The following is a 144,179-nucleotide window of genomic DNA, read 5'->3' on the forward strand; positions in this document are numbered from 1 at the left end:
CTCATGGCTTCTTGTGCAAGCAAGATGACTCTTGCTGAGCTCAGAGCTTCTGTGCATGTTTGAAACTGATGAGAAGGCTGTCTTTGAGATACTTTCTATTGTCTCTTCCATCCTAACTGCTTGGCTAAGCAAGACAGATTCCTAACCCAAGCTTCTGAGCAGCCGTGATAACCTCAAGAGGAACATGTGGAGGTAGGTGTGCATGCCTCACAGATGTGTGACTTCAGGCTTCCTTGCAGCCACTCAAGACACACTGTGGCTAGGCTCCTCCCTATTTTTTTTTTTTTTTTTTTTGAGACAGGTTTTCTCTGTATAACTCTGGCTGTCCTGGAACTCACTTTGTAGACCAAGGTGGCTTCGAACTCACAAAGATCCGCCTGCCTCTGCCTCCCAAGTACTGGCATTAAAGGCAAGGTTCCTCCCTCTTAAGCATGTGATCATGCATCTTGAAGTAATATTAACGACTTCTTTGGCATCTCTGTCCTTGTACCCAAGACCTCTTGAAGGAAGTTCAGGGTTCATGGTTGCTTCGAGACATGAGAACATACAGAATTTTGTGGTGGGGAGTTGGCGCCACTATATCCCATGTATCCTTGCTGCTCTGACTTGGAAGAAAGATGAACCCATTAATTATTCAGATTAAGTTAGCGTTAGAGATGCTAGAGAAAGTGCACTCATCTCATAGGGAAAGACTGGGGTGCAGCCAGTCTTCTGTCTCTGGGCATAGGCCTTCTCCATGAGCAAAGGGGATACTTCCTATCCTCATATCAGGTCTGTGAGGTCTCAAAGCACCTCCTTCAGTAGTGCCTTAGAGCTCTGGAGATATGCTGCCCCAGGCAGGAAGAGCAGAGGCAGAGGTACCTATCTCTGCTTGGTCTTAGGAAGCTTAAGTTTTGGAGAGTGCATTTATTCTTTTTCTTTGCATCCTGACTACCTAACATCTGTGACAATGTGGAAGCCATCTTCTCTCATGCCTATCCGGGGAAATCAGAATCTTTCAAGTTAGAAGTTGATGCCTTTGATCCACTTGGGCTTGAGTTTGTGCAGTATGATGATCTGTTTGTAGTCTTCTACATGGTGATATCCAGTTAGACCAGCACCATTTGTTGAAGGTGCTTTCTTTCTTCCTTTTTATATTTCTAGCTTTTTTTATATAATCAAAAATCAGGTGACCATAGATATGTGGATTTACATCTGGGGTCTTTGATTCAGTTCCATTGATCCATCTGTCTGTTTTTATGCTAATACTATGTGGTTTTTATTATTGCTACTCTGTAGTACAGCTTGATATCAGGGATGGTGATACCCCTGGAAGTTCTATTATTGTTCAGAATTGTTTTAGCTATCCTGGATTTTTTGTTTTTCCATATGAAGTTGAGTATTGTTCTTTCAAGTTCTGTAAAGAATTGTGTTGGAATTTTGATGGAGATTGCATTGAATCTGTGGATTACTTTAGGTAAAGATAACCATTTTTACTATGTTAATCCTACTGATCCATGAGCATGGGAGATCTTTCCATCTTCTGATATCTTCAGTTTCTTTCTTCAAAGACTTGAGGTTCTTGCCTTACAGGTTGTGGTAGTTTGAATGTAATTTGACTGCCATAATCTTATAGAGAGTGGCACTATTAGGAAGTGTGGCTTTGTTGGAGTAGGTGTGGCCTTGTTGAAAGAAGTGTGTCATTGTGGGGGTGGGCTTTGAGGATTCCTGTGCTCGGGATACTGCCCAGTGTTGCAGTCGACTTCCTGTTTCCTGCAAGTCAAGATGCATGCTACCATGCTCCCTACCATGGTAATAATGGACTGAACCTCTGAAACTGTAAGTGAGCCCCCTCAATTAAATGTTTTTCTTACAAGAGTTGCCAGGGACATGGTGTCTCTTCACAGCAATAAAAACCTTAACTAAGACACAGGTCTTTCAATTCTTGGTTAGAGTTACCCCCAGGTATTTTATATTGTTTGTGGCTATTGTGAAGGGGGTTGTTTCCCTTATTTCTTTCTCAGCCCATTTGTTTGTTGTATAAAGAAGGGCTTCTGATTTTTTTAAAGTTAATTTTGTATCCAGCCACCTTGCTGAAGGTGTTTATCAGCTGTAAGAGTTCTCTGGTGGAATTTTTGGGGTTGCTTATATATACTATCATATCATCTGCAAATAGCAATACTTTGACTTCTTCCTTTCCAGTTTATATCATTCCTTTGATCTTCTTTAGTTGTCTTATTGCTCTAACTAAAAGTTAAAGTACTATATTGAATAGATATTGGAAAAGTGGACAGCGTTATCTTGTCCCTGATTTTAGTGGAATTGCTTTGTGTTTCCATTTAATTTGACGTTGGCTGTCAGCTTGCTGTAAATTGCCTTTATTATGTTTAGGTATATTCCTTGTATCCCTGATCTCTCCATGACTTTTATCATGAAGGGGTATTGGATTTTGTCACAGGCTTTTTCTGCATCTAATGAGATGATCACGTGGTTCTTTTTTTCTTTCAGTTTGTTTATGTTGTGGATTATATTGACTATTTTCGTATGTTGAACCATCCTTGCATCTCTGGGATAAAGCCTACATGAGTGTTGAATGATCTTTTTGATGTGTTCTCAGATTAGATTTGAAAGTTTTTTTAGGATTTTTGCATCAAGGAAATTGGTCTGTAATTCTCTTTCTTTGTTGAATCTTTGTGTGGTTTGATTATCAGGGAACTGTGGCCTCATAAGATGATTTTGGCAATGTTCTTTTTATTCCTATTTTGTGTAATAATTTGAGGAGTGTTGGTTGGTATTAGCTCTTCTTTGAAAGTCTGGTAGAATTCTGCACTAAAACCATCTGGCCCTGGGCTTTTTTTTAATTTTTATTTTTTCGTTGATAGACTTTTAATGACTGTTTCTATTTCCTTGGGGTTATATGTTGTTTATATGATCTTGATTTAACTTTAGTAAGTAGTATCTATCAAGAAAATTGTCCATTTCTTTTAGATTTTCTAATTTTGTGGAGTACAGGTTTTTGAAATATGACCTAATGATTCTTTGGATTTCCTTGGTGTATGTTGTTATATCCACCTTTTTGTTTCTGATTTTGTTAGTTTGAATATCCCATCTCTGCCTTTTAGTTAGTTTGGAGAAGGGTTTGTCTATCTTGTTGGTTTTCTGAAAGAACCAACTCTTTGTTTCATTGATTCTTTGTGTTGTTCTCTTTGTTTCTATTTTATTGATTTCAGTCCTCATTTTGATTATTTCCTGCTTCCTACTCCTCTTGAGTTTGTTTCCTTCTTTTTGTTCTAGAACTTTCAGTGTGCTATTAGGCCACTAGTCTGAGATCTCTCTCATTTCTTTTTGAAGGCACTTAGTGCTATGAACTTTCCTCGTAGCACAGCTTTCATTGTATCCCATAGGTTTGGGTATGTTGTGTCTTCATTTTCATTGGATTCTAGGAAGTCCTTAATTTCTTTATTTATGTTTTGACCCATTTTTCATTCAGTAGAGTTTTCAGTATCCATGAGTTTGTAAACTTTCTGTTGTTTCTCTTGTTGTTGAAATCCAGCTTTAGTCATGGTAGGATTCAGGGGTTTTTCTTGTATCTATTGAGACTTGCTTTGTGTTGGATTATGTGATCAGTTTTGGAGAAAGTTCCATGAGGTGCTGAGAAGAATGTATATGCTTTTGTGTTTGGGTGAAATGTTCTGAAAATATCTTTTAGGTCCATTTAGTTTACAATGCTTGTTTTCTTCTTTCTTTCGTCCTTCCTTCCTTCCTTCCTTCCTTCCTTCCTTCCTTCCTTCCTCTTCCTTCCTCCCTCCCTCCCTCCCTCCCTCCCTTCCTTCCGTCCTTCCTTCCTTCCTTTCTTTCTTTTTTTTTGTCTAGATGACCTGTTGTGAGAGTGGAGTACTGAAGCCTCCCACTAACAATGTGTGAGGGTCAATGTGTGATTTAAACTTTTGTAATGTTTCTTTTACAAATGTGGATGCCCTTGTGTTTGGGGCAGAGATGTTAAGAACTGAAACATCATCTTAGTGGATCTTTCCTTTGATGAATATGAAATGTCCTTCCTCGTATTTTTTGATTAGTTTTGTTTTTAAGTCTATTTTGTTAGATATTAAAATGGCTGTACCAGCTTGCTTCTTAGGTCCAAATCCAACCCTTTACTTTGAGATAATGTCTACCTTTGATGTTGAGGTGCGTTTCTTGTATGCAGCAGAAGGATGTATCCTATTTTCACATCCATTCTGTTAGTCTGTGTCTTTTTATTGGGGAATTGAGTCCATTGATATTGAGAGATAGCAATGAGCAATGATTGTTAATTCCTGTTATTTTATTGGTGTTGTGTCTGTGTGTGCTTTCCTTCTTTCGGTTTTGTTGGTGTGAGATTATTTATTCCCTATGTTTTCATGGCTGTAGTTAACTTCCTTGAGTTGGCGTTTTCCTTTTAGTACCTTCTATAAGGCTGGGTTTGTGGATAGATACTGTTTAAATTTGACTTTGTCATAGAATATCTTGTTTTCTCCATCTATGTTGATTGACAGTTTTGCTGGGTGTAGTAGTCTGAGCTGGCATCTGTGGTCTCTTAGAGTCTACAGCACATATGTCTAGGCCCTTATGGCTTTTAGTCTCCATTGAGAAGCCAGGTGTAATTCTAGTAGGTCTGCCTTTATGTGTTACTTGCTTTTTCTCTCTTGCAGCTTTTAATATTCTTTCTTTATTCTGTATTTAGTATTTTGATTATTATGTGGCAAGGGGACTTTCTTTTCTGGTCCAATCTACTTGGTGTTATGTATGCTTCCTGTTCCTAACAGGTTAGGAAAATTTTCTTCTATGATTTTGTTGAAAGTATTTTCTTGGCCTCTGAGCTGGGATTTTAACCTTTCTCTATTCCTATTACTCCAAAATTTGGTCTTTTCATAGTGTCCCAGATTTCCTGGATGTTTTGTGTCAGGAATTTTTATATTTAACATTTTCTTTGATCAATGTTTCTATTTCTTCTGTTGTATTTTCAATGCCTGAGATTCTCTCTTCCACCTCTTGTATTCTGTTAAGTTTACCTCTGTAGTTCCTGTCACTTACCTAGATTTTTCATTTCCAGAATTCCCTTAGTTTGTATTTTCTTTATTGATTCCATTTTCAGGTCTTGAACAGTTTCATTTGTTTCCTTCTACTGCTTGTTTTTTTTTTTTTCTTTCTTTAAGGGATTTATTCATTTTCTCCAATTTTTTGTTTGTATTTTCCTTAATTTCTTTAAGTATTTTATTAATTTCCTCTTTAAGGCCTCTATCATCTTTATACAGTTGGTTTTAAGGTCCTTTTCTTGTGGTTCTTCTGTGTTGAAATATTCAGGGATTGCTATAGTAGGATAGCTGGGCCTTGGTGGTGATATATTGCTTGGTTTTTCTGCAGCCACTTATAAAATAATCACTCAGAGGCTTAATATTATTTATAAATTTGCTAGCTAGCTCTTATATCTTAACCCATTTCTGTGGTGGTATTGTGTTCCCTAAAATATTGTGCACCCTAATAATCTTATCTGGGGTCAGAGACAGAACAGCTACAATATTTAACATAGAGGATAGGCAGTGGTAGCACATGCCTTTAATCCTAGCATTCCAGAGGCAGAAATTTGTCTGGATCTCTGGGAGTTCAAGGCCACAAGGATACAGCCAAGCATGGTGACACATGCCTTTAATCCCAGAAAGTGAGCCTTTAATCTCAGGGAGTGATGGCAGAATGCAGAAAGATATTTAAGGCATGAAGACCAGAAACTAGAAGCATTTGGCTGGTTAGGCATTCAGGCTTTGAAGCAGCAGTTCAGCTGAGACCTATTCGGAGAAGGACACAGAGGCTTCCAGTCTGAGGAAACAGGATCAGCTGAGAAGTTGGCCAGGTGAGGTAGCTGTGGCCTGTTCTGTCTCTCTGATCTTCCAGCGGTCACCCCAATACCTGGCTCCAGGTTTGTTTTTACTTATAAGACTTTGAAGTTTCATGCTACATAGTTCTATTAACCTATGTTTTGCCACATATTTTGTGGCTTTACCTGCATCCCATTACATGTTGCTCCTTCAGGGGCTGACTCTCATCTTTCTAGACTCTGCCTTTCTCTTTCCTGTCTCTCTCCTTGGATTTCCTGCCTGCCTCTAAGAAGGCTGCCATAGGCCATACAGTTTGTACATAATATAAGCCTCTGTGTATTTACTTGGGTCGGAGCTGTAGGACTGTGGGTGAGAGAGATATGTCTGGACCACTGGGGCTGGGTGGACATGAGAAACTTATGGCTACATCTAGGTGCTGATTTCTGAGTTTGTCTTTGTTGAATGGTTGCTTTTTTTCTTTGGCCTTCTGGCGAGTGTGACCTGTGGTTGAGCAGGGGGTCTCAACCAGAGTTGGGGCCTGGACTTCTGGTAGCTGGTGTGGCTACTGGTTGAGCAGCTGTATTTTAATTTACTAGTGGGTGTATTTCAATGCTGCTTGTTGTTTCTTTTGAAATTAGGAGGGGACTTATGCTAAACTTTAGGCTATTTTTGGGTTGCTGGTGTTGAGCTTTTTGCTGTATTACTGCTACATATTATTGCTATGTATTTTGTAACCTTCAAGTGAGCTGTGTTGAGCAGAGCAACTGAACTGATGAAGCAGGAGAAGTAGAGTCTAAGGCACTGAACATTTCTGGAATTAGTTCCTGTCCTATTTGGATCTAGCTCAGAGACCTTGGGGGCCAACACCTGCCTCCCTGACTGGTTCCTGGAGTATACAAAACATGTGGTGAGAGCCTGTATTCACTTTCTTCAAGTGAAAGTGGGGATAAAAGCATTTAAACTTTTTAAAAAAAATACAGTATTATGTGAGCAAATAATGTAACTCATTCAGAAATAGGGCCTGCCATACAGTGGCAGCTATGTAGACCAATAGGTCATTTGGTTATATTTTTGGTCACAAATGGCCAAACATTTAAAAGTAGGAGACTGCTCTGATGCTGGTTTTTCCCTCCACCCTGCCAACATACCCATAGATGGGAAAAGAGGAGGTTACTCTATGTTGGGGCCTTCCCTCCTATGCATCCTTTTCCCACAAGAGTAGCAGAGTGGAGGGAGGCTAGTTTAGGGCATGTTTCTAGATGAATTTTTAGGTAATTGCCTGCTAGTAGCTTTGTCAGCTCTGTCTCTGTGATTCAGGGAGTCAGCAGGGTGCAGTAAGGGGACTGGAGAGACTGGGAAACACCTTATCCTAAGGTCTCTTATCCAGGAAGCCCCACATTTTGAGTTTATTGGCACAGCTGCCCAGCAGCTAGTCAGGCACTTACTTTGGTTCTCACTGGGCAACGAGCCTTTATAGTGGTATGAACCGAAGGGTGAGAGGATGAGTTTGTGATGCCTTAATCTCCTAAATACTTCCATTTTTCTAATCTAATTTCTTAGGAAATATCTCCCTAATTTCTGAAAAAATTCTTCCTACATTATTTTTTCCTGTTATTTTGATGAGAATTGTTGCCATATCATAAACTTTGGCACCAGGAAGACTCTGTGTTGATCTTTCTGTCTTGGTTGGGACATAGTTGCAGTTGAGTAATACTGGAAAGCACCAGGAAGCTAGAAGAAAGGGCTTTCTATCCTAGAGGAAAGCAAGAAGGAAAGGAAGTGATTTTCTGGGGTTTCAGCTTCAAGCACACTTCTTTCAGATTTTTCCCAGCCAGAAGAGTGCCAAACCTGCAATGTAGCAGATTAGTTGCTCCACTGGTCTTCTGAACTTTCTTTCATGTGTCCTGGGGGTAGGATGCTGGAGAGTAGAGATGCCTCACCTTCTTGCCATCCTACCTACTCTTGAATAGGCAATCTTCTCTACCCATGTTTTTAAGACAGAAAGAGATTTTCATTTCCCAATGCTTCATATGATTTTACAGTAAAAACTGCTTAAGGTTGTAGGGAAGTCAGAGCAAATTAGGTAGGCAGGCCTGACAGGCACTTGGTAGATATTAGCTAAGTGGGTTAATAAGAGGGATCTACCTCAAGAAGTCCTGGCAGATGAAGCTATGGAAATTCTGAAGAGAGGCGAAGGCAAGAGAGTACAGGACGGGACCTAGGATCATATACCAAACATTTCATATAAGCAACAGGGAGATTGAATTACCAAGGGTGGTAGTATCCAAGAAGATTAGGGAGGAGAATATTCTAGAGAAGATAGTCATGTCCAGTCTTTCAGGGACGGAGTAGAAAAGTCAGAACTGAGAAGCAGCCATGGGGCCTATTGTTGTGTGTGTCATTGGGGCAGTAACTGCAATGGACTGGTGGGTGGGAGCAGGCAGACTACAGTGGGTGAGTAGGCATGGAGGTGGTCTATGTTGGAGGTACAGAAAGATGATAAGGATCAAGTCTTTGCAGGGCTTGTTTTGGATGGAAGACTAGACCAGGCCTCTAAGCTGAGGAGGATGAGAAGTTTGAACCTAAAGGGATAGGATAGCTGAAAAGGAATCCTAGTAGAGTGAAGGTGTCCCACCTCCCTTCCTGGGCCTGACAAAGTCACCAGAGCCCTGGGTTCAGGTTGCAATACTTTAATGTAAGACATCGAAGAGGAGACTGAGAGGTGGTGGTTGGGATGAGCAGAGTATGGGTGATGAGGCACCTCTGGTAGCCCAGCATGGGACATGGTTAGATATTCTTGTCTTCATTGGCTCGTGATATCATTGGCACCAGGGATTATGTCTTCCACACCACTCACAACTTTTCTAATTATTTTATCCACATTTTTTTCCATTGCCTGGTTTAACTTAGTCAGTTTTCCCTCTGTGGTGGTTTCTGTAATTTGAAAATAGAAATGTCCAGTTAGGGCAGGTTCTCTGTTCACACCTCCATGACCCCCACCCCACCCCGGGAAAAGCTTCTTGCAGTGCTGGCAGTTAGTGGATCATTTACTCTTACACTTAAAATTTGCCCTTATAGGACTTTTTTCCTTTCTAGAGATGCCTTATAACTACACAAGTTACTGCCTGCTCTGTCTTCTGCTCACTACCTCCCCAGATATTTCCCTTCTTCTCTAGCTCATACCAGCTGAGGTGGTGGATCCTGTGGTCTCTTCCAGCTGAGAAGCCCCACTACTGAGCCCAGCCTGGGCCTTTTGACTCTTAGATTTGGTACATTCTATCACCACGTTATCTTCGGAAACCAGCTGTTCTCTGAAGATGGAAGAGTCCTTTTTGGAAGTACTCTCCTTGCTGTTGTGGCTGGTTGGAATGGACTGGGAAGCTGAAACCAAGGACATGCAGGGAGTTAGGGGCAGAGAAAGCTTCTGGGAGAAACAGTGTCCCTTTCGCATAGCAGGGCATTAGTGTTGAGTCATCACCTAACTGATCTATGGGAGCATTCAGGACCCACACTAGCATCCATATCTCTGAGCTCCTCAAAGGCATGGACTAGATTTCTAGTGTCATGTTTAGGAATCCCACTTCCCCACACCCCCAGCAAATCTACCTTCTCAGTTAGGAGCCATTTGCAAATATCCACCCCCCCACTTTGCTTGGCTTATAGGAGGAGCTTATTAGCTTTGGTTCCTCCCTCTGAACTCCAAGTGTTTTTCTTCTTTAGCTTCTTAGACTTCTCCCAGGTTAATCTGGGAAGTTAGCTCAAGATTAAACCATGTTTACAGTTAATCTACAAAACTGAACCCTGCAATTTTAAGATTTTTGGGCTGTGTGGTGCAGTGCCTGTAACTGATGAGGCCCTCTTGTCTCAGGGTGAGGAAACATTTTACCTGCCAACATTAGGGTGTCAGGAGCTGTTCCCATTCCAATTTCCAGTGATTACATAGCATGAGTGCTGTTCAAAAGGTTCCCGGCCCCCAGATCTATGGCCAATTAGTGCAGCAGGAAGGATTAAGGCCAACAGCAGGAGGGACTGTCTGCTCACTTCTTCCTAGCATCATTTACTTTTTAGTTATTTTTTTTAATCACCATCAAACAAGGGATGCTCTCATGGGACTTACTGGCAGATGTGTGCTGAGTCTTCATGTGGAGTTCATCTTCAGACCCTGAGGACAGAAGAGGTTACAGTCTCTAGAGATCTCAAGATCGTTAACATGTGAACTGGTCTTTTGTAGTACCCCATTGCAGCTCCCTCAAACTTCTTTACTCTATTTTGTTTGTTTGCTTTAGATAGAGTTTTTCTTGATAGTTGTGGTTGTCCTGGAATTTACATGACTCTCCTGCTTCTGCTTCCTCAGTATTGGAAATGCAGGTGTGCACCACCATGCCCAGCTAGTCCCTTATTCAACTTTCATTAGCATTTCTAAAATACTATGTAATCTTTTCAGAATGTTTATGTTTTCTTCCTTCTCAAATGAAATTTCAATGATAGCAGAGGTCTTTATGTAAGCTGTTAGTGTACCCAAAGTCCCTGGGACTGGACAGAGCTCAGAGTGAGTGCTACAGGTAGCACTGGATGCAGTGTGTGCGGCTTGCTCTTACTGTGCTAGGGAGATGAGGAGATCTGAAGTAGTGATTTTGCTTGGGTTGTGGTGAACCAGCCTCTGGTGTCAGGATCTAACATAATCTCTGTTCGCCCATAGTCTACCCTGTTATGGGTCCAGTCTGGCCTCTGAACTCAGCCTTGGCTTTCTGGGTTGCTAGACTCAGCGGGTGTGTTTCTTCATGTTCACTTCCAGTGGTGGCTTTTTCATTCCACATCTTACCACCTCTCCATAAGGGGGGTGATGGTGCTCATCTGACAGCCAATGGCCTCTAGGGGACTAAGGAAGGCATACTCACCAGGCAGGACAGCAAGAGAGGCTGTGGCAAGGCTGGCCAACAGCAGGACAGTGAAGAATTTCATGGTGGCACTGGAGCAAGGTCAGCTTTCCCTAGGAAGCCGTGTAGAATGCTGGAGTAGCAGCCTGACTGGGGCTTTATTTATTTTGGGGGTAAGGATGAGCTGTGGGACAACAGGTTGAGGATTGGACCAGGAAGTGGGCCTGACTTCCCATTCTGACTACATTGGATTTTGGGAATTGATATTTCTGGGAAATGAGTTAGCAGGAAAGTAAGGCCCCCCAGCCTTCCCTTTGGCCTAGCCACTACCAGGGTGTGCCAGCCCCAGGAGCCATCCCTCTGTACCTGTGGGGTAACTTACTGAGTGGGCTCCCTTCCTTAATGTTACTCATTACTAGTATTATTTTACATTTTCCCATCGGATTATTTAATTACTATTTGCCTCCTTCAGAAGAGTGATACTCCCATGATGCTGGGATTATACTTATTTTTCTTTCCATGTTTTCTCCAGCACCTCTCTGGCAGCTGGCTTACAGTTTGGGTCCAGAAAATAAGGCTTATGTGACTGAATCCAGGAAAGACCAGATGGTCCTCCAGGGTGCAGACAAATCAGTTCAGGAATAGAGGAGTGAGACAGACACAGTGTTCTACCTGCTGGGTTGTATTCTAGGTCTGCTCACATAGGATGTCTCATTTGATTAATAATAATTAGCAGGTTATTTATTAATCAAAGAACTCATATTCCAGCAGTGAGGTGGCTTCTACCAAGCATACTCCTGGATGCATGTTTCCCTTCATTAGTGTACATTCAATGTGCAAAATAAAGGGCTTTATTATGACACTCCATATTACTCTCTTTGGTTCCTTTCCTTCCTGTAGGTCCCTCTTTCCAAATAGTTCCCCTTCTACTGTCCATCTATCTGTCTGTCTATCATCTGTTTATCTCTCTCTCTATCTACCATCTATCAATCTATCAATCAATCTATCTATCATCATCATCATTACTATCATTTATCTATCATCTATCTCTATGTAATCTATCTATCAATCATCTATCTATCTATCTATCTATCCATCTATCATCTATCAATCATCTATTTGTATTTTTTTTGAGACAGTATTAATCTATATAGCCTTGGCTGTCCTGAAACTCACTATGTAGATCAAGCTGGCTTCTAACTCACAAAGATCTGCCTGCTTCCCAAATACAGGGATTTAAGGCATTTACCACATAGTTTCTCTGGGTCTGTAGATTATAGTATAATTATCCTTTATTTTATGGCTAATATCCACTTATGACTGAGTACATATCATATTTGTCTTTCTTGGTCTGCGTTACCTCACTCAGGATGAATTTTTTTCTAGTTCCATCCATTTGCCTTCAAATTTCATGGTGTTCTTGTTCTTTTTATTTAAATAACACTTTTTAAAATTTATTTTACATACAAATTGCAGTTTCCCTTCCATCCTTTCTTCCTGGTCCCTGCCCCCCTTGTTTTTAACAGTTGAGTAATACTCCACTGTGTAAATGTATTACATTTTCTTTATCCATTCCTCAGTTGAGGGGCATCTAGGTTGTTTTCAGGTTCTGGGTATTACGAATAAAGCTTCTATGAACATAGTTGAGCAAGTGTCCTTATGGTATGGTTGAGCATCCTTTGGGTATATGCCCAAGAGTGGGTCTTGTGGTAGATTGATTCCTCGTTTTCTGAAAAGCTGACTTTCAAGTGGCTGTACAAGTTTGTGCTCCCATCAGCAATGGAGGAGTTCCCCTTGCTCCTCATCCTCTCCGGCATAAGTTGCTATTGATCTTAGCTATTCTGACAGGTGTAAGATAGAATCTCAGGGTCATTTTGATTTGCATTTCCCTGATGGCTAAGGATGTTGATCATCTCCTTAAGTGTTTCTTGTCCATTTGAGATTCTTCTGTTGATAATTATCTATTTAGATCTGTACCCAATTTTTTAATTGGATTATTTGGTTTGTTGATATCTAGTTTCTTGAGTTCTTTATATATTTTGGAAATCAGTCTTCTTTTGGAACAAGGAGAGTTCATGGTGGAGGGTGGTGGTGGTGCCCAGATCTCCTGGGAAGGGGAAATAGAAGAGATTTTGTGAGTGGACTGAGGGCAGGTGGGGATAGAAACATGAGTGATCAGGTTGTAGGGAAGGTGGAGGGGGAGAGTACTGAAAGAGACTACAGGAAGGGGCAGGGATTTAGGGGTACAAACCTGGTGCAAAGGTGTTAGGGACCAAGATGTCAGGAACCAAAAATGAACCATAGAAAGTACTAGCTAAACCAAAGAACAACTCATAAGCCCCTTCCCAGAGCAGTAACCAGAGGCCTCCCAAGATAAGAGAACATCCCACAGTCGGATGCCATGACAACCGAAGATAAAGAGCATTCCAGGGTCAGGCAGCCTAGCAACAGAATATACTGCCCCTGACCAGTGACCTTAGCCGACGTCTCGCAGTTGCACTATCTGCCTCACACGTCTTGCACCCCTTCCACATTCTACACGCCCCCTTTTCCTTTCCCTCCTTCCTGCCCCTTCCCCCCTTATGCTATATAAACCATGTGGAGAACAATAAAGATTGGCGGCTTGATCAGAACACTGTCTTGCTGCTGTCTCTTTGTGTCGCCCTGTCCTTTCATTCTCTCCCACAGGTGGGTGGCCCCGTTGACACCCCGCTGGCCGGGGCATCTGGCGCCCAACGTGCGGCTCGACCCTTGCCTCGTTGGGAGTTGAACGTCCTTCTCCAGGAAAGTCCAGACGTCTGGTGGAGATTTAAAGCGATCACCCGTCGAGACCACCCGACTCGGCGTCCTGGTGATCCGGGGGGAAAGCGGGAAGGACGAGGTGAGTCTGAGCTATAGACTTCACCATGGGACAGGGAACTTCTCAGGACTTGTTCGTAAAGGGCATTAAAGATGCCCTCCAGACACAAGGGATAAGGGTTCGTAATAAAAAGACCTCATAAAATTCTTTAGTCACTTTAGAGGATTGTTGTAACTGTTTTCCCCAAGAAGGGACGATTAATGAAAAATGCTAAAAAAGAGAGAGAGAGAAAAGGCAGCCAGCAGCTCTGGCAGGGTGTGAGTTGTGCACTGTGTGGGATGTTTGTTTGTTTGTGTGTGTATATATGTATGTGTATATATGTGCTGTGTGCTGTTTGTGTGTGTCTGTAAAAGGCGGAGGGGGAAGGGAGCTGGGAGGGCTGAGGAATGAGAGAGCGCGGCGCCTCTCCTCGGCTCCTTCGCCTTGGCGGAAAGAGCCGAGCCAGCCCGAGTGCTCCGTTAAAACGGCTCAGTGGCAGCGGCGGCGGCCAGGTCCGCAGTGTCTGGTCGGTGGTGAAGTGACCTTGCTGCTTCTTTCCCCAAGGCTCCTTTTACCCTTGCATTGCTTGAAAACCAGAGCGAGGCTTGGTTTCCTTTGTGCGGGAGTTGGCTCCGCCCACGCCATCGGTCTGGCTGTTAGTGCAGCCCTGCTCGGCGGCTTCACCACTCAGCCACTACCAACCACCCCATGTCCTAGATGTGGCCAAGGTTTTCATTGGGCGAGGGAATGTAAATCTAAAACCGATGTTCATGGTCGCCCGCTCCCTCCCCACCCGCTCCCTCTCCGCCTGTCGGGAAACTTTCCCTCCGCTCCGGGGAGTGCTCCATGGGGCTTCGCAGGCCACTCCCCAACTGTCTGCTCCCTCCAACGGGCAACCCCAGGCAGCGCAGGACTGGACCTCTGTGCCGCCACCGACACAATACTAGATCCATTACAGGGCCCCCAGGTCATCCCTACTGGAATTTGGGGCCCCCTGGCCCCAGACACTCATGCCCTTATCTTTGGCCGTGCCTCGTCCACCTTAAAAGGTGTCCAGATCTACCCCGAAATTATTGATAATGACTATACAGGAGAGATTAAGATTTTGGCCTCAGCACTCCAGGGTCTTGTTGCCTTCTCCCGTGGCACCTGCCTTGCTTGCCTGGTTACTTTCCCTGCACTTTCCTCTGACAACCCCATTCAGTCCGCCCATCCCCGAGGAGCTGCTCAGATTGGCTCATCAGAGGCTTATTGGGTTCAGCCTATTTCTCACTCTCAACCCACACTTACCCTTAAACTAGATGATAAAAAAGATGTCCGAGCTTTCCTTTGTCTCCCCCCGAGACCGCCTGAGCCATGCTCTCTTTGTCCTTAACTTCCTCACCCTGGATGGTGAAGGTGGATCAGCGGCTGACCGTCATTGACACCCCTCAGCAGACGCCAGTCACCCTTTGGCCATGTGGTGAGACCCCCTTACAGGCGTTTGGAATGGTCCAGATCCTGTACTTATCTGGGGCCATGGCTCTGCTTGCATCCTTGATCAGGCACATGATGCCCCACGCTGGCTCCCTGAGCGCCTGGTCCGATCTGTAAATTTACCTAACATTCCCAGGGGACAGGCTGTTCCCCCTGAGGACTCTCCTTCTTCTCTTTCAGATGCTAAAGCTACCATCAAAGACTGAGACCTCAAAGAGATGGAGATCACCCACAAAGCTGCCCATTGTGAGTCAGCTGGCTGCCTGGGGTCTCATACTTCTCCTGAGCGACAGGATGTCATCTGACAAACCTCCCTAGTCACCCCTGGCCCTTGGTAGTCAGACCTGTTTCCAGACCTCTGTAAGCTCGCATCAGGCTCTACGGCCCCTTGGGGTCCACAAAACGACTCCCCGCCTCCCCACACACCGCCTAACCGCCCCCTACAGGCCCGTGCCCCACCTGGATGTAGCAACGCCTTTCCTTTCGTCGCTCCTGCCTCACTAGGCCCACCTTCTATGTCTGCCCTGGTTACCATCGTCCATTACACCTGTGGTGGTCGCCCTGAGCGCCATTGCAAGGCCTGGGGCTGTGAAACCACCGGTGATACATACTGGGGCCCTTCCTCGTCCTGGGACTTTATAACTGTTAGGGCCAATTACTCCCACCCTAAGAATCCCTGGACTATTAGACCTGGGTGCATTAATTCATGGTGTCATCCTCTTAGGATCCGATTTACTGACCCCGGAAAGAAGGCTACCAATTGGGAGCGGGGCTATGAATGGGGCCTCTTACTCTACCAAGATGGCCATAATTCAGGTGTCATCTTCTTCATCAAACTTTTAAAACAGCCTGTTAATTCCCCTAATGCTGTTGCTATAGGTCCCAACTCTTTTCTTGGCAACAATGATTTTCCTACAACCAATATATCTCAGATATCCATGGGTTTTTCTCCCACGTTCCCACCTCCCCCACCAACTACCAAAGATATGATTACCACCCTTATCACAAAAACCTACCAGGTACTTAATACCTCCAAGCCTGATTTGGTTGACTCCTGCTGGCTTTGCTATCATTCTGCCCCACCATTTTATGAAGGAGTGGCTGTTGATTTAGATTTCTCCCTAACCACTGACCCACATGATTGTCGCTGGCAACAGCCACCCACATCTCGCCTTACACTCTCCCAAGTTATGGGCTCAGGCCGCTGCCTTGTCACCCAAGGCGCTATCATTCCCCCTGTTTATCAACCACTTTGCAATGTCACAGACAACCTAAGTACTTCCCTTAAGTCTGGATGTCTTCTCCCTGCCAATGATACTTGGTGGGACTGTACTGATGGCCTAACACCATGCATTTATCTTCATTTAAATAATCCCTCTGCCCCTTATTTTGCATATTGGTTCAGCTTATCCCTAGGCTAACCTATTATTCTCCAGATCAATTCTCCAGAAGATGGGAAGAGAAGACTCTGGCAGAGACAGCTGCCCTCGCACCCCCCCATCGCTTGAAAAGGGAGCCTGTGACTGCAGTCACTTTAGCCGTGCTCCTGGGGGTAGGGGCTGCAGGGGCCGGTATGGGCATAGCCTCCCTGGTCTTATCTAATCAACATTATTCAGAGCTTAGAATTTCCATAGATGAAGATATAGCACAGCTTGAGAGAGGCATTTCCGCCCTTGAATCCTCCCTCACCTCCCTTTCAGAGGTGGTCCTTCAAAACCGCCGAGGGCTTGACCTCCTCTTTTTATAGCAAGGAGGCCTCTGTGCCACTCTTAAGGAAGAGTGTTGCTTCTATACTGATCACACAGGAGTAGCAAGAGATAGCATGGCTAAGGTCCGTGAAGGTTTAGAGAAACGCAAAAAAGAAAGGGACCAAGAGTTAGGCTGGTTCCAAAATTGGTTCTCTGCATCACCCTGGCTAAGCACCCTCCTGCCGTCCCTCCTGGGACCCTTGGTTGGCCTCATTCTCGTCTTGACATTCGGCCCTTGGGCTTTGTCTCGACTAACTCAATTTGTGCGAAGTCAGCTGGCTGAACTTCAGGCAAAACAAATTCAGGTTCATTACCATCACCTTGACCTCCGTGAACGAGGTCTCAATGAACCAGATACAGACTCCATATCAGCACAGACCCCTCTGCCCAGGGGAGGATGCACCTGTGCCTGGGAGCTGGAGCCCACTGCTTAGGGGATTGAGGGTGCAGCTGGGACTGCAGAAGGCAGGGATACTAAAGTGCTCCACCATCCTGGGTGCCTTGGATGACATGCTCCATTGCACGGCGGTTATGCAGACCCTATACTCTTCCTTCCCGGATTAAAACCCGCCCCCTGTAAAAAAACTGCATTGTTCCAGCTTCCTTCGGGACATGTGGGGACGCCTACATGAACCGATTGATTAACAAAAGAACTCAAACTCAACAGGGATGGAGCCTCTGTCACCCCTCTGCCATCATGGCAAAAGATTTGGGCCTCCTTTCTTTGTTTTGCTATATATATAGAAGGGGGAGATGTTAGGGACCAAGATGTCAGGAACCAAACATGAACCATAGAAAGTACTAGCTAAACCAAAGAACAACTCATAAGCCCCTTCCCAGAGCAGTAACCAGAGGCCTCCCAAGATAAGAGAACATCCCACAGTCGGGTGCCATGACAACCGAAGATAAAGAGCATTCCAGGGTCTGGCAGCCTAGCAACAGAATATACTGCCCCTGACCAGTGACCTTAGCCGATATCTCACAGGTGCACTATCTGCCTCACACGTCTTGCACCCCTTCCACATTCTACATGCCCCCTTTTCCTTTCCCTCCTTCCTGCCCCTTCCCCCCTTATGCTATATAAACCATGTGGAGAACAATAAAGATTGGCGGCTTGATCAGAACACTGTCTTGCTGCTGTCTCTTTGTGTTGCCCTGTCCTTTCATTCTCTCCCACAGGTTGGTGGCCCCGTTGACACCCCGCTGGCCGGGGTACAAAGGAATCTCCCAGGAATCTACAAGGATGATTCCAGCTAAGACTCTTGGTAATAGTGGATACATAGCCTGAACTGGCCATCTCCTGTGACCAGATTGGTGTTTAGCCCAGTTGTCATCAGAGAGGCTTCATCCAGCAATGGATGGAAACAGATGCAGACCCACAGCCAAACATTAGGTGGGGGAATCCTACAGAAGAAGGGGAGAAAGAATTGTAGGACCCAGAGGGGTCAAGGACAGCATAAGAAAACCCACAGGATCAACTAATCTGGGCTCATAGGGCCTCACAGAGACTGAACAGACAACCAGGAACCCTGCATGGGACCTAGGCACTCTGTGTATGTTACAGTTGTGTAGTTTGGTCCTCTTGCAGGACACCTAACAATGGGAACATTTATATTTATGTTATGGGCTGTCCCTGACTTTTTTACTGGCTTTTGTGACCCTACTTCACATACTGGGTTGCCTTGTCCTGCCTTAATACATGGGGAGGTGCTTAATCTTACTGCGACTTGACATGCCATGTTTTGTTGATATTCATGGGAGACCTGCCCTTTCCTACATAGAAATGGAGGAGGAGTGGTTTGGGGGTGAGTGGCAACAGAGGGGTGTGGGGGGCGAGGAACTAGGAGAAGGGGAGGGAGGGGAAACTGTGGCCAGGATGTAAAACAAACAAACAAGTAAATTTATTAAAAACAATAAAAGGCATGCACCACCATGCTCTGCTATCTATCTATATCTATCTATATTTATGTTAAGTTTTAAAAAATGAGTGTATTTAAAGCAGATTGCTCTAATTCTGCTCCCAGAGTCTAGTGACCCTAAATTGAGTGATGGGATACCCGAGGAAGCTCTAGAAAGGAGGAGGGAGACGGACCTAGGACTAGGGTCTCATTCTGGGCTTAGGGATTGAACCAGTTCCTTTCTTCATTTTGATGATGTCTGTGAAACCTGCTTCTGGGTCATCTCCAAACAAGAGAGGGTTGCTGCATCCTAAGACATCTTCTAGGTATGTGCTTGCAAGGAGAGCCTGGGCTGTGCCACCCAGTGTGAGTCCATCCCCTCTGGAGAGGAGGCCCTAGGGCCTGGATGTTGTCCTCCACTTGCTACATCTGGGATCTCCTTAGGCAAGATGAGGAAGTAAAGGAAGTTTATTTTGGGCTGCCTCCCATCTTACTTTCCGGCCTGATTTCCTCTTCTCATCAGCATTGACCTTTCATGGACCATGACAGTTAGGAGCAGGAAGCGGGCAGATGAAGGCAATCAGGGAGTCCACAGGGATTAGCTCTGCAGATATATTCCCCAATACACCTAAAACTCCATTATCTCCAGGCTAGGCTATGTTAGTAGTTTTTTCTCCTCTGTCCTAAGTCATAGTCTCCCTTCCATGCTAATGCCAGAGAGACCTCCTGGAGGTCATGTCACTTCTCTGCATGAAAGTCTCTAATGACAGACACCCGTGGGATAAAGTTCAGACTTCTTGGCCCTCTACCTTTTCTACTTTATCCCTGTCTTCTGCAGTATGTCCCCTCCTCACTAAAGTGCTAGGTTCATGTTATTGCTCTGTTAAGAAGGCTCTCCTGTCCATCTGCCTGGGATATTTCTACATCATGCCCTTGACTAGACATTTCTGCTAAAATGAACCAACCTCCTTCCCATCCTATCTCCTTTGGTGAGTCATCTGCCTCTGTGACCCACAGTGCTTTGTTGGTTTTATCATGCCTCTCTTTTTCACTATCATGGCCTACTACTATTTATTGAGTACTAGTCATCTGCAAGCTTTGGGGATAGAATAGTGAATATAATCATCTGGGCCCAGTACTACAGCCTTCATTGTCTAACACTTGTCTATTTTATTGTAATTATATGACTTGAAACCTATTGGTCTTGTTGGTCAGTTCCTATTTTCAGGACAGGCACTAGTGTTAGTTTATCTCTGAATTTCAATGTATTGAGCACAGATCTTAATACTTGCTGGATAATACACTTTGCATTTGTTTAGTGAGTCAGTTTGCTTATTCAAAGATGTCCCTTGGGAAATATTTATCCAAGGAAGAATCTCCTTAGTGTGTGGGTATACCTGGTTCAGGACCTCTGGGAGACCTTCAACATAAAAGTATTTCAACAAGTACATATTGGATGCAGGTACTACAGCTCCAACTCAGACGCAACAGAACTGTTCTCTGTTGTATTACACAGGATGTCAGATAAGATGTAAGATGCTCAGTTAGATGTGACTTTATTATTAGCAATGAATTTTTTTAGTGTAAATATGTCTCAGTATTGTATAAGACATAAGTATGTCTCAAATATGTCTGAGATGACATTTAAGTGGTATTCTGTATTTATCTGCTAAATTTTTCTCTCAGACTCACAGTGAGTCCTTCTATATTCACACTTCCTGCTCTGTCCCTCCAAGAGCCCAGGATCAGCCCTGTGTGGTTGGTTGAGTCAGATACAAGGAAACTCAATTGACTACCCCTGTAACTCCTGAGAAAAGAGATCACAGAAGTTCTTTACATACATGATATCTGACTTTGGTCATATGACCCTGTTAGTCTCACCATTTTTGTCTTATAAGAAGTATGAGCTTTTTACAGAAGAGACCATCAACAGGCTGGATATGAGGAAGACTAGAGGCTTCTGTAGAGGCCATGGGACAGCTGCCTATTTCTGTTGATGCATATTAGACAGTTCCTAATCAAGTCAATGAGGCCCCTCTCAATGCATTCTGGGACTGAGAGACAAAGAGAAGAAATTCAGAGATGTGAAAGCAGTAATGGGATGGAAGGAGGAAGCAGAGCTAGGCAAACATGGTGTGTCACTCTGCACTGTGTGGCCCTGGCCCACTACTTCCTGCCTTTGAGCCTTGGTCTCTTTCTTTTCAAAGAGAAAGAGATCTAGATAGCCCCAAAGACCTGTAGGATACTTCTATTAAGATCTAACAGCCCCTGGGCCAGGAGTAAAACACTTTCCAGTCAACAAAGACTATTCTCACACTACAGTGCACATCAGAATCAGCTGTGCTGTGCTTTTGAACTCCTCTTCACTATGTAGGTCTGACATGTAGCTCAGGAATTAAAAGCCTAGCATCCAGAGCAAGTGTTGAGGACATACTCTCCTAGGTGGGAGAAGCAGCTTCTCAGCAAATATTTCTTTCCTGACAATGATTTTGGGAGCCGGAGTATCTGTTAGAGGGAGGAAGGAAAGGAGAGATGTGAGAGAGAGAGAGAGAGAGAGAGAGAGAGAGAGAGAGAGAGAGAGGAAGAAGGGAGGAAGAAGGGAGGAAGAAGGGAGGAAGAAGGGAGGAAGAAGGGAGGAAGAAGGGAGGAAGAAGGGAGGAAGAAGGGAGGAAGAGAGGAAATGAGAGAGAAGATTCTGGAGATCTTCATTCTTTGGGGTCTGACCTTGAGCCAGCTGCATGATTAAACTCTTTAGAGTCAGCAGGGTTGTATCAATCTCTGATACATTGAGAATTGAGTCTCAGAGAGGCTAAATAAACTTACCATGATTGGCATAGCTGGAGGATTTGGTTCTGATTTCCATGCTCTTCCTATAATACCCTATCCCAAGCATAAAAAATGTTGAGTTCACAGTACAGGGATCATCAACCCTTGGCTTCCCAGTGGAGCCCTCCTGAAAAGATGTGCTGTTTTCATTTTAGAGGGGATTTCTGGCTCCAAACACTTCCCAGATTTCATAACACTCACAGGAGGCTATGACAGAGAATTCTATTATTAGAACAAGGAAGAGAACAAAGCCATTGACAGGGATCTCATAAGGCAACAGAGCCAGAGGGAATGGGTTTACATTAGACATGGGCAAGAGGAGGGCATTAAGAGAGGCAGCCACAGCTGAGCATTGTGGCCTACAACTTTAATTTTAGCACTAGGAAGACAAAAACAGAGGCAGGCAGATCTCTAAGTTTGAGGATAGCCTGGTCTACAGAGTTCCAGGATAGCCAGAGCTGCACAGAGAAATCTGTATTGAAAAACCAAGATATATAGGTAGATAGATAAGGATAGATATATACATAGATAGATGATAGATGATAGATAGACAGACAGCAGGAGAGGGTGCATATACAGGAAGAATAGGACATAGAACTCTAGAGAAGCTTCTGTCTCTTGTCTAGCTAGGCTTTCACAGTTTTTCCTTCCTGTGTGAGTCTTTTCTTCCTTATTTAGGCTCTATTCTGACATGCCCATTTCAACCATATCCACTCCACAGGAAGATCTGAGCCAGACTTGGCTCAGCCTGGACAGTCTGAGAAGACACTCCACAGGGAAGAAAATAGGTTCTGGTGACTGTTCTCCATATGCATCAGCTTCTCAGTGTTCTACATGTCATTCAGTAGATTGGGGGAATGAGTGGGCATGGATGGGAGAGTTAGGTGGGTCAGCTGTGCTGGAAGCTGCTGCTATGGGTCTGCCTCCTGTTCATTCACCTACAAATAAATACACAAGCAATGCTCAGATTAGGTGCCCCGTGATAGTATCTCTGGTCTGGGAGGTCATCTCCAAGTGTGAGGACTATAGGTTGGAGGAAGAAACAACAGCATTTCAATGGTTGGAGATTTAGGGAGCTGTCTTCCACAACACAGTTGGTAAAACACAAACATGCAATGAAGGCTTTTCTTGGGGAAAACTGAAACTGAAAACCAACCTGACATTTTGATCTGCGAGGGATCAGATCATTTGTGAATATACAGAGATTATTTGACCAAGGACTCTACTCAGGATGTAGCAACAATATATCCAAATTATATGGGCAAATCACCCAGAACTCTGAAAGTAACATGTAAAAGAAAAACAATTCACTTGGAAACAGTCAAAATATGTGAACAGGCACATCAAGGAAGCTGTCATCAAAGAAGCTTTTCAGAATATGTATTTTTTCTGGCTCTGGAGTTTAAACCCAGGATCACATGCACGCTGGACAATGCTCTACCACTGAACTACACCCCAGCCCAAGAGAAAAATTTCAAGTGATTAATAAACATGTGCAAAGTTGCCCACGTAGTCTGATTAGATTGCCTTAGCAAAAACAATCAGCACACCCCAAAAAGGAAATTAAAAAAAAAACTCACCACAATTAGCTGGCTTGTACAGAGAAGCCTTTCACAGTTCTTCATGTTGGAAGTTGGAGACCACATACAGGTAGATTGGGTGCATTCTGAGTCCTGATTCCTGGTTCACAGGTTGGAGTCTCTTTGATAAAGGTGCAAATCACCACCTTCCAGAGGCTTCACCTTCAAATACCCATCATCTAGGAGCTCAGATTTCAACATTTAGCTCACTGCAGCTCCTCAATATTAATACACATTGGGGAGAAATGCTAACTCTGTAATTAGAACTTGCCACATCCTTCTGAATGGGTGGAATGAAGAAGACCAACAGGTCTAGTTAGGTTGGTGATGTGGAGCAGATAGAGCCCCTAATTTGATGCTGGGAGTGTAAATTGGGTCTACCACTTTATAAAACACTTGATACCTATTAAAGCTAAACATACCCTTCTTCTATAATTAGCATATACTCCTGGATATAGACATAAGGAAAATGACTCATAAGTGTACTTTAGGATAGGTATGAGAGTGTTCATAATGGAGACAATCCATACGTCTATTAATAGTAGAATAAAGAGATATAGAATGCCATACAGATTACAAAACTATTGCTATTGTGTACAAAGTGGATGAACCTGACAGACAAAATGTTGAAACAAAGCCAAACCCAAGGATCATACTGTATATGATTTAATTTATACAGAGTTCCCTAAAGACAAAGAATTTATGGTTATTAAGATCAGAATAGTTGGTATCTTTGGTATGCTTCTGATGGGAGTATGAGGGAACCTTCTCAAGTGTGGGAAATTGTTTATATGATAATCTGGAAGAGAGTTAAAGATACATACATACACATATATGTACACATATATGTTAAAATTTGTTAAGCTGACACAAAACAATTAACCAAAACATTAAAAAACGTATTTAGTTCCATAGATGTTACTGATAAAAAGGAACCTGAAGAATGTTGGAAGTATTGACATATTGTCTTGAGTATTGATGTTAAGTTGGAGCAGGATGAGGATTAGAGCAGGTGGTGGGAGTGTTGTATTTTAAAAATGGCAGGAAGGAGTCACACCATATAACAGCACCCATGTGGGAGGTTTATTGAAGGGAGGGGAGAGAAGGGGTAGAGAAGGGGGCAGAGACCAGTTCCTGGGCACGAGAATGAAGGAAGAGAAAGAGGTGGGCAAGACCCACCTTTTATAAGGGAAAGTAGCGAATGTGCACAGTGGGTGCTCTTAGTAGCTGCAGCTGAAGACTTATCCTGTCAGGACCCTAAGGGCAGGTCAGTACAGATGCCTAAATGCTAACAGGGAGGACAGCTGCCTTGAATATAAGAGCATTAGGACAAAATCACACTGGCTGAATCATGCTTCTAAGTGGCTATGGCCGACATCAGTACCTGGTGTCAGAGGGTGAAGTCAGCAGCTCTAATAGGAATAATGAGGGACAGCATCTGGAAGGGACAGCTTCAGAATGAGCAGCCAACGTCGGGGTCTTTGCAAATGTCACAGCCAACGGAGTAATGATCCATGTGAGGCAAGAAGTAAGTAAGTTCAGCATAACTCAGGAGCCAGAGTTGGTTCAAATTCTAGAGTCTGAAACTGGGCAGTTTATTTTAGGCACACTTAAATATAGTACAATTTGGAAAAAATTTCCTGGTGTAACACAATCTTGTGTGCACAAGGAGGTATAACTACATTGAAACTCTCTTCTATGAAGATGGGTTCTAAAGATAGGCTACTTGTGTTATCTTAAGGGTCTAGAGGAAGTTCTGATGTGGTCTTAGGGTTATCATACAGATAGCACAGAGACCAGCTATACTATGAGCCACTTCTGGTCCTGGTTGTGGGAGCCTGGGAAAGTCCCTGGCCATTTAGACAGATCAGAGGTCACTTAGGCTATTAGCCACTTCCATTCCAAGTCTTCTGGGCAGAGAACAGGTTATTCATCTCTATTATTGAAGAGATAACTCTGTGTGTTTAACATTCCTGGTTTCCCTAGTGCTTATCTATGAATGCCAGGGCCTTTGTGTTCCCCAAAAGCCAGTGCTCTCACCAGGCAGACAGGCAGAAAGCAGAATGCCAGTGAGTCTGGGAGGGCTATGGCTGCTCTCTAAGGGGTCTACCTTTTATTTTATATTGTTTCTGCCTATACTGGAGGTTGAACCCAGACCTCAAGCATCCCAGAGATGCATTGTACCACTGAGATACACTTGGGCTTTTTTTGAGACAATATTTTACTGATAACTGAGGCTCACCAGATAAGCTATACTGGCTGGCTAGTGAGCCCCAGGGACCCCCAGCCTCTATATGACATTTTAGAATGAAGAGAAACCATTCTCAGAGTTTTATGGTGACTTTTGTTTATGTCTTATTAGCTAGAATCACATCACATCTCTCTGAATGACACATCAACCAGTCATCACAGGGAATGGATCGTTCTGATTGGTTTTCACTGTTACTTTGCTTTCCCTGAAACAGTCACAAGGAGGGGTGCCATGGGAATAAAGTCAGTCTCAGCAAGGATAGAGGGAGGTATAGCTGGTGAGCAGTCAGTCAAGACTCAGCAGTATTTTGTGGGCCTATTCACCAGTTTGAACCCAATGGGTTTGTATATGAACTGGTTTTATCTTACTCAGATCATGGCTGTAAAATTGCTCCCTAGAGCCTCCATTTCTGGCCTCTCAGCAATATAGGAATATACTACCATTAAGTTTTGTTTAAAACTTCAATCTCATACCCAATTCAGTACTCTTTCCCCACTTCCTATCTCTTCCTCTGGTCCTCTGCTTCTCCTGGTTGTGTTTAGGTCAGGAAGAGGGACTAGATAAACAGAAAGAAATAAATATCCTTTACCTGATTATTCCTGTAATCTACTCTGGTCAGGACTCAATGACCATGTCTTCTATGTGGGAAGAGCACCAATGACTGACGGTGGAGGAGTGATGCATTTGAACTGAAGCCCTGGAGGGTCCTGGACTCTCAGATGCAGTTTTCTTATCTCCCCTCGTCAACAACCATTCCAGGCATCTAGCTTGTATCTTTTCACACCTGAGAAGGGTGGGCTCTGACAAGATGGCCGAAGCTGCAGGACACCTGGCTCACTGGGAACCACCACCTCTTTCTCACTCCTGTTGGGACAGAGGGCTGCTCATCACATTCTGTACCCGCTCTGTCCTGCTGATTCTGTTAAGTCAGCACAGGGGCAGATTAGCAAGTCTGCTGCTGTGGAAGCAGGTGCTGAACTTGGAATAACAGTTCAGTTCTCCTCCTGTTAGGCATCAAGTCCCTGCTGCATGGCTGGAGGGTAAAGAGAAAACATGACAACCCATGATAATACTGACAAACCATTTTACTTCTCTGTTTTTTACTCAAGCTGAGGAGCAGGATGACAGTGACAGGGTCATTTCCAGAACTTGAGAATCACTACTCAGGAATGCTTCAAGTGGTCCCTTGCTAGCTGTCTTTACATGACAGAGTACCCAACTCTGACGATTTTACCCTTCCAGCTACAGTCCTGGCAATGAGACAATAGGGATTTTAATTCAATATCTTATTTCAGGTGTCTGCTATAGTAAATCTTGGCCTGTCTATCATTTAGAAACAATTTTTTTTACACATGTGCACTTGAAAATTTTTTGCACTGTGTGAAATACATAGTTTCCTTTTCTAAAAGTGGATGCTTCTGAGTTCTCACTTGTTTGTTGTACTTAATTATGCATTCAGATCACAAGTCCAGTTGTAGTTCTTGATGTTATATGGCCTATGTTTCAAAGATACTGAGAAGCTGGGAGACGGCTCAACAAGGAAAAGTGATTGCTATGCAAGCCTGATGACCCAAATCAACTCTTGAAACCCATGTGAAAAGCCAAATGTGGGAGGCTTATAGGCCAGTTAACCAAGAACGTGCAGTTCAGTGGTGGAAACAACAAAGACCCTGCCTCAGCAAAGTGGAAGGGGTAGCTGGAGAGCTTCTCTCCAGGTGCCACCAAGCCCCTGTGGTCCCACAACCCACATATAAAATAATCACTCAGATGCTTATATTACTTATAAACTGTATGGCCGTGGCAGGCTTCTTGTTATCTACTTCTCCTATCTTAAATTAACCCATTTCTATTAATCTATAACTTGCCATGTGGCTTGTGACTTACCTTACATCTCGCTTGTCATGGTGGTGGCTGGCAGCTCCCCTCTCCTCCCTGTGCCTCAGAAGGATATAATATTACCTGAGAAACAGGATAAGTTGCAAGCAACTTTTGGGAGACTTGCAGGGTAGATAGAGACAGCTGGCAGTCTGGAAGTCACCTAATGTTCTTCTGTAAAGTTGGGGCATCTATCTTCAGCCCACAGGGCTAGAGTCTCTTGGTCACTTTTCTCAGTGTCCTATAGAATGTCTGGACGTTTCCTCTGCAAAGCAGGAACCTGAAGGACCATTTTGCCAAGCAAAGTTCAGTGATGATCTTCCTATGGGTCCTGCATGTCCAGTTGATCAAGCAGTCCAGGCAAGAACAGTTTCTTGCCCAAATGGCTATAAAAGCCAAGAAGAAGATAAACTCCATATAGAGTGTCTTCAATGCCCATCCTCCTCTCTGAAGTAAATCGGTGCTGCCAGGAGCAGATATGTCTCATTGTCCAGAAAGTCTAAATTTTTAAAAATATTTTGAATGCCATATTCTGTAGGTCTTTGAAGTGTTTGAAGATTACCTATCTATCTGAAATATATCTATGTATACCTAGAAAACTTAACTAATATACTACATACAAGTTTGACTATCATAGATGACTAATTATTATTCTATTCTTTAATTATCCATTACATTTTTAAATGAGCTGTACAAACATAATACCTTAAACAAGAGTAGAAATATACACACAGTATAACAAAATTAACTTTAAGTTTGTATCAATAAACTAAAATCTATACCAATGTAAAACATTTTAAACAAGTTGTTGCTCTTTAAAAATAAGTTCATTAATCTATCCTTTCATCCTATTATATTTATATCATATCCCCTTTTCTGCTTTAGAAAGAGATCGCATTTATAATCAACCTGATTTAAATAAAAATATTGGTTTTTCTCTGTTCCACACCAGAGGGCTCTTCTGATTTGGGACACAAGAATCTCTTAACTTTTTTTTTTTTTTTTTAAATCAGTATGTCTGGGTTTAGACATGGGGTGAGCCAATTCCATCTCCAAAGCCAGCTTGATATATTTGGGAATTTGGGCATAGTTTCTCTTACTTCCTGCTGGAGCGGGGCACTGTATCTTATGGGGACACAAAGATAATTTTAGGATTATGGAGTAGTCTGTATCTTTTGAGCCAGTTGCTTTGAAACCATTCTGGATGTTGGATCATCTGGGCCATGTGTCATTGGAGACCTTTCAGGGGGTCTTGGCTGGTCAAACCTGATGTAATCTGGAACAAATCCATAGCCTCTTGCTTTCTGTGGAAACAAAAGCAGAGCCTTCTTTCCAAAGCAACATATCCTTATATCTAAATTTTGAAGTCAAGGTGTCTTTAAAATATACAGATTGGCTTAACTCCGCTGCCTTTACAATCAAATATCTCTCTTCAGTTCAAAATCCCAAAGACAACACAATCCAGTTTCTCTGTGTAATATCCATCTTTACATGGTTTATTTTTTATGCCACCTTTACTGTCTCTTTAAAGACTTTATTTTTAAAAAACTATTTGTTTATATAACTATATATATTTCTTTTTTCTCTCTCTTACAAGCCTACATACATTTTTATACACATTGTAAAGCATTTAAAGTCTTGTTCTATCTGAATCTGTCTTATTGTGAATCTGCTGTTTTAAACTGCAGCATTACTAGGGCTAAAGTAGCAGCTTTGGCTAGTGGCTCCGCCCACCTCAGCTTCCCAATATGGTGGTGATACGTTTACCGCCATTATTAACTCTTAGAAACAGTGGTTCTATGCTTTTATCAAAGCAGCATGTAGCCCAGAAACCATTTTTTTTTTTGTACTAGCAAAGGCTAAATCTACCACGCAGCATAATGTGCCACGTGCAGATGCCTCATTTCCACCACACGGCTGGTCAAATACACATGCCAGGAACCTGCTATTACTTATTCTCAGTACTTTGGATAGTTATGAGCTGCTGTTTTATCTATGGCTCACTGCCAAAAAAAAAAAAACAAAAACAAAAACAAAAACAAAAACTCTGAACAAGGCTGATAGAATCACTAATGTATGGGTATAAACGTTTAGAAGTCAGTTTAACTACATGTCCATCTGGTGAAACATCAGTAGGAGATTCCTCCATCATGCTTGTGACCTCCTTAGCCGTAGACTTTTGATCAGTTCCACAGTGACAGGAATGTGTTTCATCCCATAGAGCAGGACTTAAGTCAGGAAGTGGTTGATCACCCCCAGAACGTTCATGCCACTATTGGGTCATTGGGCGTATTTTGCCAGGCAGTTCACTGTTACAGCACTTAGGTTCTACAGCTGGCCAAATTCACTATTAATCAGACTTTGCCCAAGTCACCCTTCCAAAATTGTGCACGTTAAGATAATCATACTGTTGATTCTAAATGTTAATCCTCAGATGACTGACTACCTTATGTTCCTGGAAAACATTTTTCTTCCCTTTTTCCACAGAGCATCATATTTTTCTATCTTTCTTTCTGTGTCTCAATGCCTTTGGTTTCTTTTACCAGCTTCTAAATATTGTAGAGATCCTCTCTCCACCCATCTCCCATTGGGGCTTGAACCTAGGGCTTTGCGCATGCTAGGTAAGTGCTCTACCATTTATTTTATATCTTGTTTGTACTTTTCAGTTATAATTCTTTGATGATTTAGTTTCACTTTAAATCACAATCTATAGCTCATTGCTGTGGTTTGAACCTGAAATGTTCATCAGAGACTTGTTTCAAATGTTTGCTATCCAGTTTGTGCTATTTTTTTTCTGGAGACTGCAGAACTTTTTTGGGGGCATGGGGGAGCTCCTGGCAGAAGTCACTCTGGATGGCCTTTGAAGATGATTCTCAACTGTCTGTTTTCTCTGTGTTCTGCTCTTCAGTGACGTGAACAATCTCTGTCATATGCTTCTGGTGTCATGAACTGTGTCTTCCTCCTATGTTGGACTGAAGCTTTCCACTGTTGCCCAAGTTGTTTCTGTCAGGCATTTAAACACAGCAAGTGAAAGTAGCTAATACATCCATTGCATTCCTTACATTTCTCATTATTCTTACCAAATACTTGACAAGAAGTAACTAAAGGGTTTTGGCCCAGGGTTTGAGAGGATGGGTCTGTCATGCTGGGGAAGGCATGATATGGTGACACACAGCTCCATGGTACTGGGTTTGTGCAGCTGCATCTCCTTCTGCCTCATATCTCAGGAGAGAGAGAGAGAGAGAGAGAGAGAGAGAGAGAGAGAGAGAGAGAGAGAGAGAGAGAGAACGAAGAAGGGGTTGACCTGTAACCTTCACAGACAGTAGCACTTCTATCCAGGGTGCTCTGGAAGAGCACCCAGGGCTCTTAACTCCTGAGCCATCCATCCAGGCCCTTCCTCATTTCTCCCATGTTTTAAAAAATTGATTTACACAGATTAAGGAACACAATATTTTAATTTCCTTAAAACTTTTATTATGTTCTTATTTTCATTCTAATTCTGGCCTCTCTCTTAAGGTAGATAATGAGTTATCTATTTTCCCCAAGCAATTAGTTCTTAAATATTTTAAATTTAGGTTCTATAGTTTTCTACTTAATTAACGTCTGCTCCTCCTCATTCCTTTTTTTCTGCTTTTCTTTCTTTCTTTCTTTTGTTTTTTTTTTTTTTTTTTTTTTGAGATGTAATTTCCCTTCACTGTCTCATTTTAGATTGCCAAGCACAAAGTCCCAGATGGACCCCACAGAAAAGAAATGAAGGAATCACAGGCATTACAGGATGTGGTATACATGTGCTGCCTTATAGCCTTTTTCTTCTTTATAATAATAACTATCGTATGAGAAGTTACTTTGAGACTATGTAAGTGTTTTTTCATCAAAATCTCACCAGTTAGTTTTAGCACACACTGATGTTTCTTGATTGCCAAGTAGTGATTTTTCTAGCTCAATTATTCCTTTTACATTCATTAACTGACACCCCACTTAAGAGTAATTTCTTTACATCCGTCTTCATTCATTTGTTTACAGTGGTATGAACTCATGACTTCCTATTTATTCAATGACTCTTTTATTGTTTATTCATTACTATAATACTTTATATTATTTTTATTGTTCCTTAAATTTAGTTAGTCTAGGTTAGCTCATTAATACTGGATTTAGGCTGGCCTTTGAGTATCTGTCTTTTTTATATGCCTCCATCACTCTTGGAGCACTTTCTTAGTTTTGATGATAAAGGGCATTCCAGGATTATCATGTTCTTCTCGCTGCAAAAATACCTGGGACAAGCTATTTGAAATTGTTATTGTAGGAGTAGTGCCTTTTGGAGCTATATCTATGCTTCATCAGCAAGCAGCCACTGTTGTCATGGGCCTTCAAACTAGTCAGGATGTTATGAGGGTCTATGTGGCTCATAGTTCTCCATTCAAGGCCCCTGGAGTGCTAAGGAAGGGTCTAATGGCTGTCAATTAGGGAGTCAAGTCACCCTTCACTCAACATCATAGGCTGTTTACAGGAAAAACAATCTTAAAGAGGAATGCTTGTCTAACAATAAATCCTTGTCTATAATAAATCTTCTCTAACACTAACAAATTGTTTAACAGTATTTAATTCCTTCTCCAGTTCCCTAGGGAGCGTTGAATCTCTCTCATGTCTCACCCTTACCGTATTTGAACTCTAACACCTGGATGGGTGCCCTCTTTACTCTGATTGGACTTTGATACCTTATGCCAGATCTCTGTTTCCTCTCACTCTGCTGGCAGATGCCTCTTCACTTCCAGTTCCAACCTCCTGGTCCAGCTTTTCATTATCTCCACTGCCTAAGCAGTTGCTTACTTACCTTGTTCAGCTCTGCCTACTGGCTTCTGTACTGAATTATTCAGGAAGGCAGATGGGAATACTAGCAGCCAGAAGGAAAACAACAGCATCTACTTTGTGTTTGATATATCTTTTAACTGATTTTAGTAGAAATTTCATGAAAAGTTTCACTTTTAAGACATGAATTTGTGTTACTTTGTTTCTCATATGAAAAGCATGCTTTGGTATTAGTTTTAGGCTTTGTGTACTTCTTTAACGTTAACAGTTTTTAATTATTTATATCTTTCTATGTGACCCACTTCTTTCCTCATTTTTATGTGTAATTATGATAATGTAAAAAGCACAGTTAGGCCGGGTGGTGGTGGTGCACGCCTTTAATTCCAGCACTCGGGAGGCAGAGGTAGGCAGATCTCTGTGAGTTCGAGGCCAGCCTGATCTACAGAGTGAGTTCCAGGCTAGCCTGGTCTCCAAAGCGAGATCCAGGAAAGGCACAAAGCTACACAGAGAAACCTTGTCTCGAAAAACAAAAACCAAACCAAACCAAACAAAACAAAAACAAAAAACAAAAAAAGCACAATTATAAAAGATGTATTCATTCCCTCATTTATGTAGATCTGGTTTCTTCTGCTAGCAATGGTTAAGATATTGTTCTTCCATTTTCCCATTCTCCCTTTCTCTTGAGTGTATCTCCATCACAGACCACATTATTTTATTATTGTTTCCCTTACCCCTTTGTTCCTGAATTTTACATGGTAAAATAGTTTCTGGTTCTCCAGCTACAAGAGCTGTAGTCTATGCACCCCAGTGTTCTTTCCTAATTCCCTTTCTCAGATTTCACACTGTCTCAAAGTCTCTAGCATTTGCTCTTTGCTTGGTAACCATACTTTCTATACTGGTTTTGCCTTAGTCCTTCAGCAAAGTAGATTCAACAGCAACAAATCCTTTCACCTCCTTCTCTCCACTTACTTATCTCTTGCTGGGCTGAAGTTTATCTTCTACTAAGGCTATTTATTTATTAAAAGAAATCACTCGTAGAAATTAAATGCTCCGAATTTTGACATGCTTGAGAATATTTGTCCTGTTAGCCTGTTAAATTGGTTTGATTATGTATGAAATTCTTGGACAAGACTTTTCTTTTCTCAGAGAATTTGTAGGGATTTCTCTGTTACCATTTAAAATTAGTTTGATTAATTTTTTTCAGTACAAGTTGATATTTTGCCTGGTTATCCAAAGAAGAATTCTTATATTTTCCAGAGACTTTATAATTTATTATTATTTATTATTGTGACAGGCATGCCGGTCTTAAACTCATGAATCCCCCACATCAACCTCTGAATGCTGGGATTATATTCTACTAAAATCTTAGTTTTTAATTGACACATAATAATTGTATATGTATGAGGGGTGCAATGTGGTATTTTAATAGGTATTTATAATGTATAATGAATAGATCAGGACTTGATGTGTCCATCACCTTAAATATTGATCTTTGTGTTGGCAAATCCTTTCTAGTAGCAGTTTTGAAAAACACAATTAGTTGTTGTCAGAGTTACCCTTCTGTGGTACAGGGCATTTTGAGTTATCCATCAGTCTGCCTGCATCCTCTCCTTCCCCTCCTCCTATCAACTGCAAAGGATTTTTTTAGCTTTGAAAGGAAGGAATTTTACTTGGTCGGTTCTCAAAATTGGTGTTTGTGTTTTTTTCTTTCAAATCTGTAGGTTCAAGTTTTTTTTTTAAAAATCAAAGTTAAAATTTTACTTGTTATAAAATTCACATAAAACAACTTATCTCAATCATTTCTAAATGTGAAGTTTTACAGTAGGAAGTAAGTTGGGCAATACCCTGCCCCCCCACCCCAGAACCTTTTGATCTTACAAAGACTGAAAGTCCATAGCTATTAAACAGATCCCTTCACCTCCCCTCTGGCCAGTCAGAGTTAAGTTTTTTTCTTTTTTTAAAAAACATCTTATTCAGTTGTATTTTCCTGTTCAATTTGTTCAGTTCTCTATTTCAGGACTGTTCTTATACAATGTGGTGAGTCCGGTTACAAACAAGGTTTTCTTGCTTTTGCGCCTGTGGATATCCTGTGTACTTTAGAGAAGTAGCGCTCTGCTGGCTCAGCCCAGATCTGTCACTCTGGGACATTCTGCTAGCATTCTTCATCTGTTAGTCTAGGTTCCATTGGACATAGCAGAACTTCTCCACACTAGTGATGTGCAGTTAGAATGCTTCCTATCTTCCTTAACGCAGTGTTTACTTATGCATCTTTATTTTCCTCATTGTAATGAGCTGGCTTTGGAGTTTAGAAGTTGGTTTAGAAGTTGCGCCACTAGACGGGTCGGCAGTGGTGCAAGCCTTTAATCATAGCACTCAGGAGGCAGAGCCAGGCTGATCTTTGTGAGTTAGAGGCCAGCCTGGTCTACAGAGTGAGCTCTAGGACAGGCACCAAAACTACACAGAGAAATCCTGTATTTCTCTGCTTAATTTTTGTCTGGATGACCTATCCATGGTGAGAATGGGGTATTGAAGTCTCCCACTATCAATTTGTGAGGGTCAATATGTTATTTAAGCCCTAGTAGTGTTTATTTTACAAAAGTGGGCACCCTTGTGCTTGGGGCAGAGATGTTAAGAATTGAGACATCATTTTGGTGGATTTTTCCTTTGATGGGTATGTAGTGTCTTTCCCTATCCTTTTTTGATTAATTTTTGTTTGAAGTCTATTTTGTTAGATGTTAAAATGGCTACACTAGCTTGCTTCTTAGGTCTATTAGCTTGGTATATTTTTTTTTAACCCTTTACCCTGAGGTAATGTCTATCCTTGACATTGAAATGCGTTTCTTGGGTTCAGCCTAAGAATGGATCCTTTTTTCTCATTCATTTGTTAGCCTGTGTCTTTATATTGGTGGAATCGATATTGAGAGATATCAATGTCCAATGATTGTTTTTTTGTTGTTGTTGTTATTGGTGTGTTTGTATGTATGTGTGTGTTTGTCTCTTTTGGTTTTGCTGGTGTGAGATTATTTATTTCCTGTGTTTTCATGGGTGTAGTTAACCTCCTTAGGTTGGAGTTTTCCTTCTAGCACTTTCTGTAGGGCCGGATTTATAAATTTATATATATATATATAAATTTGACTTTATCATGTGGTATCTTATTTTCTTGGTTTTATTATGAAATATCTTATTTTCTCCATCTATGGTGATTGAAAGTTTTGCTGGGTATAGTAGTCTGGACTGGCATCTGTGGTCTCTTAGAGTCTGTAGCACATCTGTCCAGGTCCTTCTGGCTTTTAGAGCCCCCATTGATAAGTCAGGTGTAATTCTAATAGGTCTGCCTTTATATGTTACTTGTTTTGTTTTTTCTCTTGAAGCTTTTAATATTTTTCTTTGTTCTGTATGTTTTGTGTTTATGTTAGTTTGTGGCAAGAGATTTTCTTTTCTGGTCCAATCTACTATTTGGTGTTCTGTATGCTTTTTGTACTTTATAGACATTGTTTTCTTTTGATTAGGTAAATTTTCTTCCATGATTTTGTTGAAAATATTTTCTGGGCCTTTGAGCTGGGATTTTTCTCCTTTTATTGCTATTATTCTTATGTTTGGTCTTTTCATAGTGTGCCAGATTTCTTGGATGTTTTATGTCAGGAATTTTTTAGATTTAACATTTTCTTCGACTGATGTATCTTTAGTTCCTTCTATTGTATTTCCAGTGCCTGAGATTCTTTCTTCCATGTTTTGTACTCTTTTGGTGAAGCCCTGTCTCTGTAGTTCCTGCTCAAATCCTAAATTTTTATTTCCAGAATTCCCTCAGTGTGTGTGTGTGTGCGCGCACGCACGCACACACATGCATGCAAGCTTCAATAGAAGTGCTTCTATTTCAATTTCCAGGTTTTGAACAGTTTTATTTGTTTTCTTCAACTGTCTGTTTGTCTTTTCTTCAAGGGATTTATTAATTTCCTCTTTAAGGACCTCTATTATCTTTATATTGTTGGTTTTAAGGTCTTTTTCTTGTACTTCAGCTATGTTGGAATATTCCAGGCCTGCTGAGGTAAATAGCTGGGCTCTGGTGGAGACATACTATCCTGGCTGTTATTGTGTTTTACGCTGGTGTCTTTGCATCTGGATTTGGGGTGATTATAGATCTAGGTGTTGATTTCTGGGTTTGTCTTTGTTGGGTGGGTGTTTTGTTCCTTAGTTTCTGTTTCCTCTGGATTTTTGTAGAGTATGATGGCTGTGTGTTGCCTGTTTTACTAGTTGGCTCAGTTGGTATGCTCACAGGTAATGCCTACTGGTGTTGGAGCCTGGGATAAAGTGATGAATGGAGGAGGCAGTGGGGGTGGGGGTGATTTTAAGAGAGAATGGTCTGTGTGATCCATAAGGAATGTGGGCAGGGGGAGAAAGGAGATTGCAGGTGGTTTTTGTTGCAGTACAAGGGGTGAGACTGAGGGATCTGGGAGGACAGAGAGTGAGGAGAAGGTCTGAGGGTAGCCTACCTGGTTTTCTGGCAGGCAGGTCCTGTAGTTGAGCAGAGGGTGCCTGCTGGACTTGGGGACTGGGATATGTCAACGAGTAGGGAGAGAGCGGTTAGGAGATGATGGTCTGTGGGGTCCATAGGAGATGTGGGCAGTGGGGAAAGGAGATTGCAGCTGGTGCTTTGTTGCAATGCAAGGGGTGAGACTAAGTGATTGAGTCTGGGGGAAGAGAGAGAGAGAGAGAGAGAGAGAGAGAGAGAGAGAGAGAGAGAGAAGCTTGTGGATGCCTACCTAGAAGTTTCCTCTTTTGAAGAGAATGGCTGTGGCGTGTGTAGGGTATTGTAGAGACGGAACAGGAGTATAGGTGGGGGAAATACTGGTGATGCCCCAGTAGTGGTGTCCACATGAGTCTCTTTCAATGCAGACAACTTGCTCACCGTCTCTTAACTGTCAGGCATTAGGCATACTGACTGAATTCCACACAGACCTACTTCCAAAGAGATGCCTATCATAGAAGGCATCGGAGGTGGGTGGAATGGACTGAATCAATCAGTGCTCACCTGTGTTTCTTGAGAGCCTGTAATGGTTCAGGGATGTTCTAAACACTGTAGGCTCAATGGTAGAAGAACAGACTGATACTTCTATCTCCATTTGTTTGCTTCCTAGTAAAGAAAGAATATGAGTAAGTTGTGCATAGCCAGGGAGAAATGCGAAGGACAAAAATACAGCAGGAAAATGTCAGGGAAAGTTGGCCAAGAAAACTGTGACTAAAAGTGACATGGAGTCAGGATCTGTGGGACGTGCAGGAGTGAGCTAGTACGCTACCTGGGAGAAGTGTTCTAGGAAGAAGGAAAAACAAGTCCTGGGACAGGAACACGACTGAAATGCCTGAGGAACAGCCAAGAAGACAGTGCAGATGGAGCAGAATTACAGAGATCACCACTGGACATGAGCAAGGAAATGGCATCTTGGCCCTGGAGTACTTTGTAGGTTACTAGAAAGACTGCTTTTTCCCTGGGTTATGTGGGATGATGCCATGTGGAGGGCTCTTAGGGCAGAGATGACAACATCTGTGGTAATTTTAGAATGGCTGCTGTGTTTAGTAGTCCTGAGCAGAGGTGAGGATGGAAAACCAGAGACCAGTTAAGAGAAAATTATAGAAATCCAGGTGAAAGTTGGTGGTGGCTTTGGTGAGTTTATAGCAGAGGAGCAGGAAGTGTAGGGGTTCAGAGAGGAAGAAAATGAGGAGGGTTATTCTGGGTCAGGCCAGGGATGAACAATGGCCAGTAGAAACATTTGTGAAATTGCAGGCATTGTACTGTGACTTATGAAGAGGTTATGTGGAAGGGACTATGACAAATACATTCAGGAAGAAAAAAGCAGCTAGGTCATGGTTCATCTTGAATGGTAGTGCCACTATATATCTTCCTGCCTTAAGCCTATAAGGTTTTAATGTGCAGGGAGCCTGAGAAAAACTTCTAACTTGCCTTCTTTACTCATTTTACCCCTGTAAGTCTTCTTACTACCATTCCTATAAGCTCTCTCTTGGAAATGTTCTTTATTCTCTGGTTTTAGGCCCCCATCCATGCCATATTTCATCTTGGAAAGCCTCAAAGCTTTTCCTTCTATATTTGCCTTCTTTTTACTTTATTTCTCCATTCTGACTTTTGTGCTCAACCTGCAGCTAAACTCTTTCCTTCTGTGTTCAGACAGGAATGATCAGAGGGATGGACAGGCCACAGCCTCCTGGGCAGAAGTAGCCTCTTTGGGGTCATGGAAATTGTCTTCTACAAAGGAGGAAACATCCTACATCATAAAGTAAACACTTCAGCCAAGTGCCCAACAGTTGCAGGTGAGGGTATCCTCTGATTGGCATTGGCAACCATATCTTCCTACTCATTCCTTGGTCTCAGGACCAACCATCAAGGTGGTTCTGATGTAGGGTGGAGTGGGAGGACTATAGTCTTTGTTGATGTAGATGGGTCTCTGTTTCTTGAGGTTAACTTGTCTATCCTCTTGCCCCAGAGCAGGTCCTATGTTAGGTGGATCAATTAGAGGGTTGGGAGAAGTTTCTAAGAGTTACTGGAACCTGTTTCAGGAAATCCTGGAGTTTGTTGCACATCCTGCAGCCAGCTCAGCAGTTTGAAAAGTGCCCTCTCCAGCCAGTTCTGTTGCTCTGAGCCTCTTTCAGGCAGCTCAGATGGGCTGAGAATGTATTTAAGCAGTTATTACTGCTTTTATATGCTTGGGGAAGAAGGCACCTAGAGTAGCTGGTCAGTTTCAGGGGCTTCCTGAAGTCTTTGAGTTATTTTCTTCCTGAACTTATGGAGCCTTCTTGCAGGATGGAATATTTTTTTTTTTCCACAGAAGAGTTTTTATTAAGATAGGAGAGAAAGAGACAGATGTGAACAGGCTTGTGGGAAACACACGTGGTCAAGAGGGAAAGGAGAGGCTGGTGCAAAATGGTGCTGGCTTATAAAGGGTCGATGGAATATTTTTTTAACCTCTCTTAGAATATTATGTGTCTTAATAATGAACTTCCCTCTAAAATGGATGGTTTTATCAGGAGGTAATTGCTGCAAGGCATCCTTAAACAGGTGTGTGAGCCTACAGAGGTTTTGTAATTAGGGCTGTAGTCTTGCCATTAATTTATACTTGCTTTCTGACTCCCAAGAAATTGCTTATTTAATTTTATTCTTAAATTCTCTCTCTCTGGAGTATAGGACATCTCCTCAAACACCTTCCAAAGCAGTTGTGAAACAAGGACACACACAGCACTGACACCACTTGAATGATTATTCTGTTGCCCACTGGACTTGGCTTGGCAAACCAAAAGATGCACAAAATGTTTTCCCAGTACTTAAGGAGATTCTGGCATGACAAGATCTGGGACCATCAAAGAAAAAACTCTATTTAATGACTTGTTTGGAACTTTTGAGTCAGATTTGTTTTGAAAGGATACATTTTTTTTCTAATTGTAGAAAGTATTATGGAGACTGTGTTGTTCATTAGAAGGCTATCTAATTGCCAACCACATTTCAACTTCAGAACTGACTATTCATATAAAATGAGCTAAAGAAGGGTTATAAATATGTTGTTACCTTACAGCAAACTAAAAAAATTGTAACAAGTGAGCTAAGTAATGGTCAAGTTTTTCTACCAAATGATTTGTGAAAGGGCTTTTATTTTTATTATTATTATTATTTTTTTTTTAGCATTTTCTGGGTTTTAGAAGTATGTGTTTGTTTTGGACCTGCAGAGTTAGGTAGTTTTGGAAGAATGGAGGGAAATGTGTACTCAAATCCAAAGACCTGAGGATGAACTTCTGTGTTACTATTTGGGATAAATTGAGTGATTTTTGGAGCACTTGCTCATCTATCTCAGTTCCTGGCTCTAACACAATGGTAATGCAGAACTATTATGACATTGAAGGAGCAAACACACAAACATGCCTCTTAAGCGCTCCAAAGCTGATTGAGATTCTTCTCTTCAAAGGAAGGGGGCTCTCATTTGTTTGGCACTTATTTTTTGGCCAACACTGGGGACAGAGAGTGCATGTGGCAGGTCCTTACCATTAAGGAAACTAAAGGTTATTATGAGATTAAAGTTGTGTTATGAGACTTGAGAGTTGAGATTTTTTAAAGACTAATTTCTTAGGTTTCAATAATGAAGAGGGTTCACTTCACTTAAAAAATGCATGGACAGGACTTGGCAGTTACTTACTACCTGAGAGCTTGGGCCTGGGAGTTAAAACTGTGGGTAGCTTTACCCACAGTTGGTCAGGCAAAGGGGAAGAGACTTGTGACTGCATCAACGCCCTGAGTGTATGTACTGTGTGTGTATGTGTCCACTGAAGAGGGAAAAACCCTGCTTCCAGATCCTAAGCCATCTCCATAGCATATTCAGCAAGTAAGCATGATCTAAATCTAATATTTGGGAGGCTGAGATAAGAGGATTGGGAGATCCACGACAGCCTGGGTTACATACTGAACCCTGCAACTCCTTTGTTTTTGGCAGCAGAAGTGAAGTTGATATTGATACAAGGCTTTTCTAAGAGGGAACTAAAACTTTGACATCACCTCTGGAACTGTCACACAGAAGGTTCTTTCTAAATGTCACTAAATGGTCCTTCTCTTCTCTAATCCTCCTGGCCCCAGGAATAAATGAGATATATTCACATAATTGAGGATGAATTTGGAATTCAGAACACTTATTTTATATAAGATTTTCATTACTTTATATCAAAATTCAGGAAAAATGTTATCCCTGTCTTAAAGAAGCATCATGATCATAGCAACTCTTATAAAGGAAAACATTTAATTGAGACTGGCTTATATAGTTCCAGAGGCTTCATGGTGGGAAACATTGTGGTGTGTGGGCATGGTGCTGGAGAAGGAGCTGAGAGTTCTACACCCAGATTGGCAGGCAGCAGGAAGGGCAAGTGAACCACAGTAGGCCTGGCTTGAGCACCTGAGACACACTGCCAACAAAACCACACCTACTCCAACAACACTATACCTCCTAATAGTGCCACTCTCTGGACCTGTGGGGGGGGGCATTTTCTTCCAAATTGCCACAATCCAAAATATAGGATTTGGGGTATGTTGTGGTTTGAACATGAAGTGTCCCCCATAGATATGTTTGAATGCCTGGTGTCCGGCTGGTGGTATTCTTTGAGGGTGGTGGTGGGGTGGAACCTATAGGAACCTATTCAGAGGAAGTGTTTTGCTCTGGGAAGGCTTTGAGGTTTCATAGCCTGGACACACTTTCTGGGTCCTCTATGCCTCCTAAATACCAGGCTGGCCTCAAACCCCTATGCTCCCATGGCTAGGCTTTCCCCACCAGGATGGATTAAAGCCCAGATAAACCTTCCTCCCCTAATTGCCTTCCCCAGTGTATTCTATCACAGTTAGGGAAAAATAACCGATATAGAGTAGTAGAATTGGATATGTATAGTAAACAAAAGAGACATGGGGTGTGTATCTTGTGATGATATTTTATTTTTGCACCCCAATAAAGCTTGCTTGGAGATTAGAGGACAGAGCCAGCCACTATGTTAAACACAGAGGTCAGGCAGTGGTAGCACACACCTTTAATCCTAGCATTCAGGAGGCAAAGATTCATCAGATCTCTGTGAGTTCAAGGCCACACACTGGGAACAGAGATAGGCGTGGTAGAACATACCGTTAATCCCAGCACTAACCATAGAGGTCTGGAGGTCTGTACAGACAGATAGGTAATGATAGAGCTGGGTGGAGAGAGGAAGTGATATAGCTGGATGGAGAAAGAAAGTAAGATGGCAGGGAACAGAAGGTATATAGGCCTGAGTATATAGGAAGTAGCTCTCTCTTGGCTGAGGATTTCCTAACAGCAAGAATGTGGTTCTCTGATCTCTCAGTTTTTACCCCAATGGCTGGCTCTGTTTTATTTATTTTTTATTAATAAGACCATTTAAGATTTGTCTTATAGTATCTGGTGAGGAGCTGGCCTGTGATGTTTTGCAGTCTAGAGCTTCTGACTTTTAGCATGAGTGTTTGCTGATGCTTGTTTTCTGGCATTGTTGTGTGGAAACTTACTCTAAGTTGAAACATTCCATCCTAGAGGGATGCCATTAAGACTCCTGAAATTCTAAAAGGAGGCTTCTTAAGATTCAGGAAATAAATAAAATGTCTCAGGAAATCCCTGAAACTTACCAGATTCACAATGCCCTTCCCTTCCCAAGGTTATACACAGACATCAAGGAATATTCAAAAAACAAGACTCTTTAATCTGTTGAGCATCCTGCAAGTCATGCCCAGGGATCTAGGGCCCTAGTTTTCATGAGTTATCATCTATGCTGGGGTGAGCTTCCAGGGATGCAGCTGCCTTTTTGTCTTACATGTTCCTATGAGTAACCTATTGCGGAATATTATTTTAACTAGGCAAAGATGTATTATTACATTTGTTTATGTTGCTTTTGTTAATGATGTAAAGGTGTGTTACCTTTGTTTATGCTGAATTTTTTAATTATGTGAAGATGTACTGCATTTGTTTCTCCTTGCCTGACTAAGGCACCTGATTGGTCTAATTAATAGCTGAATGGCCAATAGCTATGAAAGAATAGGCAGGGCTGGTAGGCAGAGGAGAATAAATAGGAGGAGAGGTCTAGGCTTGAGAGAAGAGAGAAGAGAGAGAAGACTGATAGAAGAGAACAAAGGAGAAAGAAAGGGACATGCCCGGGGCTAGAAGCCAGGCTGCCGGCCAGCCAGACACGAGAAGCAGTGAAGATATACAGAAGAAGAGAAACGTAAAAAGCTCCAAGGCAAAACACAAAGAGAAACAGATTAAAGTAAGGGCTAAGATAAGGTTGAGCATTCGTACTAATAAGAAGTCTCTGTGTCATGATTTGGGAGTTGGTTGGTGGCCTAAAAGAAAACGTGCTATAGTACCTCCTCATCCATGCGCCGTTAGTGAGGGAGACCAGCTCTTTCTTATTCCCCCAGGGTACTAGAGCAGGGAGAAATGAGAAATTTGTAGATAAAAGGATATATATATATATGTATATATATATATATATATATATGTATATATATATAGAGAGAGACACAGATAGAAAACACAGGATAGCCTTGGGAGGGCCTGGGTCCAAACCCACCATCCCCTTCTGTCTCTACTAAAGGAATGCCAAGAGGTGAGGCAAAAGACCTCCCACAGCACAGCCAAACACATGGTGACCATACATGTGGTCCAGCCATCCCCTAATGCAGCCCTGTTGTGTAAATCATGCTCAGATCTCACTAGAAAAACCTTTGTGGGCTCCCACACAGTAGGTAATTCCAGTAAACAAATTAGTTTGCTGAGTGGCAGTTTTTCTGTGGGTTCTCTGAGTGAATAGACTAATTATATTCATGTCTTCTCAGGAATAGTGTCATCTAAAACATATAATGCTTGTTCTTGGTCCATGATCCATCCCTTGCCACCATCTGCTTACCTCTGCATTGATGTCCCCTCTTGTTGGAGGTTTTTACTTTTTTGTAGGGCCTTTCACCTAGCTCCTAAAGAAGTCACACACAGAGGCTTGTTATACTTATAAATGCCTGGCCTTAGCTTGGCTTAGTTTCTAGCCAGCTTTCCTTATCTTGAATTATCCCGTATACCCTTTGCCTCTGGGCTTTTCCTGTTCTCTAACTTCTGTGAATCTTACTCTGTGGCTTGCTGTGTAGCTGGGTGGCTGGCCCCTGAAGTCTTCCTCCTCCTCTGACTCCTAGATCTTAGATCCCTCCTCCCAGTTTTCTCCTTCTATATCTATCTACTCTCTGCCTGCCAGCCCCATCTAGCCTTTCTCTTGCCTTGCTATTGGCCACTTCTTTATTAGGCCATCAGGTGTTTTACACAGGCACAGCAACACAGCTTCACAGAGTTAAACAAATGCAACATGAACAAAAGTAACACACCTTAAAATATTCTACTACATTTCCCCCTTTTTGTCTATAAAAATTAAGGTTTTTAACTTTAACATAGTATAACTATGTACAACAAAACAATTATCAAGTAGGAATTATATTTACAATATTTTGTCCATTTGTAGTTAGCATATTCAAAGAAAATAATGTCTTATCTACCCTATCTTAGTGAATCCAAAGTTTTACACTGAACTTACTTTCTATCATAACAAAGGAAAACTGCTAGTATAACTCTTTAGTCTTCAACTCCTTCAAAGACCCAGAAGGATGCAATATTATCTAACAACAGAGACATTTGGCTGCCTGGACAATCCCCTCTGGGTTGCATCTTCTGGCCTGCCTTACACTCTGGATTCTATATCAGTTTGGGCAATGGGAGACATTGGTTGAGATAAGAGGATGGATTGAGAGGGAAGTCTAGGCATTTGTTCCTCCTTCTCACCCCCTGCTTTGGTGGTGTGCTTCTCATATGGCTTTCAATAATGTCTTCCTGCTTTCCATGTCCTCTGATCTCTGAGCATGAGTTGGACCTAGTGATTCTCTTTTGACAAACAGAAGATAACGAAAAGGTTTAGTTTACAAAATGCTGTGCATTTATGCTGTCTAAACAGCACATTGGATGTGTTATTTTTCTTGCTTGATTAAGGCAAGCTGCCATGGCATAAGCACATCCCTTGGCAAAGAACAGAGGACAGCCTCAGATTGTGCCAGGAAGGCCAGGAGTATTTCAGCCTAAGTCTTTGAGGGACTGACTCTGCCAACAATCACATGATTAAACTTGGGCATGGAATGTTCTCCACTCTAGTTCTCCTGTGATTGTAGCCTTGTCAGAGACTGTGAGTCAGAGGACAGCTAAGCTGCACCTGGGCTCCTAATCTCCAGTGACACCACCATAAGAAATAGTGTTTTAAGGTGCTGAAGTTTGGAATATCTGTTTTGTAAGTAGATTCAGTACAGCATTGCATGTTAATGGCTGTACTCTTGATGAATATGGCTTGTGTCTAGCGACTTTAGACACAGAGCCTAAGCTCTCAACCAGTCTCAGGGAATGTCATTTCCTCTCATTGCTTTTCAGTATTAGGGATGGTAGTGGCTTTCTTCTGTTGCTAGTCCTTTTATCTTTGCAAAAAAAATTAAAAAATTAATAACTCTTTAAAATTCCCTTCTAAGAATGCTGCTCTGTTAAAACTCCAACTGATCATTCTACTACATATTTCTATACTATATATTTTCATACTAGTATATTTCAATTTGTCAAAGTCTCTGAAGATCAGATCCTTCATACATTCAGAACACAGACCTAAGATACATGTTACCACTATGGCTAATATGGAAAGATATATTTTCCTCAGTTTTGCAGGATTGCCCAGGTTCTGCTGTACTCCCCTGATGCCTAATCTTGTAACTTGGCCAATGGGGCAGGTGTGCAGATGTAGCAGTGGAGTGGGATTACTTCAAAAGGATAATTCCATATAACATGTTTATGTGCTAATTAATGTTCTTAGGTCTCTTTAAATGTTAATTCCACTGAATATCCTTAGTGACCCCAAAAGATGTGAAATATTAAGGCTCTCACTATAAAGATGAGGAAATTACAGTAAAGATAGGTTAAAGGGCTGGCATGCGATGACACATGCTTATGAGTGGCAATGCTGGGTTTCAAACACCAGCTTTCTGGCTTCAGAGTGTTACAACATCACTTCCTGCTAGAATGACAAATTTGATTTTATAGTAAACAAACAGTCCTCTTCAACATTACATAGCTCTCATCTTAACTATTGCTTGGGAGAGGTCAGTCTCATTCTGTACAGGCATTTTAGTTGATTGAGTGAGACTTGTTCATAATATGAAGGACAATCTGCTCTACTCAAAGTTAATCTCATCAAAACAGCCTCTTAGAAACATTTTATATAATGTTTGACTATATATCTGAGCATTGTGGACCAGATGTATTGGCACCTAAAATTAATGATGAGAGCACCCTTTAAGACTTTGATTGTGGGAAATGTATTGAACACCAGTGGGTCCCAGATATCAAAAGATATGTGATATGCAGCACCATGAAGTGTTTCATAGCCCATAAGAAGGATTCTCTTTACATTATTGGTTTCCCAGGGTAAAGTAGTGATGATCTCCACAGAATCCAAAGTGACCAATGGGCCTTTTCTCCTCCTTCCTGTGGGCTAAACAGGAGGCATCTTCATGACTCCTATGTGATTCAGATAGAGAATTGGAATCAACAGTCAGGGTTAGGGGACTGCAAATCTCAACACCTACAGGAGTCAATCAGGCAACATAAATTAGCCCTGCAGCACAGGTATAGGTCAGGCAACAGCACAGGTGCAATGGTGGGTGGAAGTCTCTCATTTTCCAGACATCAGGAAGAAGTAGAAGAGCTGGAGCATGGGCAGGAAAGTACTCAGCTGCATCTCCCTCTGTTTGTTGTTGCCAGATGGCTCTCATTCTCCAAAAGAGGTTAGAATCTGAGTTTTTTTTTTTTTTTTTTGAGCTGAGGATCGAACCCAGGGCCTTGCGCTTGCTAGGCAAGCACTCTACCACTGAGCTAAATCCCCAACCCTGGAATCTGAGTTTTTATGTGAAGTCTTCTCACCTTTTTCTTTTTTGTACATTGTATGTAATATTTTATTGTTTAATATTAAAATATTAATTTTGAATCTGATAATCATATTTATCATGCACATGATATTTTGAAATGTGTATAAACTATGGAATTGCTAAATGCAGCTAATTACAAGATGCTTTACCTACTTTACATTTTAGAACAACTTCAGACATATAAGGAATTGTTGAAGAGAGTACAAAGAATTCCCGCGATCTCTTCTAGGTCTACAAAGGACTAGAGTTCCCAGAAGCTGATGTTGAGTCATATTTGCTTTGTCATTCTCTGCTTTTGTCTTTTCCAGAACCCTTTGGGAGTTAAAGTTGTGTTTTTAATAGATATGGCAGAAAGCTTCTTCAGAAATGACCCTTTGTGGTCTTCATGATGATAAGCCTAAGTTCTTATGTCTCTAGGAACAAAGGTTTTCCTGCAGCAACATCTCCTCCTCCTCTTCCCCTCTTATTTTGGATTTTGGAGATTTCACATAGTACTTTACACATGCTAAACATTTACAAATTTGTTACCATTGAACTGTACCCCAGCCCTGTTTTTACTTTTCATTTTGAGACTAACTTTCTGGTTTTGAATTTAGTCTGTATGTAACTAGACTTTGAACTTGTGATCCTCCTGCATTAGTCTCTCCATCACAAAGGGTTATAGGCTTATGCCACCATGTCTGGTTTGAATGTACCGCAAAGCTCCACATGTTAAAGGCTCAGACCAAGGGTCATTCTATTAGAGACTGTCATGGACCTTTAGAAATTAGGGCTGAGTTGAATGTTCTTAGGGTCATGAAAGTGTGTCTTCAGAGGGGATTGTGGAATACAGCCCCCTCACCCCTACCTCCTTGTTCATGCAGTAAGCAGTTTCCTCTCTATTGTCTCTTCATCAGTGCCATCTGGCACTTCTATCAGACACCCAAAGTAATAGGTTCATCTAGTTAGAGTTTTCCTGCCTGACCCACAGTCAGTACAAATCTCTCTTACCCACCAGTCCCACAGTTGCTCAGACCCAACCAAGTAAGCATACAGAGACTTATATTGTTTACAAACTGTATGGCCGTGGCAGGCTTCTTGGTATCTAGTTCTTATATCTTAAATTAACCCATTTCTGTTAGTCTATAAGTTGCCACATGGCTCATGGCTTACCAGTACCTTACATCTTCCTTGTCATGGCGGCAGCTGACAGCCTTCCACTTCCCACCATTCTCCTCCTCCTTGTCCCGCCTATCCTATCCTTCCTGCCTGGCAACTGGCCAATCAGCACTTTATTTATTTTACCAATCAGAGCAACACATTTGACATACAGAATATCCCACAGCAGGTTCACTCAGTGTGCAGCTGTAAGACAAAGTGACCCTTTGTCTTTGTTTTAGGTATCCAGACATTTTGTTAAAGTAACACTTTCTTTCTGTGTTTAGAAAGTATGAAAATGACAGAATGATCTTGAAAGCAGACATTGAAGATTACTGAGTCATTACTATATTAAATCCCTGAATGACTCTGTGGAGAAGACCATCTCCTGACTGGCAAGTGAGGTGATACTTTAGCCATTCTGTTCTGTAGGACTTTAACTTTCTTTACCTAACATATCCCTGACGCCTGGGACACAGGCTCTCCTAAGAGCTGTTCTCTGTGCTACAGTCTGGAAATTGCCTGAGCATCAGTCTAGAGTAAGTACCCTGGTGGAGAGAGAGAAGCCGTTCTTTTCTTGGACTTGAACCTTCTACCTGAGAGTCCCATGGCTCTTCACTTGATTTAGATTTGGAGGGGATAAAAGAAACATATCTTATCCTTCTCCTATGTCCTAGAAAATAGCTCATACCCTTTGTGGTGTTTTGACAGAGAATCTCTCTACATTCCAGTCCAAGCAGGGCCCTGAACTCCTGATCCTCCTGTGTTAACCTACACAGTGCTTTGAATAAAGGTTTGTATGTCCCACCTTGCTTTGCCCCCAAGTAGCTTGTTTGAGCAATGCATTTTCCCTAGAACTTGTGACAGTGAAGATTTCATTATTGTCCTCCACAAGGCAAGGGATTATAGATGATCCTAGGGTTGACTGAGCTGAGCTTATCTTCCAATTGCTAAATAGGCCTCAGAGTTGAGGGCACAGTGTTGTAGGGCTCCAGAGGTAAGTGGTTCTTCATGAACTAAGGGGGATCTGAGGCCTAGGATTTCCAGCTGAAGGCCTTAGAGCTAATTCCAGGGCAGTGGGGAAAGCCCCATTCAATACTCTGATGCTTCCTATCCTCCCTCCTTAAGGAATTCACAGACAGGCTTCAAATTTGATGCCTAAAACATGGCATTACACAGGAAGAGTAGGTAATATGGAAACAAGTTCAGGAATTGATGTCTCGTCACTGAAGACATGGCAAAAGGTGGTATAAATGATCAAACTTGTTCTGGCCTCTGCTGTTTGGGAAAGCCCTGTCTGACTCAGATTCATTGAGAAACATTAGGTGCCTACCTAAGTTTTGCAGGTAGTTTCTCTCTCCCTCCCCTTGAGCTCCCAGTCAGGCTGCCTACCCCACCCTCCTCAAGGAACACAAATATAGTCTTCAAATTTGATGCTTTCTGTTTAATAGCTAAAATTTCATTTTTCTTTAAAATTTTAGTTTGAAGTTTACATTTTAATTTTAATGTTTTATTCTGTAATCATAAAGCCTGGTTCTCTTGGACATTATTAATCATCTGTTTCTCCTATCTTTAGCATCTTCTTAGTTTTATTGTTAGTGTCATGAATACCATCCAGAACATCTATAAAATCAGGGGGGGGGGGAGATATAGAGGAAAAAGGAGATAATGAAAGATTAGAGGCAGGGAGATAGGGAAGGAGGGAGGTGATATGAAGGAGCTTCAAAGACCTCAGGCACCAGCTTCACCCTTTTCTCCACCCTTTGCCTTCCTCTCCTAGCTTCATCTTCTGCCTTCTAAACAAACTGATGTCCTTTAGAAATATCCAGAAACTAAGGTATCGTGTTAGATTCAGTGGAGCCTGAAGGATCCAACTTCTTCCGGGGGAAGGGATGGGTACAGGCAGGTTGCCCAGTGGAAAGGCCTGGGTTGAGCCAGGAAGAACCAGTATCAGACAGTGATAGACATTTGAATGTTAATGGGAAATTAGAGACATTTGAAACCAAAGTGAGGACACTGTCAGTGGTGGAGCTGTGCCCTTTGCAGGTCTCATGGTAGGGGTGGTGATGGAGGCTGGATCTGAGGGAGGAGGGAAATGCTCATACTGGGCCCTATATGGCTGATCTTGGGACACACTCACCTTTACTAAAGCCTTTTAACTCTTCAGTTTTGGAGAATAATGACTTTTCGATTCTTTTCATAGCTTCTTCTCCCATCTGAGCTTTTTCTGCTATGGATTTAAATTTAAGGCAGAAGAGTTCACACCAGCAAAAGTAACTTCATTTGTACTCATGATTCTTGCCTCCTACTCGAGTCCTGGGCATCATGGGCAGCACTTTGCTGAAAGAGTCAATATTTCCCTCTCCCAGGGAAAGGCTGACAGGAGGACATACAGAAAAACCTATTGTACACTCACAAAATCTCTGGTGAGGTTGTTGTGTACAACTGCCTCTGTCTCCTCTGAGGGCCATACTTGTGCCCCAGGGATTGTGCCTGAGAACGAGGCTTCCATAGAAGTCAGAATCCTGGCACTGATAGACATCTACCCAGAGGGCTGCAATTTTGCTTATTCCATGGCTTCTTTCCTCATTGGAAGGCCCAGGGGCTGCTGCATTTCCTGTTTTGGCAGATGTCTCATGGGATGCTGCAAGAGGGTAACAGGGTGAAAGAAGAAATAGCCGCTCAGTCTGACCCCAGAAGACATGAATGGCTTATCTCTTCAAGGTCTGGCTTTGGGACTTACTCTCTGAGAGATGGTTCTGGTCTTCTGCTTACCTGTGGACTTTCCCCATTTCTTTAGGGCCTTCTAGAGTAAATTAGAATTCAGGGAGATCTTTCATGTTGGCAGGAAAGATCACATCACTTTAAATAGATTCCCCCACTTTTCATCTCTTAAGTTGGCTTCCCTAGTCCCTAGGATCTTACTCTGCAATCTTTCATCTATTTCTATTTCTTCTTTCACATGATCCATTTACCCTCAGCCCTGGGAGTTAGTGTAGGGAGGGGGAAAGACTCACTTTCCCCTGCTCCTGGGGCAGAGGCAATCTCCGGATCATCTACAAAGGAAGGAAGAAGGACCATGTCAAATAGAGAGCAGTGGTTAAGCCCTATCCCATTAACTGCCCAGAGTTCTCTGAGCTCAGGACTGGCCCTGGAGAGATGGGAGTGCAATCTCTGCTTTGCTCTTGTTCTACTAGAAATGCTTTTAGATGTTTAATCTGAAACCCTCTTTCTATTGTTTCCTCTGTGGCCTCAGTTACTTATAAAATGTCTACATGCAGATGGAATCATTCTCTTTGACAGGTTACTGGGCATGCAAGTCTCATAATGAAAAGGGAAGACACTTGATTTGTTATGGTGATGAAAGCAAGACTGTCTCTTCTCAATGGATATATGGACTCCAGCCCTTCATATCTTTGTTTACCTAGTGAATACAGCACATAGCATGCATCTGTCAGCATGTTAGAAGCTGGGAACAGAGCTGTGAGCGGTGAGGGAAGCTGACAGTCCATGGGACGGATGGAGGGATAAATATGGTGACATTAGTGGTAGTTCTAGTGAAGGAAAATTCAGGAGGCTGTACGACACGACACGACACAACACAACACAACACAACACAACACAACACAACAAACCAAACAAGAACCACGACTGGTCTGTGGCTTCAGTAAGGCTACCCTGAGGAGATGGATTCACATAGACAGGCAAAGGACAAATGTTTGAAAATTGGCTGGGAGGGTGGTTGGCGCTGCCTGGGTGAAAGGACAGGGTGAGGAACAGGGAGAAGGATGCATAAAAATCTTAGGGGTGGAAATGGCTCAGCTTATTGAGGAGAAAAAGATGTCAGAGTGACAGAAGCAGAGTGGGCTGACTCATTGAGGGGATGGGACTGTAGCAACAGGATGAGGGCTGAACATGGGGAGACTTTTGAAGAATGAGGGGTGGCAGAAGCACATTTAGGAGCACTGCATCTGCTGAGGAAGGGACAAGGGGAATCAAGGCAGGGACAGTTTCCCAGGGTCTATAATGCTGAGTGCAGGACAAGGGTCAATAAGGCTGAGTGCTGGGCAAGGGTCATACTCATGGGCCCAGGCCAGTGGCCCAGCCAGAGTTGACAGGAAGAGGAGAGCAGCAAGTCTCATGCTTCTGTGAACTCAGGAGTGTCCACTCAGGGTGTGCTGCAGAGGCCTCAGAGATCCTCTGGTCTAGGTGTCTCTACTGCTTGTCTGGACCTCTTTTAGTCATGACAGAGACTGATGGAAACCAGCCTTCCGGGGGTGTGTTTGCTTCTCCTCTCCCACCTCAGAACTATCTGCAGGAGCCAGCTGGGACGGGCTGGTGCTGGTTTTCCCTCTATGTAGGTCCTGAATAGGTGTTCTGGAACCATCCTGATTGGCATCATTTGCTCGCCCTTCCCTTTGCCATTGTGCTTATCACCCAGGCTCCCAGGTCTGATGACATCTGGGGTCCTGGTGAGACTGTGAAGGGTTTTTGGGGAAGGCTGTGGCAGGAGTACTTTGATGAGTCTTTTCTCCCTGAGTGTGAGAGCTGGAGGGCCTTTCAGATTCAGTCTCATCAGGGCAAGTGGGAGGGCTAGAGCTCCTCCAGAGTAGGCCAAGCCAGAAGAGGCCTAGCTGTGTGGCTTTGGGAGTGGTGATTCACCTGCCCTACTTCAATTGTTTTTATTTGGCAGTGAGAAATAATTATTCTCTCCAAGGTTAATATGAGGAATATGTATGCTGTGATTGTCTATCCCCTTCCTCTACCTATTTCAGGAGCTGATGACAACATGGAACTTTGTTTTCTGACCATAAGAAAACCAGTTACTGTTTAGGCCTTTCCAGGGAACAGGCATTTCCCCAGGGCTTTGGGGACAGCAGTCTGTGATTGTCTTTCTGTGGTGTTTTCCCTGTGCTGTCTCAGACATGAGTAGGTTATGGTCTTGCTTGGAGGGGTATACAGTGGGTCAGGCCACAGATGGAGAAAGAAACAATGGAGAAGCAGTGATGGAGGCAGGAAAGAAATGGTCCAAGAGGTTGGGTATCTGCTTCACTATTTGATACTGGAGTGATTTGGGGCATGCCACATAATTCCAGCTCTTCATGTTGGAAGTATTCAGAATAATCCAGGATACAAGTGAAGTTTAAATAGGAAAGTCAATGGAGACTCTTTGAGGGCCCTCTACCCCACATCACCACAGGATTTTGCTCTATCCAGCCTCCTTTTCTCTCCTGTAGTTAATAGGAACCTGTCTTGGTTCCCCACCTTCTATCACATCAATGCCATTACTCCACCCTTTTCTAGCTTCCATTTATGCCAAAGCTGTTAGAAAAACGTGCATACTTTGGTTCATTATTGTTTTACTTATTTACATTCCCACTTGCATCCTGGAGGAGTGCTTGCCAAGGTAGAAAACACAGTTGCTGCTTTTCACCTCTGTCTTTCTTGATCTTTGAGGGTTCATGACACTGTTAACTAGCTTTCATCCTATGAAATGATAGTCTTCTCTCCTCGCCTCCTCCCCCTCCCCTTTTCCACCACCTTTTCCCCTGACACCTTGGTATTTTCTATTGTTCTATTTGGAGCCCTTTTCTTCTTCCCCTTAGGCTCCTGTGTGAGTCAAATTTATAATTCCTGCCTGTTCACCAACTCAGACCTCTCTTCCGAGCATTAATAACCAATAGCTGATGGGCAACATATCCTACAGGTTGAAAATGGGTCTCACTTGCCTTGCCCAACATCTTTACCCATCACTCCCTCCCCCCACTTTTAAAAAACGATTTATTTATTTATTATGTATACAGTATTCTGCCTGCATGTGTCCCAGCAGGCCAGAAGAGGGCATTAGATCTCATTATAGGTGGTTGTGAGCCACCATGTGGTTGCTGGGAATTGAACTCAGGACCTCTGGAAGAGCAGTCAGTGCTCTTAACCGCTAAGCCATCTCTCCAGCCCCTCCCTCTCCCCTTTTACTATTTTATTTTATTTTATTTTTTTGTTTTAATCAATAGCACTAACATTTACTTTGTAATGTAGACAGAGACTGGACTATAATTTTCCAGTATTCCTTCCTGCCAGCCTCTCTGTTACATGGATGTAGGGATTGGTCCCTCTTGATCATTCCCAGGGCCTCTGTTTCTGCAGCCTCTGTCTTTGCATCTTGCCATTTCTATTCTTTACTAAAATAGCCCCACAGATGATAGTTTCTATTTCTATCTACCTTCAGTGTAAGTGATTTCCAGTGTGTAAACCTAGGTAGAGCATGCATTGCCTTTTGTGAGTTGGATCCTATCTGCCCTTCCTTTTTAAATTTCTTTCTTCATTTATGTGTGCTATGTGTGGGCAGTGTCTGCAGTGGCAGAAGAGGGAAATGAATTACATTAATCCATTGGAAACTAGAAGTTCCACCTTTATATTCATTAAAACAAAACACAACAACATAACACCATCACCACCAATTAACGAGGGTCTGGAGAGATGGTTGAACAGCTTTTCTAGAGGACTTGAATTTGGTTCTGAGGACCTATATCAGGTGACTCAAAACTCCAGTCTCTGAGGATCCAACACCCTCTTCTGTCTACTGCAGGTACCTGAACACATATGGCACACACACACAGATATAGAAACACACAAATAAAAATAAAAATAAATCTTAAAGAGAAAAGAAACAACAAGCAGCAAATAACCATCCAGGATTCAATATTTGTTTGCATTTTTATGAGATAAAACTTACAGACAATGCAAGATACATATTATCTTGTCATTTTAGCAAATCTGTCTACTGATTCCAATTAATATTTATGTTGCTAGTAATCTAGAAAGTTCCCCAGTGCCCCTTCCCAAGCAACCCTTGCCCTAGCCCCTAGAGGCAAACAGAGCTGCTTAAAAAAATATTTATTTTTCGTGTGTGTGTGTGTGTGTGTGTGTGTGTGTGTGTGTGTGTGTGTATGCCACATGTGTGTGGGTGCCATAGTGGCCAGAACAGAGTTATAGGGAATTGTAAATTATCTGACATGGATGCTTATAACTGAGCTCAGATCCTTTGCAAGAATAGGAAGTGCTCTTAATCACTGAGATACTTCCCTAGCCTCCATAGCTGCTTTGCCCATGCACTATTTGCTGGAGTATCTGTGGGGTTTGTCCTGTGAATATAGTTGGAGAACCTTCTTCTCTGCTAGTGGGCTTGGCTGGAGAAACCTGAAGATACAGGCCACAGAAGCTTCATTGAGTCAGAACAGGAAGCACATATTAAACAAGTATTTATTGTCATTACTAACCCTCTCCTTTTTTTTTTTTTTCCCCTCTTTCTCTCTGTGTTCATGTGTGTCAAGGTTAGGGGACAATTTTGTGAAGTCAGTTCTCTTTTTCCACCTTAACATGGATTCCAGGAACCAAACTGAAGTCTCCAGGCTTGTACTGCGGGTGACAAGCCACTTTACCTATGGAACTGTCTTGTTGGCCCCTCTGTTGGTTAAGCAGTGGTGCTCGTGGCTGGCCATGCCAATCGATGTTGTGGTGGTGGGAAAATCACGAGCATGGTTACCTCGCTAGAGCTTTATTGGGAGAGAGAGAGAGAGAGAGAGAGAGAGAGAGAGAGAGAGAGAGAGAGAGAGGCACTGAGACCACATGGAGGGGAGAAAATATGGAAGGAGAGAGTGCGGAAAGAGAGCACAGAGAGGGCACACCACCCGCTTTTTAGGTTGGAACGCTGTCGCAGGCTGGTAATGTAATTAAGGACAAAATCCTTACACCCTCCACACACATTTTGATAAATGTTGAGTCTCCAGAGTTTCCTCGCAAAGAAGTCTCTGAGAGTAGACTTTGACTCATCTATGTAGCTCAGGTTGAGGTCCCAAGACTAATCCCAGAGGACACATGAGGATAAGGGAACATGTAGCATGGGAGAGAATGTTTGTGCTCTTCAACAGATGGCTTTCACCAGTGAAGAGAAATAGAAGATATCCTATATGGATCTCTAGCCTCCACATTCATGCATGGGCAAACCCACTCACAGACAAACACATGCGTAAGGCACCTCCCCGCATACTCATATACACATATGTAATTAAGGAAATGCTATAATAGAGTTGTAGACAATGTGATCTCAGGTGTGTGCCTTTCCCTGATTCTGAATATCTGGATATAGTTCTAAATGGCCAGACCAAGCTCAGGTTCTTCCCTAATTTTCAGCCCTTGTGATGCATCCATAGAACTCCTCAAGACTCTAGATGGTAAGGACAAGATGTACAGAGAACCAGTTTCTTCAGGATAATTTGGGTAACTCATGTGTGATCCTGAGGCTTTGTGGGGTTGGAGGCAAAGAGGAATTGCCAGAGAGTTGGAAGCAACTGGACCTGTTTACTGTTGAGATTCTAGGAACTCAGAGACCTGAAATGCTCCCAATTGGCTTCAAGCCCTGGCTTCCTCTGGTGCTCTGACACTCCTATGTGGAATTCCAACATCATCTGAGATTTAAATACACTTAGTGGAAAGGTTGTAGAGAGGTCATTTTATTCATAGCCATCAGACTGGGAGAAAGAAGAACGTGAATGGGCAGGTGAAGGTATAAAGGAGAGGGTGAGAAGTCATGCCTTTCCTTAAGTTCTGTCATTGTCCAGAAGCATAAAATTCTTACTAGGTCTTGTTTACTTTGTGTTATACATTTCTAGACTTGCATTCTCAGGGTAGGGACAGTGGAGGAAATCTTTAGTTCTTCTGGCTTTATCCAGTACAGTCACCCCTAAGTATCTCTAGGGGAATCAGCTAATGATCACCAGGGGGTGCCAACATCTATAAATGCTTATGACCTTTAAAAAAATGGTATAGTATCTGCATAGAACCTAAAATATCCTCCACATACTTTATATCACCCATAGATTACCTATAACTACTAATGCAATGTGAATGGTATAGTATGTAGTAGTTACATAACATTTAGCAATAGATAAAAAAGACTGTGTATATTTGGTATAAGCACAATTTTGAAGACATTTTTTGATCCCATTAGTTAGCTGAATTCTCAGATGCTAAACCTACAGATATAGAGAGCTGGTTGAACTTTATAAATGTTTTAAAAATATTTATTTATTCACTTATGTATGTATGTATATATGTATGTATATATGTGTATGTGCACCCAGTGTGTGCAGGAGCCTGCAGAGGCTAGATGAGAAGAGGGTATCAGATCTCCTGGAACTGGAGTTACATACAGGTGGTCATGAGCCACCATATGAACTGGATTTGGCTCCTCTGGAAGAGTAGTCAGCACTCTTAAATGCTGAGTCATTGCTGTATTTTTGCTGTACTGACTTTTAATACATAATAAATAAACTTCTTCCCCTTCCCACTGGGGAAATCCAGCTTTCATATCAACATCTGTCAGGCCCCAGAAGCTTCTGCTCTTGTGAGTACTAATCACAGGTTTCTTTCTGCTGATGAATGCTGTTTGATTTGCTTGATTGTTTTTAGTGTTCCCTGTGCTCAGGGCCCTCTTCAAACATGAAACAGCCCCTTTCTCTGAGTTTCTCTGAGCACAAGGCAACAGTTTTGTCTTTGATAAAAGTTGGACTAAATTCCAGTAAAACCCCACTTCATCAGTGTCTATTAATCAGTCCCTGGGGAAGACGGTGAAAAGAGACTTTCACCCTTTCCTTAGATCTTCAGTCTTCTCTGGCCATCCCCTCTGTCACATTCCACTGCCCTGTTTAATATTGTTGTTTATTTCCCCCGATTTTTAAATTATCTTTATCTTTATTTTTCCCCTTATTAAACACAGTCTTTTCTCATACAGTATAATTTGAAGACCATTTCCTCTTCCTCTACTCCTTCTAGTTCCTTCTCATCTCTTTTCTCATCTGAATCCACTCCATTTCTGTCTTTCATTAGAAAAGAACACACTTCTAAGAGATAACAATGAAACATAACAAAGTGAAACATCATTAAGATAAAACAAAAACCATCACATCAAAGCTGGACAAGACAAATCAACAGAAAAATAAAACAGCCCCAAAAGAAGGCACAAGAGACCAAGTTGTTCACACATTCAGGAGTCCCGTAAAAGCACTAAACTGAAAGCTACTGTGTGCGTGCAGAGGACCTGGTGCAGACCCACGCAGGCCCTGTGATTGCTGCTTCAGTCTCTGAGTTCCTGTGAGCTTTCCTCAGTTGTTTTAGAGGGCTTTGTTCCCCTGGTGTCCTTTGTCCCCTCTGGCTCTTAAATTCCTTTTGCCTCCTCTTCTGCAGGATTCCCTAAACTCTGAGAGGAGGGGTTTGATGGAGGCATCTCATTTAGAGGTGTGTGTTCTAAGGTCTCCCTCAGTACATGCCTATTTACATCCTAATGGGTGCCAGACTTGGATGTAGGCAGCATTAATTAGACTATTTCATCTCAGTTCTCCCTTGACTTGTCTCAGCCGGGAAAACAGAGGAGGATAAGCTACCATTTGCATTAAGGAAAACAACCACAACAGACCAGCTCTCAGCTACATACAAGTGCTTCATATAGACAGAACCTCAATCCCTTGTCCTGTTAGTGGCTGATTCTTCAGAGAAAACACTGAATTTTGATTTTTTCCCCTCTATTAATGCTTCCAGGTGACAGGATGTCTACAGCAGATGTAGACTCACACTGAAGAAACACAGCTTTTCCCAGTTCTTCTAGAGGAATTCCCTACAAATTCTGCAAATATAGCACTCTATTAAGTATGTTCAGTTTTTAAAAAAATTCTTTTAACCTCATCTTATCTCTCCTTCTCACATTACTCAAAGCTCACTGCATATTTTCTTAAGTACGAACCATGTGCATCTGGATAAATTATGCTATTTCTTGAGAAAGAGGATGTCTACAGCTATTCTTTTGGTTATAAATTATTGTCCAATAAGAATGATGAATTTGGTTGGTGTGTCTAAGGTGAGAATAGGGAGAAGGAGGACCCCTCCTGAAGGTTCCTGCCAGTTCCGAGACATGGAGTCTCAGCCTCCAGTAAATGCCTCTCCTGTGTGCCCCTAGACCTGAGCTATCACCTGCCAACTTAGCACGTTCCCAGATTTGTGGCTGATGCCACATAGAAACCAGAGCAGCTGACGCTAGGAACACTCATGAGTTTGTGTTTGGCTGTGCCATTGATATGTTCCTGGGATTTGAGGTGGGAGACAGATCTTGTTGTGAAAACAGGCAAGGATCAGGGAGTCAGAGCCCAGGCAAGGGACTTGCAGCTTTCTGCAAGCTGTCACGAGACCAAACAAATCCCAGTGAGACACAGGGCAACCTGTGGGTCCTGGTAGGGAGCTGTCCCTGGTCACTCAGGATTCTGTTTGTTGGACTGTGAATTCTGATTCTTTTTTTTTTTTTTAAATTCTGTTTATTCTCCATAACATTCCAGAATACTTCTGCTGAGCTAACAGTATAAAACAAAGTTTATTTTTCTGTACAGTATCTGGGAGAACTTCACAGGCCATTATGAGGTTCCATGGCATTGATATTCTCCAGAAGTACTGACAGGGTCAAACTCTGGCTACCTCTCTCTCTCTCCCCCCTCTTTTCAAGCACAAAATTCTTACCATTTGTAAGTTTAGAGCTAAAAAGAGAAGATAGTTCCTACATTTAAGACTTATTTCTCAATTTTCAAAAAGGGTCAGGAGTGTGACAACAAAAACAGCCTTGTTTGAGTACAGCATCTGGGTGAGACATGCTGTCTTCTAGAACTTTGCATCATTCTGAACCCTACTGTAGGGATGATGCAGCCAGCCTGAGTTTTCCAGTCTACTGAGTACCTGTACCACTGATCCTACAATGTTTCCTAATTTTGCTGTAGGGGACACTTAGAAGCATTTCCCATCCCTGGTTATTCATATTCATGGCAAGCATTCTGCCACATGGCAGGCTCATCTGTCTATGTCTGTTAATGACACTTTCAAGAAGTATTTCTGCTAAGAGGCTAAGAGGACCTGTGTTCTCATGGCTCTGCTGTTTGCTGTGATCTTCTTTGAAAGCCACCACCATCCCTGGGCTTCTGTCTCTTCCACTGAAAAACAAGTGGGCTTTCCTAAAGTCTTCTCAGGCTCCTGAGACCTTCCTGGGTCTCCTGGTACTCTCAGTTGAGTCAAGACTGTTTGAGACTCAAGCGCTGAAGCTCTCCCATGGTTGACAGCTTGTCTTTCCAAGAAGCATTCTGAATACATGCCTTACTGGTAGTCTTCACTTCCCTCACACATCAGCCTCAGCTCCAGTACACTTCTAATTTAACTTTGGGCTCAGAACAAATCTTCTAACCTTGTGTATGTTTTGTTTCTTCTAAGTCTTTAGATACATTCTCAAGATGTGGAGGCTGTCCTCCACACAAAAGGGAACAAAAATGTGTGGGAAAAGCACCTCCTAGACTCTTCTTTTGTATTTCCCAGGATCTGCTCTATTTTGACAGGTATAGCAAATCTAGGCCAGCAGAGTTCATTCTGGGGACAATATCCAAGACTCTCGAGGCTCTGATTTCTTCCAGATAGTTGAAAGGCATACTTTAGGTTACTGTCCTCCTCAAAGCTCATTTTTGTCATTTTTCCCCCATCATTTCTGTAATTACCACATGTAATTCCCCTGCACACAGAATGTACATGGCAAAGAAATAAGCTTGCTGCATGATTGTTAAATGAATATACAAATACAATAAAGAAATATCTTTTCAATTTCTACTTTGAGGGCAAAGGAGGAGTGATCTTATCTCAGTGAAAAGTTGGTTCATTCAAAGTGGCCAGAGACCATCCATCATAGAAGGCAGTGTTGAGTACTGAGCATATTCTTGTGCTACTGTCTGGCTGTATGTAGGTTCTGCTCTTCGATTAATTCCTGGGGATCTCCATCCAACTTCAGGAATACTTTTTTCAAGAGAAAGGGCGAGGAACATTAGATAACTGAGCTTTAGATCAGTACTAGGCATTGGAGGAAGGTGGGGTGGGAGAATGATGACCAAGAAACTAAAGTCCTGGTACATCAGTCATGGGCAGCATGTTCTCCTCCTCCTCAGTGGTTTTGGTGCTGAGGGTTGAGAACAGGCGAAGAAAATGAGGGTATGGCTTTAGCAATGCAGTTTGGTCTCTTGGAGAAGAAACCAGAATGCTGCCTTGGTTTGTGTGTTATTTTTCTTTGAATACCTACAGCATGCCAAGAAACACTCTGGAGGCTGTTGTAAGCTTTCAGGGAGCTCAGAGTTCATCAGTGTGGTGAGAAGAGAGGGTACTTTGGAGGAGATCTGAGATCCATGTTCTGGAATAAGATCAGTTGTGAGGTTTCACAGGATATGCAGAGCATGTAGCTTACTCACACCAGAGATAGCAATGGATTCAGGATTGAGAATCAAACTCAAGGGTTTGTGAGTAGTAGGAGTAGTGACAGTGGGGAGAAGTTGCCTTACTCTATGGAAGAGATGTGCTGGGGAACAGTGGGAGATGAGTCTGGATGAATAATTGTGTCTAGATAGTCCAAAGGGGCTAAATTTTTGTGAGTTAAAAAAAAAGACAATTTTTATTTGTTAGTAAAGCTTTCTGAAAATACAAAGGTATATGTTCCTAATCAGAAAAATGTCTGTGCAGCATGCCTGTCTGGTGCTTAGAGCACTGGCTCACAGATGACACTCTGAGTGCTCTGCCCTCCTGATTGGTCATTATTTTACTTCTTGTCCCTGGTTGTTACAGTGCTTGATCGTTCCATGACCTTTACCTCCTAACTGGATCAGGATTGCTCTACCTCATGATTGTCCCAGAGTGAAGGGTGGGAGAAGCTTATGAAATCTCACTTTCACTTTTAAAATTTTGGTCAATTCATCACTTTTATAATGAACTCTGAATCTTCAATGTGTCTGAAGGCCATATAAAGAGAGATTAGAGATTAGAAGATAATGTGAAAATGAGGCACTATGGCATAGATTTTTTTTTTAAATTCACAGTTAAAAAACAGAGGAACTAGTTAGCAAAGGCCTGAACTTGTTGATAGTGTTTACAACAGAACTAGACAACCCTATCCAGATATGAAGACAAGCTACCAGCTGACACAATACAGGCTGTCAGAAATCTGGCAGTTCAGGAGAAGACAGCACTGAAATACCCAGCCAGTGATGCCCAGAGAACATTGCAGATGAGCATGAGAGCCCATTTGAAGCCAGAGAAGTTTCTTTCAGTTAGTTTGGGGTGCAGGGCATGCAGTGAGGTCAGAAGGTACATGCAAGAGCAGCTAAGCCTAGTAACTGTAGATCCAGACTGCCATGGCACTCACTTAGGAGCAGACTCCTTGGGAATAGACTGAGAACTAAGCAGAGAAGGGACGAGAGAGAAGATAATAAGAGAAGAAAGTGTAAAGGTAGGGAAAGAGCAGATCCACGAAATCCCAAAAAGCAAGGTGCCAAGTATTTCTTTTAAAATTAAAAAAATTATTTATGCATATGCTTGCATGCACATGTATGTATATGGTTACCACATGCTTGTAGTACCTGTGGTGGCCAGAAGAGGATGTTGGACCTCCTGGATTCAGGTGTTTGTGAGCTTCTATGTGAGTGCTGGGAAACCTGGGTGGTCTGCTAGAGCACCAAGCGTTTTTAACAATGAAGCCATCTCTTCATTCCCATGTATTTCTTTTAACACTATAGGAAGACAACAAAAGAGAGAGTTCTATGTGGTTACAGAAACTTCCCTGAGGAGCTGGGAAATAGCTCAGTTATAACATGTAATGGGGAGGCCAGGAAAGAAGACTCCCTGGAGCTTGTCAGCCAGTCAGTTTGTCCAAAGCAGTGAGAGACTCTGTTACAAAATAAAAGACTGCCAGCAACAGATCAAGATATTGGACTTTAACCTCTGGTCTCTACAGGAACATGTATGTATCTGCACACACATACGCAGACATACAAATAAAATTATTAAAAAATTTCTATAGACAAAGCATACCAAGAAAGCATTCTCACAGAAATGTTAAAATTTTGTAACTTTATTTTCTTTTTTCTTATCATTTATTTTAAAATTTGTTGTGTGTTGTGTGTATGTTGTGTGTATGTGTGAACCCATGTATGCATCACAATGTGGTGATATTTTGTTTGTGCTCTAACAAATAAAGCTTGCCTGGAAGTCAGAGGGCAGAGCCAGCCACTAGTTAACCATGGGGGGCCAGGCAATTGTGGCAAATACCTTTAATCCCAGCACTTGGGAGGAGGAAACAGGAAGTGATATAGCTGGGTGGAGAGAGGAAGTGAAAAGGTGGGGCAGAGACAGAAGCTCCGTCCTTTCAGTCTGAGGACTCAGGAGAGGTAAGAAGTCTCTCTCCTTTACTTCTAGTGGCTGCTCCTTTACTTCTCTGATCCTTCAGCATTTACGCCAATATCTGCCTCCAGGTTTTCATTAAGACCAATCAGGATTCGATCTACATCTGATGTCCAACTTTTGGGGCACAAATTCATGAAAAAGCCACTTGCTTGTGGCTTTGTAGCCACTGACTCAGGCTAGAGTTGCACATGGTGGGAGTCACTACCCCACTGGCTAAGGTTTTCCTTTCTTTTCCTCTGGGTGAGTTGGGATTTTTCTGTTATAGCCTCTTTGTACCAAACAGGTGTTTGGGCTCCAAACACCGCAGGAGGCAAGAGTTAGCTGCTTTCACATGTTCCTCCATTCAGATGCTGGCTCTTTGGCTTCTTTTCTCCTGGTGGGTTGTGGGTTTTCCCTGGACCCCCTTCTTAGGCTGACTTGGAAACCCACTCAAGCTTCTACTATTCTACACAGAAGCATTCAGCCTTACATCTTTATTGTCATTATCAGCAGATTGGATGAGACAATTGGGAATTCTTTTCTTCTTCTTCTCCTTCTTTCTCCGTCTCCGTCTCCTTCTCCTTCTCCTTTTCCTTCTTCTTAATTAAGAAAGTATTTTCATTCATTTTACACACCAATCAAAGATCCCCCTCTTCCCTCCTCCCACCCTCTGGTCTCCTCTTCCCAACCCACCCCCCACTCTCCCCCACAAGAAGGTAAGGCCTCCCATGGGAGGCACAGCCAGTAGAGGCAAGTCCAAGTCCTTCCCCCTGCCTCAAGGCTGCACAAGGTGTCCCATCATAGGTAGTGGGCTCCAAAAAGACCCCTCATGCACCAGGGATGGATTCTGATCCCACTGCTGGGGGCCTCCAAGCAGATCAAACTACACAATTGTTTTACCATGCAACAGGCCTAGTCCAGTCCCATGCAGGCTTCATAGCCATTGATCCAACTTTCATGAGTTCCCACTAGTTTGGTTTGGTTATCTCTGTAGGTTTCCCCATCATGATCCTGATGTGCTTGCTCATAGAATCCCTCTTCTCTCTCTTTGACTGGACTCCTGGAGGTCTGCCTGATGTTTGGCTGTGGATCTCTGCATCTGCTTTCATCAGTCATTGGAGAAAAGATCTGTGATGACAGTTAGGGTATTCATTGGTCTGATCTCTGGGGCAGGCAAGTTAAGTTCAGGCACCCTCTCCACTATTTCTAGTAGTCCAAGCTGGAGTCATCCTTGGGGATTCCTGGCCCTAGCACCGGGTTTCTCTCTATCCCCATGATATCTCCCTCTATTATGGTATCTCTTTCATTGCTTTCCCACTTCTTCCCTATTCCGGCTTGGCCATCCCATTCCATTATGTTCTCATCCCCTATCCCCTACCCTCCATTGCTCACCCCTCATCCCCAGTTTAATCATGGGGATCTCATCTGTTTCCCCTTCCCAGGGCAATCCATGCATCCCTCTTTGGGTCTTCCTTGTTAGCTAGCTTCTCTGGAGTTGTGGGTTGTTGTCTGGTTATCCTTTGCTTTACATCTAGTATCCACTTATAAGTTAATACATACCATGTTTGTACTTCTGAGTCTGGGTTACCTCACTCAGGATGATATTTTCTAGCTCCATCCATTTGCCTGCAAATTTCATGGTGTCATTGTTTTCTCTGGTGAGTAGTACTCCAATGTGTATATGTACCCCATTTTCTTAATCCATTCTTCAGTTGAGGGGCATCTAGGTTGTTTCTAGGTTCTGGCTGTTATAAATAATGCTGCTATGAACATAGTTGAGCAAGTGTCCCTGTGGTATGATTGAGCATTCCTTGGGTATATGCCCAAGAGTTATATAGCTGGGTCTTGAGGAAGATTGATTAACAATTGGGAATTCTTAAAGGGAGGAATTAGTTAAAAGAGTTTTTTTCTCACATTAAAAATGAGAAACACTATTACAATGGAGGGAGTTAGGTCTCTATATGATAATATGCTGGACAGTTTGAAAATGGAGCAATTAAATGAGAGGATAATTAATTTAGCTGGGTTTACATAATGTCAATTATAAATATTACATTTGATCATTTTTGCTTTATCAGTAAAAAAGTTGGTTAATATGAGTGCCAAGATAAAAGTTTTAGAAAAATTAATTAAAACAGGTCATAGCGATATTCATACCAGCCAGAGGAACTTAAAGGAGAATCAATCTCAGCATTGCACTATAAGGTTAGAGGGGGACAGCCTAAGGTTTTCAAACAGCCAATCTTAATTTATCCAGTAACCTTACAGGAACTGCCAAATGATAGCTATCCCCAAGGCTGTATAAGAGCTGAATGGACTCCTGTGCAAATGTTAGATTTGAGGAGATTCAAGGAAGTGATAGTCTCATATGCTTTCACCTTTTGTGAAACAGATGTTAAATTTATGGTCAACTTGTAATAGAATTATTCTTCAAGTCTAGAGAGACTTGGTTACAGCAGTCTTGGATCCTGGTCCTCAGTTACAGTGGAGGAGCTGGTGGAAAGATGAGGCTAAGACTTCCAGCAGAATCTATAATAATATTGTAAATAATTTACAAATAACAATATTGATAAGATGAGCTGTCTCTGTTTCTCAGAAAATTGGAAATCAGTCTACCTCAAGACCCAACCATACTAATCTTGGGCATATACCCAAAGGATGCTCAATCATACCATAAGGACACTTGCTCAACTATGTTCATAGCAGCAGTATTTGTAATAGCCAGAACCTGGAAACAACCTAGATGCCCCTCAACTGAAGAATGGATAAGAAAAATGTGGTATATATACACAATGGAGTATATTACTCAGCAGTTAAAAAAATAACATCATGAAATTTGTAGGCAAATGGATGGATCTAGAAAAAAATCATCCCCAGTGAGGTAACCCAGACCAAGAAAAACAAACATGGTATGTATTCACTCATAAGTGAATATTAGCTGTAAAGTAAAAGATAACCAGGCTACAATCCACAGCCTCAGAGAAGTTAAGTAACAAGGAGGGCCCAAAGAGAGACATATGGGTTTCTCTGGGAAGAGGAAATAGAAGAGATCACCTAAGTAAATTGGAGGTGGAGGGGAGGGGGATGGAAGTATGGGAACATGGGAGATCAGGCTGGCAGGTTGGAGGTGAGATGGATGGGGAGAATAATGAAGTAGATATCTTGATAGGGGAGCCATTTTGGGGCCAGGGAGAAAACTGGTGCCAGGGAAATTCCCAGGATGAAACACAAGGATGACCCCAGCTAACACTTCTAGCAATAGTGGAGAGGGTGCCCAAATTGCCCTTCTCCCGTAATCAGATTGGTTACTATCCTAATTGTCATCAGAGAACATTCATCTAGTAACTGATGAAAGCAGATGTAGAGATCCACAGCCAAACACTGGGCCAAGCTCTGGGAATCCAGTTGAAGAGAGGGAGGAGGGATTGTATGAGCAAGGGGAGGCAGTCAAGATCAAGATGGGAAAACCCACAGAGACAGCTGACCTGAGCTTGTAGGAGCTCATGGACCCTGGGCCCACAGCTAGGAAGTCTGCATGGAACCAATCAAGGCCCTCTGCATATGTGTAATAATAGTTGTGTAGGGCCCCTATCAGTGGGATCAGGACCTGTCCCTGGCACTTGATCCTGGCTTTTGGGAACCCATTCCCATGCTGGGTTGCTTCACCCAACCTAGATGCAGGGGGAGGAGCCTGGTTCTGTCTCAACTTGATGCCATGCTTTGTTGACTCCCATGGGAGGTCTGCCCCTTTCTGAATGGAGCCAGAGGACAGGTGGATGGGGGAAAGGGGAGAAGGGAGGTGGGGGGAGGGAACAAGAGGAGAGGAGGGAGGGGGAACTGTGGTCAGTATGTACAATAAATGAAAAAAAAAAAAAGATGAGCCGCCTTTTTCCCTTTTATTGAAAAAGAGGTTATTTTCTCATACAACATATCCTGACTACAATTACCCCTCTCTAACTCCTCCCAGTCCCCACTCCTCTCCCTATCAGATTTACTCCTTTACTGTCATTAGAAAAGCACAGGCTTTTAAAAGAACAAATAGTAAAATAAAATATAAAGAGATAAAACTGATTGATTATTTTTCCTTAAAAGTGAGTCCTGAATACCCTAGAAATCTCCATGAACAAATCTGATGTACTACAGTTTCTGACATTTAATCATTAGGTTGCCTCTGATGGTAATGCTTCCACTTAGTTAGATTTCCATTAAACATTAGAAGTGGAACTCATGAAGTTCTCATACTGGTTAATTTTGAGTGAGAGTGATTGGAAATGATTTTGGAGAAAAAGGAGCTTACTCTTCTTGACAACTATATTCAAGAAACCTTGACAAATATCATCTTTAGGGCTTAAATCCTGTTCTTTGGTCCAGTATTTTCAATATGATATTTCCCAGGTATGATGGAGGGATTGTGGGTCGCTTCTTCGTCATTCAGGAAGACTTGTTACTAGATACAAGCTTTACAGTCCTTGGATATCTTTGGTTTACCATGTACTTGTGTCTCAGCAACTAATGGTTATAGAAGTAATAAACTTTTATGGTAGCTTTCGTTTTAAACCTAAAGTGCCCATAAAATTACCATTAAAAAACTAGCACATAATTACTATGTATACTTGTGATATGTTAATTCATACATACAGTGTATACTGCTAGGAATTACTTATTGCTATTGATGGCTTACAACTAAGAAAAACAAAACTGTGTTTTCAGCCAGGAATAAAGTCTCTTTTAATCTTGCAGCCCCATCATCCTCAGTGTGGAGTCTCCAATGTGTTTGTTTCCACCCTGGGGTGAGTAAAGGTCTGGAGAGTACTCAGATTCCTTGTTCTCATCATCCTCAAGGGTGGTTTCTCTAGATTCAAGATACTTTTTTTTCCTATTAGGTACCTTTTTCTAATTTTCAATTCTGTATTTTGGAAAGGGAACAATTGGTTGACAGAACCTATTCTTTTGCTATGTAATTTACTCACAATCTACATTGAAGACCCATAATAAAGATTTCTTGGAGGTTAATGAATTGAATAAGATAAAAACAAAAACCAAAACAATGCATTGACAGTAAGAAAAATGAAGGGAATCTTTAGATGAAAAGAGATGAAAAATAATTCCAAACTGTGGTGTCCAGGGAGTCACACTTGGGTGGCAACACCATAAACAAAGAACAGATTAGGTAAAGGGTAGTGATTACTCTTGTTGGGAGGAAAGGAGTTATGATAGACACAGAGTCCTTCATGGGCTTCAAAAGTGACCATCACAGGTTATGATATGTCATGGGGCAAATGTGTCTTGTGTGAACACCACCTCTGTCCAAGGAGGCCAGAAGAAGGAGACAAATCCCTTGGAGCTAGACTTAGAGGAGGTTGTGAGCCTTTCAGGGGGATCAATCTTGGATCCTTTGGAAGAGTGCTCTTAACTGCTCAGCCAATTCCTCAGGTCTACATATGTCTATTTACCTTAAAATAACTCTTTAAGGTATCCATTTATTCTTTTTGACTATTAGTCTCTATTGTTTTATAATAAAATATTAAAATAAGCCTACCCCTTTCCTAGAAAGCTATGCTCTCCAGATGTTAGCCCAGGTGCATTCTTGTGCACTCCATTCTAAGCACTAATGGACCCCAGACAGCCCAGTGCTCATTCCTCATACCATGATTTTATGTGGTTGCTGCTTTTGCCACGAATAATTCTTCTAGATACAAAGCTGTCCCTGTGCTCAGGTTGGTTGATTTCCCTTACAGCATACTCTTCCTTTTTATAATTCTAATTCGTTCAGATATCCATCTTCCTGACTCTGTTACCATTTCATGGTTGATGTGTTTTGAGTTGCTTCCTGCTGATCAAAACTAAAGAGTCTTTCTCACTTTATTTTATAGAGACTCCATCTTCTTTTAGGGCTTCTGGCTTTGGCACTTTAGACTCTGTTCTTTGGCATTGCTCATTGTCCTCTTGGCAGTCAGAGTTTTAATCGTCTTAGTCTTACCTCAGGTGACACACATCATTTTTATTCTGGCCTTCTCTCAGTCTTTTAGCCATGAAGCAGTTAGAACAGGTGTGAATCCAAGAGAAGGTGAGTGCCGGAGCTCCAACTTCTTACATTAGAAAGGCAGGGAGGGACTAAGCAACAGCTCCACAGCAGTGAGTTCATGGCTCTTTTATTTTTCCTATCCTAAAAATGATAGATAATATTGCATATATGTATTGTGAGCAACATTATGTCTTGAAGTATATAGACACTGAGGGATGACTAACCCTCTTTAATAAGCATCCATCCCCTCAGATATTTATAGTGAGATCACTTTATATCCACTTCCTTAGGATTTCAAAGATAGGGCCTTTGCTATTTTCAAAGATCTTGTGTCCATGTGTTACCCTAAATCTAACACCTGGTCAGGGTTTTTTGTGTGGGAGCTTCTTTGATTATATACACATGCTGGACCTTGTGTTCTGAATTCCTTTTAGTGGAATTGGTGTCCTTTTTCATTGGTATAACTGCAGTCAATAAGAGGTGTTCTATTGGCAATTTATTTCCATCAGTGTCTCAGTCCATTTCTCCTAGAAGCCTTGTTAGAATTTTTTCAATTTCACATTAGAACTCTGTTTTGGCTAGTTAGGGTCATAAATCAGTAGCCTTTCTCAGACCATAATAAAAATTTGAGGACAGCACACCCTTAAGAGAGTTAATGTCTACTGTCCAGGCTGATGAAATCTTTAGCTCTATATGCTAAACATCCTATTATATCTATAATAATCGATTTTTATACTCCTATCTACTAAGACACCTATAACCTGTTTGGCATTATTACAGTTGGTATATGGATTTTATGTACTTTACAATAAAAGGAGAGATATTTTATATTTTGTTTCTTAATTATCTACGTGAGTTACATGTATAATTACCATTAGAATTGTTCAAAAGTGCGAAGGTGGTAAGTAATTAGATCACTTACATTACCACCCTCATGGACCCTAGAGGGTGTGGTTAGTCCATGCAGGGACATGTTTTTATAACATAGACCTAGAAAAAAAATTCTGTTTTGGGCTTCATATCAGATTATTCTCTAGACTTAAAGGATGAATGTTTTTATTAGCATGCTTCCCTTGTCCCATATTGGAGGATTTCTTGATTAAGCAGATCTCTCTCTCTCTCTCTCTCTCTCTCTCTCTCTGTGGTGTGTGTGTGTGTGTGTGTGTGTGTGTGTGTGTGTGTGTGTGTTAGTGATAGTGGTAGTAGCAGTTATTGTCATCATTGTCAGAACTACTACTCTACCATAAATATTTATGTGTTACAGGAAATTCATGGAGAAAATCTAACAGAAAAATCTAAATAAATCAAGAAATGGCAACAGAGTCATGAGGATGGATGTCTGAATGAATTAGAGTTATAAAAAGGAAGAGTATGCGGTAAAGGAATCAGCCAACCTAGGCACAGGGCCAGCTTTTATTTCTTTTGTAGTATAATAGCCTGATAAAAAGCAACTTATAGAGAAAGGAATTTGTTTTAGTTTATGATTCCAGGTTATATTCTATCATCATGGGGAAATCAAGGCAGGAACTTAAAACAGCTGGTTACATCACATTCAGAGTCAAGAGCAGACAGAAAAGGTGTACAAGTTTTCTTACCTGTTAGCTTGTGCTAACTTGGGTTTTTCCACTCTTATACAGATGCAGGCCCTCTGCCTAGGCAATGAAGCCACCCACAATGGGTTGGGCCTTACCATCAAATTAGTTTAATTAAGACAGTATTGCACAGACATGCCCACAGTCCAACCCAAGGCAGATCCTTATTTAAACTGTTTTCCTAGTTGCTTCTAGGCTGTGTAAACTTGACAACTAAAGCTAACTATCACAATATGATTTCAAATACATTAGATGACTGAAGGGCCACAAAAGAGTGCTCTTTATCTCTTTTGGTTAAATAGCTTGTCAGACATTATCAGGCTTGAAAGTCATTGGGGATAGACACCTTTCTTATAATCAGGGGCCTATAAAACTATAGTTCGGATTACTGATTTACTAATTGGGAAAATTGTTTGTATTTTTGCCCAAAGAATCATAAGATTATTATCTATTAAAGTCTTCCTGGGAAAGAGGCTCCCCCATGTTAACCCTATGGCCTTATTACTGACCAGGTGAGAAAAATTTGTCTTAGGAAAGCCAGCCATCTGTTCTAGAGATGTTAAGAAATCATATAAAACCCTCCAAAAATGTAGATTGACACAATGATCCCTTTGGCTATTTTCCACTGTTACTTGCAAGCATGCTTTCTACTAATGTGTAGCAAACCTTCCCTTTCTTCTGAGCTATGCTCTGTATTTCTTGTCTGAAGACTTTAGTGGGAACCACAAGGATTGGGGATCCACGGTGAGGTAAATAAAAGATATTTCTCAACATTTTGGCTGCCTTTTATTTTATTAAAAAATTTTTTTTATTTATTCTTCTCCCATGTAATACATCCCTATCTCAGTTACCACTCCCTCCACTTCTTCAAGCCATGATATCACCCACACTTCCCCTCTCTGCCAGATCCACTCCTCTCTTTCTCTTCAGAAAAGGCCTCACAAGGATATCAACCCAACGTTGCATAACAAGTTATGTACAGACCCTCATATCAAAGTTATGCAAGGCAACCCAGTAGAAGGGAGAGGGTCCCAAGAGCAGGCAAAAGAGCCAGAGACACCTCCACTCCCCCTGTTAAGAGTCCCACAAAACCACCAAGCTAACAACCATAACATATATGCAGAGGGTCTAGTGCAGACTTATGCAGGTTCTGTGATTGTCTGGCTGTCTTTTCAAGACTGAACCTAGGATCATGTGTGACATTTGGTCAGTGTATTGCTTCAGTTGCTTTCAAACTAGAGACATTCACTGTTTCCTTTCCAAGATCAATGAAAGACACTCACTGTACATAATCTATCCATGCACCTTTCCTTCCTCCTCACCTGCCTTTTTTTTTTTTGCTTCTTTCATTCTGGCAGGCTCTCACTGTATATCTCAGGCTTACCCCAAGATTTTCCTGTCTCTATCCCCTAAGTGCTGGGAATACAAGTGAGCAACACCAGTCTTCACTTTAATGCTTTTCAGCTAAGAAACTAAAAGAAAAATGTATTTGGAATAAGGTGGTAGGGCAACTGAAGCAGAAATAAAAGCAGGAGGAAGCTATGTAGAAATGAGACTTGCTTTTACCTAAGAAACTCTGGAGAGGACTGAGCCAGGATTCAATAAACCTAAGGGACACTGACCAAGTGGATAATCATAAAGGTAAATAAGTAAATGTCCAACTCCAGAACTGGTAGTCCCTGTTCCCATGGAGAGAGTTTGTTTTGGCATGAACACACAAAAGGGAGAGGAAATGGATCTGTGGGGATTTTGGGCTCCCACAGGTGGTCACAACAGAAAAAAGAAGAATGCAAAGGGACACAGCTTGCCTATCAGTTCTTCTTCAACAAATCCACACAATCTAATGTGAAGCCATTCTTTCATCATCCTTACATTTTTCTCCCCATTAGCCATTAGGTCTTCTGGCAAAGAGAAAGAGTATATAATGGAATAGACTCATAGAAAGTTGTAGAAGCCTATGCTGGCTATATCTGTGGTATTGGAAAGTACTAAGAAAAAATGCCCCAAGGTACCTTATTTAGAAATACATTAACATTGGGGATTTAGCTCAGTGGTAGAGTGCTTGCCTAGCAAGCACAAGGCCCTGGGTTCGATCCTTAGCTACACAATATATATATTAACATATTTGAGGGAAAAAAGAACCAAGAAGAATAAATAGGACAACTGATTCACAATGAAAACATTCATTTTATACAAAGTTGTTATGACTTAGAAATTACTTATTGGAGCTTAAATCCTAGTTCTGTGACAGATTTCTAAAAAGAAGATCCAATTACTAAATACAGAAGATTTAATTATTTCTTTTTACTTATTCAGCCATGAATTTCTTTTATTTGTAGTTTGTGTTCAACACTAATAATTCCCACAAAATGAGAAGTTAGTATGAATCAAAGCATAAGTACATAAACACAACGTCCAATCAAATACATGTATGACATTCAGGTACAATGCAAGAGAGTGTTGCCTCTCACACACAGGAACTTCATATCTGTGGGATCTGGGTATTCCTGTGTAGGTTTCTAAAGATGAAGAAAATGACTTCACTTATCAATTCTATTGTGGATATGTTACATACCATAACACATATGCATCTGTTGTGTGTGGACATGCCAAGAGTTTTTCAACCAGTGTCTGTTTTAAAAGATTTCTGTATATCAAGAAAGTTAGAAAAAGAATTACTAGAATCAAGCCAATTTTCAGGCTACAGACAGATATCGAAGTATCTAAAAATAAGCACTGATAATTCATATTGTTCCAATATGGCTATTATGATCCACTGTGCTGCCGTTCATGTAAAAAAAAAACATGTACTAAAAGAGTATAAAAGACTTTCTGAATTTTGTGTGAATCTCATTTTCAAGTCCCACATGCTTGATTGACAGTTGGCTCATTTGCTTATTTGCCTTTTGAATGTCAAGATTTGTATTTTTATTTTCATTGAAGAACATATTTTAAAGCATGAAAATACTCCATACACACACCACACACACACACACAAGAAGAAGCATTTTGAAATAGCCTGAGGTCAATGTAATTCTACTCTCTCATACTGGTTTGTGAAGTAAGACTTATGATGGCAATGAGGGTGGTTTCCAATTCATCATTTCCTGGTGCATGTCAATTACTATATAAATGTCAAGTATGATGTCAAAATAAAGCCTCAAAGGGAGTGAAGTAAGAATGTTCAATTCCAAAAAGAACAGAGCTAGCTTAAGTTTAACAGTGGGAAACTTTAGAGCTTATCACACCACATTTGTAATGGTTAAATAATACACTTGAGCATTTATAGTAACACCAGTTAATCCCTTCCAACATATACATGAATAGAATCATGGGAGATTTTTTTTTTTAACATTGCCTGTCTTATAGCTTTACAGGTTAAATAAACCAAGTGAAAACTGTATCTCTATTCCACATTCCATCCTTATCTCTAGAGAAAGCCTATGCCTGATAGAGTTTTAAGTGTCCACCTTTCTTCAGCCATGTTTACAGAAATCATGTAAAGTTTGGGTGTTATTCCTCTTAATCTGGGACACAAAACTCAGGCAGATTTAATATTGCAATAATCATCTTTCAAACACTTCACATGTCCTTCAAACCAATCAAATTTGAAATTCTCAGTGTTTTCTGTTTAAATGCAACAAGGTGTGGTAATAGCAGATTTGATGTGAACCTATTTCTTCCTGACAACACTAGACTTATAGTTACCATTTGGGGTGTATCTAGAAGATGTGGAAGTAGAGATGTTTCCTTTCTTCAGCCTCTAACAGTAGACATATAGAAGACAAAGTGAGACCAAAATGAACCAGGCTGTAGGGATTTGCCGCTGCCATGATGGTAACATTAGTTGATTATGTTCAGCAGAGGTATCCTGAAAAAGAGTCCTTTGAAGGTGGCAAAACATGTTTATTTGGAATAAATCTGTGTGGCTAGGATAACTGCCAGAAGGAGCAATCCCAGGCTCATCACTGCACATCACTCTGCCCATGTCTGCTTCATAGGTGTCTTAGTTAGGATTTCTATTGCTGTAAAGAGATACCACAACCATGGCAACTCTTACAAAAGACCCCCACCATTTAATTGTGGTGGCTTACAGTTCAGAGGTTTAGTTCATTATCATGGTGGGACATGGTGGCATGTGGGCAGACATGGTGCTGGAGAAGTAGCTGTGAGCCCTACATCTTGATCCACAGGCAACAGGAAATGAACTCAACTAGACATAGCTTGAGCATAGGAGACTTTAAAGCCCCCCACCCCCCACAGTGATATACTTCCTTCAACAAGATTGCACCTATTTCAACCAGGCCACACCTTCTAATAGTGCCACTCCCTATGAGTTTATGTGGGCCAATTACATTCAAACTACCACATTTCATTTCATGGCCCCCATATGCTTTTAACCATATCATAATTCAAAATGCATTCAGTTCAACTTCAAAAGTCCCCATAGACTATCCTAGGCTCAACAATATTTTAAAGTCCAAAGTTCAAAGTCTCTTCTGAGATTCATGCAACTCTTAACTGTAATCTCCTACAAAATAAAAATTCAAAAACATATCAGATACTTCCAACATATAATAGCACAGGATATACATCACTGTTCCAAAAATGTAGTGAAGGGAGCACAGTGAGGAAATATTGGACTAAAGCAAGACAGAAAAGCAGTTGGGCAACTTCCAAACTTTGCATCTCCATGTCTGATGTCAAAACACTGTTCAGATATCCAACTCCTTTCAGCTTTGTTGACTTCAATACACTTCTTTCTTTTGGGCTGGTTCTATTCCCTATTAGCAGCTTTCCTCAGCAGATATTCCACAACTCTGGCATCTCTAACATCTTGGGGTCTCCAAGGCAATCCAGGCTCCTCTTTCCCAGCTTCACACAATTCTCTCTCTAGGCCTCCATTCAGGGACACCCTGGAACCAGCCTAGCACCATGGCACCAGGACACATGCCTGGCACCAGCAGCTTCCTTAGTTGTAGAGAAATATTCCATAATCCCTTTCTTCTGTCCTTGACTCTAAAGTCAGAATCATGTGGCCAAGGCTCTGGAGTTCTGCTGCCTACTGGGGCTGGAAGATGGCCTCCTCTTGTTCAATTGCATCTTCACCAGCTTTCTGTTTTTGATGTTTTCCTTCACTGCATAAATGTGGTTGTCCTGAAACTGGATCTGTAGACCAGGCTGGCCTTGCACAAGCTTTCTGTTTTCAGTGGTTTCCTTCACTGCCTAGTCTTGGCTGTTCTGATCTGTAGACCAGGCTGGTTCAAACTTAGAGATCCACCAGCCTCTGCCTTCCAAGTGCTGGGATTAAAGGCATCCACCACCACTCCTGGTTCTAACCTTTTCTTTAATTCCCTTTCACAAATTGGAAACTTATCTGGATGGGATCTTATGCTGAGGTCACCACTCCCTTTATTCCATTTCTTAATCTGTCTCCTTGAATACAGAATTTAGTTCCATTCCACTTCTTGGTGCTCTTTTTCCACTCTAATTGTACATTTTCTATTTTTCCTTGTTCAGCTTGCTCCTTTTCATTATAAATCTTTAATGAGCATGAACACTAGTAACCACACGACAGAGTCTATACTAGGCTATTTTAAGATTTCCTCTGCCAAGGGAATTAATCCAAATCTCTTCACTTTAGCTCAGTCTGACTCTCTGAACAAGGGCAAAAGTAACCACATTCTTTACCAAAATATAATAAGAATGATCTTTAGGTCACATATTAATATTCTTTTCCTCTGAAACCTCTTGAGCTAGGCACCCACAGTTAATCAAATCACACTCAGCATCCCTGTCTTCCATGCTCCTACAAATATGGCCCACTAAGTAGCACTTAAAGCAGTTAACTGCTTTTCTAATCCACAGTTTCAAGATCTGCATTCCTTCAAAAAAAAAGCATGGTCAGACTATCACAGGCAATATCCCAGGCCCTGATACAAACTTCTGTCTTAGTCAGGGTTTCTATTTCTAAGAAGAGACACCATGACCATGGTGTGATTGATATATTGTGGACCCCAATAAACTTATCTGGGGGTCAGAGAACAGAGCAGCCACTATATTAAACACAGAGGTTAGGCAGTGGTAGCACATGCCTTTAATCCTAACATTCTGGAGGCAGAGATCCATCTGTATCTCTGTGAGTTCAAGGCCACATTGGAAACAGCCAGGCATGGTGACACACACCTTTAATCCCAACACTTGAGATTTCATGTCTTGCTTGGGAAAGACATATGCTTTTAATCACAGGAAGTGATGGGAGGAAGCAGAAAGGTATATAAGGCCTGAGAACCAGAAACTAGAGGCTTTTAAGCTTTTAGGTTTTTTTGCAGCAGTTCAGCTGAGATCCATTTGGATGAGGACTGAGAGGCTTCCAGTTTGAGGAAAGAGAATCAGCTGAGAAGTTGGTGAGGTGAGGTTAGGTTAGCTGTGTCTTGTTCTGACTCTCTGATCTTTCAGAATTTACCCCAGTAGCTGGCACTGAGGTTTAAAAATATTTTTTTTATTAATAAGACCGTTTAGAAATTCATATTACACCATGGCAACTCTTATGAAAGAAAACATTTAATTGTTGTAATTTACAGTTTCAGAGGTTTAGTCCATTATCATTATGGCAGGACATGGTGGCATGCATGCAGACATGATGCTGGAGAATGAGCTGAAGCATGTCTTGATCCACAGACAGCAGGAAGCGAACTGAACTAGGTATAGCTTGAGCATAGTAGATCTCAAAGCCTGCCCCTACAGTAACACACTTCCTCCTACAAAGCCACACATATTTCAACAAGGCTACACCTCCTACTAGTGCCCCTTTCTATGAGCTCATGGGAACCAATTACATTCAAACTACCACAATAGGCTTGAGTAAAGACTCTGGATGCTTGGTGCATGTGTGGACACAGGCAAAATGTAGGATTTAATTATCTTAAAGTATGATCATAAAGAGAGATTCTGCTAGAAGGGCTGATTAACTGAAAGTATATGGCTAAAAAATGAGTTGGTTATTTCAAAGTTTTTTTTTTTTTAATGATAAAAGTGAGTAGACATTATGGGACTAAAGCTAAGATTTGGAGCCTTGATCTAGCAAGAAAATACTTGTCTAAGAATTACAGGATTGAAGAAAACAGAGGTGGAGAAGAAGTAATGTTAGCAGAAGTTTCCTCAATGACAATGTATACACACATGTGTGGTCTAAAATGCCCAGTGAGAGCTAGGTAATCATCCTAAAAGAAGGCCCCACCGAAGCTTATCTGGAAGGAATTCTGAATTTCAAAGAGTTTATTGTTTATTCTAGATAAAAATCTCTCACAAAGAAGGCAAATTAGGTTAGCACCAAATGTCTGACCTTCTTCCTTGAAATTAGGGGCCATGGGTCAAAGCATGCAAATTTGAGCTAGAATATGAACCTGAGATATATGATATCAGAATAAAGAGGTATAAAAATGCATCTTTATCATACCCTGCTTATTAAAATTGCCCTAGAAACAATACCTCTTCAAAGAAAGAGAATATGATATGGAAGAAAAAGTGGAGTCAGAGAAATAAATAGAATAGTTAAGTGTAAAAATAAAATAGTTTTAAAAAAGTCATTATAAGAGTTGCCAAGATCTCATACTAAAACAAAATAAATCTAAACGAAGTGTAAACCTAACTAAGGATGTGAAAACCTTCTGCAATGAAAGCTTTAAACTTCTGAGAAAAGAAATTGAGGAATACAGAGTATGGAAAGTCCTCCCATTTTCATGGATTGGTAGACTTAATATTTTGAAAATGACTCTTACCAAACAAGTTTAGATATTTTAACACAATCTCATTTGAAATCTCCACTCCATTCTTTACATAAATAGAAAAAGCAATCTTTTTAAATCCACATGGGAAGATGGAAAAACCCCAGATAGCCATAGCCATCCCAAGCAATTATGATAGTGCAGCAGGCAATACCACACTCAAGCTATACTACTGAGCTATAGTAATAAAGCAAAGTTGTGGCAGTAAAATAGACATATTGATCAATAGAATAAAAGAGGTGGTCCAGATCTACATCCATGCAATTGCAGCCACCTGGTAACTTACAAAAACTCTAAAAATACACACTGTAGAAAAGACAGATTTTTCAACAAATCATGTTGGGAAAACTTAAAGAAGAATGGGAAATATATCCATATCTGTCACCCTGTACAAAAATCAACTACAACAAGATTCAAGACTTCAAAATAAACTTGATTCTCTGAAACTGCTAAAAATAAAGTGAGGACCATACTAAAAGATATAGGGTATGTAACAACCTAAAGAAACTAAAATACTTCTACATAGTAAAGGAAAAACATCAACCAAATGAAGGGGAAGGCTACAGAATGGGGGAAACCCTTTGTTAGCTATGCATCAGAGAGTTGATTAATAACTAGAATGCATAAAGAACTCCAAAGACAAAACACCCAGAGGTCAATCCAATCAAGAATAGGGTATAACCTTGAACAGAGAATTCTCAAATAAAGAAATGCATATGACTAGTAAACATTTAAAAATTGTTTAACATCATTATCCATCAGAGCAATGCAATTTAAAACTACTCTGGAGATTCTAACTCACCCCATTCAGAATCCTATAAGTAACAAAACAAAGGCAGCAAATATTGGGGAAGATGTGGGTAATGGAATACTTACCACTGTTGGTAGGAGTGCAAACTTGTACAACCAGTCATCATGGCAGTCACCACGGAGATTCCTCAAAACGCTAGAAATCTACCATAGGACCCAGGTAGTCCATTCTTGGACACAAACCTAAAGGACTATATATATCCTATGACAGAGATGCTAGCAACAGTCATGCTAATTAATGCTGTATTCACAATAGTTAGGCAACACAATCAACCCATATTTTTTATTGACAATAAAAGCATAATACATAGCAGTATTTTATTTAGCTGTAAAGAAAATTTAAATTATAAAATTTTTAGGTAAATGGATGGAACTGGAAAAATTATACTGAGGTAACTAAGGAACATAAAGACAAATGTAGCATTTTGTCCCTTATGTATGTTTCCTAGCTTTCAATATCTAATTCTGTGTACTCTATTTAGAGTTACTATAGAAGCTGGAAACTAGCAATAGGCTATTGATAGTGACAGGATGATGTCTTTAGGAATGAGGGGTAGTGGAATGTGGGAAATATGGGAGTAGAGAGGAAGAACACTGGAAGTGGAAAGGGTTTAACAAGGATGAGATTGGGGCATAGAAGAGAGAAAGGGCAGGTGAACCAAAATGAAGGGTGCATGAAAAGCCATATAGAAACTTACTACTACCCAAGTAAATTAAAAATACAGGTTAAAATAAAGTCAGGAAGGAGATAGCCTGCATGCTCAGCCCTAAAACTCTGTTTATGGTTGACAGAACACTGAAGAAGAGGAAGTTGAAATAATGCAGTATATATATGCATAAGTATATGCATATGTATATGCACAAAATTACTAAAGAACAAATTTAATAAAAGCCATTGAAAATCACTGAAGATAGAACTATTATACCCAGCAAAACTGTATATTAAAATTGAAGGAGAAATGAAGCCTTTCCATGAAAATACAGATTAATAAAATTTCTGGCCACCAAGCCAGCTCTGCAAAGGATACTAGAAGGCAAACCTCAATCTGAAGAGAAGGTTAAAACATCCAAGAGGTTACAGGGAACAAGTGAACAATGCTAGGACAAGAAATTAAAAAAAGATCTGAGAAAATACCACACAGTCAGTCAGTATGATGACAGGAAGTAATTAATGCACATCTTTCAATAATAGGTCTTGAATTTTAATGGTCTCAATTCTACAATAAAAAGACACGGACTAACAGATTGGACCAGAAAACAGGATCCATCTTTTCTCCCTCCAGGAGAATGAAAGACACAACTTTAATGTAAAAGGATGAAAAAGGAATTCAAGCAAATAGAACTAGGGAAAAAAAAAAAAAAAAACCATGTATAATCATTCTAAAATCTGACAAATTAGACTTAAACTAGTTAAAAGAGATGAAGAAGGACAGTTCATACTAATTAAGGAAAAAACACACTAAAGGGACATTACAATCCTAAACATACATGCACCAAACACTGGAGCACCCAATTTCATAAAAGAAATACTAGTAGATCTAAATCCACAACATAGTGATAGCAGGGGAATTCCATATCCCACTATCACTGATAGACAAACTGTCTTAGTTAGGATTTTATTGCTGTGAAGAGACACCTCTTATAAAGGAAAATATTTAATTGGGGCTGGCTCACACTTCAGAGATTTAGTTTGTTATCATCATGGCAGGGAGCATGGTGGCATATGGGCAGACAAAGTGGTAGAGAGGTAGCTGAGAGTTCTACATCTGGATCCTCAGGCATCACTAGGTCTGACCTGAGCTTCAGAAACCTCAAATCCCACCCCCACTCCCCCCAGTGACACTCTTCCTGTAACAAAGCTACACCTACTCCAAAAGGCCACATCTCTAATAATGCCACTTCCTATGAGTCTATGAGGGCCATTTTTCATTCAGACCACTATACACAGACCATCCAGAAGACAAAGGAACTTAAATGAAAACATAAATTAAATGGACCTAACCAATATCTGCATAACATTCTATCCAAACATTAAAGAATATACTTCATTCTCAGAACCACATGAAACATTCTCTAAAATCTATCACATAATAAGACACAAATCAAGCCTTGACAAATTTAGGAAAATTGAAGTAACATCCTGTATTCTATCAGACCACAATGGAATAAAGCTGGCAGTGATGATGACAGAGCTTGACATTAATAGTGATAGAAAATACAGAAAGTACACAAACTCATGGTGACTAAACAATACACTACTGAATTAGAATTGTATCAAGGAATAAATAAATCAAGAAGGAAATTTAAAAATTCCAAGAACTTCATTAAAATGAACACATAATATACTAAAATTGATGGGTCATAACAAACATGCTCATAAAGGCAAGTTTATCTTACTAATTGCTTATATCCAAATATTTGAGAGATCTCAAATTAATAGCTTAATAATGTCTAAAAGGATGGGAAAAACAAGAAACAACAACATCCCCCAGAAGTATATAAGATGACACAATCAAAATAAGGACTGGAACTAATAATAGAAATAAAAAAATAATACAAAGAATCAATGAAACAGCTTCCATTAACTTCTGTAAGGCTATTGCCTTAATTTGTGTTTGTTTCAAAATACATTTACTTTTCCACTAAATTTTAGAGATAGCTTTGCAGGATGTGGTGGTTTGAAAGAAATTGGCCCCCAAAGGGAGTGGCACTATTAGGAGGTATGGCCTTGTTGGAGCAGGTATGATCTTGTTGGAGGAAGTGTGTTACTGTGGAGGTGGGCTTTGGAGGTTTCAAATATGCTCAAGATACCACTCAGTATGACATACCACTTCCTGTTGCTTGAAAGATATAGGACTCTCAGCTACTTCTCCAGCACCATGTCTGCCTTCATGCCACCATGTCCTACCATGATGATAATGGATTGAATCTCTGAACTGTAAGTGAGCCACCACAATTAAATGTTTTCTTTGTAAGAATAGCCATAATTGCACTTCCCCAAGTCATTGGAGCCCCAGGGACTGGCTAGCTGCCCCTTCCCTTACCCCCTTGCCAAGAAAACATCTCCCTATGACACGAGTGAAAACTGGAGTCACAAGCCTATGCTGCATTGACTGGCAACAGGTAAGGCCCCATCTCCGGACTGGGTAGACCAGGTCCCTAGCCCCTAGGTCCCAGGAGCACATCCTGTGCCCCTCCCCCAAGCCATTGGAGCCCTAGGGTCTGGCCAGCTGCCCCTTCCTCTGCCTCCTCACCAAGAAAACAGCTCCCTGTGACACCAGTGAAAATCAGAGACATAAGCCCACCCTACACTGATTGTGAAAAGAAAACAGGCCCCACCCTGCCCTAATTGGGAATAGCTGCTCCATGAGACAGAGCCAACTGGTGACTATTGGTCTAAGATCTGCTCCCTGAGACACAGAATCCATCAGCACTGATTGGACCAAGAGCCTGGATTAGACTAAGAGTATCAATTGGACCAAAAGAGGCTTCCTCAGACACAGACAGCACTTGCATGGAGTGGAGGAAGAGATGGGTAGATGCCAGTGCAAAAAATACAGTCAACAACACAAAGACCAATATGGCACCAATAGAACCTAGTGGTGCCACATCAGCAAGACCCAAACATCCCAAAACAGAAGAAGCAGAAGAAACAGATCTTGAAAATGACTTTAAGAAGATGATAGAAGCCGCTAAAGAGGAAATGAAAACTGCCCTTAAAGAATTCGTAGAAAAGACAAACAAAAAATTGGAGGAAATAAAAAAATCCTTTAAAGAAAGCCAAGAAATGCAAGATTGAAAAACATCAGAAGCGGGGTTGGGGATTTAGCTGAGTGGTAGAGCGCTTGCCTAGCAAGCACAAGGAAAATCTAAAAGAAATGGGCAATTTTTTGGATAGGTACCATATACCAAAATTAAATCAAGCCCAGATAAACTATTTAAATAGGCCAATATTCCTTAAGGAAATAGAAACAGTCATTAAAAGTCTCCCAACCAAAAAAAAAAAAAGTCCAGGACCAGTGCAGATTTCTACCAGAATTTCACAGAAGAGCTAATTCCAATACTGTTCAAATTGTTCCACACAATAGAAACAGAAGGAACATTACCAAACTCTTTTTATGAGGCTACAATTACCCTGACCCAAACCACACAAAGATGCAACAAAGAAAGAGAATTACAGACCAATATCCCTCATGAACATTGATGCAAAAATGCTCAACAAAATATTGGCAAACTGAATCCAAGAACACATAAAAAAATTATTCATCATAATCAAGTAGGCTTCATCCCAGGGATGCAAAGATGGTTCAACATATGAAAATCTGTCAATGTAATACACCATAAACAATCTGAAAGAAAAAAACCCCACATGATCATCTCATTAGATGCTGAAAAAGCCTTTGACAAAATCCAACACCCCTTCATGATAAAGGTCTTAGAGAGATCAGGATACAAGGAACATACCTAAACATAATAAAGGCAATTTATAGCAAGCTGACAGCCAACATCAAATTAAATGGACAGAAACTCAAAGCAATTCCTAAAATCAGGAACAAGACAAGGCTGTCCACTCTCCCCATATTTATTTAATATAGTACTTGAAGTTCTAGCTAGAGTAATAAGACAGCAAAAGGAGATCAAAGGGACAGAAATTGGAAAGGAAGAAGTCAAACTTTCACTATTTGTAGATGATATGATATTGTACATAAATGACCCCAAAAATTCTACCAGGGAACTCCTACAGCTGATTATCACCTTCACTAATGTGGCAGGATACAAGATTAACTAAAAAAAAAAAAAATCAGTAGCCCTTCTATATACATACAAATGATAAAAGGGCTGAGAAAGAAACCAGAGAAACATCACCCTTTATAATAGACACAAATAATATGAAATACCGTGGGGTAACTCTAACTAAGCAAGTGAAAGACCTATATGACAAGAACTTTAAGTCTCTGAAGAAAGAAATTGAAGAAGATATCAGAAAATGGAAAGATCTCCCATGCTCATGGATAGGTAGGATTAACATAGTAAAAATGGCAATCTTACCAAAAGCAATCTACAGAATCAATGCAATCCCCATCAAAATCCCAACACAATTCTTCACAGACCTCAACTTTATATGGAAAAGCAAAAAACCCAGGAAAGCTAAAAGAATCTTGTACAATAAAACAACATCTGGAGGCATCACAATCCCTGACTTCAAGCTCTACTATAGAGCTACAGTAAATAAAAACAGCTTGGTACTGGCATAAAAACCAACACTTGGTTCAATGGAATCAAATTGAAGACCCTGACATTAATCCACACACGTATGAGTACCTAATTTTTGACAAAGAAGCCAAAACTGTACAATGGAAAAAAGAAAGCATCTTCAACAAATGGTGCTGGCATAACTGGATGTCAACATGTAGAAGATTGCAAATAGATCCATATCTGTCACCATGCATGAAACTTAAGTCCAAGTGGATCAAAGACCTCAACATAAATTCAGTTACTCTGAACCTGTTAGAAGAGAAAGTAGGAAGTAGTCTTGAATGCATTGGCACCGGAGATCACTTCCTAAATATAACACCAGTAGCACAGACACTGAGAACAACAATTAATAAATGGGACCTCTTGAAACTGAGAAGCTTCTGTAAGGCAAAGGACATGGTCAATAAGACAAAACGACAGCCTACAAAATGGGAAAAGATCTTCACCAACCTCACATCTGACAGAGGGCTGATCTCCAGAATATATAAAGAACCCAAGAAACTAGACATCAAAATACCTAACAGTTGAATTTAAAAAAATGGGCTAACAGAGAATTCTCAACAGAAGAATCTAAAATGGCTGAATGACATTTAAGGAATTGCTCAACATCCTTAGTCATCAGGGAAATGCAAATCAAAACGACTCTGAGATACCATCTTATACCCGTCAGAATGGCTAAGATCAAAACCACTGAAGACAGCTTATGTTGGAGAGGATGTGGAGCAAGGGGAACATTCCTACACTGTTGGTGGGAATGCAAACTTGTACAGCCACTTTGGAAATAAGTATGTCGGTTTCTTAGAAAATTGGGAATCAATCTTCCTCAGACCCAGCTATACTACTCTTGGGCATATACCCAAGGAATGCTCAATCATACCACAAGGACACATGCTAAACTATGTTCATAGCAGCCTTATTTGTAATAGCTAGAAACTGGAAACAACCCAGATGCCCCTCAACTGAAGAATGGATTAAGAAAATGTGGTACATATACACAATGGAATATTACTCAGCAGAGAAAAAACAATGACATCATGAGGTTTGCAGGCAAATGGATGGAACTAGAAAATATCATCCTTAGTGTGGTAACCCAGACTCAGAAGGACAAACATAGTATGTACTCATTCATAAGTGGATACTATATATAAAGCAAAGAACAACCAGACTGCAACCTACAGCTCCAGGGACTCTTGCTAGTAAGGAGGACCCCAGGAAGTATGCACGTATCGCCCAATGATAGATAAATGGATGAGATCTACATGAACAAACTGCGAGTTGAGGCAGGTAATGGAGGGCAAGGGATGGGGGATAACAGCTTAGGGGAGCAGGAAGTTCAAGCTAGAAGGGGAACAGAATGGGAGAGCAAGGAAAGAGATCCATGATAAATGAAGACACCATGGGAATAGGGAGAAGCAGAGTGCTAGGGAAGTTCCCAGGAATCCACAAGGATGACTACACCATAGACTACTGGAAGTAGACGAGAAGGTGCCTGAGCTGGCCTACTCTGGTGATTGGATGGCTGAATACCCTGTCATCATAGAACCCTCATCCAGTGACTGATGGAAGCAGATGCAGAGATCTATGGCTGGGTCCAAGGTGGAGCTCCAGGAGTCCAATCAATGAGAGAGAGGAGGGATTCTATGAGCAAGGGATAGCAAGACCATGACTGGAAAAAGTACAGAGACAACTAGCCAAACTAGTGGAAATGCATGAACTGTGAACCAATAGCTGAGCCCTAATGGTACTACTGGACTAGGCCCTCTAGATAACTGAGACAGTTGTTTAGCTTGAACTGTATAGGTGGTCCCCAGGCAGTGGGATTGGGACCTGTTCCTACTGCATGAGCTGGCTTTTTGGAGCCTAGTGCCTATGGTGAGACACTTTGTGTAACCTTGGTGCGGGGAGGGGGGGCTTGGACCTGCCTCAACTGAATGTACTAGTCTCTGCTGACTCCCCATAGGAGATCTTGCCTTGGAGGAGGTGGGAATGGGGGATGGGTTGGAGGTGGGAGGAGGGAAGACAGGAGAATCTGTTGTTGGTATGTAAAATGAATAGAAAAATCTCTTGATTAAAAGAAAAGAATGGCCATAATAATGGTGTCTTTTCACAGCAATAGAAAATCTAATTAAGAAACAAGGTATAACATTTTTGTCTCACAGTTTGTTGCCTTCAGAGACTGAAACATTTCTCTCCCTGCTCTTCAGGCTTTTCTTTTTGCTCATGAATAGTCTGAGGTAATTCTGATTTTTCTGCCTTTGTATGAGAGTTGATGTTTTTCTTGTTCTACTTTTAGGATTATTTCTTTACATTGTATATTTGACCTCCTGGATATAATATATCATGGAGAGTTTCTTCTTGTGCTTTCATTGATATGTGCTGTGCTAACATTATAGATAATTTTTACTAAACAAAGAGGATATTCATGGTGTAGATTAACTAGATTGTTACAGCACCTTTGAACATTGGCTGTGCTTCTTGCTTAGTTATTGGGATCATGTGCTCTTGAGCATCCTTTGTGTTATTCTAGGAGTCACCATTCACTGCTGTAGAAAATTACTCCACTGCTATGCTCTCAGTAGGAAAAGAACACCACAATCTTCATCTTTTAAAGGGTGAGAGAGTATAGCACAAGATGGGGTCAAAAGATTGTAAAATCCAGAGGAAGAGGTAGAGTGTAATGATTCTAGTCCTTTGAATCGTGGCTACCCTACTCTGTCATAGTAAATTCTGGGCCAGCCAGGACTACTACAGTGAGAGCCAGTCAAAACAAAACAAAAACAAAACAGAACAAAACCAGAACAGACCAAAACAAAACAAAACCAGAACAGACCAAAACAAAACAAAACAAAACACATAAAATCTATGTGGTCACACTGGATAAGTGTAGCAGGAATCTTAAAGAGTCTTATTAATAAAATCAAACCTGAGGCCAGTTATTGGGGTGAATGCTGGAAGATCAGAGACACAGAAAAAGCCATAGCTTCCTCACCTCGCCAGTTCCTTAGCTGGTCTGTTTCCTCAGACTGGAAGCTTCTGTGTCCTCATCCCAATGGCTCTCAGCTGAACTGCTGCTTGAAAGCCTATAAGTTTAACCAGCCAAACGCGGAACCAGCCAAATGTTTCTAGTTTCTGGTCTTCACGCCTTATATATCTTTCCCTTTCTGCCGTCACTCCCTGGAATTAAAGGCCCGCTTTCTGGGATTAAAGGCATGTGTCTCCATGCTGGCTGTATCCTTGAACACACAGAGATCTGCCTAGCTCTGTCTCCCAAGTGCTGGGATTAAAGGTGTGCACCACCACCACCCAGCTTCTGCTATGGCTTGCTCTGACCTATTTTCTAGCCACCACTTTTGGCTCTGTATCTAGTGGCTATCTGTTCTCTGACCCCAGATAAATTTATTAGGGTGCACAATATTTTGGGGAACACAATACCACCACAGATAAGTCTTAGACTCTGTGTCTAAAGTCAGGTGGCTCTCAGGACACACTCAGAGAGTCCATGGTTTTAAGCATATATAGATGGACTGGCTGGATGGTTCTTGGTTCTGGCTTCTCTCCTTTGATCTCTCCTTAGAGAAGACAGGGAGCTGACTAGGCTGCAAGTATCTAAGTTTGGATGCATTGGAAAGAGAACTGCAGATGTCAGAAAGACTGGTCCCAGACATTTGTCAATTTTCAGTACTTTTATGTATGGAAGCTCTCTATCACACAAGGGAAATGAAGCATGGAAACAAGTTTTTGCTGGGAAAACATTTAATGTGAAAAATGCAGGCCTTGCAAACTGTGCCACTGGAATTGAACATTTCATAAGGACTTGGCCATGACATTTCCAAATGTGTTCTGGCTGTGCTATTGATCCTCCTTTTTGTTTTACTTCTAAACTTTAAAGGTACTCTCTAGGCAAAACCTGGCCTGGTAACTTTTGATTGGTCACTGTGTATATGATATATGAAAAATGTCTTGCTTTGTGCTGACACTGGAACTTCTGGCCTGTTCTCCCTGCTCTTTCACTTCAGTCATGACTTTCTTGGCACTTTACTGACCATCATAGCTTGCATTTTTGAAGACAATCAAGCTTCTAACTTTGTAAACAATATTGTGAATTTATGTAAAGCTTTCATAAGTTGAGAGGATAAATATAAGACTACATGTAGGAAAGAGAACCATCGTCCCTTCAGGTAAGGGGCAGACTACAGTTTCAAAAGCTGAAGGGAATGAGTCTGCAGAATATTTGCTCAGGCTCTTCTGGCTTTTAGAATATCCAGTGAGAAGTCAGGTATGATTCTAATAGTTCTGCCTTTATATATCACTTGCTTTTTTTCCCTTGCAGCTTTTAAAATTCTTTCTTTGTTCTGTACATTTAGTGTTTTGATTATTATGTGGAGAGAGGATTTTCTTTTCTGATCCAATCTATTTTTTGTCCTGTATGCTTCTTGCACCTTTATAGGCATTTCCTTCTTTAGGTTAGGAATTTTTTTTCTATGATTTTTTTGGAATTATTTTCTGGGCCTTTGAGCTGGGATTCTTCTCCTTCCTCTATTGCTATTATTTTTAGGTTTGGTCTTTTCATAGTGTCCCAGATTTCCTGGATGTTTTGTGTCAAGAGTTTTTTAGTCTTAACATTTTCTTTGACTGATGTATCCATTACTTCTGTAGTATCTTCAGTGCCTGAGATTCTTTCTTCCAACTCTTGTATTTTGTTGGTGAAGGTTGCCTCTGTCATTCCTGTTCACAGTCCTCCATTTCCAGAATCCCTTCAGTCTATATTTTCTTTATTGCTTCTATTTCCATTCTCAAGTCTTGAACAATTTTATTCATTTTTCTTCAACTATTTGTGTTTTCCTTGATTTCTATAAGGGATTTATTCATTTCTTCCAATTGTTTGTGTTTTCTTGGATTTCTTTAAGGGATTTATTTATTTTTTCTTTAAGAACTTCTATCACCTTTTAAGATCTTTTTATTGTTGTTCAACTATGTTAGACTATTCAGAGCCTGCTGTAGTAGGATAGCTGGGCTCTAGTGGAGACCTAACCCTGGGTGTTATTGTGTTTTTATGCTAGCACCTGGCCTTTGGGTTTGGGGGTGATTATAGATCTAGGTGCTGATTTCTTTGTTTGTCTTTGTTAGGCAGGTGTTTTGTTCCTTGGTTTCTGTTTCCTCTGAGTTTTCAGAGAGTGTGATGGCTGTGTGTTGCCTGTTTTATTGGCTTGCTCAGCTTGTATGTTCACAGGTACTGCCTGCTGGTGTTGGAGGCTGGGATACAGGGACAAGTGGAAGGAGGGAGACACAGGAGATGTGGGGGTGGGGGGAGAGGGAGGCTGCAGCCATTGATTAGTTGCAGTGCCAGGGATGAGACTGAGGGACTTGGTCTAGGGGAACAGGGTGTATAATTGGAAGCTTTTCTGTGTCCTGCCTGGCCCTGCAGTAGCTTATAAAATAATTGTTCAGAGACTTAATATTAATTACAAACTATTTGGTCTATGGCTCAGGCTTATTGTGAGTTAGCTATTACATCTTAAATTAAACCATTTGTATTAATCTATGTATTGGCACATGTCTTGTGGCTTTACCTGTGTTCTATTACATCTTGTTCCTCTGGGGGCTCACAGTATCTCTCCTGACTCAGCCTTTCTTCTTGTATCTTTCCTTGGATTTTCCCCCGGTTATAACCTGTCTTACCATAGGCCAAAACAGCTTCTTTATTAACCAATAATAGCAACACATGTTCATAGCATACAGAAAGACCATCCCCCAGCACTTCCCCTTTTCTGTCTAATCAAAAAGGAAGGTTTTCATTTTAACATAGTAAAATTACATATAACAAAACAGTTATCAAGCAAGAATTACAGTTACAATATCTAGTCTATTTGTACTTGGCAAAATTAAAATATTCTATCTTCTATCCTATCTTTGTGAGTCTAAAGTTTCATATTTAACTGATCTTTTATCATAACTAAGGAAAACTATATTATACTTATTTAGTCTTTAACTCCATCAAAGACCCCAGAAGGATATAATATTATCTGAGTAAACAGGAAGTGCATTGTAAGCAACTTTCAAAACTCTAGAAATGACAAGAGACATCTGGTTTCCTGGACAGTCACCCAAAATTCTTTTGTAATGTTGAGGCATCCATCTTTAGCTTATAGGCCTAGAGTATCTGGCAGACTTTTCAATGAAGCAGGAAATTTCAAGGACTATCCTGCCTATTTTGACAAACTTCATCAGTCATTTTCCTCTGTGTCCTACAGAATGTCTGGCAGTTTCTTCTGTGAAGCAGGAATCTGAAGGACCATCCCACCTTGTTTTTGTAAATTTCAGTGGTCATTTTCCTATGGATCCTGCATGTCCAGTTTATATAATATAATAAGGAGTCCAGGCAACAGAAGTTTTTTTGCCCAAATGGCTAGCCATATTGAAAGCAAACTCTGTAATGAGTTTCTTCAATGCTCATCAGTGTCTTTGAAGTAATTGGTGTTGCGAGGGGCAGACATGTCTCATTGTCCAGAAAAGTCTAAGTTCTTAAAACATTTTAAATACCATATTCTGTAGGTCCTTGAAGTGTTTAAAGACTACCTATCCATCTGAAATATATCTCTGTATATCTAGAAAACCTAACTAACATGATATAAGTTTGACTATTTTAGATAACTATTAACTTATTTTTTAATTATATATTATATTTTTAAATGAGCTGCAAAACCATAATACCTTAAACAAGAGTAGAAATATACAGATAATATGTTTTAACAAAAATAATCTTAAATTTGTATCAATATACAATATACACAGAAAAATTGTAAGAGTCATGGGTGGTAAGTGACTCCAAAGAAACAGTGTCTTTCCAGGTTCAACAGGGTTGGTTCACTTATGAATTCATAGAGATTATGACAGCATGCACAAGACCTGCACAATTTCAAACTAGACAATTTCAGCATGGAGTGTAGATCCCTGGGCCTTGTGGGAAGGATTTGATAAAGACATCCCATCTAGGACTGAGTGTCTCAAAGTCACTCTCTGCACATTGCTCAGTTGCAAATCACTTTTAATTACCATCTACTGCAAGAAAATGCTTCTCTGGTGAGGACTGAGTGCTGCTCTGATATATGGGTATAGATGTATTATTAGCAATCATTTTATTGCTATGTAACTTTAGCAGATTAATGACAGTAGGTTTCCTCAAAGACCCATGACCTTGCTAGTCTCAGGTTCTTGGCCTCTTTAGCAGTTTCAGGTATGGGTTCTATCTCAGGGAGTGAGTTTTAAATCCAATTAAGAAAAGTGGGAGCATGGCACGATGGGGCCGCAGAGGCAGGCAGGCCCAGTGGCGGGGCAGTGGTCTAGATGCAATTATAATAAAGACCAGGAGCTGAGCTGCCATCTGCTGAGGAGTTGATGAAAATAAGCTCCTGATCAAGAGCTTGGAACAAGGACGCCTTTAATACCAACACCTGGGGAAGGAGCCATCTCCGTGGGAGGAGACCAGAACGAATCTGAACACTGTCTGAGGCCAACCCAGGGCCCAGCTGCTGATCCTGTGAAACCCAATAACTTGGAAGTGTTACTGAGACTACCCTACTCAGCTGAAATCCATCTGGGAGAGGAATCAGAAACCTACAGTCTGCAGTCTGAGGGGTTCACGAAAGAGCAAAACGTGACCTGAGAACACAAAAGAAGGCAACACCCAACCACCGAACGAGATCACCAGAATCGTAAGTATACACTTCACCAACTGAGAACAGACAGAACCCACTAACACTGATTTGACTAAGCTGATCCCGAACAGAGACCAACAGCACCAATTTAACAAAAAAATCCTAGTGAATCAAAACTAACAATTAGAACAAGAGAGGCACCTTCAGACACAGACACTGCCTGGACCGAACAGAGGAAGAGATGAGTAGACACCAGTGCAAAAACACAGGCAACAACATGAAGACCTATATGACAACATCACAACCTAGTGATTCTACACCTACAAGACCTTAACATACCAAGGCAGAAGAAACAGAAGAAATCAACCCTAAAAATGACTTTAAGAAGATGATAGAAGCCCTTAAAGAGGAAATGAAAAACTCCCTTAAAGAGGAAATAAATAATTCCCTTGAGGAGGAAATAAATAATTCCCTCGAGGAGGAAATAAATAATTCCCTTAAAGAGGAAATGAAAAACTCCATCAAAGAGGAAGTGAAAAACTCCCTTAGAGAGGAATTAAAAAATTCCCTTAAAGAGGAAATGAAATACTCCATTAAAGAGGAAGTGAAAAACTCCCTTAAGGAGGAAATGAAAAACTCCATTAAAGAGGAAATAAAACATTCCCTTAAAGAGGAAATATAAAACTCCATTAAAGAGGAAGTGAAAAACACCCTTAGAGAGGAAACAAAAATTTCCCTTAAAGAAATGGAAGAAAAAACAAACAGAAAATTGGAAGAAATCAAAGAAAGCCAAGAAAAAGTAATTAAACAGAGGAAGGAAACAATCCAAGATCTGAAAAATGAAATTGAGACAATAAAGAAAATGCAAACTGAGGGAATTCTGGAAATAGAAATCCTGACTAAATGAACAGGAACTACAGAAACAAGCATAACCAACCGAATGCAAGAGATGGAACAGAGAATCTCAGACAATGAAGACACAATAGAGAAAATAGATGTATCACTCAAAGAAAATACTAAAGACAAAAAAGTCGTAACACAAAACATCCAAGAAATATGGGACACCAAGAAAAGACCAAACCTAAGAATAATAGGAATAGAAGAAGGAGAAGAATACCAACTCAAAGGCACAGAAAACATATTCAAGAAAATCATAGAAGAAAACTTTCCTTACCTAAAGAAAGAAATACCTATGAAGATACAAGAAGCTTACAGAACACCAAATAGGCTGATCAAAAAAAAAAAAAAAAAAGTCCCCTTGCCACATAATAATCAAAACACTAAACATACAACAAAGAAAAAATATTAAGAGCTGTAAAGGAAAAAGACCAAGTAACATATAAAGGCAAACCCATCAAAATAACACTAGACTTCTCAATAGAGACTATGAAAGCTAGAAGGTCCTGGACAAATGTTATGTAGACACTAAGAGACCACAGATGCCAACCCAGAATATTATACCCAGCAAAACTCTCAATCAACATAGACGGAGTAAACAAAATATTCCATGATAAAACCAAATTTAAACAATACTTGTCCACAAACCCAGCCCCACAGAAAGCACTAGAAGGAAAAATCCAACCTAAAGAAGCTAAACATGCCTATGAAAACTCAGGCAATAGATAATCCCACACCAACAAACACCAAAGAAGGACAACACAACACGACCACAAAAACAACAGGAACTAACAATCACTGGTCATTAATATCCATCAATATCAATGGTCTCAACTCACCTATAAAAAGACACAGACTAACAGAATGGATAAGAAAACAGGATCCATCCTTCTGCTGCATACAAGAAACACACCTCGACAGACACTTCCTCAGAGTAAAGCGCTGGGAAAAGGCTTTCCAAGCAAATGGACCTAAGAAACAAGCTGGTGTAGCTATCCTTATATCTAATAAAATAGACTTCAAACTAAAATCAATCAAAAGAGATCAAGATGTGTCACGACCGCCTTGACCAGCAAGGAATAGGCAACACCGAGCTCTTCTTTCAGCAGTTTACTCAGGAACCTTGAACAATCTTCTGATCCTGGGGAAAGCCCGCCCACGACCTAAATACCCCACTGGGTGGCCAACCCCAGCCTGCCACGTGGGCACTGCGGATAGGTCCAGGTTCACGGAAGCAAGCCAGATCCTAGGACCAAGCCAAATATGGAGTTGTTTACTCCCAAGAGCACTCACCATCGCGAAGGTGGGGGCGGAAGCCGGCGCCATCTTATGGGTGTGGCTGTGCGCAGCTCTCTACAAAGATGGACATCATAGATTTATCACAGGAAAAATACACCAAAATGAAGTCTTGATCCTGAACATTTATGCCCTAAATACAAAGGCATCCACATTCATAAAAGAAACACTACTAAAGCTTAAAACACACATCAAACCCCACACATTAGTAGTGGGAGATTTCAACACACCATTCTCACCAAAAGATAGATCTACCAGACTGAAACTCAACAAAGAAATAAAGGACCTAACAGATGTTATGACTCAAATGGACTTAATAGATATCTACAGAACATTCCATCCTAACACAAAAGGGATATATCTTCTTCTCAGCACCCCATGGAATATTCTCAAAAATTTACCACATGCTTGGTCACAAAACAAATCTCAACAGATACAAAAACATAGGAATAACCCCCTGTATCTTATCAGACCACCATGCCTTAAAGTTAGACTTCAACAACAAAAATTATAGAAAGCCTACAATCTCATGGAAACTGAATAATGCTCACCTGAAACATCAATGGGTCAAGGAAGAAATAAAGAAAGAAATTAAAGATTTCCTAGAATTCAATGAAAGTGAAAGTACAACATACCCAAATTTATGTGTGAAAGCAGTACTAAGAGAAAAATTCATGGCCCTGAATGCACACATAAAGAAGATGGAGAAATCTCATACCAATGAATTAACAGCACAACTGAAAGCACTAGAACAAAAAGAAACAAACTCACCCAGGAGAAATAGATGCCAGGAAATAATCAAATTGAGGGCTGAAATCAATGAAATAGAAACCAAGAGAACAATACAAAAAAATCAATGAAACAAAGAGTTGGTTCTTTGAAAAAAATCAACAAGATAGACAAACCCCTAGCCAAATTAACCAAAAGGCAAAGAGAGAGCACCCAAATTAACAAAATCAGAAATGAAAAGGGAGACATAACAACAGACAATGAGGAAATCTGAGAGTCATCAGGTCATACTTCAAAAACCTATACTCCACAAAATTGGAAAATCTGGAAGAAATGGACAATCTTCTGGATAGATACCACATATCAAAGTTAAATCAAGACCAGAGAAACCATTTAAATAGACCAATAACCCCTAAAGAACTAGAAACAGTCATCAAAAATCTCCCAACCAAAAAAAGTCCAGGACCAGATGGTTTCAGTGCAGAATTCTACCAGTATTTCACAAAAGAACTAATACCAATACTCTTCAAATTGTTCCACACTATAGAAACAAAAGGAACACTACTAAACTCTTTCTATGAAGCTACAATTACCCTGATACCCAAACCAAACAAAGATGCAATAAAGAAAGAGAATTACAGACCAATATCCCTCATAAACATTGATGCAAAAAATACTCAACAAAATATTGGCAAACCGAATCCAAGGATACATCAAAAAAATTATCCATGATGACCAAGTAGGTTTCATCCCAGGGATGCAAGGATGGTTCAACATATGAAAATCTGTCAATGTAATACACCATATCAACAAACTGAAAGAAAAAATCCACATGATCATCTCATTAGATGCTGAAAAAGCCTTTGACAAAATCCAACACCCCTTCATGATAAAGGTCTTAGAGAGATCAGGAATACAAGGAACATTCCTAAACATAATAAAGGCAGTTTACAGCAAGCCAGCAGCCACTATCATATTAAACAGAGAGAAACTCAAACTGATACCACTAAGCTCAGGAACAAGACAAGGCTGTCCACTCTCCCCATATCTATTCAATATAGTACTAGAAGTTCTAGCTAGAGCAATAAGACAACAAAAAGAGATCAAAGGGATACAAATTAGAAAGGAAGAAGTCAAACTTTCACTATTTGCAGATGATATGATAGTATACATAAGTGACCCCCAAAATTCTACCAGGGAACTCCTACAGCTGATAAACTCCTTCAGTAAAATGGCAGGATACAAGATCAACTAAAAAAAAAAAAAATCAGTAGCCCTCCTATACACAAATGATAAAAGGGCTGAGAAAGAAGTCAGAGAAACATCACCCTTTACAATAGCCACAAATAATATAAAATACCTTGGGGTGACACTAACTAAACAAGTGAGGGGCTTTTTTGATGAAAACTTTAAATCTCTAAAGAAAGAAATTGAAGAAGATATCAGAAAATGGAAGGATATCCCATGCTCATGGATAGGTAGGATTAACATAGTAAAAATGGCAATCTTACCAAAAGCAATCTACAGATTCAATGTAATCCCCATCAAAATACCTACACAATTCTTCACAGACTTGGAAAGAACAATACTCAACTTCATATGGAAAAACAAAAGACCCAGGATAGCTAAAAGAATCCTGTATGATAAAGCAACCTCTGTATGATAGCAATCACTATCCCTGACCTCAAGCTCTACTATAGAGCTATAGTAATAAAAACAGTCTGGTACTGGTATAAAAACCAATATATGGACCAATGGAATCGAATTGAAGATCCTGACATTAATCCACACACATATGAACACCTGATTTTTGACAAAGAAGCCAAAACCATACAATGGAAAAAAGAAAGTATCTTCAACAAATGGTGCTGACATAAGTGGATGTCAATATGTAAAAGATTACAAATAGATCCATATCTGTCACCATGCACAAAACTCAAGTCCAAGTGGATCAAAGACCTCAATATAAATCCTGTTACACTAAACTTAATAGAAGAGAAAGTAGGAAGTAGTCTTGAACACATTGACACAGGAGATCACTTCCTAAATATAACACCAGTAGCACAGACACTGAGCACAACAATTAATAAATGGGACCTCTTGAAACTGATAAGCTTTTGCAGATATTGTCAATAAGACAAAAAGACAGCCTATAGAATGGGAAAAGATCTTCACCAACCCCACATCTGACAGAGGATTGATCTCCACAGTATATAAAGAACTCAAGAAATTAGACATCAAAATACCGAACAATCCAATTACAAAATGAGCTAAAGAGCTAAACAGAGAATTCACAAAACAAGAAACACAAATGGCTGAAAGACATTTAAAGAAATGCCCAACACCCTTAATCATCAGAGAAATGCAAATCAAAATGACTCTGAGATACCACCTTACACCTGTCAGCATGGGTATAATCAAAAACACTAATGACAGTCAGTGTTGGAGAGGATGAAGAGCAATGGGAACACTACTCCATTGTTGGTGGGAATACAAACTTGTACAACCACTGTGGAAGTCAGTATGGCAGTTTCTCAGAAAATTGGGAATCGAACTATCTCAAGACCCAGCCATACCACTCTTGGGCATATACTCAAGGAATGCTCAACTATACCACAAAGATACATGCTCAGCTATGTTCATAGCAGCATTATTTGTAATGGCCAGAACCTGGAAACAACCTAGATGCCCATCAACTAAAGAATGGATTAAAAAAATGTGGTACATATACACAATGCAGCAGAGAAAAACAATGACAGCATCAAATTCACAGGCAAATGGATGGAACTAGAAAAAATCATCCTGAGTGAGGTAACCCAAACCCAGAAGGACAAATGTGGTATGTACTCACTCATAAATGGATTCTAGATAGAAAGCAAAGAACAATTAGACTGCAACCCACAGAACCATAAGGCTATATATTTATGACATGGAGGACCATAGGATGACTGTTGCTTATAATAAGATCTGGTTTTATCCAATTACTGAGCAACCCTCAATGAAACATCACAATATTAAGAGCTGCCAGCTTGGGTCATGCTGGGATCAAGAATAATGGGTCTTAGCAGTTCAGGTTCCTGGAGTTGCGTCCATGCCAATGGATACCCACATGCTCCAGAAGAGAATTTGACATCGCTGCTACCATTGTTGCTGATATAACAGTGGTGACCACTGCTACTACTGTTTCTGGGATTGCTGTTTCATAATTGGTTACTACAGCTAGCACAGTGGGGACCCTGGCAGCAAAAGTAGCTACCACAGTTAATTAATCTTTCATTCTATTGGGCATGACAAATTGAAATCAATAGTTATATACATTTCAGTTGGCCTTGAAAGCTATAAATTTACAAACTCAAGTTCCACTTGCTCTCAGGATACCATCTTACAAGGTCTCCAATTTGTAATAAACTTGTTAAGGAAGGGAATGGCTCAGTTGCCTTTAACCTACCCGCTATGGGTGGATTAAGACTTCTGTTGGTCTTTTCTGTGTCGAACACACAGATTGCAAGCCCAGGGCCACTTAGAGATCTTTGGCAACAGTCAACTCTGCAGCTCTCACACAATTGAGCCTATATGATAATGAGTATTCTGAGATGGATAATGCCTGGGGGGCACTCACCAACCTAAGACAGAACACCTGTGTGGCCTGAACAGGTGTCTCCATGACAGTTAAGGTGACCTACTGACATCCCATGCAACCAAAGTCAGAACTCATTTTTCATTAAAAGAGGGGAGGACCTGTAGGTCCCTGGCCCCCGTTTTGGGTAACTGTTGCATAGCTTGCTGACCTTGACCTTGATATCCTCCCTATGCTAATTCCCTGCAAGATTCCACCCTCCTGAATGCTTAAGGGAAGCTCCTCGTCTATGAATCCAGCATATTGGGCATTAACTGCTTAGATGCAAGATTGTAAAACATCAGGTGTGGGGGTGAGAATTTAGCTCAATGGTAGAGTGCTGCCTAGCAAGTGCAAGGCCTGAGGTTTGATCCTCAGATCAAAAAAAAAAAAAAAATCAGAAGCAAACTTCTGCCAACCGGGCTTCCCCCATTGTGCTGTAAGTCTGTATTTAAAACCTCCTCCCTCCTTCAATAAATGACATTCGACATTCAAAAAAAAAAAAAGAAGAAGAAGAAGAAGAAGAAGAAGAGGGAGTCAAGAACATGATGAGGAAACCCACAGAGACAGCTGACTGGTGCTAGTTGGAGCTCACTGACTCTAGACTGACAGCTCAGGAACCTACATGGGACCGAACTAGGCCCACTGAATGTGGGTGACAGCTACATGACTCGATCTGTTTGTGGAGTCCCTGGCAGCAGGACCAGGACTTATCCCAGATGCATGAAACTGGCTTTTTGGAGCCCATTCCCTGTGGTGGGATACCTTGCTCAGCCTTGATACAATGGGGAGGGGCTAGGCTTTCCTTCAACTTGGTATGCCAGACTTTGTTGACTACCATGGGAGGCCTTACCCACTCTGAGGAGTGGATGGGGGCAGAGTGGGAGGGAGGTGAGGAGGTGGGAGAAAGGGAGGGAGGGGAAACTGGGGTTGGTATGTAAAATGGAAAAAAATTAATAAATAAACATATTTAATGAAACAATACAATTTTAATAAAAAAAAGAAAAGTGGTTACTCCTATAACATCTGTGCTACTATTATACCAATAAATTTTATAGGTAGGTCACTGTTTTAGGTCACAGGGTTTGTAAGTAGGTGATATTGGTGCTTACTTTTTTTCTTCTCATATTATGCACAACATTTTTCAGCATCATGAATGATACTCAGTAAGGGTGAAACATCTAGTTGAGTTTATCAAAGCAGAGGCTCCTAGGTTGATCTGGGTTCTCTCCTCTCAGGATCTTACATTCTCAGTAGAGGCAGTGGAGACTATGGAATAGTCTCTGGTAAGGATACAAGAACTATGAAAAGTACATGAGGATAGTCAAGAGAGAACCTATGATTTTCTATAGGTCTCCATGGAGAATTGTCTCCCAAGGTACTCCAAAACAAAGAGTTATATTTTTCAACCATCTCAAAGTAAGAATATAAGCCTTAATGAAATAGCCCGTACTTCCCCTGTCCAATTCTTTTTTCTCTCACTTCATAGAGGGATAACACTGAACCTAGAACTTCAACAACAACAACAACAACAACAACAACAACAACAACAAAACCCTGGAAAGCAACAGTTCACACTAGATCCCTTTCCTTCCTCTCCCATGATTGCTTTGATGGGGGACATGCCCTGCATATCCAAGACATAGATAGTGGCATTTGTTACAGGAGCCATCTCATATAGATCACTTGCCCTAACTAGTCTGCCAAGTACTGTTGGGAGTAGGGTGGTGAGCTATTTTCCTGAGCCAATGCCAGCTGACTAATCAGCTTGGTCTATTGTGTCAGGTGTGACTAGAAGGCAAAGATGCTGAATTTTATACTCATTTGTCAGAAAACACTTCTGTTAGCATTCTGGCCCACCCCTTGGAGACCCATTGAGCATACTGACCATGCCATTTTATGTAAAGTCCCCTTGAAGAAAAAAAACCCTTCTCTTTCTCTCTCTCTTCCTCCCTTTCTTTCTTGCTAGGAGGTAGTGTGCACTTTCTTTCTTTCTTCTACTTTCCTCTCCTCCCTTCTCCCTTCTCCCCAACAAAACTTTCCATGTGGATGCTGTGTCTGCATGGTGTGAGTAACTTTCCTCTGCCATATGATGTGTCTCCCTCACCCGCCAGGGCACCTTGGCTCCATGTGCCAAGGCTTCCTGATCACCATTTTACAAAAACTTCATAATAGGTTTCTCAGGCTTCCAATACTGGATTATAGCATGTTGTGAGTTGATATTTGAAAACAGTAAAAGAGCCAATTATGGGGAGTGAGAGATCCAAACTGAAAACAGGACTTGACTGCACTAGTTCTAGGCTTTTGGGCCTATAAGGCTAAAAATATTGTCAAAGTCATTATCAAAGAGAAATTTCCATAGATATTTTTGTAGCAGTAGATGCTCTTTTTGGGTAAATGTTTTGTTTTTAAGAGTGTCTAGCATGACGATGGATACTTGGGTGAGGGGGTCCTTATTTGTGAGTGACAAACCTGCTTTTTACACTTTGATACCATACATCATGGACTATTGTCTTTATTTTGAGCTATGTTCATTTTTACTAGAGGGACTGCAGAAATAGGCATAATAGACTCTGGGAAATTGTGGGGACAAATGCATTTCAGGGAAATTCTTGAAGGAAAAATGTATTATTTAGAATTAAAAAGGAGAGAAGTCATAAATGAGGGCCTTACACTATAGATTATTTACTGTGAATCAGTAACAGAACAGAAAAGAGAAAGCTGGGATAAATCAGTTTAGTAGAGTTGATTTTGAAACTTGTATAAATGAACAATAACACAGATAGATGTGAGGTAGAGCGAGCTATTATGAGATGGAGATTTCCTTGTGGGAGGCAGTTTTAAGATGTGTTTCTAGACATGAGAAGCAGCTGTGTGTATATGTGAATGTGTGTGTGAGAGTGTGTGTGAGAGTGTGTGTGTGTGTGTGTGTGTGTGAGTGTGTGTGTGAGAGTGTGTGTGTGTGTGTGTGTGTGTGTGTGTGTGTGTGTGTGTGTGTGTGTGTGTGTGTGTGTGTGAACATGCTTAGGTCTATCTACTTTTAACAACTGGAGATAGTTCTTTGTTGGGCACTTTGCCAGCTTCTGGTTCTCCTGACCCATCCTTTAATCCCTGAGGCATCTGGGAGCTGAGCCAGATTCAAGAATTGCCAATTCCCTCCTGGGAATGAAGTGGATAAATAGGATTTTTATGTTCCTGTTAGTTCATGTGTAAGTAAGGGGTTGGGGAAAAGAGAGCTGCCCAGTAGGGTGTAAAGGACACAGGGCTCCTGTTCCCTGCTGAAATTCCAGGAACCTCAGAAGCCCCTTGTATTCTGAAATGTTCCAGTGGGTACAACTTCCACTGGCCTGGTTACATCTAGTTCTTTCTGGGTGGACTTCCATTCCCTCTCCCCACTTCTTGTTCTGTGGTGGTAATTAGGGAGGGACTAGCTGGATTTGTGCAGGAATGTGGCTTTATTAGTGATTTAGAGATTGGGAAGGAAAGGGGCCAAGGTGGATGCCATTCTCCTTGTTTGTAAAGACTGCCAGGAAGGAGGAAGTAAGCTGGCCTGTGTGTGTGTAGAGTGGGCTAGGGTGAAATCTTTCCTTTGGCTTTCCTTTATCAGGAAGCATGTGACTGCTGAATGGACATTTCTGTGACTGTATGTTTGTAAGGAGTCTCTTTGTTCTATCTTCTTTACCATTTTCCTTCAGTCTATGAAAAAAATCACACAGGAACAATCCCAGTTTATCCTAGGAGCCTCTATTTTTATAACTGTCTCTCCTCACCTCCCGTGACATTTTCTTTCTGCATATCTGCCATTATCTTTGGCCCATTATTCTCTCCAGCCATCCTGTCAGCTTCAAATCCTCCCAGCCACAAGCCTCAGGGCCCTTCCTCTCAAGCTCCTAACTGTGGTCTACATGGAGGTGAGGTAGAACAGGTTCTTTGTGGTGACATCACAGAACTCCAAATGATTTAACTTCAACTATTAGCTTTCACACAGCCCATTTCCATTGTCTGTGACAGACAAGAGGTCCTTTTTATCCAGGCTCTGCACATAGTTCAGTTTTCTTGGTTCCTTCTGCCTCAACAGGCCTTTATAAAGACACACAAATAAAGATAAAACAAATGAAACACATTTGCTTCTGGATGAAAACAGTCATTCTTCTAGACAGGTCTCTACTTAGTTATTTATCATGAGATTTTCTTAATTTTTGTGGTGTATAATTGGATACTGCTAAAGGTAGTGTGTGTGTACATGTGTTGTGTGAGGACTGGGAAAATGGGGAGGGTCCCATGGAAGGCAGAAGTGGTTCCCTGGGCAGTGGGTGATAATGCATGTGCATGGTAAGGTTCTGTTATTGAACCAAAGCTCTAGCCTGCTCCTTCTCTCAGACTTCTGGTGCACTCCTGTCCTTCTGGCTGATTGCCTTCCAGGAATCTGTGTTTGTTTGATCTTGTGTGAAATCCTAGCCACTCCAACCTATGCCTCACTCTTACTGTAATTCTGCCCTATGTGCAAGTAGTTCTTAAAAATTTTTTTTTTGAAATTATAATATAATTACATTGATTCCCCATTCCCTTTCTTTCAAATTCATGGCCTCTTTTTCTCTTTAATTGTGTGTGTGTATATATACATATATATGTATATATAATTAAATATATTACATACACAAATTAAATATGTACATACATATATATGCACATATACAGATATATTACTAAATATATAAATATAACCTGATCAGTTAGTATAATGTTACTTGTATGAATGTTTTTAGAGTTGATGGATCATTTGATAATGGATAACCATATTCTTTCTCATCTGAGGTTCCTAGCTTCTGGAGTAACTGCATGGAGTTTTGGGAGGTTCTAGAGAACATGGAGGGTGAAAGGTCACCTAAAGGGTAGGAGTGGGGACTGTATGCTACTACAGTGAAGTTGTTATCTGTCCTGGGTGGGACTTTTTGACAGTGTATCTATTTTGGGGTCTCCCACTCTCTGTTAAGTGATCTCTCACCCATGCTTCTGTTAACAACCCCATAAGCTTACTGGTTCACCATGTCCTTGTGTGGAATATGCTTTGGTCTGTCATTGGAGCTCTCTCTGGGATCAATACAGGCTCCTCAGGAAAAGTCACACAGTGGCCTCCTTTGATGCAGCTCCTGAAAACCCTTGCAGGCTGACTTGGTCTGTGGCTCTTACTTGTTTACATTCCTGCTGTGTGCGTGTCTAAATACTCTGCAGCCTCTACCAGTCTCCTGAATGACACAGCGCTTATGGCTTGGGGCTGAATGGGGTGTCTCTTGAGGGGAGGCAGGTACCTAAAAAGATTTTGAAAAGGCTTCTTTAGCTGTGTGTCCCCAGCATGACCCACCATTCCTACTTCCAGTCTGATTTTACTATGATGTTAAAAAATGAACTGAAGAAAACAGTGATGCCAAGTGAATACTGAGGGGCCAGAGAAATGCTCAGTGGTTAAGACCTTAAACTGCTCTTCCAGGGGACCCAAGTTTGGTTCCCAGCACCCATGTTAGGTGTCTTGCAACCAGTTCTAACTTCAGCTTCAGGGGATCCAACTTCCTCTTCTGGCCCTCACAGGCACCTATACTCATGTGCATATACCCCCCACCACATACACATATATGTGTATTTAAAAATAAATCTTAAAAATTGAAGTAGTAATAACTTTGAACTCTGGGAAAACTTCATTATCCAAAGAGAAGGATAAATGAATTAGGGGTCAGGTGAAGGACAGAAGGAGGAAAGGAACTGAAGGAGGACAGTTTCAACAAAGGAGCCTGAGCCTGTGTAAACTGTGGAGAATCCCTCTGATGTTTAAGCACCAGGCCTTGGAGTGGAGCTCACAGATTCCTGGGTGAAGTCCTTGATAGTATACACTCAAGGAACATGAGAATGAATGAGGAATGAGATAGTGAGGTAAAGAGATGACTGGGTTTAGCATAGGGGTGAGGCATTTAAGGCGTAGAAAATGTGAATGGACAGAGACACAGAGAGACAAAGATACATGCAAAGAAAAGGAAGAGAGGACCAGTAATGAGGATGATATACTTGAACAGATAGAAGGGCAAGAATAAAAAACAGAGATTCAAGAGACACTGAGAGAATAGTAAGGGAAACCCCTCTGCTCCAAGTCTGAGATCTTACAGAGAAAACTATGCTTTATTCTGGTAACCTGAGAAGTTCTGGGAGGGAAGAAGAAATAGAATCAGTATTGGTATCTACTAAAGGCAGCATATTTCATCTGCCTGAGGAAATGAAATGGGACTGAGGTGGGTGTGGATCTTCTGAGGGATCCCATGTCTCTTTGTCCATATCTTGAAGTTTCTGGGAGATTCAACACTACTTTAATGACAGGCAAATAAAGCCTGAGTGGGCCAGGGAGGCCATGAAATCTTCTCCTTGACTTGTGTGTGTATGTGTGTGTGAGTGAGTGAGTGTGTGTGTGTGTGTGTGTGTATGTGGTTGACATGTAGTCTCAGGTGGCTTCTGCTTCTCTTAGTGTTGGCAAGGGACAATTAGTGACACAGTGAACACCTGTGCTGAAGGCTGTCTCTGTGTCAGTGCCCTCCACACCTGCTGTGTGGTCTGGTATGTAACAACTAGTACAACACACTTAGCAGGCCTTCTCCAGATCTGGAAGAGACAGAAGAGGTAGAAGACTTGGAAGACTCACCTGACATTACACTTGGAAACCAGAGTGTGGTTTGCTCTGATAGGGCTGTCTGTGCAAACCCTTATCCCTGCTCCTTTGCCTATGACACAGCTGCAGCTCCTGGGACAAATGTGTGAACACTCAACCTTCCCTTTGAATATTCACCATCTTTCCCTTTCATTGTTCTCTGAATGATCCCCTGATTTAAACAGACATATCTTTTACCTCAGTTGAGCTCTCAGTGGGATGGAATGGTGATCAAACCCAGTGGTCATGCAGAAAATTAGATAAATATAATATGCCACCAGGTGATAGTAACAGGAAGTAGAGAATTCCAAGCTGAGGGTTTGGAATGGTGAGGAAAGAGCTTTTGGATGAAATGATGTGTGGATGCAGAAAGAGGGAAATGAGAGAGTATTGGGAGAGGAGATGCAGGCAGAGGCCTCAAGGTGAAACATCCTGTCCATCTGGTCCTGTCAAGAAAAGCCCTGTGGTGGCGGGAGGGTAAGCAAGGAAGGTAGGAGTGAAAATGTGTTCAGAGAAGTATCATAGGGTAGAGCATGCAGAGTCTAGTGCCCATGGTGAAGACTTGGGATTTTACTGTAAGAAGGAAAACCCTAGGAGGATTTTGAGTAGAGAACTGATATGATCTGACAACATTTAAATAGATTATTATATGGATGTGGAAAATGGATTATAGAAGCAGACAGACCAGTTTGCAATGAGATTTGCTACACATAACAGGAAATACTATCTCTATTATTATTTCTATCAAAACACCCAGAGGCTTGCATTTTAGAACTTATGGGGCAACTGCATAAAGACATCAAGGACCAGGCTTCTACAGTTTTGCTTTACTATCCTGAATGCCTGGTGTCCTCTGTCATGGATATTTCATGCTCTATAATGAATGCCAAAGCTGCAGCCACCAGGGCCATTCTGAAGCAGCAGAAAGATTCAACTGCCATTCACAAAGCAGTTCCAATTCCACCACATGGGCCACACCAGGGCCACATATTACTCTTAGCTGCAAGGGATGTAGCTTACCTGTAGCACACACTATCTAGGTCTTTGTCATTGAGAAAGAAGCAGTGAGTGGTTACTGGATGATAATTATCATCTACTACACAGCTCAGTTTTAGTGTAGGGGAGAGGTAACATTGACTGTACCAGCTTGTATCATATGGTAGTGTAATAAACTGTTGCAGTAGCACCTGCACTACCACTACCCGTTCACCATGTCCAAACGAAGGGCTGTGGATTAAAAAACAGAGACAAGAGTCCAGCAGGTCATTCATCCCAGCAGAATGCTGAATGCTGTTTATTGAAAGAGGGAGGAAACCTTACATACAGGCTTACAGCACAATGGAGGAACTCTGGAGGGCAGAATTTCACTACCAAATGTTCTACATTCTTACATTTAAGCTGTTTATACCAAATGCAGGATACACAAACAAAGAACCTCCAGTGGCATTCAGGAAGAAGGAAACCGGCAGGGAATCAGCATAGGGGAAGACATCTGGTCAAGGTCGGCAAGCAAGGCAAAATCTACTCAAAATGGGGTCCAGGGCCCTACAGGTCCCTCCTTTTTACTAAAAAATGAGCTTCTGACTTAGGTTGCATGGGACATCCAGCAGGTCACCTTACCTGTCATGGAGATACCTGCCTAGGCCACCACAGTCACTCTGCCTTAGGTTGGTGAGTGCCCTCCAGGAATTACGCATCTCTGAATACTCATTATCATACAGGCTCAATCACGTGAGCTGTAGAGTTAATTGCTGCCAAAGATCTCAAAGTGGTGCTGGGCTTGCAATCTGTGTGTTTGACACAGAAAAGAACAGAAGTCATAACCCACCCATAGCCAGTAGGCTAAAGGCAATTGAGCCATTCCCTTCCTTAACAAGTCTTACTGCAAATATTCCATTGTTTGTAACAGATCTTGGCCCCAAATATTTACTGCTACATTTGTTACATATGGCTTCAGCCTTCCTCTCTGTCCTTTTGGCCTCATGCATTCAACCCATCTCAAACTCTGTTTTTACCTGAGATAGGGTGTCAATTCCTAAAAGTTGGACATCTACCTCTTGAAGAGGCCAATTCGGATGCCATGGGTTTTGGTGTAATTATAGTCACATCTGTATCTGTGTCTACCAGGCCCTCCAGAACCAGGCCATTAATTTGAATTTTAAGTTTTGGTCTTTGTTCATTTATGGAAGTCTGCCAAAATATTTGTTTTATTGTGTTTTTTTTTTTTTTGTAAACTGTGATTCATCTATCAGAGCTCAAGGGCCCTTCCTCTCAAGCTCCTAACTGTGGTCTACATGGAGGTGAGGTAGAACAGGTTCTTTGTGGTGACATCACAGAACTCCAAATGATTTAACTTCAACTATTAGCTTTCACACAGCCCATTTCCATTGTCTGTGACAGACAAGAGGTCCTTTTTATCCAGGCTCTGCACATAGTTCAGTTTTCTTGGTTCCTTCTGCCTCAACAGGCCTTTATAAAGACACACAAATAAAGAGATAAACAAATGAAACACATTTGCTTCTGGATGAAAACAGTCATTCTTCTAGACAGGTCTCTACTAGTTATTTATCATGAGATTTTCTTAATTTTTGTGTGTATAATTGGATACTGCTAAAGGTAGTGTGTGTTGTACATGTGTTGTGTGAGGACTGGAAAATGGGGAGGGTCCCATGGAAGGCAGAAGTGGTTCCCTGGGCAGTGGGGTGATAATGCATGTGCATGGTAAGGTTCTGTTATTGAACCAAAGCTCTAGCCTGCTCCTTCTCTCAGACTTCTGGTGCACTCCTGTCCTTTCTGGCTGATTGCCTTCCAGGAATCTGTGTTTGTTGATCTTGTGTGAAATCCTAGCCACTCCAACCTATGCCTCACTCTTACTGTAATTCTGCCCTATGTGCAAGTAGTTTCTTAAAAATTTTTTTTTGAAATTATAATATAAATTACATTGATTCCCCATTCCCTTTCTTTCAAATTCATGGCCTCTTTTTCTCTTTAATTGTGTGTGGATATATATACATATATTGTATATATAATTAATATATTACATACACAAATTAATATGTACATACATATATATGCACATATACAGATATATTACCTAAATATATAAATATAACCTGATCAGTTTAGTATAATGTTACTTGTATGAATGTTTTTAGAGTTGATGGATCATTTGATAATGGATAACCATATTCTTTCTCATCTGAGGTTCCTAGCTTCTGGAGTAACTGCATGGAGTTTTGGGAGGTTCTAGAAAACATGGAGGGTGAAAGGTCACCTAAAGGGTAGGAGTGGGGACTGTATGCTACTACATGAAGTTGTTATCTGTCCTGGGTGGGACTTTTTGACAGTGTATCTATTTTGGGGTCTCCCACTCTCTGTTAAGTGATCTCTCACCCATGCTTCTGTTAACAACCCATAAGCTTACTGGTTCACCATGTCCTTGGGTGGAATATGCTTTGGTCTGTCATTGGAGCTCTCTCTGGGATCAATACAGGCTCCTCAGGAAAAGTCACACAGTGGCCTCCTTTGATGCAGCTCCTGAAAACCCTTGCAGCTACTTGGTCTTGTGGCTCTTACTTGTTTACATTCCTGCTGTGTGCGTGTCTAAATACTCTGCAGCCTCTACCAGTCTCCTGAATGACACAGCGCTTATGGCTTGGGGCTGAATGGGGTGTCTCTTTGAGGGGAGGCAGGTACCTAAAAAAGATTTTGAAAAGGCTTCTTTAGCTGTGTGTTCCCAGCATGACCCACCATTCCTACTTCCAGTCTGATTTTACTATGATGTTAAAAAATGAACTGAAGAAAACAGTGATGCCAAGTGAATACTGAGGGGCCAGAGAAATGCTCAGTGGTTAAGACCTTAAACTGCTCTTCCAGGGGACCCAAGTTTGGTTCCCAGCACCCATGTTAGGTGTCTTGCAACCAGTTCTAACTTCAGCTTCAGGGGATCCAACTTCCTCTTCTGGCCCTCACAGGCACCTTATACTCATGTGCATATACCCCCCACCACAATACACATATATGTGTATTTAAAAATAAATCTTAAAAATTGAAGTAGTAATAACTTTGAACTCTGGGAAAACTTCATTATCCAAAGAGAAGGATAAATGAATTAGGGGTCAGGTGAAGACAGAAGGAGGAAAGGAACTGAAGGAGGACAGTTTCAACAAAGGAGCCTGAGCCTGTGTAAACTGTGGAGAATCCCTCTGATGTTTAAGCACCAGGCCTTGGAGTGGAGCTCACAGATTCCTGGGTGAAGTCCTTGATAGTATTACACTCAAGGAACATGAGAAGAATGAGGAATGAGATAGTGAGGTAAAGAGATGACTGGGTTTAGCATAGGGTGAGGCATTTAAGGCGTAGAAAAATGTGAATGGACAGAGACACAGAGAGACCAAGATACATGCAAAGAAAAGGAAGAGAGGACCAGTAATGAGGATGATATACTTGAACAGATAGAAGGGCAAGAATAAAAAAACAGAGATTCAAGAGACACTGAGAGAATAGTAAGGGAAACCCCTCTGCTCCAAGTCTGAGATCTTACAGAGAAACTATGCTTTATTCTGGTAACCTGAGAAGTTCTGGGAGGGAAGAAGAAATAGAATCAGTATTGGTATCTACTAAAGGCAGCATATTTCATCTGCCTGAGGAAATGAAATGGGACTGAGGTGGGTGTGGATCTTCTGAGGGATCCCATGTCTCTTTGTCCATATCTTGAAGTTTCTGGGAGATTCAACACTACTTTAATGACAGGCAAATAAAGCCTGAGTGGGCCGGGAGGCCATGAAATCTTCTCCTTGACTTGTGTGTGTAACCTATGATTTTCTATAGGTCTCCATGGAGAATTGTCTCCCAAGGTACTCCAAAACAAAGAGTTATATTTTCAACCATCTCAAAGTAAGAATATAAGCCTTAATGAAATAGCCCGTACTTCCCCTGTCCAATTCTTTTTTCTCTCACTTCATAGAGGGATAACACTGAACCTAGAACTTCAACAACAACAACAACAAAACCCTGGAAAGCAACAGTTCACACTAGATCCCTTTCCTTCCTCTCCCATGATTGCTTTGATGGGGGACATGCCCTGCATATCCAAGACATAGATAGTGGCATTTGTTACAGGAGCCATCTCATATAGATCACTTGCCCTAACTAGTCTGCCAAGTACTGTTGGGAGTAGGGTGGTGAGCTATTTTCCTGAGCCAATGCCAGCTGACTAATCAGCTTGGTCTATTGTGTCAGGTGTGACTAGAAGGCAAAGATGCTGAATTTTATACTCATTTGTCAGAAAACACTTCTGTTAGCATTCTGGCCCACCCCTTGGAGACCCATTGAGCATACTGACCATGCCATTTTATGTAAAGTCCCCTTGAAGAAAAAAAACCCTTCTCTTTCTCTCTCTCTTCCTCCCTTTCTTTCTTGCTAGGAGGTAGTGTGCACTTTCTTTCTTTCTTCTACTTTCCTCTCCTCCCTTCTCCCTTCTCCCCAACAAAACTTTCCATGTGGATGCTGTGTCTGCATGGTGTGAGTAACTTTCCTCTGCCATATGATGTGTCTCCCTCACCCGCCAGGGCACCTTGGCTCCATGTGCCAAGGCTTCCTGATCACCATTTTACAAAAACTTCATAATAGGTTTCTCAGGCTTCCAATACTGGATTATAGGCATGTTGTGAGTTGATATTTTGAAAACAGTAAAAGAGCCAATTATGGGGAGTGAGAGATCCAAACTGGAAAACAGGACTTGACTGCACTAGTTCTAGCTTTTTGGGCCTATAAGGCTAAAAATATTGTCAAAGTCATTATCAAAGAGAAATTTCCATAGATATTTTTGTAGCAGTAGATGCTCTTTTTGGGTAAATGTTTTGTTTTTAAGAGTGTCTAGCATGACGATGGATACTTGGGTGAGGGGGTCCTTATTTGTGAGTGACAACCTGCTTTTTACACTTTGATACCATACATCATGGACTATTGTCTTTATTTTGAGCTATGTTCATTTTTACTAGAGGGACTGCAGAAATAGGCATAATAGATTCTGGGAAATTGTGGGGACAATGCATTTCAGGGAAATTCTTGAAGGAGAAATGTATTATTAGAATTAAAAAGGAGAGAAGTCATAAATGAGGGCCTTAAACTATAGATTATTTACTGTGAATCAGTAACAGAACAGAAAAGAGAAAGCTGAGATAAATCGTGTTGATTTGAAACTTGTGTAAATGAACAATAACACAGATGTGAGGTAGAGCGAGCTATTATGAAATGGAGATTTCCTTGTGGGAGGCAGTTTTTAAGATGTGTTTCTAGACATGAGAAGCAGCTGTGTGTTATGTGAATTGTGTGTGTGAGAGTGTGTGTGTGAGTGTGTGTGTGTGTGTGTGTGTGAGAGTGTGTGTGTGAGAGTGTGTGTGTGTGTGCGCGTGTGTGTGTGTGTGTGTGTGTGTGTGGTGTGTGTGTGTGTGTGTGAACATGCTTAGGTCTATCTACTTTTAACAACTGGAGATAGTTCTTTGTTGGGCACTTTGCCAGCTTCTGGTTCTCCTGACCCATCCTTTAATCCCTGAGGCATCTGGGAGCTGAGCCAGATTCAAGAATTGCCAATTCCCTCCTGGGAATGAAGTGGATAAATAGGATTTTTATGTTCCTGTTAGTTCATGTGTAAGTAAGGGGTTGGGGAAAAGAGAGCTGCCCAGTAGGGTGTAAAGGACACAGGGCTCCTGTTCCCTGCTGAAATTCCAGGAACCTCAGAAGCCCCTTGTATTCTGAAATGTTCCAGTGGGTACAACTTCCACTGGCCTGGTTACATCTAGTTCTTTCTGGGTGGACTTCCATTCCCTCTCCCCACTTCTTGTTCTGTGGTGGTAATTAGGGAGGGACTAGCTGGATTGTGCAGGAATGTGGCTTTATTAGTGATTTAGAGATTGGGAAGGAAAGGGGCCAAGGTGGATGCCATTCTCCTTGTTTGTAAAGACTGCCAGGAAGGAGGAAGTAAGCTGGCCTGTGTGTGTGTGGAGTGGGCTAGGGTGAAATCTTTCCTTTGGCTTTCCTTTATCAGGAAGCATGTGACTGCTGAATGGACATTTCTGTGACTGTATGTTTGTAAGGAGTCTCTTTGTTCTATCTTCTTTACCATTTTCCTTCAGTCTATGAAAAAAAATCACACAGGAACAATCCAGTTTATCCTAGGAGCCTCTATTTTTATAACTGTCTCTCCTCACCTCCCGTGACATTTTCTTTCTGCATATCTGCCATTATCTTTGGCCCATTATTCTCTCCAGCCATCCTGTCAGCTTCAAATCCTCCCAGCCACAAGCCTCAGGGCCCTTCCTCTCAAGCTCCTAACTGTGGTCTACATGGAGGTGAGGTAGAACAGGTTCTTTGTGGTGACATCACAGAACTCCAAATGATTTAACTTCAACTATTAGCTTTCACACAGCCCATTTCCATTGTCTGTGACAGACAAGAGGTCCTTTTTATCCAGGCTCTGCACATAGTTTCAGTTTTCTTGGTTCCTTCTGCCTCAACAGGCCTTTATAAAGACACACAAATAAAGATAAAACAAATGAAAAACATTTGCTTCTGGATGAAAACAGTCATTCTTCTAGACAGGTCTCTACTTAGTTATTTATCATGAGATTTTCTTAATTTTTGTGGTGTATAATTGGATACTGCTAAAGGTAGTGTGTGTGTACATGTGTTGTGTGAGGACTGGGAAAATGGGGAGGGTCCCATGGAAGGCAGAAGTGGTTCCCTGGGCAGTGGGTGATAATGCATGTACATGGTAAGGTTCTGTTATTGAACCAAAGCTCTAGCCTGCTCCTTCTCTCAGACTTCTGGTGCACTCCTGTCCTTCTGGCTGATTGCCTTCCAGGAATCTGTGTTTGTTTGATCTTGTGTGAAATCCTAGCCACTCCAACCTATGCCTCACTCTTACTGTAATTCTGCCCTATGTGCAAGTAGTTCTTAAAAATTTTTTTTTGAAATTATAATATAATTACATTGATTCCCCATTCCCTTTCTTTCAAATTCATGGCCTCTTTTTCTCTTTAATTGTGTGTGTGTATATATACATATATATGTATATATAATTAAATATATTACATATACAAATTAAATATGTACATACATATATATGCACATATACAGATGTATTACTAAATATATAAATATAACCTGATCAGTTAGTATAATGTTACTTGTATGAATGTTTTTAGAGTTGATGGATCATTTGATAATGGATAACCATATTCTTTCTCATCTGAGGTTCCTAGCTTCAAAATTTCATCCATGAGTACATAATCTGGAGTAACTGCATGGAGTTTTGGGAGGTTCTAGAGAACATGGAGGGTGAAAGGTCACCTAAAGGGTAGGAGTGGGGACTGTATGCTACTACAGTGAAGTTGTTATCTGTCCTGGGTGGGACTTTTTGACAGTGTATCTATTTTGGGGTCTCCCACTCTCTGTTAAGTGATCTCTCACCCATGCTTCTGTTAACAACCCCATAAGCTTACTGGTTCACCATGTCCTTGTGTGGAATATGCTTTGGTCTGTCATTGGAGCTCTCTCTGGGATCAATACAGGCTCCTCAGGAAAAGTCACACAGTGGCCTCCTTTGATGCAGCTCCTGAAAACCCTTGCAGGCTGACTTGGTCTGTGGCTCTTACTTGTTTACATTCCTGCTGTGTGCGTGTCTAAATACTCTGCAGCCTCTACCAGTCTCCTGAATGACACAGCGCTTATGGCTTGGGGCTGAATGGGGTGTCTCTTGAGGGGAGGCAGGTACCTAAAAAGATTTTGAAAAGGCTTCTTTAGCTGTGTGTCCCCAGCATGACCCACCATTCCTACTTCCAGTCTGATTTTACTATGATGTTAAAAAATGAACTGAAGAAAACAGTGATGCCAAGTGAATACTGAGGGGCCAGAGAAATGCTCAGTGGTTAAGACCTTAAACTGCTCTTCCAGGGGACCCAAGTTTGGTTCCCAGCACCCATGTTAGGTGTCTTGCGACCAGTTCTAACTTCAGCTTCAGGGGATCCAACTTCCTCTTCTGGCCCTCACAGGCACCTATACTCATGTGCATATACCCCCCACCACATACACATATATGTGTATTTAAAAATAAATCTTAAAAATTGAAGTAGTAATAACTTTGAACTCTGGGAAAACTTCATTATCCAAAGAGAAGGATAAATGAATTAGGGGTCAGGTGAAGGACAGAAGGAGGAAAGGAACTGAAGGAGGACAGTTTCAACAAAGGAGCCTGAGCCTGTGTAAACTGTGGAGAATCCCTCTGATGTTTAAGCACCAGGCCTTGGAGTGGAGCTCACAGATTCCTGGGTGAAGTCCTTGATAGTATACACTCAAGGAACATGAGAATGAATGAGGAATGAGATAGTGAGGTAAAGAGATGACTGGGTTTAGCATAGGGGTGAGGCATTTAAGGCGTAGAAAATGTGAATGGACAGAGACACAGAGAGACAAAGATACATGCAAAGAAAAGGAAGAGAGGACCAGTAATGAGGATGATATACTTGAACAGATAGAAGGGCAAGAATAAAAAACAGAGATTCAAGAGACACTGAGAGAATAGTAAGGGAAACCCCTCTGCTCCAAGTCTGAGATCTTACAGAGAAAACTATGCTTTATTCTGGTAACCTGAGAAGTTCTGGGAGGGAAGAAGAAATAGAATCAGTATTGGTATCTACTAAAGGCAGCATATTTCATCTGCCTGAGGAAATGAAATGGGACTGAGGTGGGTGTGGATCTTCTGAGGGATCCCATGTCTCTTTGTCCATATCTTGAAGTTTCTGGGAGATTCAACACTACTTTAATGACAGGCAAATAAAGCCTGAGTGGGCCAGGGAGGCCATGAAATCTTCTCCTTGACTTGTGTGTGTATGTGTGTGTGAGTGAGTGAGTGTGTGTGTGTGTGTGTGTGTATGTGGTTGACATGTAGTCTCAGGTGGCTTCTGCTTCTCTTAGTGTTGGCAAGGGACAATTAGTGACACAGTGAACACCTGTGCTGAAGGCTGTCTCTGTGTCAGTGCCCTCCACACCTGCTGTGTGGTCTGGTATGTAACAACTAGTACAACACACTTAGCAGGCCTTCTCCAGATCTGGAAGAGACAGAAGAGGTAGAAGACTTGGAAGACTCACCTGACATTACACTTGGAAACCAGAGTGTGGTTTGCTCTGATAGGGCTGTCTGTGCAAACCCTTATCCCTGCTCCTTTGCCTATGACACAGCTGCAGCTCCTGGGACAAATGTGTGAACACTCAACCTTCCCTTTGAATATTCACCATCTTTCCCTTTCATTGTTCTCTGAATGATCCCCTGATTTAAACAGACATATCTTTTACCTCAGTTGAGCTCTCAGTGGGATGGAATGGTGATCAAACCCAGTGGTCATGCAGAAAATTAGATAAATATAATATGCCACCAGGTGATAGTAACAGGAAGTAGAGAATTCCAAGCTGAGGGTTTGGAATGGTGAGGAAAGAGCTTTTGGATGAAATGATGTGTGGATGCAGAAAGAGGGAAATGAGAGAGTATTGGGAGAGGAGATGCAGGCAGAGGCCTCAAGGTGAAACATCCTGGTCCATCTGGTCCTGTCAAGAAAGCCCTGTGGTGGCGGGAGGGTAAGCAAGGAAGGTAGGAGTGAAAATGTGTTCAGAGAAGTATCAGAGGGTAGAGCATGCAGAGTCTAGTGCCCATGGTGAAGACTTGGGATTTTACTGTAAGAAGGAAAACCCTAGGAGGATTTTGAGTAGAGAACTGATATGATCTGACAACATTTAAATAGATTATTATATGGATGTGGAAAATGGATTATAGAAGCAGACAGACCAGTTTGCAATGAGATTTGCTACACATAACAGGAAATACTATCTCTATTATTATTTCTATCAAAACACCCAGAGGCTTGCATTTTAGAACTTATGGGGCAACTGCATAAAGACATCAAGGACCAGGCTTCTACAGTTTTGCTTTACTATCCTGAATGCCTGGTGTCCTCTGTCATGGATATTTCATGCTCTATAATGAATGCCAAAGCTGCAGCCACCAGGGCCATTCTGAAGCAGCAGAAAGATTCAACTGCCATTCACAAAGCAGTTCCAATTCCACCACATGGGCCACACCAGGGCCACATATTACTCTTAGCTGCAAGGGATGTAGCTTACCTGTAGCACACACTATCTAGGTCTTTGTCATTGAGAAAGAAGCAGTGAGTGGTTACTGGATGATAATTATCATCTACTACACAGCTCAGTTTTAGTGTAGGGGAGAGGTAACATTGACTGTACCAGCTTGTATCATATGGTAGTGTAATAAACTGTTGCAGTAGCACCTGCACTACCACTACCCGTTCACCATGTCCAAACGAAGGGCTGTGGATTAAAAAACAGAGACAAGAGTCCAGCAGGTCATTCATCCCAGCAGAATGCTGAATGCTGTTTATTGAAAGAGGGAGGAAACCTTACATACAGGCTTACAGCACAATGGAGGAACTCTGGAGGGCAGAATTTCACTACCAAATGTTCTACATTCTTACATTTAAGCTGTTTATACCAAATGCAGGATACACAAACAAAGAACCTCCAGTGAGCATTCAGGAAGAAGGAAACCGGCAGGGAATCAGCATAGGGGAAGACATCTGGTCAAGGTCAGCAAGCAAGGCAAAATCTACTCAAAATGGGGTCCAGGGCCCTTCAGGTCCCTCCTTTTTACTAAAAAATGAGCTTCTGACTTAGGTTGCATGGGACATCAGCAGGTCACCTTACCTGTCATGGAGATACCTGCCTAGGCCACACAGTCACTCTGCCTTAGGTTGGTGAGTGCCCTCCAGGAATTACGCATCTCTGAATACTCATTATCATACAGGCTCAATCACGTGAGGTGTAGAGTTAATTGCTGCCAAAGATCTCAAAGTGGTGCTGGGCTTGCAATCTCTGTGTTTGACACAGAAAAGAACAGAAGTCATAACCCACCCATAGCCAGTAGGCTAAAGGCAATTGAGCCATTCCCTTCCTTAACAAGTCTTACTGCAAATATTCCATTGTTGTAACAGATCTTGGCCCCAAATATTTACTGCTACATTTGTTACATATGGCTTCAGCCTTCCTCTCTGTCCTTTTGGCCTCATGCATTCAACCCATCTCAAACTCTGTTTTACCTGAGATAGGGTGTCAATTCCTAAAAGTTGGACATCTACCTCTTGAAGAGGCCAATTCGGATGCCATGGGTTTGGTGTAATTATAGTCACATCTGTATCTGTGTCTACCAGGCCCTCCAGAACCAGGCCATTAATTTGAATTTTAAGTTTTGGTCTTTGTTCATTTATGGAAGTCTGCCAAAATATTTGTTTTATTGTGTTTTTTTTTTTTTTTGTAAACTGTGATTCATCTATCAGAGCTGTTTTATCATCTATTGCCATATTGGTTTTTACATTAGGCATTGGTTTATTTAGTTGTCCCAGAGAGGAATTTCTTTTACGGTGGCTGGGAATGTTTGTACCACGTTTGATTTGGGGGCCTGCAAGAGGCCCCCTGAGGCATTTCCCACCATTAAAGAGTTGCCTTGTATATCTATTTTTGATCTGTACTCACTGGTCCAATTTTGGCCTTTGTCACATTTTCTACATAATCCAGGAGGTGGTTGGGGTCTCCTGTTTAGGCTATTCCTAGAAGGAGTTTTACTTTTAGGAGTACCCCATGTACAGTTTTTACTTATATGACCTGGTGTGCCACATTTAAAACATTTGGTACCACGGGACCTTCTTTCACATCTGGGATTTGTCTCTCCTATCCAAGCCTCATTACTGTAGTTAAGAGACTCAACACCATTAGTATACTGAATCCATTCTTCCAAAGGAGCTGGTCTGATCTTTAATGGTGTAAGTACTCTTTTGCATTCTGCATTAGCATTGTTGAATGCCAAGGACTCAGTTAATACTTTTAAATTTTTTTTTTTTTTTAATCTAACACAGCTTTTTATAGCTGTGTTCAGCCTTTGTAAAAAAATTGGTGAAGGGTTTGTGTGGTCCCTGAAATATCTTTGTGTATATCTCAGTTGGTTTTCCAGGTTCTGGAATTTTTTTCCAAGCATTTAGAGGTGCTTATGGCATAGAGATATTGTATGCTCATCATAAGTGGCTTGTACATTCCTTTCAGCGAAACATCCCTCACCAAGTATTTGATCTTGGGAGATCACAAAACCTCTGAGTTTACCTTGTTGTTCTAAATTTTTTGCCTCTTTTCTCAACCAGCTTTTCCACTGTAACTGCTCACTATATTCTAGAACAGCTGAAACTAACCGATGTCAGTCATCTGGAATGATTCTATGTGAGGTAGATCACAAATTTAACATCTGTTTTATGTATGTGGAGTGTATTCCATACGTAACTACTGTTTTCTTTATATTTTTTAAGTTCCTTGTTGAAATTGGTTGTAATGTATGTGTCATATATGGCTCAGGGTGTGTGTCATCTGGGCTTCTCATGGATGATAACAGGATAAGCCATTGTATGAGAGCCATTTGGAGACGTTACAACCTGTATGGTCTTGCCCTTCTGCTTATTAGGTCCCTTGTCATGTTTACTGAGAGTTCCTTCCAGGGCTTGCAAATGAGCACCTAGGATCTGTTCTAGGGAGTGAACCTCCTCTCTTGTAAGGGACTCCAGATTTTTCATGGAATCATGGAAGTTTTTATGTTTTTTAGAAACACATGATTCCATGGACCTTATCTTATCAATTAATGATGATCTTTTTTTCTTATGTAGTGTCTGGAGAGTTAGTGTTCTATCCATTAAATGTTCACATTTATTATCAATAAAAATCAATTTTGGGTACAAGCTTGTTTTGTAAATCCTGATTAGCAGATTCCAGAGAAAGAATCTTTTTTTTTTATTTTTTTTGTAAGCCTTTACTGCTATCTTTTAAAGCCTGTAAATCCTGGTTAGCAGATTCCAGAGAGAGAATCTTTTTCTGACAGCCTTCATTGCTATCTTTTAAAGCCTGTATCAGTCCTAATAATGACTCATCTTTGTTCTTATTATTAAACCAGTGTTTGAACACTGTGTAAATTATTATGATGAATGCCAACATGGCACAGGCCAGATATGCCTTAGGGAGGTCATATATTTTCAGGAAAATGTCATTCATCATACAGGCAAAAAGGTTTTTAAATTCTTGTGAGGTAATGTTGTCATCCATATTACAAGAATTACTCAAAATTTGTTAGTCAGTTTTAAGGTGTAAAATTATCAAGTTCTTTTACTTGAAATAAGACACTTGTTTGCCTAGCTTACCTTTCTGTGGTTTTGGGGGGTGCAGTAGCACTTTTCAGCCAGCAGGAGGCATTGGTATAGCTCCAAAGCAGGACCTGCTGGTGACCTTGGCAAGCGGGTTTAGGTACCTGCCTGCTGGGGAGGAGGCTGAGGGTGGGAGCCACCCAGGCCTTTGGAATTTGCCCCATGTTGGGTGCCAGATATTGGTGAAATTATTAAGGCCACTCCATGTAGTTAAAAGAGAGGTTTATTTTGTGGGGTAACTTACAAGTGAAGGGATAGGTAGGTTGTAGGGTCTGGCAAAGGTATGGCACAGTCTGCTAGTGTTCTCTGTAGAACTCTGCTCAGTCTACCTCCAGCGTCCAGGGTCCAGGAAACAGAGAGATCCCTCCCATCTCCATGCTGTGTCTTCAGCATCCTCTCTCAGCCCCACCTTGTAGGCATGACCATTACCGAAGTCTCAATGGGGGTTGGAACTTCCAGGCCAAGGCTGGAATGGCTACCCACTACACCCTTCCTTAACAAGCCTTACTGCAAATCGGAATCCTTGTAAGGTGGTATCCCAAAAGCAATGGAACTTGAATTTTATAAATTTTATAACTTTCAGAGCTAATTGAAATGTATATAACTGCTGAACTAAATTTATCATGCCCAATAGAATGAAAGAGTAATTAACTATGGTAGCTACTTTTGCTGCCAGTGTCTCCATTGTGCTAGCTGTAGTAACCAATTAAGAAATAGCAATCCCAGAAACAGTAGCAGCAGTGACCGCCACTGCTATAACAGCAACAACAGCAGCAGCAATGTCAAATTCTCTTCTGGAGCTTGTGAGCATCATCTGTGTCTAACTGCCATGATCTACTGGCATGGATACAACTTCAGGAACACGAACCACCAAAGCCCAATTTTCTTGATACCAGCACAACTTAAGCTGGCAGCTCTGCAAAAGAACAACTAAGAACCATAAAGAAAATCACTCAAGGAGCAGAACTAATGGTCTCATGATGGCTACATTCAGGCTCACAAATTTTAAGATATCTTCAAAAAGGGCTAGATGAATTTCAGGAGGCCAATAAATGTTGCACAGTACTCCTGAAAAGTAGGTACTACATCAGCTTGCAGAGGATTGCAAAAATGAAAAGGCTTAGCTGGCATGCTACTGCTAACAAATGGAGGTCAGTGACCTTCAGGGTTATCCTTAGTCTCCAAGGTGTCTGGTGACATGTTCTCAAACATACTTGAAAAAGCAGTAACCATACATTACCTTCTGAAGAATCCAACCGCTACAGTTCCTAGGTTTACATTATGCTTGCCAAAGCTGGCCATATTGGGCTCTCAATCTCCATTGGCATCAGATGTGTAGAGTTTTCATGAAGGCCCAATAGATCTCTGCCATGTTGGAATTTGGCAGCAGCCACAGGGTGTACATAGTGCTCAGGAACCCAAAGAGGAACCTCATTGTCCTGTGGAAAGACACAAATGGAACCCCGGGCCCACACCAACACCAGATCGGGTCCCCTCAAGTGCCAGTAGAAAGATCCTTCCATTGCACCAGAGGATGATTTGCAACAGAAGCCCTCCAGTGCTTATCTGCAGCAGATTCTCCAGCAGAACCCACTGATAAAAAATTTAAAATATATAAAACAAGGGAAAGAATAGAATGTGGAGAGGAGAGATGAGCCCCTAGCTCCCCCTTTATACTTTAGCAAAATATGTTTTTAAGGTACAATGGCAGCATTCTACTGTAGCCTGTCCTTGAGAATCATAAGGAATACCAGTCTTATTAACAATAGAAAAATCTTGGCAGAATTTTGAAAATCCCATATTGCTGTAGGAGGGACCATTATCAGTCTTTATGCATTTTGGCACTCCCATATAAGCAAAATCATGAAGACAATGATTCTTTACATCCTTAACCTTTTCCCCTGAATGGGCAGAGGCAAAAATTAGAGAGGAATATATATCAATAGACACATGGACATATTGTAATTTTCCAAAGGAAGGCACATGTGTGACATGTGATCCACACATGATTAGGTAAAAGTTCTCGGGGATTAATTCCCTAATGAGGAACAGGTAAAAGTTCGAACACAACTAGGGTTATGCCTGTATGATAATGAAGAGATTCAGCATTAAGATGATAACGTTGATGTAACTGAGTAGCCTTTTCAAAGGTGGAACATATTAATTGGCAGCCATACAAGTAATGGCATCAGCCCTCTGATTACTTTTACTTAGAGGTCCAGGCAATTGAGTATGAGCTCTAATATGGCCCACATAAAGATTACGTGAACAGGACCATATGAGTCCTTATACTTGCAATCATGAATGGGAGAGATGGCTGGTATATAGGCTGTTGTCTCCAAAGGCATAATTGCATGTGCCATATATTGGCTATCAGTATAAATATATACACACTCATCAGAACACATCTGTAAAGCAAGCAACAGTGCCTGTACCTCTGCTATCTGGGTGGAAGTGCCCTGGACCAGAAACCACCACAGCAAAACCACGTGAAGTGCCATCAGTAAATACCACATGGGACTGAGGAATAGGAGACATCTGTACTATCTTGGGAAATATAACAGGATGCAATTTAAAAAAATTGACACACATTATTGGAGGGGTTGTGAGTATCAAACTGACCCTGCATGGAGCATTTCAATATGGCCCAATCATTATCATTAGCTTGCAACCATGCTATTTGAGACTGGGTGTATGGGGTCACCACAATATCTGGCTCCTTACCAAAAGTTTGAACACTGATCTTGATTCTCTTAAATATAATCTGAGTAACAGCCTGAGGACAAGGAATAATGTTTTTCACTGCAGAAATTGGGGAATGTACCCATAGAATAGGACCTGTTTGCCAAAACACTCCAGTAGGTGAATGAGAAAAACAAAATATTCATGACCTAAATAATAATAGGGAAAGTATACCTGTACCTTTACTGGGGCTATTTGTAAGTTAGCCAGGCTAAGAACCTCTTGTAACTTAGAAAAGGCATCAAAAACAAGTTTTTTTTTTTTTAATCTTTTAGCAGCCAATAAAATATTATCCATATAAGTCAATCACAATTAAATGTCAATGTTTAGGAATTGCCATAGGGGCAGTCAAACCAGGCTGTGTTGCTCCAATGAGAAGCATGGTTTTATTTACATCTCTAAGATTCTGTAATAGCCTCCATTTTCCTGACTTCTTGTAGAGGCCAGTTGGGATCTCAGGATTCTTGTGAAATCATAGATATATCCAGCACCAGAATCCAATAATCTTTTAATCTCAATCTAATTTAGGCTGTTTACCATTGATAACTGTCAAAACACCTTTTTTCCTGTACTTCCAAAGCCTCCAGTTCTACATATAGGTGCCATTTTGCATTTAAAATATGAAAGCAATAATAATTCAGCAATTCTATCACCATCTTTTATTTCCATGGTCCTGTTTACATATGCCAATTAATGTAAATCGCCAATTATAAACAATGTGGACCAAATAATTTATATGTATTTTATTTACTGGAAAAATAATTTTGTAATCTCTTTATCAGTAAGAGATTTTTTAAATGGGTTTTTCTTAGCAACAACACTATTTAATAAGCTAACAACCCAATCCATTTCAGGTGTTATGTGTCTATAGCATTCTAGAAAGCAACTTAAAGAGCAGAGCCAAATTATCAGTAATGATCAACAGACAAGAGCATACCTAATATATAGTTCAAAATTATGAATTCTGTTCCTTTAGTTTATCTACCATGAAAATCAAGCATTCATCCAAATATTTATTAAGAAATCAAAAGAACAGAACATCCTCTATACAATGAATGATTAATATCCCTGGAAATTCAAACAGCGTTGACTTAGCATTCCATGTCCTGACTGAAACCATTTTTCACTAGAAGTTGGGCCCATTTAAACTTTTAGCACCCGTCCCTCTGCTCGTATGCCTGCCCAGAAGTCCTTTCCTCTTGTAGGCCTTGCGGCCACATCTGCCTGCCCGCCTGCTGCTCCTGGCTATCTGTGCATGCTGCTGCAGGCACCTTTGTCCACCGTGCAGGGCGCGCACCCCCATTTAAACCTTCTCTAACTCCCATGAAGGGAGTACTAATAATGAGTCATTCCCACCATAAGGGATAAAAACAGAAAAACATTTCCCATGAAGGGATCCTAAATATTGAATTATCCCCACTCTGAGGGAAAAATAAAAAACATTTAAACCAAAATTAAGCAAACAGACAGCAAAATTTCTAACCTTTGGGTTGCTTGCTTGTTCAGCCAGCAGCAGTGAGGCCCACCTGTTGATTCTTTGTAATTCAGATGCTGTCGCTTTGTGCTGGAAGGCATAAAGAGCTCAGAGTTTTAGCTTATCCTGAAATTTTTTAAATTGGAAAGAGCCCTTTCTTCCTCCATTGCCACTGGGAAGAGGCTTTTCTCTTTCCTTCATCTTTCCTCTATAAGACCTCAAAATCTTTAGGCCTAGTTTCAAAATTTTTCCTCTTTTTTACTGGGGAAATCCTTTTTTTCTTGATTAAAATTTTCTCCCTTTTCTACCTGCCTGGACTGAATCTACCAGGTTGAGCTGAATCCCCAGGGGAGTCTTTGCCCTGGAGGAGATGGGAATGGGGGGTGGGCTGGAGGGAAGGCAGGTGTGGGGGTGGGAGGGGGGGGCAGGGGAACCCATGGCTGATATGTAAAATTAAATTAAAAAAAAAATTCTCCCTTTTCTAACGGGAAATTTCCTTTCCTTCCCTTTTCTCTATTGGGAAGATTTCCTTTTTTATTTAAAACCTTTAGCTGTCTTGCCCTTCTTAACTTTGGTGCCCACCTGTTTTGTCAGTCCAATTAACTGACTGTGAGCTAGGTTCACCCATTTCAATTCAGTTCACCTTTTTTCTTTAAAATGCGGGCCAGCCTTACTCGGGTGTCCATCAGTGTGTCCCTTCTTTCTCGGATCTCGATAGAACCACCATGTGTTTCGGTAGTGCTCGTGCTACCACCAATGTTCACCATGTCCGAGTGAGGGGCTGTGGCTTAAAAAACAGAGACAAAAGACAGCGGGTCATTTGCCTCAGCAGAATGCTGAATGCTGTTTATTGAAAGAGGGAGGAAACCTTAAATACAGGCTTACAGCACAATGGAGGAACCCTGGAGGGCAGAAGTTCACTACCCAATATTCTACATTCTTGCATCTAAGCTGTTTACACCAAATGCAGTATACATGAACAAAGAACCTCCAGTGAGTGTTCAGGAAGAAGGAAACTGGCAGGAAATCAGCATAGGGAGAACATCTGGTCAAGGTTAGCAAGCAAAGTGGCAGCTACCCCAAATGGGGGGCCAGGGTCCTACAATAAACAGTTGTAGGTTGTTAGATACTGTATTTTGTAGGTAAATCTGAGATAGTCTGGGGGAGGAAAAGGATATTGAAATAGAGGGTGTATATTGGAGATATAGGGGAGATATTGGAGAATCTTGTGAAGGATCCCAGCATAGTCCAGCTGGTGAAGACTAATGTCTTGGCTGAGGTAGGTATGGTGCTGGTACAGCTTCCAGGCAGGCAGTTTGATATAGAAAGCTATAGTTCAGAGACTATTTCTGGGATGATAATTTGAAGCCAATAGATTAGATGAGATCTGACTGGGCATGCGTGTAGAAGGAGAAGAGGATAAAGGCTAGAATATCAGAGGAATTAGTAATGGAGATTAGGTAATAAGCCCAGGGACAGGACAAAAATGCTGAGGTAGGGTGTCCTGGGATTTGGAAGATCCAAAGTTTGTTTTTTTGTTTGTTTGTTTTGAGGAGGCTGAAGTTATCTGGATCATTGGCTGCTCATGGGCCAAGTGAGTCAAAGCAAGGAGTGATCAATCAAAAGGTGAAGGATTAGTCTGACAAGAGATTGTAAGGAGCCAAAACCTGCTTAGAGTGACTTCAAAAAGGATAACAAAGCTGGACAACATGGTGCACACACACATTTAATCCAAGCACTTGTGAGTTCTAGACTAGCCTGGTCTTCATAGTGAGTTCCAGAATAGTCAGAGCTACACAGTGAGACCCTGTCTCAAAAAACAAGAGACAAACAACAACAATTACTGCCCCTCCTCCAAACAGCAAACACTATGACAGACTAGATACTCTGAGACTTTCTTCCACTATTAAAAAAATTGAGCCTGGATAGAATATATCTTCTGCTCTACTATTGGGCTTTCAAGAAGTGGGGAAAATCCTCAAACAGATCATAAGTTAACTCCAGAGTGGTGAGCAGCAGGGCAAGGAGATCTCAGCTTCAACCATGTCTTCCCAGATATCCTTTCAAGAATTCCTTCCCTCCCTCTCCTCCAGTACCTTGTCTTTAGCAGAAGAGACCTATAGGGCTAAATCCATGACTAGTGGTGGGTTAGACAATGGCCATGTTTTTTAGTCACTCATGGGAAGCTCTTTCAGAGTACTTATCCCCACTTACATCCCTTATGATGACTCATCACTTCCCACTCCCTCCTCTGGAAATGTTAGAATTCAGTTATATATCACTGAAAAGACACCCCACCATTGCTACGGCAACTGAGTATCAGGGCTACTCCTCTTTCTGATGCCTCTATTGCCTTTTACTTGTAGCTGTTCCCATGCTACCACTAGTACTAGCTGATAAATGATCTGAAGCAGCAACCCCTAAATGTGGATTACTAGAGTTTTAGCTCCCCAAGGTAAGGAAGAATATTCTGCTTTCTGTTGAGAAAACTGCTAGTGGGATGTTGAAGATGCATCTGGGACATCACAGAGTTTTCCTGATGTGGTGTTAGGTGTTAGGATGATGCCATGGTGACTGGAAAGATTCTCCCAGCTTTTCTTCTGGTCATGAAGTCTGTAACAGCAAATGATGTATGAGTAGCACAGGAGGCTGCTGACCTGTTGACTTTTCTGCCAGCATATCAGCTATCAAGATGAATGCAAGAATATTTATAAAAACACACATATGAGTCACAGTAGAAGAATTTAGAAAGATGACTAAAGCATATTAAAGGCCTTTGTTCCAGCTGATCCTAGAGCTGAGTCACAGCTTTAAAGCAGTGCTTCTCAAAGTATCTACAGTGAAAAATCAATTTTTAAAGTAGTATAATACAGGCCAATATATTTATTAGCATAATTTTTCTATAAAATGAAAAAAAGTGCACCAGAAGTAGTATTGCACTCCTTTAATCCCAGCACTTTGGAGCAGAGGTTAACGGATCTCTGTGAGTTTTAGTTCACCTTGGTGTACAAGTTCTAGAAAAACCAGGGCAACATAGATCCTATCTCAAAAAAAATTGATTTATAAAAAAAATAAAGAAAAATAAAAAGCTCTAGTGCTCTATTATTAGCGTCAAGAATCATAAGATTACTTAATTAAATTACTGCAAAAGTCTCTGAACACTTGAAGTTCCTGAATGTGACAGGCAGAATTATGATCCCCCAAGGCAGACCACATCCCAGTGTCTAGAGCCTGTGAATCTGTTTCCTTACTTGGTGAAGGGACTTGGCAAACATGATGAAGGGTCTTGTGACAGGAATATCATCCTGGATTGTCCAGGTTCTAGTGTCATCTTTTGGGTCCTTGTAAGTGAAAGAGCTGTCAGGTGGGAAGCTGAGGTTGGAGTGAGGTGAGCCAAGAAGTATGTCGCTTTAGAGCAAGGAGAAGGCAGGGAGTAGATTCTCCTGTGTAGCCTATAGAAGCACAGCCCTTTAACTTGGTTATATCTTCTGTAATTGCATTGTTTTATGCTACTAACTTTGTGGCAATTAGTCACAGCATTAGCAGGAACCCATAAACATATTCCATATTTTTCATACTCACATTAGTCTGAGGACCTTAAGAGTAACACAGCTTTAAAGAGAATAAAACCTGATGATTGTGAATCATTCCAGGTCACAGCACAAACAAATGACACTAAAATTTCTGAGGCTTGGATAAGATACCCTCAAAATAAAAAAGGAAACATAAAAATTGAAATGTGAAAGCTTATTAACATAAAGACAAAAATTTTAAACCAAACACATTAACAAATGAAAGATATATTGAAAGAAGCATGGCATGCACTATGAACAAATAGGCTGCACCAATATAAACATGTCTCTTTATAGAAAACCTTAAGAAATATTTAATATAGTTTATCAAATGAAAAAATGAGAGATCATATTAATAGATTATTTTGGCCTAATAAAGTCTCTAAAAGTTATTATTTTATTCCTGAGCCATTCTTAAAGTCTAAGAAAAAAGAAGGCAGAGACAACATAAAGTTTCAGAGATAATTATTAAAAACTAGTAATCTAGACTGTACAAATGACAAAATATGGAAATGATTGCTATTAGAGTCAGGATAATATGGGGTGCTTGGCTTCTCAACTATGATTTAGTATTGTTCTGAAAGTATATAATACATTAGATCAAGAAAAGGAACTAATATGAATTAGCATAGCACAAAAAAGAGGAAATTTGTTTCATTTGCAGATGGTAAGCCAATTAAATGATAGTGATATGTTTCTAGGAAATCTAGAATAATTTGCAAAATCCGATGAAAGACTAGTAAAGGAACTTGAAAGTTTGTCTGAATATGAGGCAAATACAAGAAAAATAGTTTCTTTCCTTATTTGAAAAAAAAATCCAGTTGTAATTATAAGTGAAAAATACATTCTTTTTCTAAATTGATGAAATGACTAGTAGTTAATTTTGAGAAAAGGAGAGGTGAACACTGATGTTCTAAATGTTAAAACTCATTCAACCCACCCAAACTCGCAATTTATTCATTTACTCAGCACAATTTTTTCTCTTTTCCTTCCTTTCCCTTTTCCTTATTTTTTTTTCCCTTTCTTTTCTCCGGAGTCTCACTACATAGTCCTGGATAGCCTGAAACTCACTATATAGAGCAGGTTGATCTCAAAGATACAAAGAGCTACCTGCCACAACCTCCTAACTACTGGAGGGAGGGATTAAAGATGTGCCCCACCATGTCCATCCTGGAAAGCTTTTTGAGCACCTATGGGGACACACTTGTCTAGGTATGGAGGCATCTTTCAGACATAAGAAATAGAAAAGAAATTGTGAAGAGCAAAGTCTCCATCCTCATGGAAGTTCCAGTGAGACTCTGGCTTAAGTATAGGCAACAGGCATTTTGTGGGGCAAAGTAGTGTCTGTTAGTTATTTAGCAGTGCTTTTACCCTGCAAGGAATACGTCCCAAACACGACATATCCACAGAAGAGCTGTTTATTAATATAAGATAGAGGATAGAGGTGACAGGCAGGCCTATGTGAAGCACACACATGAGTGAGGAGAGGAGAGAAGAGAAAAAGAGGAGAGAGACCTGTGCAAAATGGTGCTGGCTTTTTAAAGAGTGAGCCGTGCATGCATACAGGACCACATGTGGCTACTCCACACATGCACGTAGGTTACATGGCCGCGCATGCTTTATGCAACCATGTAAAGCCATAGAGTCCTAGCCACGCAAGATGTTCTGACCTGGAAATGGCTATTTTGAGCCGGAAATAATCAGGCGGTCCACCGGGCAAGCCCAACCGTGTGGACATGTTGTAATTTTCTATCAGTGTCCACAGAGAAGGCCAGGGCTCTAGTGGGAATTCAGTAGTGTAATAATTGCTTAATAAGTAGTATGAAAATAACTGATTTTTTTAACAAGATGAAAATAGTTTCTTCCCTCACATTATACATAAAGTATATTGCAGATGGCTGAAAAGTCTAAAAAAAAAAAAAACTAAAATGTTAGTTGAACATTTAGGAGAATATGAAAGTAAGTTGGAGGTGGGAAAAAACCTTTGTGACCAAAGAAGAAAAACAACCGAGAAACTAAAAGTGGAGAAGAAACATTCTGATTATACATAGACTCAAAAGTTGTTGATGTCAAAAGGTACTATAACCATTAAGATAGGAAATAAACCATGAAGCATATGTGTGTTTAAACATAGTTTAAATAGTTTAAGCTCTTTTTTTATTTACATGAATATGTGTGTCTGTGTGTCACATGTGTTCAGGTGCCTGTGGTTGTGAGCCACCATGGGAGTGCTGAGAACTGAACTTGAGTCCTCTGGAAAATAAGCAAATGCTGTTAGCCTCTGAGCCACCTCTTCAGGTGCTGGAAAATATATTTTTGCTATACATATGTTATTTAGCAGGTTGTACTGTTTCATTTCTTATTTTTCATTTTCCATGTGCGTGTGTGTGTGTGTGTGTGTGTGTGTGTGTGTGTGCGTGCGTGTATGTGTTATGTGCATGTGTGTGTGTATACATGTGTGCATTTCTTTTTTCTTGTGTCCATGCACATGTATGTGTCTGTGCATATGGACATTTGAGGTTGATGTTGGGAGTAGTCTTCAGTCATTCTTGTACCTTATTCATTGAAGCAAGTTCTCCCATCAAACCCTAACTTCACCCATATGACTGTGCTTTTCTAGCCTGCTTACACTGGGGATCTTCTCTGCTTTCCAAGTCTGGAATTAGAGGTGAGCCACTATGCCCAGACAACAATTACATGAATTCTGAGGATTTGGACTTGAGTCCTTATACCTGCAGGTCAAGTGCTTTAACTGACCCACCTCCATGCTCTAAATTGTTTCTCAAATTTTATTTCTTTTAGACAGAGTCTCACTGTGTAGCCCTGGTTGGCATTAATCATGCTGTGTAGACTAGGCTGGCTTTGTTCTTACAGAGGTCTACCTGCCACGGTCTCCAGAGTGGGGGGATTAAAGGCACCTACTTGATGTGCTAATTTTTTAGGGTGATATTTATAAAGTAACAAGAAAGGAAAAATTCCAACAACTATAAAATATGTTGCAGTTTCAGAAGAAAAAATCTGGAGATAAATTGACATTGTCAACAAAATGATGGAAATCTTTTCTATTTGTTTTAGGCATCAATTAAAGAATTTTTTTTTTCCATCCACTTTGCAATTGAACTTTGAAGACTAACTTTAGCAATGTGACTATACAGGGACATATAGTGATATTTTATTTGTATTGAAATGTGATTTTATTTGTATGTCAATAAAGTTGCCTTGAGGTCAGAGCAAGCCAGAGCAGAAGCCGAGCAGTAGTGGGGCACGCCCTTAATCCCAGCACTTGGGAGGCAGAGCTAGGCGGATCTCTGTGTGTTCAAGGACACAGCCAGCATAGCAGACACACGCCTTTAATTTCAATACCAACCATAGAAGACCTGGAGGTCTGTACAAACAGGCAGTGACGAGGAGGTCATGTGGCTGGGTTACAACCAATGAGGGAGGAGAACAGAAAGTCTTTAAATAGACAGGACGCACAGAAGTAGGTCTCTTGCGGAGAGGAGGAACCGCAGAAGCAGTGAAGGGTAAGGTTTTCTGCTTTGGCTCTGACCTCGTGGTTTTTAACTCTGCAACTGGCTCTGTGTTTCTTATTTAACAAGCAGGATACATCTACAAGGACACATATACTTACATCCTGTCACTGGAAACATGGCTATCTACAACCTTTAGGGAAAATAATTTGATAATATCTATTAATGCTAAAAATAAACTGTTTGTCCTGGGATTCCCAGTTATGTGACTCCATTTCCAGAAACAGAAGCACAAGAAGAGGAAGTAAAGAAAGGGGTGTTGGTCTCAGAGTCAACAACAAAAACATTTAGACATTTAACTGAAAGATGGAAATCAAACTAACGACTGTCAACAAGGTACCATACATCCACCAGAAGAAGGATGCCTGCACAGACCATTGTACAAGATCAACACTGGACACCATGTGGCTGCTCAGTGAACTGGGCCCTTCTAAGTGGATCTGAAAGATGCTTGTACCAAGTCATTAAGTGAAAAAACAAATTGTAAGAGCACATGGTAAGATTTTTGTAGGTGAAACAAAACATGGCTTAAAAAATTCTTTACACATGATATTGGAGCAAGGTGGTTATCACATGTTACCTCAGGGGCTGAGAATACAGATGGTGGGAGACAATGAGATCATGGCCTTTTCTATAGCTATGGAATGGATCTAATAGAGGAATGTAAATGTCACAAAAGAAGGATTTTTGTCGTGTTCACTGTTGCCTTTCTTGAACTCCAAGCATAATATTGGACCCATTCAATAAGATTTACCATGTAAATAACCATCTATTATTTTTATAATAAAAAATTAAGAAAGCAGAGCAGGAAAGATGGCTCAGCAATTAAGAACACAAGTTGCTCTTGCAGATGACCGGGGTTCAAATCCTGATAGTCATATGATGGCTCACAATAGTTTGCAATTCCAGTCCTTTTCTGGCTTCCACAGGCACTGTATGCATGTGGTATACAGATATATCTATAGGCAAAATATCCTCACACATAAAATAAAAATCAATGGATCTCAAAAAAAAAAAAAATGAAGAAAGCATATAGGACCAGACAGTGGGAAATTAGAGTAGAAATAAGGTGTGGAGATGGCACTCTTCAGAAATGAGAGCTGTGTTCTTAAAGGAGCACAAGGGCACTTTCAAGTAAGGAGTAGGGGAGATGGGGAGGGGAGCCAGCCATGTGTGATGGTGGTAGTGGCTATAAAGATAGTGCAGTGAAGAGATCTCCCTGGAACAGTGGAGCTGGTGCCCTTCTCTCCCCAACACTTGCTCACAGTGTAGCTAGAGCAAGGGTTGCTTATAGATGAATGCTAAGGACTCACTAGGATTCAGTGGTCAGGAGGAAGTAGTGTAGGATCTGATGTAATCCTCAGTCTCCAAAACTGGTGGTGGAAGAAAAGTCTGTGTTGTATAAATGAACAAAGTAGACCACAGACAGTCTCTGAGAGTGGAGTCCCTGGTGCTGACTGAGGACCTGAGTCTGCTCTGTCTTAGTCAGCACAGCTTGTCTTCACTGCTCCTGAGTATGTAGTAGGTCAGCCCCAGGGGGATAGTCCTGTACACAAAGGAAAGGGCCAACACCTGGCATTCATAGTGTTCAACTTGCACTAGGAAATACGTGAGGAAAAGTAGCATCATAAAAAAAGAAGGATCTAGAAGAATAAAAGGGATGAGTAGCTAAAAGTGTAGAAAGATTAAAAAATTGTTAAAAATTTATTACTACTTTGAGAAAATGTGGACATAATGTTATTCATAAGTCAAGGGCCGAGTTTCCACAAAGAGTTACTATGAACTAGAAAACTGCTTGCTAAAAGAAAGTTCCAAGTGATTAGAAGACATTCCTATATAATTAGGAAATCAAGGCATGCACCTATAACCTCAGCATAAGAATTATGTATAGATGGTAAAGATAAAAAACTAGGCTTGGTGATACATGCCTACAATCCTATTACCCAGGAGGCAGACAGAAAGAGCTGAGTTCTAGGCCAGCCTGGGCTACATATTGAGATCCTGTCTCAAAAGCCTTTTTAAAGGACATGAAGATAGATCTAGAAGACCAAATAGCTCTGTCTCTACAGCTACCTCCCTATCCATATTATATATCTATAGTATATACCTATATCTGTAAACCATTTATATCTCTATCTATGTGGATAGAAAGAATGGGGAGGAAGAAAGAAAAATTTCAGAAGTGAAGATATATTTTTGATCAGAACTGTCTCATGAGAATAGGAGGTTAGAAGATCATAGTTAATTGAAAGTTCTAGATTTTGAACTTTAGGCTAGAGAAATTGACAAGTTTTCAGAAAACATCTAAATGTGAAGCAAAGTGAGTTGGAATAACGTAAGACTTATTTACAAAACCAAAGTCTAGAATACAAGAGAGCTTGGTCTATTTGACTATGAGGAAAAATAATGGAGAAGCCAAATTTCTGCAGTTAGAAAGTATCATGCAAGATTAGGCAGAAATGCAGGGCTCTGAAAACTGTGACATTCCTGAAACAATTACTCTCAAGTGAAAAATTAGAGCAAGAAAATCAAGTGGATTATAATGCTAGTTAGTAAACAAGGAAGTTGTTGACAATAATCATCATATTATATTTCATGTAACTTTCAGGAACTGATTCATATAATAAAGGAATACATAGCATAGAATTGACCATAATTTGGAGCAAGATTTACTAGTACTTTGGAGGCATGGTTGGGAGAGACAGATTACTTAAAAAAAAAATGAGAATTTTCTTATTGTTGAGGGGAAATCATAACAATAAATTGTTGATTATTTATGAGAAGTGATTTTTAAAGTGATGCTATTACAAAAAGCAAAAATATTGTCTAAGGAGATGTCTTATTGGTTAAGAATACTGTGTAAACATGAGGACTTGAGTTTGGATCTTAGTGTCTTTGTAAAAAGCTGAGTGTAGCTGTGTTGTGATCCCAGTGAAAGGGGAGCAGATGATCACTGGGGTTTGCTGGCTGCTAGCCTAGCTGTAGGATCAGTGAGAGACCCTGTCTCAAGGGAATAAGGCAAATAGTGATAGAGCAAGACACCCATTGAGGCTGAGAGTGTGGGTACACCATAGAGCATTTTCCTAGTATGCTCATTGCCCTGGCTTTGATGCTGGGGACTGCTGGGAAAAAAAAAAGGCAGAAACAAGAATGCAAAATGCAATCCATCTTGGAAAGGTCAGTAAGGGGGGGGGGATAAAAAGGGCAACCCCCTGAAATCATAATAGATGACAGCATCAAAAAACCAAAATCAGATGTGTGCTTTTGGTGAGAGAGGCATCAAAAAATAAATGGGCAATGTGAGACTGAAAAGTGAATGAATGGATAAAATAACTATGTGTGAGGTGAATGCCAATCCAAAGAAAGGAAGGTTAGCCAAGAAATATCAGATGGCAGAATAAGACCAAGATTTTAAGTGGGACAAAGAGTGCTGTTTTATACAGGAAAAAAAGGGTACAATTTGCCCAGAAGCTGGAAGTCATGAACTTTCTCGTATCAAAAGTGCTTTGCCCTGAGTCAAATAAAACAAAACCTGTTTAAAAAAATACAGGAAAAATAATCATAATGGGAGCACTTTAAAATCCCCCTCTTCAAAAGGTCAATACAAACAAAACCAACAGGGAACATTTTAGAGGCATGCTGAAGGAGCTGCCAGAGCTCTGCACACAAGGAACGAAGAATAGACATTATTTTCAGTTCCCAGGGGGTATGAAAAATGGGACACTGATCAATACCAGGCAATAAGGAAATCTCAACAAATCAAGAAGGTTGAATATGTACAGGTCATATTTTTCCAGTCCTGTGCAATATAAGAATTAAAACCAAAATTACCATTAAAATTAGAACCTCTTGGAAATATAGGAGAAGCATTTTAAGTATACCCTGGTGAAAGGAAAAAGGGAGCCTTTGTAGCAGAAATCTTAAAAAGTCTTATTAATAAAAACAAACCTGGAGCCAGGTATTGGGATGAATGCTGGAAGATCAGAGCAGCAAACAGACAACAGCTAACCACACTTTGCCAATTCCTCAGCTGATCCTATTTCCTCAGACTGGAAGCCTCTGTGTCTTCATCCAAATGGATCTCAGCTGAACTGCTTCTCAAAAGCCTAAAAGTTTAACCAGCTCTAGTTCCTGGTCCTCTATATCTTTCTGCTTCCTGTCATCACTTCCTGGGATTAAAGGCATGTGTCACTCTGCCTGGCTGTTTCCAGTGTGGCTTTGAACTCACAGAGATCCAGATGCATCTCTGCCTCCAGAATGCTAGAATTAAAGGTGTGTGTGCCACTATTTTCTGGCCTCTATGTCTGTCTAGTGGCTGTTCTGTTCTCTGACCCCAGATAAGTTTATTAGCATGCACAATATATGGGGGAACACAATATCACCACATTTCCCCTTTTTTGTTTAAAATAAAAACCTTATAACTAATACAAGAAAAACTATATCCAATAAGTATATACAATATATACAGTCAAGAATTACATTAACAATGTCTAGTCCATTAACATTTGACAGATTCAGACAAAAAACTCCATCATGTACATTTAACAATGTCCAGCCCATTAACATTTGACAAATTCAGACAAAAATTTCATTTCTTATCCTATTTAAAGCAAGTAGTTCCTTTTTAAAAGTAGATTCAATATCTCCCTTTTTATCTTATCATATCCATATTCCTTTTTAGTATATAAAAAAATCTACCTTTTATCTTATCATTTCTATATCTTCCCTTTTTTTCAGAATAGATTCAATGATCTACCATCTTCTATATCTTTTTTCTTTTTCTTTTCTTTTTTTAAACAAAACCCCTGAATCTAATCTCCTTGTTTAGCTTTTTTCTTTTTTGACCATTAACAATTAACAGCTTGTAACCAACCATCATAAATGATGACAATATCCATAACTCATTAAACGGCCAAAAAAACCCACCCCCACCACCACCTCTTGGGAATATGGGCATCATTTTCTTAAAATTACTTACTGCTTTCTGGGGGTGAAAGACATCTTTAGGGGATCCTGAAAAGAAAATTTTGGGGTTAATTGTCAAGTTCTAGGAAAGGTAGTTATATCATTTGTTGTTCAATTTCTGCATAATGCCAAAATGCATTAAGATTTGTGCTACATGCTTGGTTACCTGCTGCTTATGAACTGATAGAGTTATGCTCATCTTACAGCTGAACTTGCGGAGAAAATTTTCATTTGTATTGATTTTTATTGCAAAATAAGATACATCTAAAATAAGCAAACAAAATATTTAGTTTTAGAAACTGCAATGTAAATTCAGAAAAGCCAAGAAAAAGCAATAGTGAATTCACAGATATAAAACCAGAAGTAATTTTAATAGGAAAGCATAGATTAAGAGAAGAGCTCCTGAGGCCTAGTCACAGGAGCAGGGACAGTTTTACAGGGCTTGAGGCGACTTCTGTGCATGTGTGAAGTGCCTTTTCTCAGACTGCAGTTTCCAGACTTGGGAGTCCCCTCTGATTTCCAGAAGCCTGCCCTCTGACTAGCCCTTCTCATTGCTTCATCTGCTCACTGCCCAGTCCCTCCCCTTCCTCTATGTCAGACTCTGGTCCCAGATCGCCTATCCCACATCCTGCTAACATCACAGATATCTTTGGCTTTCTGGATCTTCCTTTCCAGGAAGCTTTGTCCCAGTCGCTTTGACAACACACTGGCCTTATCCATTTCCTAAATTTGTTCCATTTTGTGTGTAAATATCCCCCCCCATACTCTTTATACTTTTCTTTAAACTGTGAAATAGCCATTTTTTGATGCCTTTCTTTGAACTTCAGTGCCTTGGTGGCTTTGTATTTTCTTTCATTATTTTTTTTTTTTAATATAGTGTATTACATTGAATTCTTTCTTTATTTCTTCCTTGACCCATTGGTGATTCAGTAGAGCATTATTCAGTTTCTGTGAGATTGCAGGCTTTCTGTGATTTTTGTTGTTGAAATCTAACTTTAAACCATGGTGGTCCAATAAAATACAGGAAGTTATTCCAAATTTTTTGTATCTGTTGAGATTTGCTTTGTAAGTGAGCACATGGTCAGTTTTAGAGAAGGTTCCATGGAGTGCTGAGAAGGTCTATTCTTTTGTGTTAGGGTGGAATATTCTGTAGATATCTGTTAAGTCCATTTGAGTCATAACATCTGTTAGATCCCTTATTTCTCTGTTAAGTTTCTGTCTGGTAGACTATCCATTGTTAAGAGTAGGGTATTGAAGTCTCCCACTATTAATGTGTGGGGTTTGATGTGCAATTTAAACTTTAGTAATGTTTCTTTTACATATGTGTTTACCCTTGTATTTGGGGCATAAATGTTCAGAGTTGAGACTTCATCTTGGTGGATTTTTTTCTGTGATTACTATGTAATGTCTTTCCCAATCTCTTTTGATTGATTTTAGTTTGAAGTCTATTTTTTTTTTTTTTTTTTTAGATATTAGGATAGCTATACCAGTCCATTTGATTGGAAAGTATTTTCTCAGCCTTTTACTCTGAGGTAGTGTCTGTCTTTGAAGTTGAGGTGTATTTCTTGTATATAGCAGAAGGATGGATTCTGTTTTTGTATCCATTTTATTAGCCTGTGTCTTTTTTTAGGTGAATTGAGTCCATTGATATTAAGGGATATTAGTGACCAGTGATGGTTAATTCCTGTTATTTTTGGTGGTAGTGTGTGTGTATTTCCCTTCTTTGCAATTTGCTGTTGTGGGATTATCTATTGCCTCTGTTTTCATGGGTGCATTAACTTCCTTGGGTTGGAGTTTTCCTTCTAGTGCTTTCTATAGGGCTGGATTTGTGGATAAGTATTGTTTAAATCTGGTTTTGTCTTGGAATATCTTGTGTACTCTGTCTATAGTGACTGAAAGTTTTGCTGGGTGTAGTAGTAAGGGCTAGTATATATGGTCTCTTAGTTTCTGCAGAACATCTCTCCAGGACCTTCTGGCTTTCAGAGTCTCATTTGAGAAGTTGGGTGTTATTCTGATGGGCCTGTCTTTATAAGTCATTTGACGTTTTTCCTTTGCTGCTCTTAATATTATTCCTTTATTCTACATATTTAGTGGTTTGATTATTATGTGGCAAGGGGACTTTTGAGGGGGTCTAGTCTATTTGGTGTTCTATAAACTTCTTGTACCTTCATAGATGTTTCCTTCTTTAAGTTGGGAAAATTTTCTTCTATGATTTTATTGAATATGTTTTCTATGCCTTTGAGTTGGTATTCTTCTCCTTCTTCTATCCTCCTATTATTCTTATGTTTGGGCTTTTCATGTTATCCCAGATTTCCTGGACATTTATGTTATGACTTTTTTGGCTTTGGTGTTTTCTTTGACTGATGAATCTATTTCCTCTATTGTATCCTCCACACCAGAGATTCTCTCTTCCATCTCTTATATTCTGCTGGTTATGATTGCATTTGTAGTTCCTGTTCATTTACTCAAATTTTCCATTCCCAGCATTCCCTCGGTTAGTGTCGTCTTCATTGTTTCTATTCAATTTTCAGGTCTTGAACTGTTTCCTTCACCTGTTTAATTGCTTTTTCTTGGCTTTCTTTAAGGGATTTATTGCTTTCTTCCCATTTTTTTTTTTTTGTTTCTTTTCCTCAATTTCTTTAAGGGAATTTTTCATTTCTTTTTGTGGTAGCGACTGAGCTACCATCACCTGTTCACCATGTCCGAGTGAGGGGCTGTGGATCAAAAAACAGAGACAAGAGACAGCGGGTCATTTGTGCTAGCAGGATGCTGAATGCCATTTATTGAAGGAGGGAGGAAACCTTAAATACAGGCTTACAGCACAATGGAAGAACCCCTGGAGGGCAGAAGTTCGCTACTGATCTTCTACATTCTTGCATCTAAGCTGTTTACACCAAATGCAGGATACACAAACAAAGAACCTCCAGTGAGCATTCAGGAGGTGGAGGCCAGCAGGGAATCAGCATAGGGAGGACATCTGGTCAAGGTCGGCAAGCAGGGTGACAGTTACCCAACTTGGGAGTTCTAGGGCACTACAATTTCTTCTTTAAAGATCTCTATCATCTCATAAAGTTATTTTTAAGGTCGTTTTCTTCTGCTTCTTCTATGTTGTGAATTTACTGGTTGGGGGTTACAGTTATCATTTTTGGGCAGGCCTGGACAAGTTCCAGGCTCTGTCCTTGAGCTGCCATGGAGGCTGGCTGGCCTAGCATGTATTGACTGTGGGAGTTGACTCAGTGGCCCAGGTTCTGTCTTTGAGTTCCCATGGAGACTGGCTGGCCTCACATATTCACATCGACCCATACACATAGTACTAAGTTGGTGAGGGGTCCCAGACAGTAAACAATTGACTGAACCTTGAGCAGTCAGAGTACATGCAAAAAGGGAGCTACTGCAAGGACTATGCCTTTTGTTCATGGCCCTCCAAGAAACTGCTTGCTCAAGCCTCAGGAAACTGAAATTGAGGCCTGATCTCTGAGAGAAGACTGAGAAGTCTGTTATGGAGGCTGCTTGGCCTTTTCACTACAAATTAAATTATCTTTTTTATTATAATTTTTTATCTTTTTAAATTATAATTACATCATTTCCCTCTTCCCTTTCCTTCCTTTAACCCTTTCCATGTAACCACTCCCCTTTTCATTGTTACACACACACACAAACACACATATGCATACACACAAGTATGTATGTATGTATGTATGTATGCATGTTTGTAATCCTAAACATAAATATAATCTACTCAGACTGTATAATGTTACTTGTATGTATATGGTTTCAGGGCTGACCATTTGATACTGGATTAGCAATTGGTAGGTCTTCCTGAGGAAGACTACTTCTCCCACTCCCAGCATTCCTTAGTTTACTTAGTTCTTTGTCTATGGTTGAGGCTTCTTGGGCTTTCCCCTCCACATTACATGGGCTTCCCTACATTAGCACTGGTTTTATACTTGTTCAGGTCATGCTTAGACAGTCATGTTGGTGAGAATTCATGGGGGTTAGCACCTTTGACATTTCTAGAAGATGTAGTTTCACAGCAAGCTTCTTGTTTCTCTGGCTCTCACAATTTCTCCTCTCTATTTTCTGCAATGATCCCTGACCCTTAATTGCAGTGGTTGATTTGTAGATGTATCCACTGGGACTGTACTCCACAACTCTGCATTTTGATTGTTTGTAGTTTTCTGTAATGATCTTTGTCTGTTATAAAGAGAAGTTTCTGATGAAGCGTGAGGACTACAATTATCTGGGTATAGGACAAATATTTAGAATGTAGTTAGGTATTATGCTGGTTTAGTAAAGTGATAGCTGTAAGTGCCTCTGGATGGGTCAGCAGTGAGAAAAAGTGACCATATCATATAGGGCATTTTAGTTTTTGCAATTAAGTAAGACATTTTGTAATTATTTTTGTTGATGGTGACAAATTTCTGCAAAACATTTGTATTTGAAAATTTTTAAGTTGCTCAGAATATCCTCTAGGTTTGTCATGGCACATGGTATTCTTGATGTGAAGATGTTTTTATGATTGCTACAATTAAAACATCATTACAAACCAAGCAAAGAGGTTTTCTATATAGTAATGATCGTTAGAAGTAAGTCTACACTGCACAAAATAATTCAGCATATCTTTTTCCCTGTCAATCTGGATGTGCTGTAGCCTGGTGGTACAGATTCCTCCCCATTGTCATTGGTGTTCTTCTGTCTAAATTATATCACTAGGCCAGAATAAAAAAATCTTTGTCTTAAATTATGAATAAATGTTCCTAATAAATTCTCTAGTAAACACCAGCTTCAAATTACAGTTATGCTTATTTTTAAAGTCAACTTCACACTTATGTGTACAGATGATTGGGAGATGTTAAAGGGTTTTATTTTTAACCTTTATTTGCTGCATTTAACACATTTCTATAGAGCAAGGAGAAAACAGAAATCTCTAGATTTAGATATTGTAAAACTCTGCCATCCAACAATACATGGATTTATATTTATATCCAAAGAATGACAGTGACAAAATAGTTTTTGTTTTCTTTAATTAAGTCATTATGTTTTCATAAGAACAGGAAGGTTTGTATGTATAGCAAAAACACTGCAGTTTACAGATTGTGACAGTCTCCAATCTGAGCCAAAGTGTTCATACAGCACTTGCTAGTATTGAGTGACATGGTGGTGTGCTCATTTCCAAAGTGCACACATTGTGTATTTAGAACCAAGGCCATAGTGAGATTGTTGATTCACCTGTGACTACTGTCAGAAACAACCCACACATTTAATTTTGAATTAATTTTTAGTTGCTGTATATTTAGAAACCTATCATTATTGTCAAATTTTTCATGACCCTCACATTCAGTTATGCTAATCCACATGGGGTCATCACCTGTAACTTAAGAAGCTTTGAGCTAAGGGATGTGGGCAACCTCTAGGGGGAAAAGTCATGGAAATGACTTCTCCTCCAGATATCTCTCATTGATGCCTTTATTTTAGCCCTGTGAATTAGCATCATTCTCAGGGGCATTTCTAGAATTGTAGGATGTATGATGTTTGAAATAAACCAGCATCGTCATACTGATGTTACAGTAGGATAGGAAATACAGACTTCTTGGCAGACTGGTTTGTCTGGTGCCATCCCACCTCCCAAGAATCTCCATCTAGGCAAACCCTAATTAGTTTTAAGCTGATATAGGATGACAGTTCTGTAGCAGCTCCTCACCCAGACATGGAGGATGGGTGGTGGTGGTAATAATGATGCCAGTACTGGAGTGTGGCATTGTCTGCAGGCTCTCAGGAACTTGATCAGAACTCACACACAGGAACAGAACATTGCCATATTCAGAATACCTTCTCCTTTGTACATTTCTTTGTGTGGTTTTTAGTTTTTGGGTGACCCTTTGAATTTCAAATTCCTAATCTGTAAATAATATATCTAAATATCATTTCTTTCAGTCCCCTAAGTCTTAGTCCCCACAGATTATTATTATTATTATTTTTGCCTTTGACAAACATCCAGAGGCCCAGAGTCTGCATTGAGGCCTGTATGTCCTCACAGTCAGCTGTCCTTAAACTTTCACCTGATTTGTCTGGGAGAAACACTTCATACAGAAAAATTGTCAGAACAGGATGTGAATCATATTCTTCATATTCCTTCCGATGCAAAGGCTGATTTCATCTGGAGTGGAGAGAAATGAGTGTGCAGCCTGTTTCCTCCAAGTCTCCAGTGTTAAATTTTGTTGTAAATTATTGGTTATATCCTTTATATACAGCAGAAGGTGCAATTGGATAGTTAAATCTTCATATTTCCAGAGAATGTTTGTGTGATATTTGTCTTTTGTAATTTTGTGATAACTGTTTAAAACTAATACAGTTCATTTCATTTTTGAAATAATTTGAATACGTATACAAGGCTAGAATAAAATGTTTAACATTTATGTCATGTACCCACTGGCACTAGCTCAAATTCTAATAGTGTGTGTATTTAATTATTTTTTAATATATTACTTTATTTATTTATTCTTCTATCATGCATTATATCCCAACCAAAGCCTCCCCTACCTCCTCTCTTCCCAGTCCTCCCCACCTCTCCTCTCCTTCAGATCCACTTCCCTTCAGAAAAGAGTAGGCCTCTGGCATATACCCTCATATCAAATAATATTGTCAATTTAACCTTGAGAATTAGCAACTATCATTATTTTAGTATTTATTTCCACTTCCCATGCTCCTAGGTTTTAAATGTCATAACTATGTATCTGTTTGCATTATAAAGTATTGTTTTGCAAACTTGAAATTTTATATATGTGGTCTCATATTTGTTCTTCTTTGAGATGACACTTTCCTCCCTGTCCTAGTCACTGTTCTGTTGCTGTGAATATATGTCATGACCAAGGTAACTCTTATAAAGGAAAGCGTTTAATTGGGTCTGTGCTTACAGTTTCAGAGTTAGAGAGCATGGCAGAAGGCAGCCGTACTGGTGATGGAGAAGTAGCTGAGAGTTACATCCTGATCTGCAAGCAGAGAGACACACTGGGCCTGAAATGGATTTTTGAAACCTCAAAGCCCACCCCCAGTAGCACACTTCCTCCAACAAGGCTACACCTCCTAATCTTTTTAATTCTTTCAAAGAGTTCCACTCCCTGGTGACTTTGCATTCAAATATAAGAGCCTATGGGGGCCATTCTTACTCAAATCACCCACAACATCACTTTTATTTAAAATAAAAAAAATATGTATATGGATGTTTTGACTGCTTGTATGCCTATATACCATGTGGGTGCCTAGTGCCCATGGAGGTCAGAAGAGGGCATCGGTTCTTCTAGAATTGGAGTTACAGCTGGTTGTGAGCTGCCATGTGGGAGTTGGGAATCAACTCTGGGTCCTCTGCAAGAGCAGCAGGTGCTCTTAATTGCTGAACCAACTCTTTAGGCCTCACGTTGTTATTTTTGAGATTTCTCTTTGGTTCTAAATGTATCCCTAGTCATTTTCAGTGTTCCTCTGTACAAACATAGCCCATTTATTTATATTTCTCTCAGTTGATGGATGTTTGTTTTCTATTTCTTTTTATCAAAAATATTCTAAGGATAATGGATAATCATTGTGCATATAGGAATGTCATAGTGAAATCCCTTTGTAGAATTAATACATTAATAGTTAATACTTATGATACTTTTGATGGAATAATTTGAATGAATAAAAAATGGTCTATACTTAAACAGTTCTGCAAGGAGCCAGATGTGGTGATGACACCTATAGTCTCAGTGCTCTGGAAGCAGAGGCAATAAGATCATGAATTTCTGGTCAGCTTTTGCTACAGGTGATGCCCTTTGCCAAAGACAAGAATCAGATCCAACTTCAGTCCACAACCCAAACTATTCATGTTGTCTTGTACGCATGGGCCATGTCATGTGATCAGGAGCATTTTCAGCTTTAACACAGATTCTCAGATCTTTTTCAAAATGTTTGATTCAAACACTTGGCAACAGTGGTGACCAAGTTTTTTCATTTCCCCTGTTGCTCCAAGCCTCAGTCATCATCTGACTGAAGTTTTGTATATATGAGATTTCGTCTTGTTTTATTTTAATCTCTCTCAGAACAAGTGAAGTTGTCTCTTCTTATGTATGTACTGACCACTGGATTTCTTCTGTGAATTTCATATTCACAGTTCTGTTTGCTCATTTTCTATTGAGTGATTGATAATAACTTGCTCCCAGCCTACTCCCTTAATACACAACTTGCAAGTATCTCTCATGTCTGTGGCTTGTTTTTAAAATTAGTTTATGGAGCAGATCTTTACTTTTCAGGTTTAATGTAGCCATA

The 144,179-nt window shown here is 40.8% G+C and overlaps 1 protein-coding gene across 1 annotated transcript; it reads right to left on the reverse strand.

Moving 5' to 3' along the window:
* Positions 1-8,631: 8,631 nt before the first annotated feature.
* LOC118596763 (glycosylation-dependent cell adhesion molecule 1-like) lies at positions 8,632-10,790 on the reverse strand. Its single transcript, XM_036207640.1, is given in 4 exon segments — positions 8,632-8,856; positions 8,977-9,209; positions 9,922-9,990; positions 10,727-10,790. Coding segments are annotated over 4 exon segments (591 nt in total).
* Between the last annotated feature and the right edge of the window lie 133,389 nt (positions 10,791-144,179).

Source organism: Onychomys torridus, chromosome 16, assembly GCF_903995425.1.
Source record: "Onychomys torridus chromosome 16, mOncTor1.1, whole genome shotgun sequence".
In the NCBI taxonomy this organism is placed as follows: Eukaryota; Metazoa; Chordata; class Mammalia; order Rodentia; family Cricetidae; genus Onychomys; species Onychomys torridus.